At 49.9% G+C, this 125,800-nt stretch overlaps 4 protein-coding genes across 12 annotated transcripts; 1 reads left to right on the top strand and 3 right to left on the bottom strand.

Annotated features, from left to right (window-relative positions):
* The first annotated feature begins 7,392 nt into the window (after nt 1-7,392).
* GJD3 (gap junction protein delta 3) lies at nt 7,393-8,341 on the top strand. Its single transcript, XM_004434530.3, has one exon. It carries the CDS (start codon nt 7,448-7,450, stop codon nt 8,339-8,341), a length of 894 nt encoding a protein of 297 aa, XP_004434587.2. The 5' UTR covers nt 7,393-7,447.
* Nucleotides 8,342-14,137: 5,796 nt separating this feature from the next.
* On the bottom strand, nt 14,138-57,802 carry RARA (retinoic acid receptor alpha). 4 transcript variants are annotated; one of them, XM_087441122.1, is made up of 9 exons: nt 57,704-57,802; nt 36,299-36,842; nt 22,049-22,197; nt 20,599-20,740; nt 18,468-18,628; nt 18,029-18,205; nt 16,495-16,699; nt 15,542-15,700; nt 14,138-14,899 (listed from the first exon to the last, which is right to left on the bottom strand). In XM_087441122.1, the coding sequence occupies exons 2-9, from the start codon at nt 36,474-36,476 to the stop codon at nt 14,682-14,684; spliced, it is 1,389 nt and encodes a 462-aa protein (XP_087297248.1). In that variant the 5' UTR covers nt 36,477-36,842; nt 57,704-57,802; the 3' UTR covers nt 14,138-14,681. The 4 variants fall into 4 exon arrangements, with proteins under 4 accessions (XP_087297248.1, XP_004434589.1, XP_014646200.1 ...); XM_004434532.2 differs by lacking the exon at nt 57,704-57,802 and adding an exon at nt 48,422-48,652; XM_014790714.2 differs by lacking the exon at nt 57,704-57,802 and adding an exon at nt 37,089-37,177.
* A 4,946-nt stretch (nt 57,803-62,748) lies between these two features.
* Nucleotides 62,749-80,924, bottom strand: CDC6 (cell division cycle 6). Of its 4 annotated transcripts, XM_087441119.1 has the most exons (13): nt 73,240-73,385; nt 72,242-72,432; nt 70,843-71,124; nt 70,519-70,718; nt 70,091-70,266; nt 69,586-69,692; nt 68,991-69,130; nt 68,353-68,453; nt 68,118-68,237; nt 67,132-67,196; nt 64,318-64,520; nt 63,742-63,882; nt 62,749-63,439 (listed from the first exon to the last, which is right to left on the bottom strand). In XM_087441119.1, exons 2-13 carry the CDS (start codon nt 72,417-72,419, stop codon nt 63,350-63,352), a joined length of 1,803 nt encoding a protein of 600 aa, XP_087297245.1. In that variant the 5' UTR covers nt 72,420-72,432; nt 73,240-73,385; the 3' UTR covers nt 62,749-63,349. The 4 variants fall into 4 exon arrangements, with proteins under 4 accessions (XP_087297245.1, XP_087297244.1, XP_087297243.1 ...); XM_087441118.1 differs by lacking the exons at nt 68,118-68,237; nt 73,240-73,385 and adding an exon at nt 80,835-80,924; XM_087441117.1 differs by lacking the exon at nt 68,118-68,237 and having other exon boundaries at nt 70,091-70,263.
* WIPF2 (WAS/WASL interacting protein family member 2) lies at nt 76,355-122,344 on the bottom strand. 3 transcript variants are annotated; one of them, XM_087441120.1, is made up of 8 exons: nt 122,164-122,344; nt 98,539-98,670; nt 91,442-91,574; nt 90,396-90,512; nt 89,398-90,054; nt 82,933-83,142; nt 81,498-81,599; nt 76,355-81,261 (listed from the first exon to the last, which is right to left on the bottom strand). In XM_087441120.1, the coding sequence occupies exons 2-8, from the start codon at nt 98,599-98,601 to the stop codon at nt 81,221-81,223; spliced, it is 1,323 nt and encodes a 440-aa protein (XP_087297246.1). In that variant the 5' UTR covers nt 98,602-98,670; nt 122,164-122,344; the 3' UTR covers nt 76,355-81,220. The 3 variants fall into 3 exon arrangements, with proteins under 3 accessions (XP_087297246.1, XP_004434594.1, XP_087297247.1); XM_004434537.3 differs by having other exon boundaries at nt 122,189-122,344; XM_087441121.1 differs by lacking the exon at nt 122,164-122,344 and adding an exon at nt 121,859-121,956.
* Nucleotides 122,345-125,800: the final 3,456 nt, after the last annotated feature.

Genomic DNA, 125,800 nt, shown 5'->3' with positions numbered 1-125,800 from the left:
CTTACTTTCCTTGTACACAGACATATTTTTCTTAATATTTAGTAGCTTCAATCACATATACTAATTAGAAATTTTAACTCTTAGAAACCCCAATTTGTAAGTAAAAACTAAGTAAACAATTATAAACTTTCTTTTACATTAGTATCTTGTGGCTTGGAAAATTTATAAACACTTCATAACTTCTAGAAATATGTTACTTTATAATACAATCTTTTAATAAAACACATGTTTACCAATAGACCCAAAACACCTTTTAGTTCTCCTGTAATAAAAAGCCAAAAGTAGACAAACGTACATTTAGCAATCAATGTCTAATATCTTATGTTATCTGGAAATGATCTAGATACTCAATTGAATTTTTATCATAAAATTTAGCAAAACTCTAAAGTTTTAAGTTACCAAAAAGAGATTGGAAGCTGTAACCACCATAACACAAAATTATTGTTTAAAGTTCATCCAACATTCATCTTTTTCACAACTATTTACTTGTTCCCAGTAATTATTTAGATTGCCTATAAGACTTCATAAGACATCAGATAAAATTAGCCATCATTTAAGTTATTATTTTTGTTAACCAGTTCTGTAATAGAAATAACATCAGTTTTTTTTTCCTACAAAATTTCATGTAAATTTCATCACCTCTTATACCTTTAGACATAGTTTTCATTAAGATTTTTATCAATAGGTCTTGGTCTTCTAATTTTGGACAAGGGAAGCATTCCCAGTCAGACATTTTAAAACATACTCAGGCAAAGTTGATGTAACCTCTTTATATAAAATTAGCTCAAACATTCCAACCTTTATAATCTTATCAACACTTACACTTTTACATGTTCTCAATTCAACTGTAACCTGAGTCAAGGTCTTAAAGCTAGTCAAATTTTTCCCTTCCTTTTTCTGGCCTTTCCTTAGGTACCGAATAAATAATTATGTGAGAGCTCTCAAAACATTTTTTTTCCCCCAATTTAGAAGTTTTTCCAATTCAAAGGATCCGTCGTCTGGCCATTGACGAGTAGGATCTTCATTTGTATATTTATTCCAATAGTGACTCGATCCAATAAGCCTTTTTAAGGAAAGACCCGGAGGTAATTTTCCACGCTTAGAATAAATCTTTACCATGGACACAAGAGGCATCCCTGGTGAGGGCGCAGATGATGTAGCCCCCATGATCCACAGAATTCACTCCCAAAGATATTCAGAGAAAGTAAAGACCTTCATTGCACAGGTGGTAAGGATGGTGTCTCCAGTCTCCCACAATAGTGTGGGACGCCTCCAGTCACAGACCCGCTAATCTGTGACACCAGGCAGGTGATACTGGAATGTGATTTTTCCAACACTAACAAGCAACGAAGGTTAAGACGACAAAAGCCCTTACGGACTGGGCCCTTTATGACAAACTCCCCTGAGAGCTTGGCACAGCCGGACAAAGAGACAGTTTGGAACCCCAGTCTACTCGACTGGCCACCAAGGTGCACCCCGGTAAATGCACCTTCCGTTTGGTGGAGACCAAGGAGAATATTCTCACTGGTCACAAAGCCAAGTTCTCAGGACACAGAACAAGACAGAGACTACTCTGGGAGAAAAAGGGATCAAGATCAAAACCAAGAGTACTCTACCAAATTTAAACCAAGAGTCACTAAAAGCACAAGAAACTAGTTTCCCAAATATTTTCTCCTGCCAATCTAAACTTAGAAAGAGAAAAAAATTCTCACCACTTCCTTCCGCCGGAGCCCGCAGATAGAGATTCCGGGAGGCTGATGTGGTAAGAAGTCTTACCTTTTGCCGGCTTTCGTCAGGCGTTCCCACATCTCATCATCTGCAGTAGTCCAGGAAGAAAGCAGGTCTTCCAGCCAGAGAAGGCAACTTGCCAGCCAGTGTGGATCCTGCCGACTACGCCAAAACTGTCGGGGAAAGAGGGAGAATCCCCCTCTGCCCTTTTCCTTAAGGCTCTTATGGCTGGCCAAATAATTAACAAGACAGGTTAGCAGGAGAAAATAATACCAAGTTTAATAACATGTATACAGGGGAGAAACTCAGAAATGAGCAACTCGTCCCTCTGTCTAAGCTGCTTGCTTAAGTATTGCAGCTAAAGGCGAGGAACGTGTTGGGGCTGGGTAGTGGTCTGGGACTTCAGAGGGCAGGAAGACAATTCTTTTCAGGGTCATCTATAGATATTGTGGTCAGGGAGAGACAGAGTTTTTGATAAAAGGGGCTTGGTGCCTTTCCTATTGTAACCTCTATCCTACATTATCTTTACAGCCATCACGATAGAAGATCTGTTCCAGGAAGGAGCCACCATGTCAAATTCTTTAGGCAGTTAGTGGGGGAGGTCACAGGTCCCTCAGAGAAAACAATCAAGGTAAAGAGATATATTTCAGGGTGGCCAAATCTTGATCTCCCACACTGTGCAGGAGTGGCTGGTGAGGGCAGACTTGGAGAACCGTGTCTGACTCCCCATCTCTGCATGGAGGACCAATACCAGAAGCAGATTTGTGACAGTGAGGGATGAATTCTCCCTTTTTGGGTGCAAGGCCACCTAGAATAAAGGCTACATTTCCCAGCCTTCCTTGTGGAGGGTCATCCTGGCCAATGATATGTGAGCAGGTCAGTCATGCAGCAGCTTCCTGCGCTTTTGCTAAAAGAGAGCTATCCTTGTACCTATTTCTCGTACCACCTTCATCCCTTTCTCCATCCACTGCCTGGAGTCCGAATGACTCTGTGGATCATGGAGGAGGAGGGCCACACCCGGGGGGAATTTGGAAGGAACCTGCGCCCTTAAGGACTTTGGGGCGCAGTGCTGCCCCACCAGCGCTGAACAGCCCACCGCCCTCCTCCTTTTATGTGAGAGAGAAATAAGCTTTACTCTTATTTAAGCCACTGTTTAGTATTTTTGCTGTTACAGCCGAACCTACTCTTAAATAATTATAGAGCCAAAGGAGGAGGTAAGGCCTGACAGAGAAGCAGGTCCCAGTTGGTGATAAAACCTCAGAGGCTGAGGGCCAGGGGAGAGGAGAGAGGAGCTGGGCGGCCAGTGAACCAAAGGTTGTCGGGTCTGGAGGGTTTTCCAGCCTGGGGAAGAGTTTGAAGGGTCAGAAGTGTGCGGCTAAGGCGGGGGGAGGAGGACTGTGCAGGGGACTAGGAGGAGCAACAGGAAGAATCACCCAGGCCCACCACCCCCCACCCCTCACCTTCCCACTCAGGCTGAGCTGGGGGCAGGAAATTTCACCGCTAAGCCATTTTGGAGTTTTCATTTCTACCCAGGACTGGACATTCTCATTACAGATCTCAGTCCGGATTGGCCACTTAAGCGATCACAAGCCCTAGAAGAGATCAGAGAGAGCAGCTGAGGCATGGGACCCACCAGAGATCTCATCGCCTTGGGGCAGAGAAGATCTGCACCCTCCACAACCCTCCCCCAACTTCATTCATTCATCCACCCCACAAATGTTTACTGAGCATCTGCTACAGGCCAGGAACCGCTCTAGGTGTGGGGACAGGACAGTGAATAATACAGCACCAAAGTCCCTGCCCTTGAGGAGCTTACAGGCTAATGGAGGAGACAGATGCTACACAGGATAAATAAGACAAATATGAAGTATGTTACGTAGTGGTCAGTGCAAAGGAAACAAAGCTGAGAGAGGGGATAGGAAGTAGGGGGTTAAATTCCACTTAGGGGGCCAGCCCCGTGGCTTAGCAGTTAAGTGCGCACACTCTGCTACTGGCAGCCCAGGTTCAGATCCCGGGCGCACACCGACGAACGGCTTCTCCGGCCATGCTGAGGCCGCGTCCCACATACAGCAACTAGAAGGATGTGCAACTATGACATACAACTATCTACTGGGGCTTTGGGGAGAAAAGGGGGGAAAAAAAGGAGGAGGATTGGCAATAGATGTTAGCTCAGAGCAGGTCTTCCTCAGCAAAAAGAGAAGGATTAGCATGGATCTTGGCTCAGGGCTGATCTTCCTCACAAAAAAATAAAATAAAATAAATAAATAAATTCCACTTAGGGCAGCTAGGGAAGGCCTCACTAAAAGGCCACATTTATGTCAAGACTTTTGGAAATGTTCAAGGGGCGCAGGGGAGAGAAAACAAAGCCGTGTGTTGACAATGTTGCTGCTATTAACTGACGGGTACAAACATGTATGTGCCTTATATGTGCATATGTGCATCTGTGCGACAGGCACGGAAAAGTGGTTCCACAGCCTGACGGGCCAGGCGAGGTGTCTGGGACAGAGATTGAATATGGATCAGCGTGGGACAGGCCTCTGAGCCCAGCCCCAGATCTCAAGTATGGCCAAGGATAGGACCACGTGCCGCCAGCTCTGGGCAGCATCAGCAACACCTGCTCCCAGGCTGGACGGCACTATCTGGGAGGAAGGATGGGCCCCGGAGATTGCAGAGTCTCTTGTGTCTGGCCTTGTGGTATCAGGGGCTGGGGACAGTGCAGGGTGACCATGGCTCTCCACCTCCTGCCCCACCCTCGCCCACCACCTCTGCCACATTCCACTCCCCACAGGCAGATGGATCTGACTGGGTTTTTCCATGCTAGGGAAAACCTGACCCAGCCTGACCCAGCAGGGGCCATGGGGGCAGGGCAGGGACCATTCCTGGACAGTCAGGGGAGACGAGGTGTGTCCCCGAGCCCCCATGGCTGGGAGCAGGGGTCGGGGTCGGAGAGCAGCTTTGCCAGGAGCAGGCAGAAGTTGGGGATGGGGAGGTTGGCAGCACCCCCACCCCACATCCTGTTTTTGGAATGTGAGGTACCAGCACGTGCTTTCCTTTGGACTTCGTCCAGAGCATGTCTCCCCACCCAGGCCCACTCCCAAGGGAACCCTGTGCGAGGGTGGGGAGGGCTCCCCGGCACACCCAAGCATTAACCCAGGGTTTTTCCAGGCTGGGCCGGGCCCCTGAGCCAGTGTGGGGGAAGGGCACATTTTCCGCCCCTTGCTGAAATCGGGGCAGGGGGTCCCCATCAGCACATGGAAAACCACACAGGCCCTCATGGCTGAAGGGGCAAGGAAATGCCACCAAGGAGGCGAGTCCTGGCGAGGCATAGCCCACCTCCAGTGCCTGCACCCACCAGCCCCACACAAAGCCCTGGGGATTGTCAGGCCCTGGGATACCACCTGGGAAGGCCAGCCAGGCTGAAGGGGGGACAGTTCCATGATGGGCTTAAGAGCACAGGCTCCGAACCGGTCAGGTCAGGCATGAGGCTGGCACCTGCTGTTTACCTGCTGCGTGACTGTGGGCAGGTGGCTTAGACCCTCTGAGTCTCAGCTTCTCTCCTGCCCGGGTTGTCAAGAGGAATTTTTTTTTTTTTAAGATTTTATTTATTTATTTTTTTCCCCCCAAAGCCCCAGTAGATAGTTGTATGTCATAGCTGCACATCCTTCTAGTTGCTGTATGTGGGACACGGCCTCAGCATGGCTGGAGAAGCGGAGCGTCGGTGCGCGCCTGGGATCCGAACCCAGGCCGCCAGCAGCGGAGCGTGCGCACTTAACCGCTAAGCCACGGGGCCGGCCCTGTCAAGAGGATTAAATGAGCTAATTCGTGTGATGGGCTCAGCACAGGGCCCGGCCCAGAGCAGATGCCCGTGAGAGAGGGAATGGTGTGTGGGCTGGGCAGACTCCTAGAAAGGCAGAGGGGACAAACAAACCACCTCAACCTGGGAACGTCCCCTCCCTGGCCACTCAGGTCACCATCCATCCTCCTAACCCTTCTCCCCTATGGGACAGCTTCTCCTGCCACCTAGAGCAGTAGGAGGTGACTCAATTTAGAGCCTTATGGGGGAAGAGAAGGCTTTCTCTCTATTGTTCACATTATAAAATAACATGCTCATTATAGTAAATCTGGACATCACAGAAAAGCAGGAAGGAAGCAAAAGCTGTTATTTAACTACAAAAGCCAACCACTCTGGATACCTTCATGTTTTTCCATATGGGGTTTTTTCCGGGCACGGGTTATTTGTTCTCTGTAACGTGGTTGGGACCTTAGCATTAGGATGGAGAGCTGAAGGAGACATGGGGTCAGCTGGCCCAGCCTCCTCAGTTGACAATCCAGGAGACTCTGGCCCAGAAGAGCTCAGTGACTTATCCAAGGTCAGAGGTGGCAGAGCTGGCACCAGATCTATTAGGTGTCTGCTGCCTCTTAAAATACCAGTGCCCCCAACACCTGCACCAATCCTCCCTCTGGCCCTGAACACGGCCTTCAAAGGGGACGGTTGATAGTGGATCTAAGCCTTCCAGTGTGGAGGGACAGGCTTCCATGAGCCCCCTGGTTCCCTCAGTAAGGGGTGCAGCTCTGGACGACGCCCTCCTCCATTTCCAGATGGAGACAGCTGTGGGATGGGGGTGGGGTGGGGATAGCGGTGGGTGAGGGATGGAAAGGGAGGGCTAGCAGAGCCCAGAAAGGGGTGTGCCCTGTGTCTGTTCCCAAGGGTGGAGCCAGCCAACAGGGTCACCCTGTCCCTTTAAGAGAAGGGGGAGAGCTAGCCCCTCTCAGCCATCCTGTCCTGTCATCATCCCAGCCAAATCCGAAAGGGAAAATGAAAGAGGGACCAGGAGGAACAGGTCCCAGCCATCTCCCAAGGTTCCTCGCTCAGCTCTAACACTCCAGCTCCAGCCACAAGGTAAGTGGGGTCGGGTGAGGGTCTGGGGGCCTCAGGGGCCCATGGGACCTATGTGAGTGTGTGTGTGTTGGGGGAAGCTCTGAGCAGATGCGGGAGGCTGGAAGCAGAGAGGCGCCCCAGAGGAGATGGGAGAGGGCTGGGCCCACATCCCACCACCTTGGGGTCGGAGTGGCAGGGGACACCTAGGACAAGGGATCCTGAAAGACTTATGGAAGTGGAGGCTCCCTTTGTGTCAGTCCCCCAATTCTGAGAGGAGTTCACTGCAGTAAAAAGGGTAAGAAAAATGGTAGGCAGAGAAAGAAGGAGGTGAGGTCCCTCTGGGTCTGCTGGCTCCCACCTCTCCCAGGGATACCAAATTGGGTCTGGAGTCCTGGGTTCGAGCCACCTTTCTTGCCTGTGGAGAGCATCCTTGAGCACATAAGGGCACCGCTGGCTTCTTGCTTGACAAATGCAGTCAGGGGCTGGCCCTGCTGATCTCCAAGGTCCCTTCCTACGAATCTGGACTCTGGAAGAGCATAGAGGCCAACCAAGGAGGCCCATGGGTGTCTGGCCACAGCACCAGGGTGGGGCTCCTCCCCAGCACCCACCGGCCCCAAGAAGAAGGGCACCCATAGTTGAGAATCACCTAACTCCTCCCGCCCCTGCCCCTTTGCTAATTCATTTGTTCCCACAAAATTCCTGCTAAACCCAGGCCTAGCTGACCCCCTGACTCACCCCGAAGTTAGAGAAAGTCTAATTGACCGCACCCCGATGAGCGTGGAGGAGTGGAGGGCCCTGATCCGGCCAGGCCTCTGACTGCCGCCTTGCGTCCCCAGCGCCATGGGGGAGTGGACGTTCCTCGGCTCGCTGCTGGACCCCGTGCAGCTGCAGTTGCCGCTCGTGGGCCGCCTGTGGCTGGTGGTCATGCTGATCTTCCGCATCCTGGTGCTGGCCACGGTGGGCGAAGCCGTGTTCGAGGACGAGCAGCAGGAGTTCGTGTGCAACACGCTGCAGCCGGGCTGTCGCCAGACCTGCTACGACCGTGCCTTTCCGGTCTCCCACTACCGCTTCTGGGTCTTCCACATCCTGCTGCTCTCGGCGCCCCCGGTGCTGTTCATCATCTACTCCATGCACCAGGCCAGCAAGGAGCAGGCCGGCGCGGACGCCGAGGCCGGGCTGCCGTGTGCCCGGGGCCGCCCCGAGGGCCCGTGCGCGCCCTGCGCCCTGCGCGCCCACCGCGCGCGCCGCTGCTACCTGCTCAACGTGGCGCTGCGCCTGCTGGCCGAGCTGGCCTTCCTGGGCGGCCAGACGCTGCTCTACGGCTTCCGCGTGGCCCCGCGCTTCGCGTGCGCCGGCCCGCCGTGCCCGCACACGGTGGACTGCTTCGTGAGCCGGCCCACCGAGAAGACCGTCTTCGTGGTCTTCTACTTCGCCGTGGGGCTGCTCTCGGCGCTGCTCAGCCTGGCGGAGCTGGGCTACCTGCTCTGCAAGGGCCGCCCGCGCGCCGGGCGCTCTCGCCAGGCGGCCCAGCGCGACAACCGCTGCAACCGCGCGCACGAGGAGGCGCAGAAGCTGCTCCCGCCGCCGGGGCCGCCGCCAGCCCTGCCCTCCCGGCGCCCGGGCCCCGACCCCTACGCCCCGCCCGCCTATGCCCACCGGGCCGGCGACAGCGAGGGCGGCAGCGGCCGCAGCAAGGCGTCACTGGCCACTGTCCGCCAGGACCTGGCCATCTAGAAGCGGCCACTGCCTCGGGCGGAGGGTGAGGTCAGAGGCCAGACGCTGCCACCCTGGGCCTCACCGCAGAAGCGAGAAGTGGCTTCCGCAAGAACTGCTCGCAGGACTCGGCGTGAGCAGGAGACACGCGGGGGACATGGCCCGCAGGGCGCATCCACGTCCCTGGTGCTCCCGGCTAAGCCGGGTCAGAGAATGAACTAAGGCAGCTCCTCGATGCTCTGATCCAGGTGGAAAGGAAGGAGGCCAGGGGGGCTGAGAGAAAGTGAATGAGCCGAGGGCAGAGCAGAGTGGAAGGTGGAGGAGGTTCAGATGGTGACCTGGTTGTTTCACTGGGGACAAAAACAACTGTGATGCTATCCTCTGTGTGGGCTCTCCGTGCCTGTGTGCACATGTACACACATATGTGGTGTGAGCTGTGTGTGCACGTGCACATGTAAGACCTGTGTGAGCCCTTTGAGTGTGTGCATGCGTGTATGAACATGTACATCACGTGTGGGCTCTCTGTGTGCGCACACCTGTACATCCTGTGTGGGCTCTGCGCATGCACATCTGTGCACATGTCCATCCTGTGTGGGCTCTGTGTGCGCATGTGTATACCCCCTGTGAGTTGTGAGTATGTGCATGCACATGTACGCACTGTGTGAGCTGTGTCTATGTGTCATTTCTGATATGATGCTCTGTGTGGGTGGCCAGGACCCAGTGCCAGCAGTAGCCACAGTGGCTCCCTCCCTACCTGCAGGGGCATCACAGGAAAGTCTCCTGGGGGGGGTGGCGGGCAGGCCTCAGTCTGGTAGGCTTGTAGGCACCGCCCACACTCTGGACCTTGTGGCCTGGGCAGGGAGGTGGGCCCTCCCTTACATGGAGGTAGAGTTGGGGCCAGGGGTGGGGTCAGAGGGCAGGACTGTTTTCTAGCTTCACCCTCCTCACCCTGCTACTGTTCCCCCCAGTCTATAAACATGGTTAAGTCTCTTCCATCCTTAGAAGAAACCTCCCCCACAACGTGCTCCTGCAGCCACCACCCACTGCCCTCCTGGAGGGGCCGGGGGTTGGGGAGACAAGGAGCTGTCTACATGGCTGCCTCCTGGCTCCCTCGTCCTGTCTCTCCTCTGCCCCCATGTGGTTTCCTCCCTTACTGCCCCAGTGAGGCGGCTTACCATAAGATCACCAGGACCTAAGTGACAACACAGGGGCCACCATCTGACTGCACCCCTGGGGCTTTGTCTGACTCTGCTGAGCAGGCTGGCATGATTCACTCTGCCCAGTTTTCTGCTATGTCCCCAGCCCTTCCCTCTCTGTCCTCCTTTCCTGCCCTCCTCTTCCTCAGCTCTTCTGCCTATACTCCACAGGAGTACGGCCTGTACTCCTCCACGGCAGCCGGAGGGGTCTTTCTAAATAGCCCCCCTACTTACGCCCTTGGGTGTCCCGTCCTTAGGGTAAGTCCAGCACCTGAACGAGGCTTCTGAAGTCCTGCCCCATCCGGCCCGGCTTCGCAGGGCTCCAGCCCCATCACATCCGCTTCCCCCTGGCTTTTGTGCTCCAAACCATACTGAATGTTCTCTTCCTACCAAGCACAGTGGCCAATTTTGCTTCCAAGTGTTTAAATAAGCTGTTCCTTTGCCTGGAGCAGCCTCCCTCTCTGCAGCCCCACTCTCCCCTAGCTAACACCTACCTGCCTTTTGGTCTCACGTGGGAAGAAAATAGATGCTTTCCCTGACACCCTCCACCCCCAGGTCAGTGAATTCTGTGTCCACAGCCTGGACCCCTCCACGCAAACTCAGACGTAGATGTCCAGCTGTTGTCCAGACATATTCATTCAATAAATATTTGTTGTGCACGTGCTAGGGGCCAGGCAATGTTCGAGATCAGCACTAGTTCAGTAGAAATAGGATGTGAGCCACATGTAAGTTCAAGTTTTCCATCAGCCACATTAAAAAGTAAAAGGAAACAAGTGAAATTCATTTTAATAACATTTTTTAACCCAATATATCCAAAGTACTATTTCAACATTATAAAAAAGTATTAAGGAGATATTTTACATTCTTTGTTTTGTACTGTCTTTGAAATCTGGTATGTATTTTACACTTGGAGCACATCTCAATTTGGACCAGCCACATTTCTAAGACTCACTAGCCACGTGTGGTTAGTGGCTGCTGTATTGAACAGAGCAGATCTAGATATTGGGCTACAGTGGTGAACAAAACCTGCCTTACATTCTAGTGGGGAAGGCAGAAAATAAATGTAGAATGAGTTGCCAGATAGCGGTAAGAGGAAGGGGAGAGAGAGTGACATCCCTGGGGAGGGACACTGGAACAGAATGTAGCCATGAAGCTGTCTCCAGGAAGAGCATTCCAGGTGGAGGGAATGGCAAGTGCAAAGGCCCTGAGGCAGGAATAAGCTGGAGGTATTTGAGGCCAGCCAGGAGGCCAGTGTGGCCTGAGTGGCATGAGGGACGAGGTGGGAGTAGGGGATCACCAGCACCTCAAACGCAACCCCACCTTCCTTAGTTCTCCTCTCAGTTGCTGGTGTCTCCATCCACCCAGGTCACCTCCACCCGCTGTTGCCATAGCCCGTCCTCTGTCCACCTTCCACATCGCCCAATCACCTAGTCCTCCTGTTTTACCACCTTAGCATTTCCTCCCCCACTCTTCTCCACCCTTCAGAGGCTGCCCAGGGTAGCCCCGTCCTCAATGGCCTGGAGTACTCCCATAGCCTCTGCTCCAGCTCCCCCCCCCCCGCCCCAGTTCCAATCTGAACACCTCACTTGCTGGCTTGAAGTCCTTCACTCCCATCACCCTCGGGATCAATTCCAGCTCCTGAACGGGCCTGACCTGAGCCCGTCCTGGCCTCTACAGCCTCCCCTCTTCCACCATTCCAACCAAAAACTGAAATGGTTGAAACACAGAGCTGGTGACAGTTTCTGGTCACAAGAAGCTATTTATCCCCTCTGCGTCCCACCTGGCTGACTCTTCCCCTGAGAGATTTAGCTGAGAGGAGGTACCTCTTCCAGGACGGCCTCCAAGCCCTGCCCCAAGCCTGGTTAAATGCCTCTGCTCTGCGCCCCCATAGGCCTGAGGCAGACCCTGTCATTGCCCTCCCCAGGTCATATGCATCACCATCCTTGGAGAAGGATGGGGCCTGGGGCCGTGCAAAGCACACGTCAGCCCTTGGTGACCAAACTCCACAGCAGTGGTTCCCAACCAGGGGCAGTTTCGCCCCCCAGGGGACATTTGGCAATGTCTGCAGACATATTTGGTTGTCACAGCTGGAGAGGAGGTGCAACTAACATCCAGTGGGCAGAGGCCAGGGAGGCTGCTAAACATCCTACAATGCACAGGATGGCCCCACAACAAAGAATTCCCGAGCCCAAAATGTCACCTGTGCCGTGGTTGCGAAACTCTGCTCTACAGCCATGAACTGTGAACCACTGAGGGCAGCCTCAAGGCCCAGAGGGTCCCAGCAACAAAGGTACTACTCCAGGGGGCACTTCATAAATGTAGGGGCCGCCACTTTAGTTGTCACGACGAGGAGGACCGGCAGGGGCTAGGAATGCCAAGATGTCCTCCCACAATAAAGAATTGTCACGCGTGACTTTAGAATGTCCCACTGGACATTGACATAGTGAAAAACCTCTTTATAATTACCTGATCCCAAAACCTGACTGTTTTACATGTAAAACATTCAGGACTTAGTTTGAGGATTTTATTTTTTGCATGTTTTTATTATACATTGTCAGTTTTTATTTCAACATCCACCCATACTCTTTAACTTTCCTGGGTTTCTTGTACAGAATAGCTTCTGACCTTCTTTCTTCTTTTAAATACAAATGTATTCGTTAAAAGTAAAAGCGAGCATAAGCCTATGTCACATCTGCCGTATGATTGTGCCCAAACATGAACATATTGAAATTCATAGTACTTTCCCTTCATTTCTCCCTTACGATACAGCTGGGTTTTTTGTATGTTAAACTTGCTTTTCAGATTCATAAAGAAAGTGTTAGAATATAGTTACTAGAGGAAGAGAGCCTCTGTTCTCCAGCTCCCTCCAGCCCCGCCCGCAGATGGGGAGATAAGTGAGGAGCTGCCGCCACCTGGTGGCTGAAGTAGAAATGGCAGGTGGACCCTAGTGGAAGGAACTCTTCCTGCCCAGGCTCCCGGCTAACCCTCCCCAAACACAGCCTCCACTGCCACCTCCCTGGACCCCCCCCCGACTTCGGTGCTTGATGCTTCTTCAGGGGCTTCAGGGATCCAAGAGAGAGCCCTGTCTCAGAGGTAGGAGCCCTGAGTACTGGTCCCTGATCTGCCACTAACTTGCTGTGTGACCCTGGGCAAGGGCACTGCCCTCTCTGGGCCTTGATGTGTACTGTGAGGGGTGGCAGCACTGGTCTCTGAAGACCCTCGAGGCTTGCCATACTCGATCCTCTCAACCAGGAGCATCCAGGTTCTCCTGCAACCTGTCCTCTGTGCCTCCTCCCCTCAGAGTGACCTTAGTGGTGGGCAGGATAGCCCTTCTCTGGGGGCAGCAGGATAGGTGGCCTGGCTCCTAAGCTGCCATCCCAATCCTGAGTTCTTGTTAGGTTCTGATGAGCCCCTGACCCAGGTCTCCATGCCAACTGCCACTCCTGCCGTGAAGGTCGTGTCTGTGGTCACTCCAAAAACAGAACTCCTCTGCCACTAAGTGACCCCCTGCCAAACTCTGGCTCCCCAAGGGCTAGGGACTTCCTGAGGGCAGAGGCTGGCATCCTCCCTCAGAATGGGGGTCACCTGAAGGGGGGGCAGTCTCTCCCCTCCCCCCCCTACACTAGGGCTCCCTGACACGGGCTGTGTCAGACCCCAGAGAGGGCTTCCCAAGGGCGGACCTGTCTCCTTCTACAGGGTCTCCAAAGACCCCAGCACAAGGCCCCAAAGGCAGCATGGCCCCCAGTGCTCACACCTGACCCTCCCAGCCCCAGCCCCCTGCCCAGACACCGAGAGAAGGCGGCGAGGCAGCGAGGCTCTGAGGCACGTGTAGAATAAATATAACTTTATTCTTTACCCAGTAGATCTCAGTGGAAAGTCCAACAGTAACAGGTGCACCAGCGGGCTCTGGGAGGTGAGACCCCAACCCCAGGGCAAGGGGACAGGGCAGAGCCAGCTCCCCCAGCCCGGGGGTGTGGGGGGGATGGGGGGCCCCCTGTGGCCCGTCCTGCGGGGCAAGGAGGGGGCACGGGTGTGGGGTGGGGAGCAGGGGGCAGGCCAGGGAGATGGAGAAACTCAGGCCAAGTGTGTCTGTCGGCTCATCTGTCCGCTGTGTGTGTGTGTGTGTGTGTGTGTGTGTGTGTGTCGGGGGACCCCATGGGTGGTGCTGGTGGCTGTGAGGCTGGGGGGCAGGGGCAGCTCGGACCCCTCTGCCGGTGCCTTTACACTGGGGGCTGGAGGGCTTGATGACATGGGCCCTGACAGGGAGGAAGCTCTGCCCAGGACACGGGGCTGAGAGACACACGCAGGTATGTTCTGAGGGCCCCCTTGCTTTGCCCCGGCCCTGCCTCTCGCGGTGAGCCCCCTCCTTCTGGAGGCTGCCTGAAACTGTCCATACCCAGTGGTTAGGCAGAAGGAGAGGGCAGGCCTCGGAAAGTCAACACTTCACAGTTTTAAAGAGAAAACTGAGGAGAAAAAGGCTGGGGAGGAGGGCTAGGGGGGCACAGGGACATGGAGAGAGAGTGGGAGCCCCTTCTGAGCCGCTCCCTCCCCCAGGACCCACCCATCTCCAGCTCTGGATCCAGCTCCCCCCAATACACAGCACAGATTCCTTCAGTATAAATGTGCTTAAAATGAAAATTCTTATTAAAAAATCAAAACCAAAAAAAAAATTAAAATAAAAACAAAACCAGCGAGAATTAATACCTGGGGGCTGGTATGGCAGGGTATGTACAGGGGGAACCCCCCACCCCTGGCCCACCCCCTCTGTCACCAACCAAGGCAGGGGGGTTCCCCAACCGGGGGGCAATGGCTTGCGAGTTCGGAGGATGGGGGAGCCAGGTCCTGGCATTTGCTGGTGATGAAGATGTGGCGAGGTGGGCAGAGGGGTGTCTTGATGAACACAAGGCCCCCAGGCCCCATCCAGAGGCCCAGGACCAGGGGTCCTCACTCAGTTCACGGCCTTGCCCCTGAGGTCAGCCCAGGCTGCAGGAGCAGGCAGTCCATCGCAACCCGGACCTCTGTCCCAAGAGTCGCCGCCTCCTCCCTCCCATCCCCCAGGAAGGGAGGACAGGTAAGGGGCAGGGCTGGCGGGGGTCACACGGTTGGTAAAAAGGCAGAGAAAAGCCGGGGCGAGGGGCGAGGGCTGTGTCCACGGGGCGCGGGCATCACGGGGAGTGGGTGGGCGGGCTGCTTCTGTTTGAGCTGGGGCTGAGGCTGGGGCTACAGCTGCCGGGCGGGGGGGCCAGGCCGCCCCCATCCCGCCCCCCGCCCCCCGGCTGTCCGCTCAGAGTGTCCAGGCCCTCCGAGTTCTCCAGCATTTCCTGGATGAGAGGTGGCATGGAGCCCGGGATCTCCATCTTCAGCGTGATCACCCGCTCGGCCCCTGCAGGAAACGAGAGGCAGAGGTCACATGCCAGCCAACTCCCCCAGCCCCGCAAGCAACCGTGGCCCCAGGATGGCAAGTGAAGGGGGGGCTGGATCAATACTGCCCTTAGCAGCATCCCCTGTGCACTGAACTCGGGGCTCAGTTCTTTGACATAAGCCAGGTCTCGTGAGCCTCCAAGTCTGAGGGGCAGCGGGGCGAAATGGTTCCGAACTCGGGCTCTGGGATCAGACCGCCTGGGTTTGACACTGGGCCCCTCCTATGTGCTGTGTGCTATGGATTCTCCTATCGACACCTCAAATCAACTCTGTAAACACCATCATCATCCCCACTCCTCAGAGGGAAACCAAGGCTCAGAGCTATTAAGTGAGCTGCTCAAGGGCACACACCCACAGTCTGGCTCTAGAGCCATTCTCTGAAGTAGCACGCACAGGCAACACTGCCACCTCAGAGCTCACAGGCGGAAGGTCACCTGGGCACGGTGGGGTCCAGATGACTGGGGCCTCGTCCTGGGCACAAAGATGTAGGGTGTTGGCTCAGATGTGGGGGGACTGACCCTGGGCATGGACAGTGGGTCCTGGGGTCCTTGGGGCCCACCCCTGGCAGACACGCGGGACTTCCGTGCAGGTGTGGGAGCCTCACCCTTAGCACTGATGCTTCGCAAGTCCGTGATCTTCATGAGCATCTTGGGGAACATGTGGGGGCGGCTCGGCCTCCGTTTCCGCACGTAGACCTTCAGCGCCTCAAGCAGCGGCTCCTGCAGCATGTCCACCCTGTCTGGCTGCTCCAGGTCCTGCCGGTCTGAGGAAGCAGAGACGCCCCCTGAGCAGCTGCCCTGGCGAAGCGAGGAACACAGCTGCGCTCCCAACCTTGGCCACCGGGGGGCACACCTGCTCAGGCAAGGGGCTGAGCATCTCTGCTCCACACAGGGCAGTGGAAGGAGTCCGTCTGCTGCAAGAAAGGCCCTAAGAGGCTCTTAAATGTAAGCAAAGGGGAGCTGGGGATGGGGGTTGCCCAAAGCCTGCTCTGACAGCCCAGTTCATGGTGGTGGGACCCCCGAACACAGGCAGGGCCGTCCTCAGGCAAAGGAAGGATGCCCAGGCAGGTCTCCCAATCCCACCCATTATTCTGGACACCAACACCATAGGGCAGGAAACATGACAATAACATAATAGCAGCAGCCAACATTTACTAGGTCTTACACTGGACACACTGTGCCCTATTTATTACCACCTTAATCCTCCCATCAACTTTATAAGGTGATGACCAGTATTGCCCCCATTTTACAGAAACAGGACTCAGAGATGTTCAGCAACGTGCCCAAGGCCACAAGCTGGCCAGGATTTGAACCTGGGTGGTCTGACCCTCAAGCCTTCACTCTTAAGCCCCCTAGAAGGAGCAATGCCCGGAAATAGGGAACCAGACGTCAGGTCTCCACCACCTCTCCCTGGCTGTGTGGCAGCAGACCAGACTTTGCCCCTCTGGGACTCAGTTTCCCCCCTGAGAGTTTCTCCCCTTTCTGATCTGATTATCCCTGAGCTTCTCCCTGGGAGAGACTCCGGGGGCTGCACCACCAGACCCAGACCCCTGCCCACCTCCACAGATGAGGCAGATGGCGCTGAGCAGCCCAGTCTCAGCATCATCCATCTCCAGGGGCAGAAGCTGGTTGGCGAAGGCGAAGACCAGGTCCGTGAGGGGGCCGAAGCCAGCGTTGTGCATCTGGGTCCGGTTGAGGGTCAGCCCGTCCGAGAAGGTCATTGTGTCCTGCTCGGGCGTGTACCGCGTGCAGATCCGCAGGATCTGGGTGCAGAGGATGCTCGAGTTCAGGGACTGAGGGCATCCCTCCAGCACTGCCAGCACAGCATCCCCGCAGGACCACCTGGCAGGCAGCCCGACCACTGCCATCCCACAGAACCTTCTGCAGTGATGGAAACATTCTCCACCTGCACCATCCAATATAGCAGCCACCAGCCACACTGCAGCCATTGGGCACTTGAAACATGGCTGGTGCAACTGAGGAACTGAATTTAGTTTAATTTTAATTAACTAAAATTTAAATAGCCACACATGGCGAGTGGCTACTATATTGGACAGTGCAGATCCAGAGCATCCTGCCTCCATGCAGAGAATTTAGAGGGAAACTAGTAGTGCCAGGAGGGAAGGATCATAGTGGATTTATGCCTACAGTTCCCAGGACTGGGTACACAGAGCTTAATAAATGTCTATCGTCTCCAACTGGGTCCAAACCCTGACACTGCTTCCTGCATCCACGGCACGGGGGTGGGAAGCTGCCCGGAGACAGCACACTCTGCACCTCCCACCCCACCCCCTACGAGGAAGCAGCAGCCTGGTCACACCCCAGGTTCCCCACCCTGGAGGTGGCAAAGGGGGAACAGATGGGCTGAACCCGTCAGGGATGACAGGGCTTTAGCAGTCCCACTGCCCCCCATCATACCTCCAGCCCAGCCCACCCCTGGCCTGCAGTTCCCTGAACCCAGCTGGTCCCACACCAGCAGGCCTTCCACGTCTTGCTCCTAAGTTAGGGACACCCTCTCACGTGCTCCTTCTACAAAATGGCCCCTAGGTGCCACCTCCCCTGGGACGTCTTCCCTGGGGCCCAGCAGTTGTGGCTCTCTTCTGCAGGGAGGGGACAGCCCTCCCCCATCTCTAGACAGCATTTATCACAGTTTTGCAACCTCTGTTTACATATCTGTTGCCTCCACCAACAGAAGGTTTTCGAGAAAGGGGACAGTATTGTTTACCTCTGTTCCTGACAGCCAGCTCAAGGCCTGGCCTTACAAGGTCCTGAGTGAATCTTTATTACAGACATACACGGGAAAATGGTTGGCTGGATGGAAAGCTCAATGGAAAGACAGGGTGAGGGTGGATGGATGTGTGTACAGGTGAATGGGTGAACCAGTGCACATCCAGGTGCTGAGTGGCTAAGTGGATAGGTAGACAGGTAGATGAGTAGACAGGTGGACAGAGAAGGGAGAAGGGTGGATATGTGGGTGGGTGGGCATCTGGGTAGGTCGATTCCAGATGGATGTTTAGGAAGGCAGTTGAGTGGCAGGACATCCTCCAAGGACATGGAGGCAGTGCCCAGGTGGGCAGGGTGCAGACCCTCACCAGGATGTCCAGGCAGGCAGCCTTGAGGAGGGTGATCTGGTCGGCAATGGTGAGGGTGGTGAAGCCAGGCAGTTGCTTGGCGAACTCCACAGTCTTAATGATGCACTTGGTGGAGAGTTCACTGAACTTGTCCCAGAGGTCAATGTCCAGAGAGACACGCTGTTCCGAGCTGTTGTTCTGGGAGGACGGGGGAGAGTGAGGGCCTTCTCCTCACGGCACCCTTCTCGGCCTGGCTCCACCGCCCCCACAGGCCCGCCTCACTTCCTGAGAGCTCCTTGAGAGCAGGCACAGAAGGAGGGAGAAGAGGGGGAGGAGGAGAACGGAGGCCCAGGCAGGGCTGAGGACGGGCAAGCCTGGCAGAAGGGGTGCCCACAAGAGGCCCGTCCTGGGCCCCGTGGCACTGGGTGCACCCACCCCGCCAGGCCGGGAGCAGCCGTACCGTAGTGTATTTGCCCAGCTGGCAGAGGGCAGGGAAGGTCTCCTGGTGCGCTTTGCGCACCTTCTCGATGAGCTCCCCCACCTCTGGCGTCAGCGTGTAGCTCTCAGAGCACTCGGGCTTGGGCGCCTCCTTCTTCTTCTTGTTCCGGTCGTTCCTCACAGCTGTGGAGGGCACAGGCCTGGCCATTAGAGGGCAGGTGCGGGCATCAGCCCATCTCCACCCAAGCTCCTCCCATCAGACAGAGAGCTGCTGGCCACAGAGGTCACCCGGCAGAGGCACACACACGCAACTGTGCACACACACAAACGCACACATATGAGTGCACAGGCAGGCAAGGTGTCAACACACGGTCCATCCCTCCATGCCCACCTGACCCACAGGCCAAGTCCTGCCCAGGGCCCCCCAAGCACAGCACACGCGCCCCTCGGCCAGCCCGCTGTGCCCCACACTCCCACGCATCGACTCCGGCCCACGCTCCGGGTGGGAAAGTGTCCTGGGCTGGAAGCAAGTGTGCAGTGTTCCATCTGCGTGCTCTGCCTCCCCTGGCCCCCACTCCCTCTGCTTCCAGGAAGGACCCGCTCCTGCCTCCACTGGCCTCCAGCCCTCCTGGCAGCCGTGTCCCTGGGGGTCCCTGCGACTGGCTCCAAGCAGCTCCTCCAGCAGGCAAAAAGTAGGGTTCCCCAGCCGGATAGCGGGGGGCCGGGCAGGAGAATCTCTCGGCCCATTAGCCGGGGAGCTGACAAATCACCGGGGGCGCTGAGCCGCACACACCACTCGGCTTTAAAGAAGCGATGGGGTCGTTACCAGCCGATTATCCCAGACACACAATCACTCACAGGGCCAGTGGTGGTGGCTGCTGACGCTGGAGGAAGAGAGGGTGGGGGTGGGGGGCCCGGGGAGGGGGCAGCGGGGTGGGGGGCGCTGGCATAATTTGGAGATCACTCATGTCGATTCTGCAAATTCAATAAAGTGCAAGGGAGAGAAGAGAGAGGGAGAGTGGGGGGATAATTTGGGAAGAGAAAATTGCAGCTGTGACAAGACGTTTATCATTCGGAAGCTTTAATTCTATTGAAATGGCAGCTGCTCAGCTCGGGGGCACAGAGCAGCCAGAGAGGAGGAGGGAGGGAAAGGGGGAGTTGGTGGTGGGAGGGAGAGGGGGTCTCCACCCTGGTCCTTCTGCACTGGAAAGCTCTGGGAGCGGAAGGTGGCAGAAGCAGAGGGAGGAGGAAGTGCTGGGCCCCCATGGGAAGGGTCCCAGGCCTGCGGGTCCCAAGCTGTCACCCACTCAGCAGCGTGGAGCCACCACTTCCTGGGCTCCAGACACGGCAGCCCGTGTCTCCTGTGGCAGAAGGTGGCAGGGTGCTGCAGGGCCCCTCCTCTCCTGTCTGGGGCTCCTCACATCCCCCCTACATCCCCTCTCCACTTCCCTCTTCTACTGCCCTCCCCACAAAAGGCTAGAGGGTCCTGCAGCCCCCTCCCCCACCCCATCCCCCAAGGCCCAGGCTCCATGGCAACGGCCACGCAGACAAGGAGGCGTCTGTCAGCGTCATTTATCTCTGACATCATCAATCACCAGTCACCACGGCAACACCCATGATTCAACACAAGAGGGTCTCCCCGTCCATCCCTCCCTCCCTCTCTCCCTCCACTGGGCCTCAGCTGAGCCCAAACTGGAAACCCTGTTCCTCTGGGATCTGAGAAGTCCCAATTCTCTCTTCCAACTCCAGGTCCCAGGCTTCACCAGACAATGGCTTTTAGATCCCTGTGCCAGCCGCAACCCCACACAGACAGAAACACCAACCAGCACCCCTCAGCACGGGCCCTTACCCAAGATGCACAATCTGGGGGGACTCAGGTATGCCTCTGAGCCCCGCCCCAAAGCCAAGCAGGGCCTGGAAGCCAGCTGGCCAGGAGCAGACAGACACGCACACACGTGGGAGCACACACAGCCAGCCACGCACAAATGGGAAGAGCTGTCCACACACGGACATACAGCTGGCTAGATGCACAGACAGGTCGTGAGCCCGCTCACCACCCCGCGGGCGTGCAAGTGCACATCCACACACACCCACGCCCCTGCTCCACGGCCGTCCCACCCCGCAAGGCCAGCCCTCAGCCCCGTGGCACTCACACTCCCTGGACATGCCCACTTCCAGGCACTTCTGCAGCCGGCAGTACTGGCAGCGGTTCCGGGTCACCTTGTTGATGATGCAGCTCTTGTCCCGGTGACATGTGTACACCATGTTCTTCTGGATGCTGCGGCGGAAGAAGCCCTGGGTGTGGACGGAAGGGGTCAGGTCAGCCGCACCCACAGCAGGAGCAGTGCAGCCTGTGGCCCCAGCCCAGGGCAGACGGCCAGGCCAGCTGCTGCCCCCAAGCCTGTGGCCATCACCTACCTGAGCAGGCCAGATAAGGCGGGGAGAATGGTTCACCCACAAGGATACCCCCAAGAGAATTCCAGCACCTGCAACACTGCAGGTGGCAGGGGTCTTCCCTCAACCCCTACCCACACACCAGGCTTCCTCCCTCCTGGGGAAAAGGACCTCAGGGCTGCTGGAGAGTCAGGAAAAGGGGGACAAGGGGCCAAATGGGAGATGACAGAGCTCTGGAACCCACAGCCCTGGGCTCAGAGCACAGGAAGAGAAGGCAAGCAGGAAGAGGCCACAGAGGGACAGAGGCAGGCCGGCCAGAGAGATGGAAACGCACACACGCTCAGGAGCAAGGCAGCAGGTTCACATTCACCAACCAGGCAGACGTGCACGGACTAATCACAGGGAGACCCGGGCTGGTCAAGGGCTGCACACACGGGCTAACCAGCGAGACAGACAGACAGACCAGGGACAAACGGGAACAACCAGACAGGGCAGGCAGACACACACAGTCCAAGGCCTTGTGCTATGCCCTTGATCTCTGCCTCACACCTGGGGACAGCCACTCCACGCTATCCCAAGCATGTGCCCCAAGCCCCAAAGCTGTGCAGCTTCTGAGCCCCAATCTCTGAGGAAGAAACAGGTACAGAGGCTTGGGCTCCAGGGAGAGGAGGAGGAGAGGCCGTGCCCACAGCTGCGGGGAGGGTGGCAGCCACATCTGCACCCTGGAGCCTAACGTGCACACAGGTAAATCTAGCCAGCCACTGAGCAGCCCACAGCCTGGGGACCTGAAGGAGAGGCCAAGGCAGGGCGCCTGCTCCTGACTGCCTCCTGCCAGGCTGCCATGGCGAGGTTCAGGCAGGGCTGCAGGGGGCAGGCCTCGTGGGTCCCCAGCCAAGAGCCAGTTGGCAGCCAGCTCACCATGGCAACCTGGGCAGCGGCAGCAGAGTGGGTGTACGCCCTGCCAGCTGGAGGATGGAGACAGGGAAAGGAGCTTGGGCAGGAGAGGGACCTCTGGTTTGGGGGACCCCTGCTCATCTATGGGGGGTTTCTGCACGCCTCCTCTCCTCCAAGGCTGTTGCCACCTTCTGCATAGAAGAGCAGCAGCTTCAGGGACATCCCTCCACCAATGGCATACTCCCAGGGCATGGCAGTGGGGACATCCCATTTATCTAATCAGGACTGTCCTTCCCAATGACCCTCTCAACTCACCTTGCAGCCCTCACAGGCGCTGACCCCATAGTGGTAGCCTGAGGATTTGTCTTGACAGACAAAGCAAGGCTTATAGATGCGGGGCAGTGGGGGCGGCGAGGGAGGGCTGGGCACTATCTCTTCGGAACTGCTGCTCTGGGTCTCGATGGCTAGAGAGAAAAGAGGGAGGGGCGGTTAGAGACCCAGGTCGCCATCCTTAATACCGTGCCCACCCTGCCTCAGAGTCTCTCCCAGGAGCCTGGTCCAGCCTCACCACGGCTGCCAGGATTCAAACTCTGGGGCAGGGACACAGTCTCAGGACAGCAGGGGAATGAGGCTGCCAATGAAGCCGCCAGCACTCCATCACTCCTGGCTACTTCCCCAGGACCCCACCTTCAAAACCAGAAAGATCAGATGAATAAACTATCAGATTTGTCTATGGACATGGCTACACTGGGCAGTGGGGGCGGGAGTCAACCCGGTTCTAAAGCCCTGGCCCCTGGGCAGCCCAGCTCAATCTCCCCAAGTTAGGAAGGAGTTAAGGCCTGATGAGGAGGGAGGGAAGAGGACACAAGCTGGGGGCAGAGGAAACTGGGGTCAACAGGATATTCAAAGCCAGCCACTCCCCTACCCCCTCTGCTTCCGCTCCCCTCTCTACCCCCCCACCCGCCTCTGCCAGCAGCCACAGCCCCTCCTCCACCCAAACAATCCCCTGGCCAGGGACCCAAGGCAGGGTGTACAACGACTCCCAAATGTTGGGGCCAAGAGGCGGGGACTCCCTGAGATAAGCACGGGGACTCCCTAGAGACAGGGAAAAGAGTCCCTGTGGGCCCCGGAAGCCCACTGCTCTGGGTGCCCCGTCTGGGGGAAAGCAGCATGACAAAGGGGGTCTGTTCCCATCAATGCTCTGTCTGTCTGGCCTCAATACTACGTCCGGGTTACTACCCCCTCCCCTCCCGTTATTCAGCTCCAAGAGGGCAGCCAGGAGGGGTGACCCAGCCGGTAGGGGCAGCCCCCACTAGCCAAATCCTCCCCAGTGCCTGGCCCCATGCCGACCACCCCAGGCAGAACACAGCTGGGCTGGGTGGGGGCTGTCTGTGCCTAAAGCCGGGGCAGCTGGGGGTGTACCATGCTGGATGAGAACAATGACCAAGGCAACCCGTTTCCCAAGGGGCCACCCGACATCCTCCTAAGACCCCTGCCAAGTCCACCTGTCCAGGACCAAGGAGGGACAAGGATGCCTCCCTAAGTAGGTAGATCCCTACCTCCTCCCACACCCCAGGATCCTACCTAGTCTTACCCCAAACCCCAGCACACGAGGTAGTGTAATGCAAAGAGGCCCAAAGCTCCTGGCCCAAGCACCTTATAGCCATGAGTCACGTGGCCCCAAAATCCAGGCATGGAGAAAAGAAGTGCCTGGACACTGGGGGCTGGCTGCATGTTACCACCCTCCCCCCCTTACATGCAGACAAACCAGGGACTGCCAGGCGGTTGATGATGGGGAACCAGGCCAACGACCTTGGCAGGGCCTTCTTGGCTCTTAGTAGGGTCTGGGCACCACTTCCCTGGTCAGCCTGGCTGACCAGCACTGCTGTGGCCCCATGTCCCCGTCCCTGCCCAGAGACCAGCCTGCAGCAAAGGAACAGTAGATGCCCACACCCCCACCAGGCCCACAGACCCTTCACTGACCTCCCCCAGCCCTCTGCTCCTCACCCAACACCGAACTGCCCTGGCCTGGTTTTCCCCCACCTCACTCTCCCCAGGCCAGACAAGCAAATCAGACAGGCTAGAGGCCTGAGAACAGCTGCTGGGGGGTGGGGTGGGGGGCCTGGGTGAGGCCAGGAGGCAGAGGGGTGAGCCACAAAGGAGTCCTTTGTTGTGCTAACTTTTTCCAAGACGTAAAAGGAGTAACAATAGACAATCCAGACTGGGGGTGGGGAGGGGGTGTCAAGGACAAGGGGGCGTAGGGGGGACCGTGGCCTAGAATCCCAGTCAGCGTCCCAACAGGCAGAGGATGAAGGCCCTGACCTCCCCTGCCCTTCCCTCCCCACCCAGCCTTTGCCCAGGGCCCGCCTGCCCCAAGGCCCCACCTCCAAAATGGACCAGACAGGAGGGGAGAAAGCGCGGAGGGAGCTCTGGGGTACAGAGTCTGGTGGAGGGAGGGGAGGCGGGACGGTGAGATACACCGGATACTGGGATGAGGGACAGGCAGCTTTAAGGTCAGGAACTGACTGGAGGGGCAAAGGCCCATAGAAATTTGGAGCTAAGGCAAAGTCCAGAGGGCGTTTATGGAACTGAGAGAACGTGCTTTTTAAAATCATTTTTTGGCAGGATGGGGAGATGACTCGAAGTGGGGGCTACAGTTTGGGCTGGGTGAGGCTTCCTTTTGGCCCACTCCAAGCAGCTGGCTGCCTTTGAGACTGTAACACCCTCTGCACTCCCACTCCCACCCCATCCTCACCTGTCACCCAGGTAACAGCTTTGAGGTTTCCCAATGTGCCCTTTGAACCCAGAGCCCTGGCCCAGTCCTCACCTTCCCAGGCCTCCAGCCAGCAACCAGGGAAGCGTGGGGCACTCTGGGACCCTCACAGCCTCGCCAAGAGTTAGGACACAGCTTTAACTCTGCACACCCCACCTAAGGGGGAAGGACTGCCATGTCCAGGCCCCTCCCCGCTCACCTCCCTCCCCAGAGGCCTCAGCCCACAAATCTCTCCTCTTCCTGCAGAAGGACGAGGCTGGAGAAGCACCACACCTTCTCAGCTCAAAGGTCCAGCGCCCAGCGGAGGGCTGGAACCGGCTCAGGAAGCCAGGAGTCCCCTCTGCCAAGGTGCCCCTCCCCCGCTCCCCCTCGGGGCGGGCAGGAGGCCGCAGAGCGCTCCGGATTCCCCACGCCCCAGAGCCGTTCGCAGGCTCGCACAAGGGGCCGGTTTCCTGGAGGAGATCAGCAGGAAATCACCCGGGCCCCCGGCCAGCGGCTCCCCTCCCAATCCAGCTGGCGCCCGCTCCTCCGCAGCTCCCCTCGCAGTCCCTGGGGAGGGTTGGGGAGGGGGCGCAGGGCCCTCGGTGCCGCCCTTCCTCCTCCCCGGGTGAGGGTGGGGGTGGCGCTAGGGGTAGAACGGCGGAAGAAGGCCCCTAGCCCAGCAGCCGCCGATAAGCATCTCTCCCCATCCCCCCACTCCGGGCATCCACGTGCTTCACATTCTTGGACGTCTGGGAGCGGGCGGAGGCGTGAGCGGCAAGACTGGTGGGGGACAGACGGGGAGCCACATCCTGTGTACCCCTTGTCCTCTAGTGCCCCGAAGCGGGGCTCGGGGAGGGAGAGGCAAGGTCCCCAGGGCCCTGCAGGATCGAGGTCTCTTCCCCCAGCCAATCTGCTGTCTCTTCTCACCTTTCGTGGAGGTGGCAGGAGGGAGTGAGAACTGGGTGGCTGAGGGGGCTGGAGGGCTCCTGTCACCAGAGGACCTCCACACACACCAAGGGGTTCTTCCAATGCAGTGGTAGTGACCCTGGGTACTCTAGACAGGGTCAAGTCACCACCCCCAGCCTCCAGGTCCTCCTGTGCCTCAGAACAATCCCCACACCCACCCCTCCCAGCCCACAGCCTTGGGGCTGTGCCCACTCCTACCCTACCATCATATACCCACCTACACGCGGACTACAGGCACTGGGGAGCCCAGGCCTCTCACTCTCCCCCAACCCAGACAGGGTGTAGGGAACAGGCCTCCACTTCCCCACGGCCTGTGGGCTCCACTCTCCTCCTCCCCCTCCAGTTTGGGGCCAGGAAGAGCTGAGCCTCCCCCACCAGCGAAGGAAGAGTCGGGCTGGAGTCCAGGGTCTCAGATCCCAGCTTCCCCCCAACCCTCTGGCGAAGGCAGCGAAGGCAGTGGAGGGGGTGACTCTGGCAGCTGTGCCCCAATTATCCCACATGGGGGGACATGTTCCTCCAGCCCTGGGAGGATGGGAAGGAGGGTCCTGGTGTCACACCTCTCACCTCTCCCTTTTTGCCCAAGTCAACTGACACTCACACCCCCTCTCCCACCGTCTGCAGCCGGCAGCCTCCCACCTCCCAGCCGATCTGCCCCAGAGGCAAAGGTCGGGGACAGGACAATAGGAAAGGCTGGGAGTGAGGTGGCTCTAAGAGGGGCAGAGGTGGGTCTCTCCACCTCAGGTCTCTTCCTAGAGCAAAGGGGGTGGGGGGGTGCCCTTCACCCTTCTCCAATCTGCCAGGCCCCAGAGACCCACTCCACCCCTGCTCCCTGGCAGGCAGGAGGCAGGCAGCCAGTCAGGGAGGGTGGGAGAAGCTCCAGGGAGGAGCTGAGCAGGTAGAGGAAGAAACCTGAGCCCTGTAACAATAACTCCCTAGGGCAGCTCTCTCCCACCCAGGTACACCACTGCACAGCCGGAATGAACACACCCAGGTGTGCAGCCCAGGTGCTCACAGTTCCAGCTGATGCAGAGCCCCTCTTTCTGAGGAGCCCGAACCCAGACAGGAGACAGCAAGCGAGGAGAGGTGAGCAGGCTGCCAGGACTCCAGGGTTCTCATCAGCGCCCCTCTTAGGAAGGGACAGCCCAGTGCCTGCCCCTATCTCCCAGTGAAAACAAGGTAACAAAAGGACACGGCTGGGCTGGGAAGGGATGCGTGCCTCATTTCCAGAGTAGCCCCAGACCCACAAAAAACAAACTCATCCCCCAGAGAACAAACTGGATTAGAACTAGGGGGAGGGGGATTCTTCCCACCAGAGCAGCTTCTCCCCTCCATTCCTGGGGCAGAAGCCTCAAAAACGCCAGCCAATGTCTAGGGCCAGGACAACCCTCAGATGGACAAGTGCCTCTCCCCAACATGTAAGGGTCGGTTAGGATGGCAGACGGGTGTCTGATGAAGTTGCCCCTTCCTGCCACACCCCACTGCCAACACCAAAGACACTGAGCCCTCCCCTGACACTCACTCTAATGACACAAGGGCAAGGGCTGGGGGCAGCAGCTGTAGCACAGGAGGGGGTTCTCCCCCAGGGTTTGGCAGGGGTGGGGTCAGAGGAGGAGGCCCCTCCTCCTCGGAGCAGACAAGCCCACATATAGGACCTTTACCCCACCCTCCAGGGTGGGAGAAAGGACTTCTCTGCTATGAAGCTACTGGATTCCAAGCATGAAGATAAAAACTAGAGGCAAAGGGCTTCCTTCCCCTTGCAAGACGTGGAAGGAGAGGAGAACAAATGTTTCCTGTAGGGAGGAACCCCCAAAAGTTCCTCAGCCCTAATATAACACAAACAGCGCCCAGGGTTACTCGAGAGAGTCCAGTTGTCCAGCAAGGGCACCCGAGTTTCAGCCAGAGAGACGAGGGAAAGTGGAGGGTAGAGACCAGACCCCCGCCACACCCCGAGGACCGCATCTCGCGGTAGGAATGGAAGCCCTACCGCCCACCCCCCCACCCCCACAACAGGAGAGGGGAGGCCGGTACCTACAGTGGTTTGAGCCATTCCAAAGCGGAGTCCGGAGCGGGGTGGAGTAGGGACCGGGGGCGGGGAGCCCCTTCTCCGGGAGCAAACAGGCCCGGTTCTGGTTATAAAAATCCACCACCAGGAAGGGATTGGGGGTGGGGGTGAGCCCCCCCACTTCCACACTCTCGTACATCGTCCCCGCAGAGACAAGAGGTCCGGGCGGGGACGTCCTGCGCGCCGCCTCCCTCACTCAGCCGGCGGCGCCATCCGAGGAGAGCAGCTGGGGGCGAGGGGCACGTCCCCTCGCCCCGACTGGCGACCCGGGCAGGGTGCCGCCCTCTGCCCGAAGTCCCGCGTCTAAGTCGGCCGGCCGCTCCGCCAGTCCCAGGTGAAACGCGGGGAAGTTGTGCGTGCCGGGAGCGGGGTCCTTCGGCTCCCCCGGGAACGCCCGGCCGAGGCCCGGGAGCTCAGCCGCTTCACCTCGAGGGGGCTCCCGTCTCGAGTCTCATGGTGTCCGAGGCAGAGTTCGCGGCTCCCCAAGTGCGCCGGCCCCGGGCGGGATCGGCGCGGGGCAGAGGGTCACCGAGCACTTCCTCCTCCCCGCCGGGGCTCCCGGGCTTCTCCGGGCGAGGATTCCGGTGGGGGTGGGGACCGTGCGGCTGCGGCTCCGCCTCCGCCAGGCCCGGGGCGGCCGGCCGTCGCTGGGTCTCCGGCGCGCACCGCCGCGGCGCCCCCAGCCCGCGCGCCCCCCTCCCCTGTAATCCCACCCCCTTTCCTCCGCCCCGTCCCGTCCAGGCGCCGCCCCTGGTTTAACCCCTTCCCGGCGGGTCTGGCTGCAGCGGACGAAATGCAGGGAACTGAGAGCGAGAGGCGGGATGAGGATAGGCGAGTGGGGGGAGCCTGGGAAGGGGGAGGAGAGAAGAGGGGACGGAAGCGCAGAGAGGCTCAAGAGGAGGAGTACGCTGAGTACAGAGGGAGGCCCGGTGCGGGGAGAGGAGGGGGCTGCGCGCGGAGGCGAGGACGGAAGAGGGGCGGGCGTGTCCCCCACCCCAGTTCCGGCGGCCGGCCTCCCCCGTGATTTGGTCAGTCCCCGGCCGGGCGATGCCACGGCGGGGGAGGTGGTGAAGCGGGTGGTCCCGGTGTCCTCCCCCTAACACCCCCCCAACCCAGCCCCGGCCTCATTTGCCTAATGCAATGCGGCTGAACTCTCGCTGAACTCGCCTGGCGGCGCCTCACCTCCGGCTGACCCACCCACCGCTGCCCGTGACATCACCCGCTCGCCAGCCCGCCAGCGGGGCTCGCCCGCAGGCCCCCTGCCCGACTGGGCCGGGCCAGCTCCCCCAGGGACGCGGCGAGTGGCCGCAGGACGCGAAGGGCCACGGTGCGTGTGGCCAAGGGTTGGCGCCACGAACGTGGCGTGCCGGGTGTCCCGGGTGTGACATTGTGCAGCTCGGGTGCTGTGTCGGAATGAGACACCCGGCTTGTGTCATTGTCTGTGACATCATGTGTGACTCCGGCCGCCCGCCCACCCGCCGCCAGAACCCAACGCGGCAGCGCGGGTGCTTTGGCACCGACGCGGCGCGTGCAGAGGGGGCTCTCCCCCCACGCTCTACGTGCTTCCGGCGAGCAAAGCCCCGCCCAGGGTGTCTCCCGGCCGCGGAACCTGGATCGGCCCCCGCCGCAGAGCCCAGCCCCGGAGAGATAAGAGGAGGGGCTGGCGCCTTCCAGCTGACCACTTACTCCCTGAAGCCCTCTTTCATTGGAAGAAAGGGCCAGGCTGGGTAGGTCCGTTAAAGAGGGGATGCCGGAGGACAGGGTATCCTGTTACTCCCTCTGACCCTGCTGCGGAGCTCCCTCCCTCTAAAAAGGGATGGGAATTTACATGCCTCCCAAGGATATTCTAGAAGCCAGGCTCTTTACAAACGTTGTCATTTAATCCTCACAGCGACTCCAAGAGCTAAGTGGGCATTATTCCTATTTTGCAAATAAAGAAACGGAGGTTTCAGCAAGGCTAGATGGGTTGTCCAAGATCACACTGCTAATTAAGGGTGAAGTAAGTATTTGAATTTTCTGTGGCCAAAGCCCGTACTCCCACCATGCCAGGCAGATTCAAGAAAAACTATTCTGAGCACCTACTACAGAGAGACCCTGGTGAGCCTGCCCTTGCAGACCTTATGCAGCAACAGCCATTAAGCAAATAATCACAAATATATATAATTGCAAACTGAGATAACTGGTATTATGACACAAGTGTAGTGTGCTTTGAAGGAGAATTAATGTAGGTACCTAATTCAGGTTGAAGGGTCTGGGAAGACCTCAAAGCAGAGACCTAAAGAAAGAGCAGAAGTTTAGAAGTTAGGCAAAGAGTAGGAAGGAGTGCAGTCTCAGTAACAGAAAGAGCCTGTGCAAAGGTCCTAGGGTTACAGAAGTGGGTGAGTTCATCGAAGGAACTGACAGGGCTAGTGTGGATGGAGCATAAAACTCAAGAGGAAAAGGGGCACAAGCCCAGGCTGGAGAGGGGCTGAGGCCAGACCAGGTGGGCTTGTTAGCCTCAATCAAACTTTGGATTTTATCCTAAATGCAAGAAGCCACAGAAAGGTTCTAAGCAGAGGACAGGCAAGATCTGATTTACAGTGTTATAAGATCTTTCTGTCAGCTGTGTGAAGAATGGATGGTGAGAAGGCAAGGGAGACCACTTAGAAGTTACTGCACCAGTCCAGCCAGCACACAGTGGGAGTGCAGCCTAGGAAATGCAGTGCTGACGACAGAGGAAGGTGGATTCACAGAGACATTTTGAAAGCAGAATCAATGGAGGAGGGGGTGTGGGGGGGGAGCAAAGAGGACTCTGGTATGTGGCTTGTGCAACAGCAAAGTTCCCGAGACTTTGAAGTAGAGAAGTCTCCTGGGCTGGTGGAAGGTGAGTGTGGGGCTCCTCAGTGAGGTCTCGCCTGAGTGAGGTCTGGGCTGCAGGTGGAATGCTGGGGTCTGGGGCACGTCCGCAGGCCTTGGCAGTGCATAAGATTGCTGGGGAAGAGGGCAGACAGCTTCTACGGCCCTTGGTATCTGTCCTCCCAAATGACATTAGCTCCTGGGCACCAGTTATGTGGTAGGCTCTGTGTTCACAGCTTCGAGGTACTAAAGATCTGAGACTGTCCCTGCCATCAAAGACCTGGTGATTGGGAAATGATCTTCCAAATGATTACAGCTCACGGCAGGAACTAGGTGGGGAGAAATCACTGCGTGGTAAAGAGATGAGTGTTGTAAGAGAAAAAATAAGGACCCACAGACATTCAAAGGAGGGAGCAAGAGTATGGCAAGGAAAGGGGAACATCTGTGAAGGTTTCTGGGAAGAGATGGCATTCAAGATTTTCCTTAAAGGATGGATGGGATTTCCGGAGCTGGGGAAGGGGAGAAGTTGGGGTGAGATGCCTGTTCTGGACAACAGCAAGGTTGTCGGGCAGGTCAGAGCAGAACAGTGTCCTGGGGCAGCGGGAGAAGATGAGAAAAAGGAAGGCGCTGGGGGTGGGGGGACTCTGGTGGCCACTGTCTGCAGGCCTGGGGCCCCGTCCTCCTCTGCCGCATACCCCACAGCTCCACCAGGGCTGTGTGCTTAGCAGGCCCTTAGCAGGCCCTCAGCAGGTGTGGGCTGAACCGAACTGGCCTCCACTTGTGCCAGACAGGGCTCCCTCCTGTCCCCAACCCCATCTGGAGGGGACAACAAACAGGAAATCATGAGGCCCAGAGCCAGATGGACTTCAGGTCCCAGTACAGTGGCCATCCCCCAAGACAGTGCTCACTCCACCTGCCCCTCATCCTCACTGCTTTCGCAGGGTACTTGAAGCTCACCCAGGGCCTCACCAGCAAGCAGGTCACCATGGCCTCATAGCAACTCGCCCAGCTGGGGACGGATGAGGAGTCTTGCTTTAAAGAAGAGGAAACAGACTCAGAGATAGGCTGGATGACCTGCCCAAGGCCGCACAGGAAGAGCTCTCCTTTAAGACTTCTGCCCACAGGGGGCCTTAGTCTGTGGGCTGGCTGAGGTTCCCAGCAACCCAGACATCAAAACAGGGAGGGGAAGGGCCTGGGCCTCTATTTCTTATCTAGCCAGGGCTGGGGTCCTCCAGTCTACCCTGGAGACCCAGCTCCACAGGCTATACCCCAACTCCATGGAGGAAGGGAGGAGGAAGGTGGCGTGGACACCACCCCCAAGAGATTTGGAAAAGGGAAACACTTCCTCTTTCCACAGAAGCTACCCCCCAAAGGGTAGTCAGGGCCTGCACTGGCACATCCCCATGGGCACATGGCCCTTGGCATGGGGTGGACACAATGTCTCAGGTTCTGGCCAGCCTAGGGGGACAGGCTTCCTTCCCTGAGTCCCCTCCCCCACATGCTGGGATCTTGCCCTGGGGGGAGCTGTGCATTATCAGTGCTGTGAGATGAAAGGTGAGTGGCCCCATTTTCATTCAAAACCCCATCCCGAAGTCTTTTGGCTGACTCTGCATTTTGGACCCCAGGAAAGGCACTGCTAGCAGTACCCCCTCCCCCTGGGCTGTCCCTCCTATTATCCAGGGAAAGAGTGGGCAGAAGAGAAGGGGGCACACACAGCGAATATGTGGAAGGAAAGGAAAAGTCTAGAGCCTGTCTTGGGGCTCCCATGCCCGGGCAGATACAGACCCCAAAGGGGAGGGAATGGCAGAGGAGAAGAGGAGAAAGGCACACCCTCTCCTCTGTCTCCCCAGGCTCCCCCAGGCCCTAGAGCCATGCCCTAGTCTCCAGGCACACACAGCGAGCGAATATGTGGACAGAAAGGAAAAGTCTAGAGCCTGTCTTTTGGGGTTCCCATGCCCGGCTCCTCTACTGATTGCTTCCAACTTTCCTGCCCCCACTGCACACATTGAAACAAAGTAAGAATAAGAACTGTGATTTTTACACTCTGTTCCTACAGTGTCTGTCTGGAGCTGGCGGGGAGGGTGCCCGCTGAGCTCTGCAAACTCCCCGGCTGCAGTGGGCAGGTTCAGGGGTGGGGATGGGTGTGAACAGATTGTTTCCGCAGCTTCCAGGACAGGATGGAGATGTGGCCCAGGCCTCTGAACACTCTTTCCCTCCAGCCTTCAGGATCCAAAACAGAGAGGAGGGGGCGTGGGGGGGGGGGGGCTTCCCTACGCCCCCTACTGGGCAACGGCTGAAGGTCCTAAAGCAGAAGCAGGGCCTCAGCCATGGAGGAAGGGGTTTCACCATCGGCTCTGACCCACCCCCAAGGCTCCCTCACCCAGGAGTGCCCCCCACAATACCCTCCCGCAGCTGCCTATCTGGATGGTGGAAAACAGCCCAGCTTTACAGTTACTCAGCCCAGTCACTTAACCTCCACCAGTGCTGTTTCCTCATGAGTAAATGGGGATAATGTCCCTCTCCCAGCATTGCAGGGATTAAGAACTGTAACACAGAGTTAAAGTCCAGGCACACAGTAGGCACTCCACAAATGTCATCACCCCTTTCTCTCCACCTCCAACCTAGAAAGGGCCTGGGTCCCTCTTCCCTGTCGTAATAGCCGAGTGACACAGCAGTGATCACATGCGAGTCGCAGAGCTGAGCGCATTACGTTGATATCTTGCCTAATCTCAGCGCTTTGAGGGAGGTTCTGGTAATACCCCTGCTTTCCCGACAAGGAAACATGCTCAGAGAGGGTATCGCACGTAACAAATGGCAAAGCCAGAACCCAAGCTACATGGCCTACTCCACAGCCGCCCCCGTGCAGCTCCCAACGTGAGCAACCAGAAAGGCAGGTTAGTTTCCCCTCCAGCCTAGACCAGCGATAAGAAATAGAGACCCTCCCCTCCCCAAACACACAACACAATCCACATACCCCTCCCCTGAAACACTCTATGCCCTAAGTCACCACGCTCACCAGCATACAAACTAACCGACACCCCCTCCCTGACTCCGGATTTGATGCTCCCAAAACACACTCAACTCTCTGACCCTCTCACCAAATACACACAAGCCATTAACCCCCTTCCCAACACACACCCAACCTTGACCCCTCCACCCCTAAAGCACACACAACCCTGACCCCCCCACTCCCAAAACACACACAACCCTGACCCTCCCCACAAGGCACACAGAATCCCAACCCTCCACAGTAAACACCAGTCCTCAGAGACCAAGCCCCTGGGGCCTGTTTGGGGGTGGGGGATCCTGTACCATCTCTGGGGCCTCGGACTCTGGCTCCCTGAGAGACTATAGCAGGACAAATACCACCCCCCCACAGTGACCTGGAGAATATTTCTGTCATTCCAGGGTCTCTGAAAGGTACACTCAAGATATCCAAGGTCCAGCCTCCTTCCGACTTGGAGAGAGGGATGGGAGGGGGAGGGGGGCCATCCAAACACGTTTGTTGGTGGGAAGTGGAAAGTGGGAGGAGGCAGACTTATCAGCGACATTTCCTACAAAAAAGGTGGCAGAGGACCAGAGCATATCATTGCTCCCTGCAAGAATGGGGGCCGCTGATGTCCACCTCTCCCAGGAACTACCTGACCCGCAGCACCAGCCCAAGGTGGGGGGAGCAGGGAAGGTGAGGCTGCCTCCATCTCTGAGTGTGAATTTTGATCTGTCATGCTCCGCTACCCAGAGCTAAGAGCTTGGGTCGCCAGGCCCCCCCAGCCCTGCACAAAAAGGAGGGAAATGCCTGGCTCCCTCAGGCCACGGCCACACCTCTGGTCCCAGAGAAGGGGAAGGTCAGGGAGCAGCTCATAAGCTGGGGGTCTGGGTAGGAAGAGAAGTTGTTATTGTTTACTAGGAAAGGGGAGGGGTAGGGAAACCCACAGGCTCACAGAGGGAGGAGGCAGGAAGGGGCCATTGCCTAACCTGGGTGGGGAAAGCCAGAGAAGGCTCCACTTGCCTGAAATGTGGGCACCCCACCCTGGGGGGAGAAGGTTACCAGGGTGGGAAGTGAGGGACCCGGAAGCCCTCCCCACCCACCTCCAAGAAAGAGGAAGAAGCTTGCAACATTCAAAGGAGGGCAAAGTATTCGCTCATCTGGCACAGGACAGGGCAAGGACAGGGGCCAGGCCCCAGCCCCCTCCAACCCTCGTGAGTCCAGGCCCAGGTGGGCAGAGTGTCTAGGGCTCTGTTCCCATCACCTGGGGAAGGGTAAGTTGTCCACAAGCACCCGGTTGCGGGCCTCCGACTTCTCCCTCCCTAAAAATCCCACCGTGGCAGGAAGCAGACGTTCCAATTACCTGAGCCGAGAATATAAATCCCAGTCCCCGCAGACGCAGCAACTATTCCACACAGATATGAGGAACCACAGACACACCCACCTATTCCCCAGCAACCTTGAACCCAGAGACTGGCTCCCCCATCACCTAGCACAGACTGCAAGACCAGACCAGAATCAGGGTTCCCCAACTCCCAGGTCACTATGCTGTCCACTTCACGCTCCTATGAGAGGATGACAGAAGACAGCGTGGGAACAGAAGATAGAGGTGTGAGAAGGGGTGTCAGTGGAAACTGAGGCAGTATCTGTCTACCCCTCGGCCTCAGGGTATAAAGGGTGGGGTCCTAAAGGAGCACAGACATAGAGCCCCTGCTCCCAGTGGCTGGTGGGGCCTGGGAAGGAGAGGGCCACAGCAGAGCCAGAGGAGGCGCTCCAGGAAGCAGTGGTGGCAGTGGGCAGACAGCCAGTGCGGGCAGTGAGGCGCCCAGCCAGGGCCTGCCCCAGGGACAAAGAGACTCCCCGGCTCTGGGGAGAGTGTGCTGCCCCAACACTGAGAAGGGGGCACTGACCCAGCCCAGCCAGGCGCAGAGGGCAGTGGTGCCAGGCAGCTTGCCAGTGGCCATGGGAGGGGCGGTGGGTAACTGGGGCAGGGTGTTCAGTCCCTGCCCGCCAGGAGAGATGGGACACATTTCCCAGGTCAGCAGCTGACCGGCCAGCCAGCCAGCCGTCCATGGCCCGTTCTGCTGCTTCCACCCCCTCCTGCCCCAGGCCAGGCCCCGGCTCCCTCCTCCCCCCAAGCCCTGGCCTGGCGCCCAGCTGGGCCCTGGGGGCCAGAGTTACTGTAAGCGGCCTGGCAGGCCCAAGGCCTGGACTCTGCCAGCTGGCCATAGCCGCCACCACCTCCCACTACCTGGCTCAGCCAGCCAGGGAAGGGTACTGAGACCCCCGCCCAGCTACAGGCGACCCCCATGTCAAAGGGTGGAGGCAGAGAGAAAACACAGGCTCTGCCAAGAGCATGCATGTGTCCACAGCCAGAGTCCAGGCCAAGCGCCCCCTCCTGGAACACTCGCCCTATCCACTAGGCTGGGCATGGGTTCCTACTTCCCACCCTCCCCACAAAGGGAAGCACAACCTATCATGGCCAGGGGTGGAGCTGGCAGGGGGAGAGTAGGGGGTCCCAGCCGGGCTGCCCCTGTCTACTCCTTCAAGCCCTTTCCCTCAGATGCACTGGATGGGGTGGGGCAGAGGTGGGGTGCCACTCTCAGTAGAGGAGCCATTTCCACCCAATGTCGAGAGGTTTGTTTACCCGCCTCCGACCTCTGTGTCCAGTCCCTGGAGCTATTTATAAGGCCCTCAAAAGCAAGGCACAGGAGAGGGCGAGAGGGGCACCACGGGACAGCGTTGTTTCATCTCTCCCTCTGCTACCCCCAACATCAAACACAACCACTGTGATCAGGCCATCAGCCATGGCCGCTCATCCTTGAGCCCCCCAAACGATGGTCCCCCTCGTCTGGAGAAGACCTCACCACTGCGGCGGAACAGAGGTGCCCAGAGGCCAAGGCCTGAGGCCTGCAGCCCTCCACAGCCCCCTCCCACCAAGCCTCCCACCACCCCACTTACTGGCTGGGGATGGTGTGCTGTAGCCACTAACTGGAAGCTGGTGCTGGAGAGTGGTCAGAGCGCCTGGCGGGGAGAGTCCACCCAGCATAGGGGGGAAGAAAAAGGCGTAGGGGGGCACCGGGTACCCATTGAGGTGCCCTCCCCCAGGTGTTGGGCAGGAGCTGCTGTTGCTGGCCATGCCAAGCAGCCACAGTCAGAAGGACAGGCAGACAGTCTGGCAGAGGGCTCTGGCGGGCTTCAGGCCGCCCCTCCTCGGGGCATGGGGCCTGGGCCCAGAGGGGGTTTGGGTGGTCAGCCCACCCCCCCCTTCTGTCCTGGAGCTGCTGTCCAAGGCCAGCAGGCTAATCTCAGCCTTCTGGAGCCCCCACTCTAGCTGGGGGCCGGGCGGGTTGGGGGATGTCCCAAGAGCCGATCCTTTGGTCAAGCAGTTCCGTGAGCTGGCACTTTCCCGGGAAGGTCCAGAGCTGGCCTTCAGGATGCCGAAAAGGATGCCTCTCCTAGGTGGGCCCCGGCTAGGCGGCAGGGGGGGCCATGTCCTGTGATGCTGCAGAAAGAGGAAAGACAGGTGAGTGGGCACTGAGGAGCAGGCACGCGGGCATTCCCCGTGGAGCTCCCCAACCTGGGCGGCCGGAGATTTTCCTGTGGCACCCGGCTGAGCAGACAGCTGGCACCATGCCTGGCTGGCAGAGACAGCCTGGGAGCAGGGCCCAGACACTGCTGGGGGTGGCAGGATAGCACAGCCAGGCTGGGGAGACAGGGACAGAGCCCAGAGCCGCGGAGGGTCTCTCACCCACAAGCCTGAGGGGCAAGGGTCCAGGGTGCCACCCCAGAGGCTCCCTGCAGCAGAGGCAGGCAGCTGGCCCTCCTTCCCTCAGTGCAGGTTACCTGAGGTCAAGAGCAGAGAACGTGTGCTTGAGGGGAGGGGGCGGGGAGGAAAAGCCGCTTCCCTAAAGCATTGGCACTTCTCAGAAAAATGACTCCTAAGCCAGGGGGCCCCTCTCACACCACTTCCCCCCCAAATCAAGCCCCAGCACCCCAGATGGGTTTGTCCCACAGGCCCGAGGAGGAGGCCCGTCTACATACACACAAATAGGGAAATGGGACCAAGGACTCCTAGGTATCACCTCCATGGCACAACAGCACGATGTGCTGGGGGCAGGCAGTGTGTCAGGAGGGCAGGGACTGCCCGGGGTGGAAGCCCCTACCCCCAGGCAATGGAGGGGCGAGGAGACTGATCTCAGAGTTCACCCACGTACTCTGTCTGCAGAAGCCACATCCCTGGAGGGGGTGGGAGGTGGGCTGAAGACGAAAGGCCAGATGCACCCCCACCGGTGGGTACACAGATCCACACCCTGTTTGAACAGCTGCGACCAGAGGACACGGGGAGATAACACCATGGGATAGAGAGAGACAGAGATGAACCCAGAGATTCCATGACACAGCGAGACAGACAGGCAGCAACGAGAGCAAAGAGACGGAAAAAGAGAAGCAGATCCACAAGAGGATGCTTCAGATCCACTTGGGCTATAAGAGGTTACACACACATAAATACACATGCATGTATTAATATATGGATATACTTGTACACATATATGACACACATATATAAGAAAGACAAAAGAAAAGAGACAAAAAGAAACACGGCCAATCAAAACCACAATGAGATATCACTTCACATCCACTAAGATGGCTGTAATCAAAAAGTCTGATAATAACAAGTTTTGGTGAGGATGTGGAGAAATTGGAACCCTCATACATTGCTGGTGGGAATGTAAAATAGTACAGCTGCTTTGGAAAACAGTTGGGTGGTTCCTCAAAAGGTTAAACACAAAGTAATCATATGACCCAGTATTTCCACTCCTAGGTATCTACCCAAGAGATGTGAAAACACACGTCCCCACAAAAACTTGTACATCGTTGTTCATACCGGCATTATTCATAAGCCAAAAAGTGGACCCAAATGTCCATCAACTGATGAATGGATAAATAAAATGCTGTCTAGCCATACAATGGAATATTATTTTGCCATAAAAAAGAATGAAGTACTGATATACACTACAACATGGATAAACCTTGAAGACATTATGCTAGTTCTAAAAGACCATATATTGTATGATTCCATTTATATGAAATATCCAGAACAGGCAAATCTATAAAGACAGAAAGTAGACTGTGGTTACCAGGGGCTGGGCCATGGGTTTGAGGGAAATGGGAAGTGACTGCTGATGGGTATGGCGGCTCTTTTTGGAGTGATGAAAATTTTCTAAAATTGATTGTGGTGATAGTTGCACAACTCTGTGAATATACTAAAACCATTGAATTGTACGCTTTCATGGGTGAATTTTATGGTATATGAATTACATCTCAATAAAACTGTAAAAAAGAAGGAAGAAAGAAAGGAAGAGAGGAAAGAAAGAGAGAAGAAAAGAAACAGAGACCCAAAATAAGAACTGCGTCCATTTCCAACACCTTCTTCCCAAGCTCAGGCCATACCAGGTTCCAAGCTCCAGGCTCCAGGCTCAGACTTGGAGTGCAGGGGACACGCACATGGCCAGCATTTGGCCGAGGACAATGCCTGGGATGGGGGAGTTCCTGCCAAGGCCACTCTGAAGAGGCCAGGACTTCTGGGCCCAGCTGGGCCAGGCTGAGGGAGGGGGAGGTGGCGACAGGTACTTGCTAGGGAGGGGGCAGCTCTGCCAGGAGGGAAATCTGGACCTTGTTAATGACCATGATTTTTACTGTTACTAATTACGACAGCCACAGGGCCTCGCTCCTTACTTCTGAATGAGGTGCCCCCTTCTCTTCCCAGGCCCCTCCTGATTCGCTCCCAGGCTGAGAGGGCTGACGTCAGAGGAACAGGGGCCCCACCCATCAGGCCAGCTGCCGCCCTGGTCCCCCCACACCCCTGTGGGGCCCCACACAACGGGAACTTGAGCTGGGGAGCCAGGCAAGGGAAGGAGGGGTTAGCTGAGCCTCATCAGCATTGACAATCATACCCTCACACACACACACACTCCCCAGACACTTGCAGAAACTCCCGCACGCAGGTCTATGGCAAGCGTACAAGGGCAAGAGCACGCTTGCGTGCGCCAGCCTGTGTGTGTGCGGGCACGCATGTGAGGAGAGGGAACCTGGAGATACCATCTCTCCACACCTGGGCTCCACCACACAACGCGTGGTTCAGGGCTTGCATGCACGGCCCCTGGACACAGCTCCCCACAGATACAACCACAACCCCACAGCTTCCCAAACTGCACACTCCCTGGCCCTCGCATAGCCAGACTGGCCTCCGAACCTGCTTCCCTGCAGGACCCCCAACACACACCAGGATCCACACACACACAAGAGGTGCACCCTCTGAGAAACACTCAAGTGGATTCACATTCATACAGGGGCCTGCCTCCCTGAGGTGAGGCCCAGGAGGCTGAGGCCCAGAAAGTCATTCACTCCAGACCCCAGGCATCCTGACCCAGCTTTTGGTGGTGTGGAGGGCAGATTCAGTCAGTCCAGTCTGGATGCTCTGGAGCCTACCTTGCCCCCCGAGGAGAGAGAACTGCAGCCACCTCAATGCCTCAACTCTGCCCCTGAGGAGTTTGAAATCGGACCATACTTCAACCCCCTCACAGATACACACCCGAGAGAGGCTGGAAGGCCTCCTCCACCCCCATCAGAGCCTCACTAACTCAGCCTGCAAACTTTGGTGCGAAGTTACTCAGCTCCCTAGGGAGGGCCTTGAGCCGCGGGAGGGGGTAAAGGTCACAAAAATGGGCTAAGAGCCAGGCTGGCCAGGGAACAGGGATGGGCAAGGGCAGGGATGAAGGACGCAGGGCCAAAGAGTGTAGGCCCTGCCTCACACGGTCCCTCTGGAGCCATGAACCTCGGGGAGACGCCTGGGCCCTGGCCCCCTGCACCCAGGGGTGGAGAAGACGCCGTCAGAGAATCGAAACCAGCACCAAAGAAAGGGAAAACAAACCACCCACCTCCAACCTCCACCCTAGGCCCGCCACCTCCACTGCCCACGGGTTCCCTCCCTCGAGGGAGAGAAAACCACAGCCCCACACCTCCAAGACACTGAACCCAGCCTCGGCACAGCAGAAAGAGGGGTGGCAGCTGGAGTGCCTGCCAGCAGCTGTGCACCCCTGCCCGCTGGGGCCTCCCTCACCCCAAAAAGGTACCAGGATCCCTTCCCCAGCGTCAGACGTCCGCAGATGCCCATTCGTTATATCCCCAAGAGTCACACACCTAGAGACAAAGGCAAGATCTGGCTGAGCAGAAAGAACCAGAGGTTTGAAGGGTCAAATCTCAGCTCTGCCACTCTGGGTGACCTTAGGCAAGTCACTTAACCTCTCTAAGCATCTGTTTACTCGCCTGTGAACAGCTACCTCAACAACTGTCTGTGTGATTTAAGAGATAAAAGTCCTGGAAAGCACCTAGCATAGCGCCTGGCACACAGGAGGTGCTGGGCGACTGGGTTCCCTCCTGCCCCCACGCCTCTCAGCACCACCCCACTGCCTCCTTGGGCAGTGTGTCTGCTCTCCCTTCTCTCTCCCCAACCAGGGCTACCAGCTGTTGACAGGGCTGGGCCGGAGAATTACCCATTTTCTAGAATCTGCTTCCCCCCAGACTGAGGAGAGGGATGTGGGGAGAGGGATATTCGGGGTGTGGGTGGAGGCCCCAGCCACAGTCCTTTCTTAAATTCCCTTCTTTCATGTCACAAACCAAAAAAGGGAAACCTTTGGATTTGGGGAGGGGAAGAGAAATAGACCTTTTCCTCCCCTATCCTCAGAGGAGAGGAACCAGGGGTCCCCAAACCCAGCTGGCCCAGCCCCCCTTCTTCATCTACTCTCTCCTCTCTACTCCCCAGGCTCCCCCAAAACAATGGCTCCCAAGGTACAGAAGTCAGGCAGGGGCCGGCCCCGTGGCTTAGCGGTTAAGTGCGCGCGCTCCGCTGCTGGCGGCCCGGGTTCGGATCCCGGGCGCGCACCGATGCACCGCTTCTCTGGCCATGCTGAGGCTGCGTCCCACATACAGCAACTAGAAGGACGTGCAACTATGATGTACAACTGTCTACTGGGGCTTTGCGGGGGGAAAAAAGAAAAAGGAGGAGGATTGGCAATAGATGTTAGCTCAGAGCCGGTCTTCCTCAGCAAAAAGAGGAGGATTAGCATGGATGTTAGCTCAGGGCTGATCTTCCTCACAAAAAAAAAAAGAAGTCAGGCAGTCCCAGAGGGGCTGAAAGGAGGGGAGAGAGATTGGGGAGCTTAAAAGAAGGGGAGACAGGGGGTTTCCTAAGCATTCTAGACAGTCAATGAATCATATGCAAATGACACCCAAAGCTCAAGCTCAACTTGGGGGGTGGAGGTGGGGATGGGGACTCCAGCCCTGGCAGAAACAAAGACCTGGCCCCTTCGGACCTCCTACCCTGCTAGGAGCTGGCAGAGCAGGGAAGGGCAGGACAGGGCAGATTTCAAACCAGAACAGAGGCCTGGAACTATTTATAAACTTTCCAGGAAAACAAACACACACACACACACACACACACACACACACACACAGCCACAACCTCTCTCCTCCCCTATGCTCCTCAGATCCTCTCTGGCCAAGGCTCTCGCCCCTCTCCTCCCCAGCAAGCCCACAATCCAGCCACTCTGGTCCTCAGTTTACCTTTTGCTCACCAGGGTCCGGGCTGCAGGCAGCCTGGCCAGGCTGGCCTCACTTTGGAAGAGACCACCCCAGGAGGGCCTGAGAAGGATGACGTGGGCAAAGCCAGGACAGAGGGAAGTACCTCTTCCCCACCAACCCAGAGGACCCCAGGCCTGCCTCATTGGAGCTAGGACTTGTTTGAAAAACCTGTCCCAAGCATGTGTGGGCCCTGAGCACATCCTCAGGGCTGGTAGGGGAGGACTGAAGACCAGCATCTTCCTCTGGATGCTGCCACTGCCACTGCCCACTGCCCACTGCCCACTGCCTCAAGACACAGCACCTAGTCCTAGAAGAATGGGTCCAACGTCTCCCCACCTTGTGCCCTGCCTGGCCTAAGGTTCTGCTCCAGCTACACAGCGTTGCCTGACCTTCACGGGCCACAACCTCAGCAGTGACTGAATGCCAGGCAGAAAGGGCAACTGGACAAGCCCAAGCCCAGGACAGGCCAGGTTCCGGGAGGAGGAAATGGGGGTCTCTGCCAAGCAGGGTTGCACTCCTGCACCCCCAAGGACCACACCCCGGAGGCCCCTAGGAAACGTGCTCAGGACCTCTGAAGCCCAGGGTGGCTAAGGGGCCCACCCAGAACCAGAGCTGAAGCCTCCCACCCAGTTTTCTTGTGAGCAGAGAGTAGGTGAAAGGGCAGGGGGCAGCCCAGGCCTCAATAAGAGGGAGCAACCCATGGGGAAGGAAGAAAACAGGAAGAGGAAGAGAGGAGCCTGCCCAGGCCACAGCCAGACCACAGGAGTGTATGGACCATACAAAGGCAGCTCTGTCTTTGTGGGGGACCAAAGGGGCACAGACAGAAGGGGACCCCCCCCCCCAGCTTGGAAACCACCGTCCTCATACCCAGCCTGGCACGGGGCTTTCCCCACCCTCACCTTGGCAGCTGCCCCCTCACCACTGTCTCCCCTCCACCGTGCAGGAAGCACAACTCTCACAATGGGGAGGTCAGAGTACACAGCAAGCGAGCGTGTGTGTCTGTGTATGTGTGTCTACAGCAATCCCCCCATCCCCTCAGCTCTGCCCCAACCCTGAGACTGCCAGACTCTGAATCCTAGGGTCACAGTGCTACCAGCCCCCTTCCAGTATTCCTCCCTGGGGACCCAGGCTGAAGGGAAGCTGGGAACGGCCCCCCCTCCTGCCTCAGGATATCCTTTTGGCTCTGACCCCAGACCAGGCCTGAGTCAGACGGGGCCCTGCCCCATACTCCCCCATCCCTCGACCCCCCACGAACTTCCTACTGCATACCCGCCTACTCAGTTGGGGCTAGAACTAGGGGAAACCTCTTTCCCTCTCCATCCTCAGCTGAACAGGGAAGCCCACAAGGGGGTGGGGAAAATGGGTCACAAAGTCCTATGGCCTGCTCCTTAAAGCACAGGGCCTGTGGGATCAGGGAGAGGCTGGTGAAGGCTGTGTGTGTAGGGGAAAGGATGCTCTGCAGACCACCACCTCCCCACCCCCAAAAACACACACAACCAAGGATCCTGTCCAGGGCCCCTCCCCACTCCAGCCTGGACCCCAAGAAGCCACAGAAACGCCCTGGGGAAGGTAGTTTCCATGAGAACACAGGATGGGAGAAGGCTCCAAAAGTAAAAGAAGATAGGGAGCAGAGGTTCCACGCACTGGCATCTTTATGAGGCAGCAGGACCCAGGCCGGAGGGGACAGGGTCTGTACAATCAATCAGACTCACACAGTTGGCCACAGTCAAGCACAGCCAGACGTGGTCACAGTCTCCCCACTGGGTCTGAGTAGGTGGCTGTGACTCCTTCCCACAGACAGAAGTCTGGGGGCCCTGGGGGATCTGGGGCATCAGAGACCACACACACTCAGCCTGAAACGGCCCCTAGGCAGGTCCCCCAAATCTCCCCCAACTGGGGGCCTGGGGGGAGGGGCAGCTCCCTCCCCACAAGAACCAGGGTAGTGCCCACGGTGCCATCTCCATGGCAACCAACAACAAACATCCCAGGAACCAGAGTGGGACAGGAAGTGACAGCCACGTGACAGGAAGACATTTTTTTTCAGTGTTGGGGGTGATGAAGATTGTTAGCAGCCCCTGGGGAATCAGCTGTCCCCCTAAGTTTCCCTCACTTTGAGCTGGAGGGACGGGGGGGGGCAGCTTGGAGGGCAGCCACTTCCCACTGCACAGTTGGTTGCAGGGCTGATGGCCCTCCCTCCCTGCCTGCCACTCACGGTCCCCCCCTCGGTCACCCTCCCCTCCACTTCCTGCCGTGACTGGAGATCAGAGAACTCCCCACCGCAGCTTCCCCTTCTCAAGTCTCGATTCCTGGGCTGAAGGTTTCACTGGGGGTGAGGGACAGAAGGAAGGAGGGCTGGGGACCTGCAGTAGGACCCAGAGGACAGAAGCTCTGGGGTAAGGGCCAGCAGGGAGGGAGCCACTCCAAGGTAGGTGTGTACACACAGGCACACAGCGAGTGGGTCACGGTGACACTGCCGGGGGCGCAGTGACACATGGAGACTGCCTGAGCTCAGGCAGCTCTTGGGGGAGGGGAGCAGAGCCAGTGGATCCAGCCCCGGCACGTCCCACTCCGGCCCTGTCCTGAGCCTCTGGGTTCATCACAGGCGCCTACCGGCCTCCAGGCAGGCGAGGTCCCAACTGTGCACAGCCTCCACCGCCCCTCCCCTGCCTTTCATGCAGAGGAATCCCCCTCCCTGCTCCAAGGTGCCTGCCTAGACGAGGGCACCTTGGCTGGAGGTGGGGGGAATGGAACCTCCCTCCATCCCCCTCCCCTTCTCTGCAGATGTCCCAGACTATATTTAGCCCAAACCGGGCGGCCAGCCAGACCTAGACTCCCCACTGGCCCGGAGCTGAGCTCCCAGTTTTTATGCAATTAAAACATTAACAGAGAACCACCCCCATCCACACGCCCCCAGGTCCCCCAGCCCTGCTAGAGCAGCAGAGCTCAGTAAACTTGAACAAGGGCAGCCCAGCTCTGCAGCCAGTGATGGGGGGGGGGCGTCATTGGGCAAACAGCAATAAGCTCATCCCCTTGCCCATCATCTCCCAGGCCCTGCCCCCACAGGCAGGACAGGGGCATCATCCATGAGATCAGTTTGACAGTTGGAGGGGGGCAGACTTTCCTTGTTCCGCTGCCACTGGAAGAGAAAGGCATATCCAGTGGGTGGGGGGGTTGCCTGGCTGCAGAAATTCCACCTGTCATTTTGCAGCCCCCTCCCAAGCCAGCTCCAGTTACAGGGCTGGGGGCTGGCAACAGGTGCTGGCCAGGCTGGCAGCAGTCTAATCCCCCACCCGCTCCCCAGGCTGACACTGGTGCCTGGAGGTCCCAGCAGGAGCCCTGGCGGGCAGGACGCTGGGTAGAAGGAGGAGACATCGCTGCCAGGTGGGTGGGAGACAGCCCACAGCCCTTCTGTAAGACCTGGCCCCTTGGACGCTGCAAAGTGTGTTGGAGGGTCTGGCGAAGGCAGGAAAACCTTAGTTCCACTGCACCTATTTCATTTCCCTAAGATGCCAGGCGGGCGGGCTAGAGTGTGGGAGGTCTGTCTGCCTGCCTCTTCCTCCTCCTCCTCTCCAAATTCCAGGAACAGGCAAGGGAGGCTCCAGTTGCGGAGAGAGAGGGAGAGCAAGCGGGCGGTCCCAGCTGGTGGGGGGCGGGGACTGGAGCGGGAGGCAAAATCCAGACGAAGCAAGAGACACCCACACCCGAGCCAGACTGGGGACAGACAAACTGACGCTGACACATTCTCACACTCTGGGCCTGGTCCCCGCACGCCCGCCCAGACACCCTCAGCCAATCCTGCCAATCCCCAGAACACTCCCTGGACACACACGGAGATCCTGGGCCTCGCCCCCACCCTGCATCCCCCCACACACCGTGTGGGCTCCAGACAGCAGCCAGAGGGTGGAGAGGGGAACAGAGGGAGGAAAGACAGCAGGCGTCAGAGAGGATGTGCAGCCAAAGCCCTGGGAGCTGGGGTATCAGTTGCCACACTCCTTTCCCAAAACCCAGTAAGTCAAGACAACCCTGGTCATCTTGCCAAAGGCCCTACCAGCTTCCCACACTCCCAAAACCACCACCACCAGAAAGGGACGTGGGGTGCTGGGCGAGTGGAGAGTACCCTCTTTATTCGTCACAGGGACAAGATTACCTTCCCCAGATGCCCATCACCCCAGACACCAGACAGTGCTCCTACATAAACCCCAGAGAGGCCCAGACACACTCACCCCTCCAGCCTAGCCTAGGTCCTGCCCTGCCCTGCCCTGCCCTGCCCATGCTGCCCAGAGGCCAGGGAACTGGGCATTGAGGTTTATATTTTGGGGCAGGCCTCACCCTCGTGTCACACAGTTCTGAGGATGACCCCACCTAAGACCCTAGAGTCTGAGCAAGGGGGAAAGGTCCCAAAGGGCAGAGCCAGATTCCAAGACCAAATGACTTAGGGGAAGGGGAGTTAATTAACTGGAGTCTGGGTCAATACCCCCAAAACAGACTTGAAGGGCCGCTCAGACAATGTCCCCTCCACCACACTAGACAGGCTGGCAGGAACCACGTCATGGCACATGTGGGTGACTGTGCCCAGCGGGGGAGGCACGGGGGTGATCAGGATGGGGCTGCCCACAGCTAGCTTCCTGCCAGGCTGCCACATGGTTGGGAGTAGGAGGGGGACCAAAGAGGTGTCCCAGAGTGGAAGCAGGGTCGTTTAAGGTCAGACTGAAGGGACAGAGATTTAGAGGCTGTTGGAGGAGGTGGCCAGGATGAAGCCATTCCAAGCCTGGGGTCTTCTCAGAACTGCCACTGCGTCTGCACTGCCCTCCCCAGCCTGGCGGGGAAACCCCTGCAGTGACCACCTCACGCACACTCACTCGAACCCTCAAAGTCCCTCCAAATCCCAGATCCTCCGCTCCCAAGGGCCTACTCGAATCTGACCCTAGTGACCACTCTGTTTCAGGAGCAACATGGTCCAGACTCCCAGGCAGAACTGATGTCCTAGCCCCTCCCAATACACCAACATCCTTCACAGCCACAAACTCCCTGACTCTGCAACCACCCCCTCCTTCCTCCAACTCCAAATACTCTTTCTCTTGTTCCCTCCCCCAGACTCATCTCCACCCCCCCAGAGGGGAAGCCCCAAGCCTCTAAGCCACCCCACTCCAACCTGGGGCTTCCCTGGCCCAGCCTCCCCATCAAGCACAAGGCCCTGGAGAAGAGTTTGGGGCTTGAGCCCCAGTTTCCTAGCAAGACCTGGTGTCTTTACTAAACTATTTCTCCAGAACAACCCTGCCCTATGATGACTGCAGCCAAGGAAGGGGACAAGAGACATCTCTGAATCTCCTAATCAGGAAACTGGAGGAGGGACAGTGGTCAGGAGCAGCAGGGGCTTGGGGATAAGCAGCAGGGAGGTAAGAAGGCATCCCTGAGAGAACATATACATACACACATGTGCACACAGCCAGCAGGCAGAAGGCAATCTGGTTACAGAAGAGGGAGCCCGCACCAGGTGGGGGCCGAGGGTACCCCTCTATGCCAGCACACTGGGCATCCTATCCAAGACAGGATGGACAGTAGAGAAATGTCTCCAAGGCTGGGGGGCTTTTCTTGTCTGATCTCCATAGGAGTTGGTCCTCATCCCCACCCAAGCATACTGGGGGCCTGTCCCCCTTCCCATAGAGCAGCCTGACAATAGGGCAGTGCCCAGAAAGGGGACACAGCCAAGTCAATTTTCCAGCGCCCCTCTCCATATACACATCTGGCTAGCAGCTTTCCGCCTCGTGGGTGGCACCAGGTCCTAGATACCCTCATCAGAGCAAAGGCGACCAGTCTATTCCGTCCTCCCCTCACCCCAAAAAGCTTCCACAAGCCCATGGTAGCATCAGATCCAGAGACATCCCTCCCTCAACTGCACTGGCTCCCGCACCCAATTCTGACGGCTCGCCTCACTCCAAGGGGGACACCAGCTGAGCGGGCCCCGCCTCCCAGCAGACTGCCTCAGGTGGGGGTGGGCCCCCGGGCTGATTCTCCCCAAACCACAGGGCGGCTCAGATAACAGGAGAGAAAGAAGGAGGGGGCTAGTCCGTTGGGCATCCGATCTCTCCCCAAACAGGTTTGAAAGTCTTTTTGTTTTGCTTGTTTTTGAAGAGAAAAGAGAGAGAGCAGGAGTTCCCAGGGGCGGTTCTGCCACAGCTCGGGCACCAGAGACTCGCGCAGCAGACGGCCCCAGACGCCTCACGGTTGCGCGCGAAGACACGAGCGCAGACAGACGCATAGACGGGGCTCCCCCACCCTGGGCACGGCGGCGGCGGGTTGGGAAGCCCAGGAAACCCCAGGTTCTCGTCGGAACCCGCCCAGCACCCAGGCCCCGCCCGCAGCTCCCATTAGGAGCAGGCCACGGGGCCCCGTTGCCTGCGGGAGCCAGGGGCTCTCCAAAATCCCCGGGAGAGAGGTTACCTCGCAGCGGGGGCACGCAATCCGTCCGAGGCGCCCGCGGGCACGGCGTCTGTCCTGACCTTGCGCCTTGGTGCTGCTCCGCGTCAGAGGTACGGGGTCCCGGGAGAGGAGCAGTCCGGGGGGCCGCGGCTCAGGGGCGCGGGGCGAAGGCAGCGGCCATAGCGAGTCACGTGCGGAGGCTGAAACTTTACCCGGAGCCCCAGACTGGGGGGGGGCGGAAGGTACCGAGCAGGGGGAGGCCCTCTCCCTCAGGCCCACCCCGTCCACCCAACGACCAATCAACAGCCAGGGGCGGGCCCACAGGATCACGCCCCCCCTCAATAGATCCAGGGACGGGCGAGTCTTAAAGGAGCCGCGCCTAACAGAAGGCAGGACCGTGGGAATCTGGGAGAATCCCTCCCTCTGCCCCAAAAGGAGAGATTCAGAGCTAAGAGGGAGTGAAGATCTGCGGAAAGAATGGAAAGAGGGCTTGGTGAAGAAAGGACTGCACTGTGTGGTATCACACTCCCTTCCCCCCAATCACACACACCCACACTCACAGGGGCACGGATCACACACACACCCCTCACACCTAAACCAGGGAAGAGAGGCGGCGGCGTAATATGGAAGTGACCACAGTGACTACGGCCCTAGCTGTCAAGCCCCTGATTCCCATAATTATAATCTTCCTCCAGGGACCATTTGGAGCTGAGAGCTGTGTGACCTTGAACAAGTCGCTTCATTTCTCTGAATCTTAATTTTCTTGTCTGCAAAAACAGGAGAGCAAGGGTAGACCTCCCATAACTACACCTCCTCTCCTCTTCCCCCAAACACTTCTCCATCTCGAGCGGGTCGGAAGAACTCTGGCCCAACCCAACCCTTCAGCGCCCCCACAAGTACCCTTCCACCAAAAGGGTAGAGGCTCTTGGATCCAAGAGCCAAGTAGGGGGCGCCCAGGAGCACACCTCCACGCTAGAGGACTCAGACTCAAGCTTGTCTCTCCTGGCCCAGGCTGGAGGAGCCAGGAAAGCTTGCATTCTTGTTCCAGTGGATCTGAATCACTCTCCATCTGCGGAGACCCCATTCCCCAACACAGCCATGAGCCGTCCCCGCCCCCTCCCAGCCTGCTGCTCCGTTTGGGAGGATCCTGTCCCCAACTCTAGCAGTCTACGGGGAGGAAGGGGGGGGCGCGGGGCGCGAAAGCGGAATCACTAGGGAACAACCTCCCCTCCCCGTTCCCGGTCAGAGAAGTGGCCACAAGTGCCCCCACAGGACTTCCCACTGGAAGGGGAAATGCCACACTCCCAGGCCTCCATCCCAGTGAGGAGACTCAGCCTGAGCCGGCTGGCAGAGCTCTCAAACCCACCGGTCCGACGGCCCCCGCTTTACAGACGAGGAACCGGAGACCGGGAGCGGACACGGAGACCGGAGCGGACACGGGGTTTTGTCCACGGTCGCACTGGTTGCAAAGCTGGGTCTAGAACTGAGGTATCTGTCTCTCTCCAGCTTTAGCCCCCTAGCCTCGGTAAGGTAGGACAGGCCGGGTCCGCAGGACGCTCTGCCCTAAGGTCCAGCGCAGGGGAAAGGTGCCCGGGCAGCGCCAAGCAGCGCTTCCCCAGGCCCCTTCCCGCCTGCTGGGCTGGGCTGTCTCCCGCTCCCGTCTGGATTTCCGTCCGCCGGTGCGAACAGCCCGCCCAGCCCCTCCCGCCCTGTCCCGTCCAGATCCATCCGCAAACATGCGCTCAGCGGGCAGGAATGCGCCAATGGCTCCCAGATGTGGACGCGACGCTTAACCCCTTCCCCCCCACACCCCCCAACCCCAAAGGCCTTCCAGCCTGAGCCTAGGCAGCAGCTGGGGGCGGCCCCCCGGGTAAGGGACCAGCCTGGGAGGGGACCCAGCGCCAGCCACCCCTAGCCGGCACAGGCTTTTCTTGGCCTAGATTCTACCAGTCTTCCTTCCAGCTGAGGCAAGAAGGGAAGGATCATGCACACAAAAATGCAAGTGTGCATAAACAAAAGTACACTGCCTCCCACCAAGGGTGGCCTTCACATACACCTGCCAGCACACGGGGTCAGATACACACATGCACACTGAGAGTCAGGTGTACAAACGCACTGCCAAAACACCTATATATGCATACCCATGTGCACACTCAGAGCACACATGTGTACACCCCCACATGCACACTCAGGATGTATGCACATCCATGAGCACACGGAACAAGCACATACGAGACAGGCATCTGTGCACGCACAGGGGCATGAAGCAGAGTGGGGGCACACTCCTGAACAGACACAGCAGTAGGCCCATGTGCAGATGAGGGAAGAAACTCATGCATCCACAAACCTGCTCCCCACAGGGGGTCGGACACTCATGCACACGAGACTGGCACCATGTGTACACAGGCTGCACACAGCCTGCACACCTTTGGGGTACTCCCTCCCTACCCAGGGCACCCAGTAGTGCCTGTCCAATGTCTAGCCCTACCCAGGCTTGACTCCAGGAGGCAGGAGAGGTCTCCAGGTGGGAGGCCAGGAGTCTTCAGTCTGGGGCAGCAGCTGAACTCCAGCTGTGCTGGGCCTAAGCCAGGGCTCCCATCCCCCATCCTCCAAGGACCCTCCCTGCAGGAGGGGAGAAGAGTGCAGGAAGCAGCAGGGGACTAGCAGAGGGGGAAAAGCCACAGGCCCAGGGGTGCCTCACTCTTTAGGAAAGACACTTCTTGGGGCTTACCCTTCCCCTCCTGCACACAGAAGTAGATGGGCTTGGGGAGGAGCCTGAGCTGCTGGTTTTCCAAGATGGGGATCCCTCTCCAAACCAGACAAAACCCAAGAGAGCCTTGATAGGTGCATGGCCAGTGACAGCCCCCAGCAGTCAAAGGAGATACAAAATAGCTCTGAGACACCCCAGGAGGGCCCACACTTCCAGCAAAACAAAGCCTCCCTCTCACAGCTTGTGGGGAACTCCTATAGAATAGCATGGTTGGTAGAGAGGATGGGAGGCATTGCCCTTCCAAGACGACCTGGATGTGGGTGGGGTGGGAGATGTCTCCTGGAACCGGAACCTGCCCCAACTGACTCCTCTTCTCCCCAGCCTCCCAGCTCATCCCCAAAGGAGCTCCTCCCACATGCACTTTCATGGCCCCACCCCCATTTGATTCTCACTGTCCTGAAGGGTTATCTGGGGCAGGGCTCCTGTTTCCATTGCATAGATGAGGAAACTGAGGCTCAAAAAGGCAATTGCCTTGCCCAAGGTCATACAGCTTGTCAATGGCAGAGCTAAGATTCAAACCCACAGTCCCCCCCTCAACTTCTCCCCCATTTACTCGGAATCAAACATATTTGTACACTGTACCCTGCTGCCTCTTCCTTTTCCCCCTAACAGAGCACTTGAGCGAAACACCATCCTTGCCTGGCTCTGCAGGTTTATGGATGGGGACAGCACATGCCAGAGAAAGATCAGAGAAGGAAGTGCAGGCTACACACATAGCCCCCAACCCTACCCCAAGCATGGTGCCCACCTGCCCAGCAGGCACGGCCGGGTGACTCAGCTGCATCCGGGGGAGATGCCAGGGCAGTGACTCACCTACCGAGAAGAGCTGATCCTGGCACCTTGCCAGCCCCAGGACAGAAGTGACTTAGTCACTGAGATTGTGATGCCCAGCAAGCACAGCCCAGGCATTGGGGACAGAGGCAGGCTGTGCCCTCCATGGTTATATACATCTCCTAGTGAAGAACAGGCATCCTGGGGTGAGCCATGGTTGTATCCGCCCCTGCCCCCTTACCACTGCCCACCCCCACCACGCCAGGCCCTGCTCCAGTGCAGACAAGTTTTGTGAGCCCCCTGGGCTGCTCTGCCCCCTTGCAGCCTGCCCCCTGCCTGTCACTCACCACCCACTCTCCCACCAGCCCCAACTCCTCCTGCCACCCAAGTTGTACCCAGGCTGTGAGTCTCCTTTAACATGTCCTGGCAGCACCTCCAGCCCCCACAGCCCCTCTCGCCACCCCCCACATACACAGACACACTCATACACACTTCTGCCAGCAGCTGCTGAAGTTGTTGAGCAGGAGGGGAATCAGGAGGGTGGGGTGCAGGGATTGAGTTACCAGTGGCCGATGGGGTGGGCTGTCACCCAATCCCTTCCTCGGCTAGTCCTCCTCCTTGGGCACACTCTCCCTCACCCACCTGCTTCCCTCCCACCTCTGACTGGCAGCCTACTGCCCTTTAAGCCCCTCCACCCCCACTCCACCCCAGCTAGAAATAAATGTTCAAGAGTATTTGTCATGCTAAGACCAGACCGCTATATGAGAAAAAGAGAGAATGAGAGAGATGGAGACAGAGACGGACAGAAAGAATAATTCCCGTGCTCAGCGCTCTGGCTACAACCACTAGGTGTGTATATCTCTGTGTATGTTGAGCTGGAAGGGGACTGAGTAACTCCCCAAGTCCCAGGAGAGTTGATGGGGCCCAAGGGGAGTCGACAGGCTGAACAACCTCAATCCATTTGCACTATCGATTTCTCACACACTGCAGCAGGTCTGATGGAGGGGGGGACATGATAAATCAGCCCCCCAGAGACAGAGAAACTGAGTGGAGAGAGGGGGAGGGGCTCCTGCACTGCAATTTGTGGCCCACTGAGACCAGCTTGGTGGGGAGGGGCTGGGCGGCAGAGGAATAGATATTGAGTGGCAGGAGGCGGGGTGGGGAGTAGATGTTAGATTGAGGCTCCTCTGGAACCTCCTTCCAGCTGGATCTGAAGCTTATTTGAAGAAAGAAGGCAGGGGACAGAAGCATCACATTTAGCTACACAGGCAGGGCCCTGAACAACTCCAGGGGGCACCATTCACCTCAGAGTCTACGCAATGACTCCTCCTGCAGCTGTGCAACACTGTGGCCCTGGGGATGAGGCTGAGACAGGAGACTGAATTCAGAGGGAACACAATTCTCCACTGAACTTTCTCCACCCGCACCTCAACCAACTGCCCTGCCTCCAGGCCTCAGAGGAGAGCTCACTTCTGACTTGTGATTAGAAGCCCATGGTGGGGCTGGCCGGGTAGCGTAGCAGTTGAGTTCGCACCTTCCGCTTCGGTCGCCCAGGGTTCACCAGTTCAGAAGAGCTACAACACTACAACTATGATACACAACTACGTACTGGAGCTTTGGAGAGACAGAAGGAAAAAAAAGAGGAAGATTGGCAACAGATGTTAGCGCAGGGCCAATCTTCCTCAAATAAAAAGAAGCCTATGGTCATCTCCCCACTTTTCAGCCCTGCACCCTTCCTTTGTTGGGGCTATTGGCAAACAACCACCAGGACCTAGGCGTGGCAGGATGGCGGCTCACAAAGGGCTCTAGAGAGTCTGCAAACCTACATCTTATTCCTTGGTCTGTCCCTAACTCATTCTGGGACTGTGGGCAAATCTGTGGGTCTTGAAAACGGAGTTAGACCGGATGCCCCTTCTCTAAGTTGTCTCCATGCCTCACTGCTCGCCAGCCTGTAAGCCTGTTGGAAGCTGCCCAGCACCTCGATTCACACCAGTGGCCACAGGCCACCTAACAAACCCCAACCCTGACCTCCTTCCAGCCTGGACACAGACTCTCTCCACACAGTGGACACTTATAAACACACCAAGCTGGGGTTTACCAGAGACTCTACACAAACAAGCAGAGAGGGAAACAGACCAGACGCGCCTGGCCTAGGTCCTCCCTGCTGCAGTAGGGGAGGGAGGCACAATCAGGTGTGGTGAGGGACCTTCACGAGAGAGAAAATACTGCAAAGGGCCTAGGCTGGGGTCCCAATGCAACTAATGATTAGTTGAGTGTCCTCGGGCCAGTCACGTCCCCTCTCTAGGCCTTCGTTTCCCTCTCTGTAGGGGAGAGGGATTATCTACATGGCCTCTCAAGCCCCTTCTGGTTTTAAGTCTGCTTGGACAGAGAGAGCCCTGAGGGGTCCCCAGGACTCCCTGCCTGCTTGCTTACCCTCACCTTGGCCAGCCCCTCTGCCTGCCCGTGCTTTTCTGCACGTCCCTCCTGCCAGGGGACAGACTAACTAAAAATAGTCCCTGCAGCCTTTCTCGCCCACAGCTGCCCAAAGAGCAGGAAATGAGGGGGCAGGGAGCCCATGTCCTGCTCTCCCCCACAAATTCCCAGCTCAGAACCATGTCTAGCACTCTAGCCTGGAGCTAGTGCCAACTTGGCCATCTCAGGGGCATCCCACACCCCTTCCCTAGGGGGAGGCCTGCCCATAAGTGCCTACAATCACAGAGCTGTCCCTACCCCGCAAGAGGAGGAGAGAGGAGGCAAGCGGTCTAGAGGGAAACCTTCCCAATTTCTGACAAATCAGTGCCAACCACATTGTGGGCACCGAGAGGGCAGGGCCTGGCTCCACGGGCTGGTCTTTTGAGGGCAGAGAGAATTGGCACGGGGAAGTTTGTGCTGGTTTCCTTCACCCTGGCCCAGCTGGAGGAAAGACAAAATAGTGCCCCAGCTTCAATTATGCTAATCCCCTGCTCCCCAAAATGTGTGGGTGCAGACATAGGGATTTTGAGAGCCACCCCCAGATACCATGGGGAAAAAGCTAAAAAGAATAGCAGAAGATCTTGGCTTCCACATGTAAAGATGGAAGCCTGAAGGTGAGAACAGGCCATGCCTGCCAGGCTGGGCATGTGCTGCCTCCAAGCTGAGTCAGAGGCTAGGAGGGAAGGATCAGGGTGCTATGGTGCCAGGGGCTACAGTGCACCCACCCTTATCCCACCTGGGATTCCTGACACCTCCCAGCCCTGGGAGAAGGCCCTCCTCATACAGGAGGAAGGAAACCAGCTTAGCGACTCTCTGGAGGCCTGCAGGGCAGCCCTGCACCATGAGGCAGGCAGGAAACCCAGGAGTCCTGGCACCCAGCCCAGAGAGTGAGTGAGAGAAATACCTTGGAGGGGAGGAAACAGCCCAAGTGAGGCAGACACATGGTGCCCCCAGCAGCTCCCAGAGCCCCATAAGGAGAACTGGCCAAAGGGGCTGGATGGGGAAAGGGAACACATTTCTGAATAAGAAGAGAGAAGAAAGTGGTGCCATGGGGATGGCAGGGGGTGGGGGGGGGTAGCCTGGCTCTCACCTGCTGTCCTCTCCTCCCTGTCAGAGTCAGAGATACTGACATTAAGGCCACCAAATATCCAAGAGGTCCTGGGGTCCTGGGTGTGTTTCCCACTCCCCTAATCTTCAGACCCCAGCCCCTTCATTCCTGAGCTTCTTATGGCACCCCTTCCCCAGGGCCAAGCCAAACTGGGAGTCAGCAGGCCCAAGGTGGTGCCTGGGAGGCCTGGGCAGTGCCAGGGGCAGCCCTCATACCATCCTCCCACTGGCTTCCCTCCCGCCTGCTCTCAGCCGCCACACACGTCTCAGCTGTCGAATCCGATTAGGGCTCCTGCCCAGTGAGCCGGACAAGGAGGCCACTGGGCAGGGGAGAGACAGGGACAAGGACGTGGAGCAGGAATGGCAGAAGGAAGGTGGAGACAGGGCTTGGGGGAGAAGGTGTGGAGCCCCAGAGGAAGAAAAGCCTGGTAGAGAGATCTGTCCTCTCTGACCACAGGCGCTCTGGCATCAGCTACAACTGGCATTAGGGGAATTCTGCAGATCCCTGGGGCAACAGCCCTGCCTGGTTCCTCCATCCCCCAGATGGGCAAGGATGGGGGAAGGAAACTGAAGGCAGAGAGACTGACCTAGATTTAGGAAGAGAATCCCATCCTAGAACCCTCCCCACCCTCCGCACTCCAGCCATAACTACCATTTGCACTGGGCTTTACAATATACTGTCTTAAGGCGTCTTGATAGCATTATCTCTACCAGGCAAGCGGGGCTTGTTACTGATCATCATTTTTACAAGTAAAGAAACAGAGGCTTAGAGACCTGTATAAATGCACATAGTTAAATGACAGGGCTGAGTCTCAAATTCAGGCCTCTGATTCTCAGTCCACTGCTTGCACTCAGAATCTCTACTTTTCTCCCTGGGTCAAGAGCAGAACTAAGTCTGAAATTACTCCAATCTCCACCCTTTCCTCCAAACCAACCCCACACCTACACAGAGTTACCAGATAGGGACATGGCACCCACCCCCAACACACAGAGAGCTAAAGGGGTTCCCCCAAAGTGTTTCCAGTCTCTTCTATCACTCCCCTCCCCAGTCCACTACACCCAGAGGCAATATACACACTCACACACAGAGTTACTCATACACTAATCCTGCAAACCCACCAAACCATAATGAGGTGCCCTAGATCTTCAGAGAGCAGGGCTTGTCAGTCCCCCGCTGGAGAGAGAAACAAGCCACTGTAAACAGTAGGTGCCATCCAGCCCTCTCCCAGAGAGCCTGCAGGAGGGCAGAAGCTTCAGGGTAACACCATGAGCCTGAGGCTCTGAAAGCCAAGGAGCCCAGGTTGCTGGCATGGCTGGGTGGCCTTCTTGATGTGGTCCACACCCCCATTCCCAGCCATCTGGGCTGAGCCTGTTCTGGCCTTGGCCAGACTCTGGGATCTCTCCCCTTCAATGCACGCAGCCACCTCTATCCAAAGCTTATAGATCTTACAAGTATATGGTACACACACACACACACACACAAACACACACACACACACACAAACACACAGGGGGTGGGGGGCAGGTGGAGGACTTCCCTACAGGCATTGAGGTGTTGGCAGGGATGGGGGCTCTAAGCTGAAAGAACTTTACCTAGAGGAAAAGGTCACCAAAAACCGCTCACAACCTCCACCATTCTCCAGCAAAGCCTTTGGCCACCCAAGTGTGAGATGAGCCTGGAAAGGGACGTTAGTTCCCCTACAAGGTGAGTAGGGAGGAGGGGGTGAAGTCCTGAGTTCTTGGGCTTGGGAGGCAGAGAGGAAGCAAGAGAGAAATCCCCCAGGGGGGCTCAGGTCCCTCTCCTGCTCCCTCTGTTCTCTATTACCCCGGCACTGCCAATTCTCCTGTCGAGGTGAGGTGGGGGAAGGGGTATTAGGCAATACTGCAAAGGAGGGTGCAAGGGCGTGAGGCCTGAGCAGACCTTCCCCTCACTTTCTATTCTTAGCCAGAGAACAGGGAATGCCTCGGGGGAAGTGCAGGAAAGGCGCTGGAGGGTGCAGGGGCTCTGAGTTTCAGACACCCCACTGTTCCCAGGCTCCCACCTCCCAGGACTACAGTGAGCGGTGGGGGAGGAGGGACGGGGAAAGCCTCAACTGGCGAGAGGGAAACGACCAGATCGGAAGCGAAGAGGCCCGGCGGCAAGCAGCCCAGGGAGAATTGGGAAGGGGTGTGTGTGGTCCTACCTGTGGTCCTGCCAGGTGCGTGCTGGCGTGGGGGCGATGGGGTTCCCAGGAGAACCGGGGAAGCCCTCTCAGCTCGATTCAGGATTCCCCCCTGCTTCTGGGTTAGGCTGCTGCAAGAGGCTCAGGTTCCCGTTGGGTCCTAAAGCCCAGTCACCAAACAGTAAGCTCTCCCCGCCCTCTTCCACCAGCCCCGACTACTGGGTCATCGGGTGCAGAGCTGAGGACTGATGGGAGAGAAAGAATTCACTGGGAGAAAGACTGAGAGAAAATCTGAGTCATGGGCTGGAGACAGGAACAGTCCCCAATCTCAAATACACAGCACATGGATGACTTTAGCTGAGGATAGGATAATACAGTACAGGAGAAAAAAGACATTTCTTCCTGCCTGCCCCAAGCAGATGGATTTGGGCTTTGGTGCTGAAGATGGGGTTAAGATCTCTTTCCCTATCACTCCAGCTAAGCCACTTAGCTATGGAGAATTTGGGGAAGGGGGCATTCATTTTGGATGGGTGCTCATTTCTACCCTATCCCTCGTAGATGTAGCAGTCTCCTCATCCCTCCGCACTATTCCTAAATGCCAAGAAGGCCACCCCTTGATTTCCAGTAAGTAAAAAGGGCAGTATAATTTGGATGGCAGTTGGAAACTGCTGTTTTATACCCTTAGGCTGAGGTGTATCTGGGAGTGTTGAGGTGTGCAGATTATACATATACAGTGAGAGTGTGAGCAGGTGGGGCTGGGTGACTGAGCTACATCCATTACCAGAAATGGCAATTGTCAGTGGAAGAACGAGATGCAGAATCTAGGGGTCAACTAGTGGCCCTACTCAGCCCATCCTGAAACTTTACCAGGATGAACAATCTAAAGAGAATGTTTTCCCAGGTACCATTTGGGATAAATATAGGGGGCAGAGGGGCCTCTTAACACACTTAGATCAACTTCAAGGTTACAGAGCCAGTTTAGGATAGCCGATCTTCTCAGTAGCTCAAAAGGGAGAACTCAGGTTTGGTGGGCCAGGTGGGCCAGGGAAAGGTGGATAGGAAGGCTGCAGGGGGCTGGATTGAGAACATTTTGCAAGGAGAGTTGCACATATCTCCCGCAGCAGCAGAGCAGGGAAAACGTCATGGGGTAAAGGGCCAGGGGAAGTCAGGGACAGACTTGAGGGAAGGGAGAAAGCATGGCCTCTTCCTAGAAGGGGAGAGGGCAGTAGCATTGCCTCCACCTTCTTCTCTGTCTTGCAAGAAAAATGGGGAAAGAGGCTAGATAGTACAGACGGACAAGGGCCCCAGGGTGGAGTCCATGGGATGAGCTCAGGTCAAGCCTTTCACCCTAATGTGCCTCAGTTCCCTCCCAGCTGTTACACGGGGCTCTTGGTTCTTCCCAGGCAGTTAATGAGTGTTTACAAGAGCTTGGAGATCCTCAGATCTCAGCTGGGCCACCACTACAGTTATAAAGCTCAATAAGGGCTGAGTGTTATTTGGGGAAGGGAGGAGCAAGGAAAGAGGGAAACAGACTACTCTCTTACAAACTAAGGATACAACCAAGCTCAGAGCAGCACAATCCTCAGCTGCCACAGGATATCCTTGTGCCCAGGGATGGAGGTCACGTACCCTCGTACCTCCAACAACCAACCGCTGGTCTCCAGCTAACTGTAGGCAGAACCCAGACTAACAGCTGGTCTTCATTAACTCTAGCTTTTTTCACCCCCCACTGTGAACCCACAGCTTCTACAGCCCTAGGCCAGTGGGGGCTGCCCTAGCTGACCTTGCAACTGACTCTGGGTTGGGGGGTGCTGCACCAAAGGCCAAGTTACCAGCTGAAAATAAAGTTGAAGCAAGTCTCCCTTTTCCCACTGGGAGCAAGAAGAGAGGAAAGAAAGGAGTGTGGGGGTGAGAGGCTGGAGGTGGGGGAATTTAGGGCAAACAGCAGGCAGTGAAGTCAGCTGGATTGAGGCCCAGAAACCCCCACACCCTTTGGCCAAGTTTTACTCTAGCTTTGCTTTCAGCTTGAGTCTTGGCTAGGCCCCAAACTAGGGAAGGCCCTGGCTGCCCCTTTCTGCCTCCCTACCCCCACCCTTATTAAATACACATTTTATCTCTCAGCATCTTCATTATCTTAACTGAAGGAGACAAGCAGTGGATGGCGGCAGCAGAGAGCGTCAGGAGGGGGGGCGGGTGCGGGGAGCAGGCGCACCCTTGTTATAAAATGCTGATCTAGCTGTTTCAGGCAGTGTGGGAAACAGAGGAGGGATCAAAGGGAGCGAGGCTGATTCAGAACTCAATTAGAGCTTTTTAAAAAAGGAGCTGGCTCTCTCCTTTCGCCAGTCTTCAGACAGCCTTTACCCAGGCCCCTTGCACCCAATTAGCTTCTACTGCCAGTACCTTGAGGTTGGGGTTAAAAATGAAGAAGAGGCCAGAGGTCACGCCTTCTCCCCTACAGAAGCCTTTCTTCTGAGAAGAGGGAGACCTGCCTCTGTCGGTAGCTTAAAAGAGAATGTCTTAGAGAGCACCTTATCTTTTTAGGAGGAACCCAAGATCACAACTTTCCCCAAAAGTGAAAATGTGGGACATCAAAGGTGGGTTCCTTCTTAATCCCTTGCCACCTAGAGGCACAGCTTCTGGCCAATCTCTAGGGACATAGGTAACATCCAGACAGGTACCCCTCCTCCCACCTGGTAGGTAGGACTCTCCCCATAGGCAAGGCTTCCTGGGAGCAACATGGAAGTTGCCTTAAGCAAAATACCACTACATCAGAGGGAGCGATTGGAACGCATATGTGAGGCCAATAAATCCCCCACATTTTGTAAGATGGAGCACCCTTCTTTTACAGGGGCCTGTTCTACGTCAGTGCAAAAGCATCAGCCATGTTTACCTCCAGATCAGAACTGCCCTCAAGACTGAAGGAATGGCAGCAACTTGGTTCATTTCTGTTCATTCAACAATTGCTTACTGAATACCTACCAGGTATTGGGCTCTGCACTAAGTGCTGGAGACAGACACAAATGTAAATAAAATCTCAATCTTGGCTCTCTCTTTTGGTCTTCCTCCACAGTCAAGGTAACACCTCTCAAAACATATTTTTAAAAATCTCCAAGTCGTGTCTCATTCCTACTTCCCAGTTCTTATTGGTGTATCTTAAAAGGGCACTTAATAAAGGCAGGGACCAAAGTGGGGAAGAGAGAACAGAGCTCTGCCAACATTTTTTGATCTCTGGGTAGCTTGGACCTCACACACTCTTGCCAGTTATCTAGCCACAGGCAAGTCTTCATTGAGCCAGAAATGTCAGCGGTAGCTCTGGGGTTGAAACTCACACTAATTTTATTGTGTCTAAGTTCTTTCCATGGCAATACCCACCAACGCTCTATGGAAGCTTAATCTGCTTCTCTGAAGAAAAATAAATAAACCAGGATATAGACACACACCCCACCACCTTCAAAAGGAAGAATGTAGGTCAGCATCTTTTGCCACTACTCTATGTGAAACAGCCTATGATCCTGGCAAAAACTAGTAACCACAAACCCATCCCATCCCACTAAAAATCCCAGCACCTTCCCATAGCTCTCAGCTTCAGCAAGAAAAGGATTTTCTTCCTCCCCTCAATCTGCTCCTCGGCTGTTTGAATTACACTTAAGACTTCACTGACAAACATACATCAGCTTTTGCTCCCACAAGGGCAGCGGAAGCCAAGCAGGGACTCTAAGTCTGCTTCACGCATCATTGACAGAACCAACCCTGTTCCAATTGCTGAAGTCTTAAGAGCAGCAATGACCTAGAAATTGACGGTGGGGAGAGAACTGAAGGAAAGGAAACTGACAAACCAGTACACAGAAAATCCTATTTCCAAATACCCGGGGAAAGGGAGAGAAAGGAGGTAGAGGGGAAAGAAATTTGGCCCCTTGGATCTGCAAATGCGATCTTGGCTCAGAGCCATGGAGGATACATAGCAGCCCCACTGCGAGTCAAGCCATGTTCCTGACTCAAGCCCTAAAGTTAAGAGGAAGGCGCCAAGCCTCAAACACAACGAGGTGGGGAGGCCGCTCCTTTTTGGGCAGGATCCTACTGTGGACACAGAACAGACAGCAGCTGCCCACAGTGTGGAAACAAACTGTAAAGCAGTCACGTCTCTTAAGGCTGCAGCATCCAATAAAATGTAATTTAAATCAAGCCTCGCATCTGTTCTCAATCCCATTCAGTCTCTGCTTTCCATCAGCCTTCGGACAATCTTTGCAATTATGCTTGTTAACCCTTATAGCCCCAGACACTTTCCAAGCTTCTAGGTATAGAACTGTGTTTTCCACTTGCAAATTACCTTCAGAGGGAATGAATGCTCTAATAAAGGAGTGTGAGGGGGAGTACGACATTCAGACTCCTGTCTACAGACTATGCTCTGCTACATACACCAGTGGCTAGTGTGCATTTCAGAGGGTTCTGTGTGCCCTTCTTCTATCCCATACCACCTGCTGTAGCCCAGATCACATTGCAAGGATACAGTGGGCAGCATGAATGAAACAGTGGCCAACAGATCGTTTGTACACGTATCAAGTTCCCAAACTCAAGTCCATATCAGAAAGGTAGAAGGAGTCAGAAGAGCTCAGGGAGAAGCACAGACTTCGTCACTGGCTCTCAGACCATTCATATCACACATGGTTTGCATTCCAAGCACATGTTTGAGTTACAAAAGTACAGCAATCTCCCAAACGAATCAAACTTAGCTTTTTCCCCCTTCCCTCAAGACTACCCCAGCCCCATGCTTCCACTTTCAAGGCAGTCAGTGCCCTCTGGTGTCCCCATCACAAATTGCCATTTAATGCCACTGGAAACCAAAGCCAGAAAAGGGGAGACTTGAGTAACCATATGGATTAATTTATCTAATAAGACTGGAAAAATATGAGGTTTAGATGAAAATCAAAGCCCAGACTAAGGTGTCTTGAAACAAGTGGTTTCATCTAGGGCAGCTAAGACTGTGGGACAGTTTGGGGAGGAATTTTCACATTGCCTTCTGAAAATTTGAGCTCTCTTGTAATGTGATTGCTTAAAAAGACAAAGAATGCAACTTGAAAATAAATATATTCACAATCTGAAGAGTTACATTCTCCTTACCACCCCCACAACCTTGGGAGTGCCCAAGAAATTCAAGTAGTCTTTAAAATGTCACAATGTGGAAATATCTGCAACGTGAACACAGTATACTCCAAAAAGAAATAAATTCTTTGATCAAAGTGTCCTCCAAATCTCCATGTGGATTTGCTTATTTTCCTCGGTCATCCTTTTTCATTCTTCTTATTCTAGCCCCAAACTTCTTTAAAATACACGGTTTGAGGAAACTAAGAGGTAAATATATGCACATTGCACAAAATAAATCTGTATACTTGCAAGCATATTGGTTAGAGACACACAAGTGGTAAAAGTAGTGAATGTAATTAAAAAGGGTCTACTAGGTAATTTTTAATGCATAAAAATAATAAGACCCAAAGATATTATTCTGTGCTGATATTCATGAATCTATGGATTAAAATTTATCAGTTTCAAGTAAAAAAGATTATATTTGTTTTCAGACCTCAGTGTAAAAGTACTAAAATGAAGACTCCACAGCTCTCTAAATGCCAGCTGGATAATTTCAGGTGGGGGATTAGTATAAAAGAAAAGAATTTAAGGCAATCCAATAGCTAAGATATTTCCAATTAAAGCTTTGTCTTTCAGAGCATGCTCTATTTCCTTCTCTTCAATCTTCAAAGACACCTGGAAAGAAGAGAAAAGGACTTTTCATGGTGGAGAACTCACAAAAGCAAAGTTTTTATTACATAAACTTCTACCATGTTAAACTTTTGTCACAACAGGCAAGCAAGTTAAACACTGCTCTTTTAATGGCCTGCAAAAAAAATCTCATTCATACCACAGTCTCATCCTCACAGATCTTAAATCCCACCTAACAAAAAACAAATTATCTAATTGTGGTCATTTTTAAATCTACTTTAGCAAAAGATAAGCTCTCCAGAGCAGGACAATTAAAAGCAATATCACAAAGAAGCAGTTAGTTGTACCTTTGTGAAGCGGGTTTCCCTGTTTTTCTTTAATCCTAAAATGCCTCTGGCCTCCAAGAGCCCTGAAAGTGACAAGCACTCTGACTGGTCCACAGCTGCCACCTGCTGTTTGCGACAGACGTTACTATAGGCTTCATATAACTGGGAGGAAAAAGAGAGAACAAAGCTGCTTAAAAGTCATATCTCTTGTAACCTTATAATCTTTTTTAAAATGTGAGTTTGGGTTTGCAAAAAGTTATCTGAATACCCTAATTCTCCCTCTTTTCAATAAAATCTTTGAACAGGCATTCTGTAGATATAGCCAAAAACCTACACTGTAATGCAGGAAAGGGGCTTTACAGATTTCATAGAGAGAGGCAGAAATGAAGGGGAGAAGATTAACGGTAAATTCTCAACCACAACCCAAGGGAAATAAAGTCAGCTGCCTTTTATATGGTACCAGTTTTTATTTTTACTGTTAAAATCCATTTTTAATTCACATCATCTGGAGCTTGATAGACCTTTTGGAAAATATCTGCTCTGCAAAGCAGATTCTCATCTCCACCCCAGCTCCATCTGCTGAGATTCCCAACTAACCTTCCCCAGAGTGACCTCCTTAACTTTCAGCTGCCTGGTCAAGAGCAGCAAAGAGCAGACCAAGATCTTCTGCTGAAGAGGGAAGGAATCTTGTGCTCCTTCTTGGCTCAAAGTCATTCTGTTACCATCAACTTCTGAAATGACTTGGGATATGTGAATAAGACCAACCCGCTTGGGAACCAGTGACTCAGAGGGTGATTTACCTATAAAGTAAATGAATCAAGCTTAATTAGATTGTTTAAATATTGTGTGTATTGAGACTGGTGATACTAAGTTTTAGCTGAAGGAAATTCAAGTGCAGTCATATGGTGGCAAAGCAGAGGTTCTAACTCTTAATAGAAACTAAAGGAGGAGACACAATGCTATCCTTACGAAGATGCCAAAATAACGTGAGATAACTTGGAAAGTAGGGTTATCCTTTTCCTGGGCAGCATGGTGAACTATTTTGTCCTGTAGAATGCAACTTAATGCCAGAGAGACAAAATCCACCTCAAGAAAGAATAAGGACCAGACAGAGAACTACTGTATTCTGCCTTGGAAATTTCCTATCTCAAAGGTAAAGAAGAGGGCCGGCCCCGTGGCTTGGTGGTTAAGTGAGCGCGCTCCACTGCTGGCGACCCGGGTTCAGATCCCGGGCGCGCACCGACGCACTGCTTCTCCGGCCATGCTGAGGCCGCGTCCCACATACAGCAACTAGAAGGATGTGCAGCTGTGACACACAACTATCTACTGGGGCTTTGGGGGGAAAAAATAAACAAATAAAATCTTTAAAAAAAAAAAAAAGGTAAAGAAGAACAGAACCTTGAAGCAAAGACGACCATGCCTGAGAGTTGGAAAAATTACCTAATATTTTGAATCAAATGAGTGGCTAAATGTGGACAGTCAATTCAGTCCTACATAAGTCCTCTAGATAGCCTCCCCAAATGACCTTTGAGGTTTGGTTCACTTGCCCAAGCTGATCTACAGTAGAGCAACACTTGAGAAAAAGTCATTGGATATCTTAGCAGATAGCACCATCTCAGAGGCCGGAGGTTGGGCAACTGCCAACAGCTGCACAAGACTATGGCCTCATTGTTTGGAGATGCATGAACTGCAAGACAGAGGAGGGATTTGCTCTGAAACAACCTTTGCCTAAAGTTACTTCCTGAGACTGTGTGCAGTCGCCCCACAACAATTTGCTTCTATTTCATTACCACAAACAGGATGCTGCAGAGGACTAATAGTAGTGGAGAAACTACAGACCACTGATCAAGTAGCAGAATCTTAAAGTTGAAAGGAATTTAGAGGTCTGTTCTTGCTCCCTACCCAATGGCTGAGTCTCCTCTAAAACAATCCCAACCAAGTGGTCATCTATCTAGCTTTTGTTTGAATATCTTCAGCGCTGGAGAATTCACTATGTGTCAAAGAAGCCCAGTTAGTGCTATTTATTAGAAAGCGTCTTCTTATATTTAGCTGAAGTCAGTCTCCCTATAGCTTTCTAGAGCTATTAAAAGCTAATCACACATATCAGAGATCAAATGACAGAAATTAGGTTCTGTCTAGTAATTTATGCCAGGTACTTACAATGTCTTTTAGCTATGTGTGCCAGTGGTGCTAACAGGGGCCACTGACAAGCCTAAATGTTATTGGGAAGGAGAAAAAAGGGAATAATCTGAAAAGCTGAAGAGAAACCAGTATATAATCTATGCATTGGCATATATTACCTAGCATCAGCCTAAGCACTAAGTTTGGCTACTTCTGAAATATTTTTATTAATTTTCTTTCAACAAGTTGATGAAAAAAACCAAGTGTGTTCTGTGAAACTATAGTGTTAGAAACAATTTTAATAACTCTCAACCACTGCAGGAGTGAAGGAAGAATCAAATCATGGGGCCAGCCCCGTGGCTTAGCGGTTAAGTGCGCGTGCTCCGCTACTGGCGGCCCAGGTTCGGATCCCAGGCGCACACTGATGCACCGCTTGTCAGGCCATGCTGAGGTGGCATCCCACATACAGCAACTAGAAGGATGTGCAGCCATGACGTACAGCTATCTACTGGGACTTTGGGGAGAAAAAGAGAAAAAAAGGAGGAGGAGTGGCAATAGATGTTAGCTTAGGGCTGGTCTTCCTCAGCAAAAAGAGGAGGATTGGCATGGATATTAGCTCAGGGCTGATCTTCCTCACAAAAATTAAAATAAAATAAAAATAAAATATAAAATAAAATAAAATAATAAAATCAGACTGTCCTGTTTCTAAAGATTAACACTGGATATTAAACATTGACAAGATATGTATGTAGTTCATGGCCATTTTACATGTGGCATAACTAAGAGAACAAGGCTGAGGGAAAGGAAAATTAAGTTTGTTGTTTTTGTAATAGCCCACAGTTTACTGTAGCAATATCATCTTTGTTCCTCAACCCTCCTAGACTTGTTTCAAGTCTTGAGACATTGCAAGTTGAACTCAATTCTTTCACTGTCTGACTCTTATTTACCAGGCTTTGCTTTCACCTATAGGGAGATCTGAAGTGCACTCAACATAAGCACACAGAGAGAAGCTGATCCAACATTGTCTATAGTTTTCATTCCTAGAACTTGGGAAGAAAACTTACTCTGTCTCAGCCATTTATGTAACACTCTGGGGAACTCATTTCCAGTAACGGATGGACTATAGGACTGGCAGGCAAGATCGAAATAAAGTAGAGGAAACTGACCAAAAACACAGACACACAAAAATGGGTGAGTGTGAATTTAACTATGTTCATCTTTCTATCTCTTTCCTAAGAAAAGTTAAGCTTCCAATTATAAAGGAAGACGGGAAGGAGATAAACTACTTACATTCAGACAGTGGTTTGAGGATAGTCTGGCTTTTGACATCCGACTCTACAATTTCAATAGCTCTCCTGTAAAAAAATATTTCTAAAATTAATTTAGGCTGAGCCAAACCAAACACTACATCAAACCACCAAGCTCAAATATAGATACATTAACAAAAAATAGTATGTTTTATAATTTTAAAGCCCCCAAAACAAAACTGGGTTATGTCTCAGCTAAAGGGGACTTAATTGCCTTGTAATAATTCTTGGACCATGCAATCTGAGAAACTTCAACACTACATGGTTTCCTGTTATAGATGCCAAGTAGGTCATCATACACTCAGCCAATGATAACATTTTGGATGAGGAGAAAATGTCATGGATAGGAGAGAGGATATGTAATATGGGTGACTGACTAAAGACAGCCAGTACCACCCATACACACCAGACCTAAAAGGGGAGTCCTCAGTTTTATATACATGTAGGCTAAACCACACCAACCTACATGACTATTGCTCACAGCTGCAGTCTTTATCCAAGTAGTTTGCTGACTAGGGGAAACTTTCAAATCCAGGATCATGCCATCTAGCAATAGGAAGAGCTTACTCTCCCACTGCTCTCTCCAAAGTACTTTGCCCACAGGAAGCCATAAGCCAGACCTGGATCTTGTGCATGGCAGTAGGGGGAGATTAGACCAGCGGGCCAGCACAGCGAGTATCATTTTAATGGACCCAGTGTCCCTACTGGGAAGGAAGAAATTTCATCAGTCAGCACAGAGGCTTTCCTCAGCAGGAGGGGCAGGGGGATGGGAAGGGAGAGAGGTCTGGAGTACAACCATGGGGGACCACCAAGTGGAGGAAGGGGTGCTCACAAAAGCAAAGGAAGGAAAAAAAAGTCTAAAGGCAAAGACGGTTCAGGTCCATAAATAAACCTGCTTGAGACTAGCTAATGGAAAAGTAAACTGGAGTCTTTTTTTAATACAAATGTAATTAACCAATCTATAATCACCACAGGGAGTGCCAGCAACATCTCATTTGTTTCTCCCTCTGTAGGTAATGGACTGATAATGTTTCAGACATTAACACGGTGGAAATGCAGAGCTCCCCACTGAGAAACAAGTCCTCCTTTCTGAGCGTAAAAAGTGGCAGAATGGAGCCTCTTCAGCTACATTCACTTGAGTTACAAGAGACAATTAACAGCATTTCTTTTTTTAATAAAAATGGCCAACAGTGCCATAACTCACCTGCACACATCCAGCGCTTTGCGAGCATCTCCTGAAACAGCAGAGACTTTTCGGGCACAGAACTGAATCGCAGCATTGTCCAGAACCCAATCTCTAGATACCTTTGGACATGACATAGCAGATGACAACTTGAACTAGCAGATTCCCCCGCTCTGTAATTTAGGTCCCAGACATAAATATTTTCACACTTAAGTCTAAACTTGATTGGCTACCCTTTAGGGTCTAAGAGATACTTTTTCTGCTCATAAGTAAATGGAAATTTCACACATTTAAATATTTTGTAGGAATGTGGTCGAGATTCATGAATGGAAAAAAGCAATCAGAACTTAAATTAGCAAAATTAAACTAAACTCTATTTGATCATTTTCAAAACAGAAAGATTTTTCATAGGCCCTATTTTTAAAGGCCATTAAAGAAGCATTTGAGTGATTCCTCTAACTCTTATTTTTATTCCAACACTGAGGCATCCAATAAATGGAGCCATGCGTGGAAATTCACATAAGATGGTCTCACTATGGCCCATGGGAACTCCCTGCTTAGTAAAGCAATCAAAGCAAAATCTTTTAGAACTATTGTTAGGTTTCCCCAACACAGGTGATCCAAGGAACACATAATTTGGTACACTGGTCGGCACTCACCTGATTAAGTCGATCTTGTAAAATAGTGGCTATCTGATTTTTGGTATAAGGTGGGAAGTTCAACAGTCGTGGTTTACATTTTTCTCTAGCTTGAAGCCTGGGCAGAATTCTGTCTGTGAGATCCAGGGTATTAGCAATACCTGAGGAGGAAATAAATAACACTAACCATCACTGATCAAATCACCCTAAAAGGAAAACTAAACCTTTTGAAAGCTGAATAAAATTCCCAGTTATAATCCAGCATTCCAACTGTTGCTTCCCACTGGCCACCCTACCCCCCACCAATACTCATTAGGTAAGACATACAGAGTCATCATAGAGTGCTCTTTTCAATTTAGGTTTAGAACTGTTCACTGATAAGACCAGATACTCCAAAATTCGATTGTCTTTGAAATGCAATATTATGTCATTTCTATTCAGACTCAACAAAATTGATTTGCCTTAGATTAAAATTATTATTATTTTATAGTAATTTTATTATTTTGACAAGAAAGCAGAAAGTTGGTTTAAGAAAAATAATAGGTGAATAATAAGCTGAAGAGATTAAAAAGAATTCTTTAGAACCACCGTGTAACATTAACAATTGAGCACTAACCAATCAGCACCAGTCGAGAATTGCTTAGCCATGGCCATTCAAACAGTGTGTACAATACATCTTGCCCTTTGCTGTCCAGCTGATCCATCTCATCCAACACCAATACACTACATATAGAGAGAAACAATTAGCATCCATGTTTACCTTCTAAACTCTCCAATCTGTTTGATCTGGGCTGCCTCTAGGTCACATTCCTAAAGCTGAGACCAGTTTGAAGATCATTAATCTGTCCTATCTCCATTCACTGTTATGTGATACCCCCCCCACCACGAAAAAGTAATATACAATCAAGCAATTCGTTTAAAAACCTTTTTTCCAATTTAAAATTAGAAGGTGGATTTTTCCTTTCTTCTTTCCCTTTAAGTTTACATAACTACCTCTTATAGAATATAGGAATTGTTCTTTTTATGAGCAAACTGATAAATTCAAGAGATTAGAGTGTGAGTTTGTGGGCAATAGATCTTGCAGATTTTCACAGAGCAACACACAACAGAGCAATACTTACATCATGGGGCCCTTTTCCGCAGTCATATGGTTTTCTAGTTTTCTCATCATGTCCTTCCCAGCTGGCCTGGATACTCCTTCCTGACAAATCTCCTGAGCAATAGCTGGGAATACAGCCTGGGCACTCCTCAAGGACATGCAATTCAGCATGATAGTTTTAAAGCCTTTCAATTCCTTCTAGAAAAATGCAAACATGGGCATTATTTTGGCTTCGAATAAAGATATGATGGAACCTGAAGTGTCTTTGAGGAATTAACAGCATATAAGAGAATAAGCTCTACTTTCATTTGGAAAGATTTAGACAATGAGACTAAAAACATCTTATTTTTGGGGAAACCTTCAATCCCCTAAGCATTTCTACTCTTTCTTAACCCTTAGTAACAAAGTGTCATTTTAGCAAAAGCATCATAATTGAGACTCTGAATGTACCTTGAGGTCTTGCAGAATTCGGCTTAAGCAGGCAGTTTTTCCAGTTCCAGGAGCACCAGAAAGATAAAGACTTCCAGCTTTTTTCCCACAGATGTGCTCCCTCAGGAAATTCCTGATGACATCCATCTCCTTTTCCCTGGCAGGCAGCCGATCTGGGACAGCCGTATTCAGGACCAGCTTTGCTTGCTGGTAGCAAGTGCCTGTGCCAGACATGAAAGGACAATTAGACACAACAGTGGTGACTGAGAAGACCCACTGGGTTTCATTTGGAGTCACGACCCTTGTTTAGGAGGCTGCACTAACAGCTGCCATGTAAGAACGAACCTTCTTGCTTGAACAGTCTTACACATGCAGACTCTTTCTCCAGTGGACATCTCTGCTCAGAATTTGTTGTGATGTCTTGACCTTTTTGAACTGAGGAATGTATTTTGTTTTGGTGAACTCTGGCTTGTTCTCTTTTGCTAGGAGACTTAATTGTCAGCTGATTGTCAAATACCAATTTGCGCCCCTTAGGTGTATGTGAGCGAGGGGGACCATTCTCTTTCTTGCCTTGCTTTGGTGGAGAACAGGGAGGTAAGTGGGGAGTGTTGCACAGGTTGTCATCACCTGAAACATTAAAATCAAAACATGGTCATTCATAGCAAAGGATAGTAAAAGGACTTGCAAAGATCTCCGCCGGGGGAAGCGGATTTGAGATTCATTGTCCCGTTTCTACACTTGGCTGCCTTGTGATTAAACCGTCTCTCTGCAAAAACAAAACAAAAAAAGATCTCTGCCGCCCTCTAACACTTCAGAACCACCAAAATAAAATGCCTCTTATCTAGAAGCACATATTGGCCACCAGATGGCACTACTGAATCTTATATGGTAGAAGCGAAATGGGTTTTAGTGGGATGAAATTCTAAGATTGTTCTAAAACACAGTTTCTCAACCTTGGCACCATTGATATCTTGGACCAAATAATTCTTCCCTGTGGGGGACTGTCTTGTGCATTGTAGAATATTTAGCAGCATCCCTGGCCTTTACCCACTATGCCAGTAGCAACCCCCAGTTGTGACAACCAAAAACATCTCCAGAGACTATCAAATCACCCCTCATTAAAAACAGATGATCTAAAACAAGAACGGATTACCAACCACTGTTCTAAAACAAGAATGTCACCTGTTTCTCTTATTCACAATTATTGAGGCAAGTTTTGAAATACTATATAACTAACTGCAAGGTCATTTAAAACACTGACAGGGTCCGGCCCGTGGCTTAGCAGTTAAGTGCGCGTGCTCCGCTGCTGGCAGCCCGGGTTCGGATCCTGGGCGCGCACCGACACACCGCTTCTCCAGCCATGCTGAGGCCGTGTCCCACATACAGCAACTAGAAGGACGTGCAGCTATGACATATAACTATCTACTGGGGCTTTGGGGGGAAAAAAATAAATAAAATCTTTTTAAAAAATAAATAAATAAATAAATAAAACACTGACAGAACCAAGTTCAGTATTTAGGAACTGAAGATCAGATGTATTAAGTAGTTCAGAAAATGATCTCAATAAGTGGCTTAACTCGGAAGTTCAGTTAGCACTTAGCAACAATTCTGAAAATAACCAAAGTGAATAGAGTGGTCTTAACTGAACTTAGAAAGCTGCTTCAAAGGACTAGGCATCTTATTGAGGAAAGAGAAGTCAACAGCTACCAGTCAAAAAGTTGTACGTATATAACGGATAGCTTACCCAGACGTTTTCTGGGGCTGAGAGGCAGAGTTTTTACACAAGGAGAACGGGATGTGGCCTGGACATTTGTCAGTTCTAGTTTGGTGTCACTAGAGTTTTTAGCTTTGTCCAATGTCCGAGACAGCTTCTTTTTTGGAAAACTGATTGTAGCCTGTGACTGGGATCGGGTTTGAGGCATGATGGCAACACAGCTGGGTACAAAAGAGAGAACAGGACAGCCAGTCAATAGGTAAAAGTGAAGGGAAAATAACTAACATAGGAATTTATACGGATGATCAACACTCATTTCATAAGTAAGTTATGTTATAACAATATTTTAGCCTTCAGTTCTGCTTCACATCCAATAACAGGGAACACTTGTTGTCTACCTACTATGTGTAAGATGCTGTTATAAGCATTTTAAGTATTGACTCGTTTAAGTTTTACACATACCTTAGAGGTAGGTACTATTATTACTATCCGTATCTTCCAGATGAGAAAACCGAGAGGCACAGAGGCCCAAAGACACAGCAAAGTATGGATATAAGCCCGGGCATTCTGGCTCTAGAGCCCAAGTTCTCAACCAGTTGAGCAATGCAATAAGAAGTTTACCTTAATTGATTTCTAGACTACTCCCGATGCCCTCACTCCACGGAGGGGGCAGATCTTTATCACCAGCTTAGCCCAGCAACCTTTCACATTCAGTCTTCCCCAAGCCCTCACTTTGCACGGGGTCCCCACTCCACACAACTTTAAGCCCCCGCGGGGAACATCGCCCTCCTCTACCACATTCAGCTTCTTTACCCCACGCACACTGCCAGACTACTCCGAGGGCGCACATCCCCCTGCCCTCGCCCCGACCTCAGACCTCCCGCGGTGAGCTCTCCTCCCCTCGCTTCACCTCGGGCCTGCTGGGAAGCCGCGGTCCTCGCCACAGCCCCTCACCCTACTCCGCTGCCTCCCAGACCCCAGGCCTCCCCGAGCAATCCTCTCCTCTCCATCTCCCAGGCCTGCGTCACCTCGGTGCCGGCTGCCTCTCACGTCTCTCGCACACGGCTTCAGGGATTCTCCACAAGCTCCTGAGTGAACCACACACCGGCAGCAGCAAAGCCCAGCCGCGCTCGCGCCAAATCTCCACTGCCGCAGCTTTCCCGCCTCCCGCCAAGGCCCGGCCAGGTTTCTGATTGGGTGTCGCCAGAGCCCCGCGCGCCTTGGCCAACGCCCCCTTCTTGGCGTCCAATCCAGCTGGAAGGCCCACAACCAATAAGACAGCCCCAGATCTCAGCGCCACCGTGAGGTCACACCCAGTGAGCCATGACGGCATCTACATCCGGGGCCTCCGTGGAAAGACGCGCGGTGGCGGCGGATACTCTGGGTAAGGCGGCCCTGCCACGCCGCAAAGGCCGGCGGGAAATGTAGTCTGCCGCGCAAGACTCTATTTCCATGCCCTTCTTTAGAGGGGCGGTGTAAAGATGTGGTTGCCCATTCTCACTGTTGCTCGTACCCATTTTTATTATCCTAATGGGCTGGATCTTCAACGAGCTACTACATAATACCTACCATTTTGGGGGCGGGTCAGGGTGCCAGGCATGATGCTAGGCGCTTTACTTATCTAATGCTCAACACGGCAAGGCACAAAGCATGTGTGCAGAGGGTTAATTAAAGGTCACAGCATTTTGGTGGCAGTGAGGGGCCTACGAACCAGATTTCCTGACACCCAAACTAATGTGTTTTTTTTTTTTTTGGTGAGGAAGATGGGCCCTGAGCTAACATCTGCCAATCCTCCTCTTTTTGCTAAGTAAGACTGGCCCTGAGCTAACATCCATGCCCATCTTCCTCTACTTTATATGGGACACTGCCACAGCATGGCTTGTGAAGCGGTGCGTCAGTGTGCGCCCAGGCGCCGAACCGGGCCGCCGCAGCTGAGCGCGCCCACTTAACCACTTGCGCCACTGGGCCCGCCCCCAATGCTTTTTTTGTAAAGTTCTACACATGCATAAAGAAATACACTACATTTCATCACAGTATCCTCCCTGATTTGTGTTTTGAAGGTGAGAAATAGAGCCAGGCCTTTGCTTTTATTTTGTTAAAGGTAAGAATATGATTTTCTGTGCACCTTATCATTCATCCCATTAATCCACACATTGTGGGGAGTGGAGAGAATTACGGCCCCTTAATTTTAAAATCTTTTTTATGGCTAAACACTAGGGTTTCAAGGCCAGAGAAGACCGCGATAGAAGAGGCAAGCTGAGCTTTTAATGAAAAATATAAATTAGAGCAGTAATAAATAAATAAATTTACAGGCCAGCTTCCAAAGCTAATAACCTAGCTACCTCAAGTTCCATTCAAGACTGGAACCCAATTCTAGGTAATGGTAAGCATTTATCTTTCATCCTTCAACAACAAATGAAATAGAGCAATAAAGCCAAGAAATAGGAAAACAACATTACAATCGTCAGTTAAGTTAGGAGGAGGCTAACACAGGAGATAAGAGGCTTAAGTACTTAATAGTATGCCAAGGGTTGAGCTCATGTATTTTACCTATATCCCCTTATTCTCACAAGCACCCCATGAAGTTGGTATTATTTCCATTTTACAAATGAGGACACTGAAACCGAGGGGGTTGAGTAAATTTGCCCAAGGTCACACAAGTAGTAAATAGAGGAGCTGGAATTTGAACTCAGGAAGTCTGACAAGAGATCAAACTCTTGACCACTTTAACACAGGGAAAGGATTAGACAGATGTAGGTTCTAAAGTGGCCTTTTAAATAGGAAGAGATGGTGAAGGAGCACATTTTGGGAAGGCTTTCTAGGAGCTGAACACTACAGACTGAAGACATTAGGCTGCTGTGAATGGAAAAATGGTTACCACAGAACGGAGGCTTTTCGACCAAATGGTACTTCAGATCTCTTAATAGGGCAAGAGAGACCAGGAAGCAACCTTCACTGTTCATAGTTATTTTTATAACCTGGGCATCTAAAATTGTCCTTAATAACCTGAAATGGTAATATGCCTAGCCAGCTTTAAGGGATGGTGGTGAACAACCTCCCTCAGTTACAGTGGGATAGAGGGAGCAAAGGAAGCTATGAGAACTTAACGTGCATGTTGGAGCCTGTGAAAACACTCACCAGGAAATATAGCACTGATCCAAGAAAAGCCTACAAAAGTTAAATGACCACTATAAAAGCAGGCAGAGAATCACAGAACATCAGGATTGAAAGGTCTCTAAAAGGTTACACTTGAAGCTTTCCCTTCCAATACTCCAGTAACGTGATGCACATACCACCACTTTCTTGCTTCTGTGCCTCTGTCCTTGCTGTTTCCTCTGAAATTCTGCTCACCATCCTCCTTCCCTGGCTAATTACCATAAAGCCTTTTAATACCCTACATAGGTTTCTCCTGGTAGCTGTCCTGAAGTCTTCTACTAGACTCTGAGTTCCTTGGAGGCAAAGACCAGGTCCTACTCATCTTCATATTGTAGGTACCTGGCCCAGAGTAAAGTATGCAATAAGTGATTGCTGAATGAACAGAAAGTACATTCTTGCCAAGTGGATATACACCTTTCTCATGAACACTTGTTGTGGTCGGATAGTATGTAGTCCTTTAAATGGCACACCCCTAAACCTACGAGTGGAGGATGAATTCAATTACGTGTAAAAGTGACCCAGACTGGGCTCCAGTGGTATCAGAGGTGAAGCATTTCCCCAGTTATCCTCTGGGGTGGTTAGGATCCTGAGGTTGACATTTTAGTTCTCTTACCACTGTCTGCAGAGTAATAGGAAGTCAGAGACAGGCAGCTTCCTTGCAGTGAGTCGCACAGTTTGTGGGTGGGGTGGGCCAGGAAATACTTAAGAGGCACATTCACAATAAGCAGCCATGTCCCAGTAATAATTAGAATGGGCAAACTAGTGTCCTAATCACCCACTAATTCATAAGAAGTATCATGGGGAAAGGAATCAGATCACACTGGAAGGACCTGTTCAGCATCCTTTAGTGTGTGTACACACACACATGTGCATGTGCAGACTAGCAATACCATCCCAACAGGGCAGAGAAAGCTTATAGGGTTACGAAGCTGAGGGTCATTTAGGCAAGCTCCATTTGAGAGCTATTTAAAGTCATAGGAAGAATAATTAAATCAATAAATACATAGTTTATTTATCATATTAATAACAATGGTGGGTCAAATAATCAGGAACTCGTCCAATCTGGCACATATGAGTGAAAATGAAAGGGGGCCTTTTTTCCCCCCTCCCTCCGTTACCCTCATAGATTTTTACATCTAAATTATGTGAGTGATTCATACACACACCCAGTATGAATCAGGATGGGAAATAATTTCAAGACCTTTGCTAGTGGTGAAAGTGCAAGTTAAGCTCATTAAGTCTTAGTGGTGATTATGTCAGCTGACCACAGTAAGCAGAGAATGTCTGGTTCAATTTTCACACCTAAAGTCAAAGTTCAAGAAAGCCAGCTAAGATTTCAACTTAAAAAGCAGTGAAGAAAAAAAGGCAACACCCACATAAAAATAGACACACACAATCTTGTATGCTCTGCCCCCACCTTCTCTTCCACACTCCAGTGTGAGAATCTGCCATGCAACACAAAGGGAAAGAATCATAAGGGATAAAAGGAAAGGACACAGGCCAGCGGGTCTCCTGGGTTCCCTGAAATCAGTGGCAAAGCGGAGTTAGGTGGCAAATATAAATAATTACCAACTGGATCAGAATCAGTCAGTCAGCACGGCTAACTAGAACTGTGATTTTCAAAACACAGCAGGAGGAAAGGAGAAAAAAACCCTCCAGGAGCTACAGATGCTTCTGCCCAAGTCAGTATATCTGCTTTCTCAAAGGACCTGGAGTCAAACCCCTACACCAACCTGAGGCAACAGATTTTCTCCCCTCTCTATGCCACCACTTGGGGTGGTATTCCAGACAAGAGTACACAGTTTTCAGTTTTGTGTTTTTGTTTTTAAGCAAGGTTTAATTAAACTGCACGGCATCCAGAAGAAAGAAATGTACCAAAGAATCCAACCTGAGACCAGATTATACATTGTAGAGGGGGAAAAATAATCAGTGCTAACTGGGAGAGGGAGTGCTGTAATCAGAATATAACTCCAAAATAAATCATACAATAAATTATTTTTTTAAAAGAAACTGATCCACATGCAAAGATGGACACACACATACACACACATGCTCTTCACATAGATCACTCTAGTCTTTTATTCAGTGTTAACTATGCCTTCCACGCTGGTCACCGTGGGGAAGGACAAAGGTTAGACACGAGAAAAGAAGGCCCAACAACCCCTCTGCCACCAGGGGAATGAGGTTTAAGACAATTAACGAGGGAACCCACTAGGTTGTCGGAAATGAGTAGAAAGAAGGAAACAGCAGTTATTAAGGAAGATTTTAATTGCTTCAAAGAGGGAGAGAGGAAGAAAGCACAGAAATCTAACACAAGTAAAGGCACGATGAACGTGGAGTTGAATGGAACCAAACCCTTCCTTCGGTTAAACAGTTACCCTTTTTTTTGTATGTGTTTTGAGGGTGGTTGTAGTTTTGTTTCCTTTTGCTTTTAAGAAATGGGTTCTGAAGGCAGAGTTGTAATGCCTCTATTCCCTAAATTAGGGTGGTTTACAGAAAGCCATCTTGACCACATAGCCAGGGACTGAGATTCAACAGGGAAAGAAAGACTACAACTGGAATGTGAAGAATCTGATTTGCAGTTGATTGTAGGTTGGGTTTCCAGAAGGACAGACAGCTCAGTGTAGTGCGATCAAAGGGCCTCAGATGCCCTATACTCCACCCCCAGAGCTTCGAAGAAGGGAAGGACCCTGGAGTCACACTTCTCCCCCACTCCCATAAGCCTACAGATTATTTCAAGTGATCAGGAGAAATAAAACACACCCCAACCCTGAGTTGCTCTGTAGCAAGTCTATTTACAATTTTTTCTCACCTCTCCCTGGAGGTAAATCTGGGTTTCAAGTTAGGAAGCTATGGGGTGAGGGGATGCCCCCAGTGCAATGGCCAGTGGCTAGTCTCCTTGCCTTTGCTAGTTGGGAGGGCTGGGGTGAGTTTCTGGAGACAGCAGCCTCACATCCATTGGGTGGGGTAGCCCTAAGTGCGCTCATTCTGCGGGCCCAGGCTGTGAAAACGATGGGGCTCTGCAGCTGGAGGAAATCTCCACAACAGAGAAAATCACACCTGGAATATCAAAGTGCTTTGATCCACGTTTGGTGACCAGAGAAGAGGGGGAAAAGGAGCAGCTAGCTCACTTGAAAACCTGGAGGCCACTGCCCTGCTTCCCAGAAAGGGCAGTAAGCAAGAATTTAGTTTTTCCCACTAGCGAAAAACATCATAAAACCAAACCCACACAAGGGCTTTTAACACGGCTTCCTGATGCTTAGTTGGGCAATGTCTCTTCCTTCTGGGAGAGGATAAGGGGGTTAATGGGACTGGGCAACAGCCTCAACATGAGACCACCCAACGTTCCACTGAAGAGACAATATTCCCACAAGCAGATAAAAAGAGCAGTTTAAAAGGTGAGAAGTTTTAGTGCTCTTGCAGCCAGCCCACCTTAAACCTATATTACAAGCTTTTTACAACATACAAAATAGATTAATAACTATGAGGATCACATTCCCATTCTTCAATAGTAAATATACATGACAATAAATCTGTTATTAACAGAGAGATCAAATAACGTATAAGGCAAAGACATTTAAATAGGTACTATGTCATCAACATGTTCTGAAGAAAATCCAGCCGACTAGATCTAGGCAGAGGCCTTTTTTCATGAGGCCAAGAATATGAAAATACAATCAATACCCACACGACACAGTCCAAATGTAGTGGAATATGAGGGGCAGCAGGTCACAGGGAAGGAAGACGGCCCCAGTGAAAAGCTGGGGTTTGGCTTTTTCTTGTGATACTTATTTTGACGCTCTGTGTTTGAGGAAAGGGGTGAAAAAGATATACTTTGATAACATTGTACAAAGGCATCAATTCCCATTTAAAAAATAAATAGGAAGATTTCACAGTCCAAGTTCAATAAGTGGTCAGTATCTACCCTGGAACTCTGCTGCAGTATCAACTCTGTACTCTCTCCTTTTCCCTCCACCAGCATCCCCTCTCACAGCTCTACTGGCTTCAGGATGCTGGGGATACTGCTGGAAGATAACTGCTAACAGATTTGAAAATAAGAATGATAAAAAAAGAATGATTAGAAAAAGTTTGGTGACAGACCTAATCATGGTTTGCCCCGAGAGTCAATGTGGTCCAGGGATGGCAAAGGATAGCAGCCCTCATACAAATAACCCAGGTTGAACCCTCTCTCATCTAGCATTGGAAAGACTTCGGTTTCACTGGGCACCATGCACAGATCCTTAGTCTGTGATCCAATAAATCGGAAAGGCCCCTAAGGGGCTTTGAGCCTATGATGCATCTGGTGAAGTTTTTTAACTGATTCTCCCTATCCATTTGAAGGAAGAGCCACAGCCTCCCTGCTCTGACTGCAAGCTTTGAGCAGTCTCTACACTTGGCAAGAGCAGTCGCAAACTAAACCATCTGGTGTGTGGAGCCCAGGAGGCCCGTCCTGCTGTTGGAGAAGTCCCTGTCCCATCATCCAAGCTCAGTTCCTACTTAGGGAACCCTCATTTTCTCTGTGCTCTTTACCTAGGACTTAGAAGAAGAAGAAACAACATATTGCTGGCTGCCAAGGAAGATCAACTGGACTAGGCACACCTCACCCAAGTCTTTGTGCTTCTTGGCACCGAGGAATCTTTGACTACCCCCATAGACTTCCTCACCCTTGTCTACTCTGCTGTGTTAACCCCTGCAGTCTTGGGAAGGCAAGGGTGGTGGAGAAACGAACAGGAAGATCCTGCTCAGTCAGATGGGCTGTGAACTTCGGAACGAGTAGGCCTTAGTTAAAGTCTTTCGTAGCCCACAGAGCTGGTCCCTTCCACAAGGTGCTTCACTGTTCCCTTCTTTGTCATTCTGGAGCACCCACCAGGGGCTGAAGTTTCTGGACAGGACTGAAAGGGCCAGTGGCCTTCAGGGCCAGTCAGAAAAGACTGAGGCAGACTCAAGGTTAAGGTTAAGGCCAAGGCCCTGTCTTCCTATCTCCCACCGGAGGTTTTTGGGATTTGTGAATCTGGAATGAATGAATGAAAATGACTTTTCTCTTGGGGAGTGAAGGGGCGGAGGAAAAACATCCCTCAGTCTCAGCGCCCTGAGGAAATGGGGTAGGGAGGCCCAGAGGACTCAAATGGCTCCTGGTCCCTTTGCTTCAGAGGAACTGACTAGCTCTAAAAGGATCCCCAGTTTATTTCATCCTCTCTTTTTATTAGATGTTTAGTTCAACTGATTAGTATTTAGTGTTTATATCCAACTTATCTCTACGGGGGGGAGCCATGGGGCAAGAGCAAAACCAAAATACCCCTAAAAATAAAGCAGACCCATTTCCTTGCCCTTTCTCCAAACTTGACCTTTAAAACAGATCACTTCTCTGCAAACTCCCTTCCTGTTTCACTAAAAATGCCCACTCCCCAGAAGTCCTGGCCATGCCAGCCTCCAACCTCCCAAATGATGAAATCTAATATATACCCACCAAGTTCCCCCCACAGTGGTAGGAGGAGGCAGGAGTAGCATTCTCCATCCTGCCCCAGTGAGTTAATTCATCACAACAAGGCACCTTTCCCCAAGAGGAAAGAGGGAGACATGGAAGCTTTTTCCTCATCTGGCTAGCAAGGCTTGCTAGAGGATGCATGGATGCAGGGTTTGAGACCCCACTGTCAATATAAAGAGTCTGATCACCAAGTCCAGAGACAAGATGCATAGATGGAGGTGAGCAGGGAGGACGCTTGGAGTCTACAGGTTGGCTGCACTGGAGAAACATGTTAGGAGCTCTCATGCAGGTTTCAGGGGAATGGAAGGGACCATCTGAGAAGAGGAGAGGGTCCATCCTTTTCCTGAGGAACAGGACCAAGCCAGGCTTCACCTGAGAATGGGTGGCAGAGGCGGGGCTCCACGGGCAGCTGAAAAAAATAAAATAGAAATCACATACCCAAGGTCACCCACCAGACCTTGAACAACCCAATCATTCCTGAAATGAGAGACAGGCTCTCTACACCAACCTTTACAATTTGGGGATTATGTTTTGTTGTTTTTTTAAGAAAATGAAGATGAGGAAAGCAAATTTTAACCTAAGAAAAGCATACCAATTCTACATTCTATGCAATTATGGAAAAACTTTCATGACTCCTCCTCTCACCTCGGTTTGTTTTGCTGGGATATATTCTCTGAAAGTGTTTATATTCTTCTGGAGCAGGAAAGTCTTCTACTGGGTGGAAAGAATACTTTGACTCAAAGTCATCTGCAAAAGGAACAGAATATTAATTCCTATCACCCTTCCTTGTGCTCCCACACACCTCTGTACCACTTGTGATCCTCCCCTTATGAGTCTCCCGTGCATTCTTATGTAGTATGAGGGCCTGCCTTGCCCTCTAAACCAAGGTGCCTAAAGACAGTAACAGCATCACTCTACATGCCTCGTATGTACAGAGGATGGGCTCAAAGGCTCTTTACATTAAAGAATAAGTCTTTGAGCTGATTCTTTAAATCTTCCCATCAAAAACCAGGCATATCACAGGAAAGGAGCCCAGCTGTTTGCATGAGAGCAGAAAGAAATACAGTTCTGTTTTTCTATAACATCATCATCTTACAGACTGTCACCATGGGAAACCAAATGAACCGAATCCACAAAGTGGTAGAAATTAACCTAAAATGGGAATATCTGTCACCAGCTAGTGAGAGAGCTGACCAGATAATTCTCTTTTGGCCCAGGTCACCCTCATTTAGCTCTGCAACACAGCTGGGAGAGCCATCTCATGACCCCCACTACCACTTTCCATGCCCCTCTACAAGAGGGCTCAAATTTTCTACGGGTGTAGCTTGATCACATTCCAAAGGACCTATCTTCAAAGCAAAAACCCTGGTCCACCTAATAGGAACAGATTAGAGCAGGGGTGGAGAAAAGTCAACCACTAAAGAATCTAAAGTGTTAGAGCTGAAAGAGACCATACAGATCTTTCCAGAGGTTCTCAATAGAGGATCTAACGTACCCTCTGGACAACCTTTGCCTGGGGCTCCATCCCAGATCTAAAGAATTAGAATCTCTTAGGTGTGGCCTAAGACTCATTTACAACCTTGGAAAAGTTCATCTGATAACACTCCTAATCTAGTCAACCTCCTCCTTTCACAGATAGGGAAGTGACTTCCTCAAAGTAACACAGCTAGTTAGTGGTTTTGGATTACTAGATAAATGTGTACACAGTGTTTTGTTTTGTTTTTAAAGGGCCAGAAAAGAGCTCTTCTTCCTAGAAGGGTATGTAATTCCTATCTGAATAATCCTAAAGAGGATACGGTTTCTGACCTAAAGGCTAACCACAGAGAATGATGGAGGGGAGCAAGAGGATGGCTTTAGAGTTAGCACACCACCTGCTGATTTTACTTCAATCTATTCCAAAGCAACCATGCCCAGCATATGGAAAGGGATGTCAATTGATGGGGCCTAGAAGTCTGAGATAAAGTCAGGAGAGGAACAGCTGTGAATGGAGGATACCAAGTGACCACCCCACTCTACAGTGGCCACTGGAATTAGTGAAGTCACCACAGGAACTATGAGACTAAAACAGCTAGCTACTCACCCAAGAAAGATCGGACAGTGGTAATTGAATCTCTGTGGCCATTCCTCAGGGGTGGTGGAGGAGGAGGGGGTGGCCCAGCTGGCGTCCTGGAGGGCGGAGGTGGGGGCTTTCCTCGGCTCGGGGGTTCTGACCCATGCATTCGGTATGGTGGTGGGGGAGGGGGAGCATCCCTGGCACCATTTCGGATCATGGGTGGCGGGGGTGGAGGAGCTGCAATTAAAATCCAAAGCAGTTAGGTTTGGATGTACAGATGGTAAGGGGTAGAAGGATTTGAGAGAAATGGGCTAAAAGAGCACCTGGGTGCTTTCCCAAAGAACCGGGCTCTGTGAGCCTCTGAGGAGCATGTTAAATACCATTTTCACCTTCCTCTCACACCTATTTCCTTTAACATCACCAAGATTCTTCCAGAAACCAAAGTTCAGAATAAAGGTATGACCCTTTTTCATTTCCCATGACAAATCGAGTCAAGAACTCTACCTCTTCTTCCTCTTCTTTTTTATTTATTTATTTTTTTTGTGAGGAAGACTGGCCCTGGGCTAACATCCGTGCCCACCTTCCTCCACTCCATATGGGACACTGCCACAGCATGGCTTGATAAGCGGTGCGTCAGTCCATGCCCGGGATCCAAACCTGTGAACCCTGGGGCGCCAAAGCGGAGCACGTGAACCTAAGCACTACGACACCAGGCTGGCCCCAGTCTACCTATTCTTGATGATTTTTTTTCCCGCTTTTCCACGCCTTCCTCCACAATTCAGGGCTTTCTCCCATTTAGCCTGTTCCACTGCAAAAAGCCTCCCAAACGTTCTCCTTGCTTCTAATCTCTTACCCTTCCAATGCATTCTGCATACCACAATTCACTAATCTCCCCAAAATAACTTGCTCAAACTTTTTCAAGGGTTTTGCATTTCCTACGTCCCCAGTTGAGTCTCACCCAATTATCCTCCTTTCTTACACAGTAACCTCCCCTATCAGTCTGCCTGATCTCACCTTCTCCTCTTACTTTCTTAATTCCTAGACTGGGAGAGGTACCCTCTTCTGCATGTCCACTGTAACTCTGTATCTCTGTACCTCGCCACCACTCTACTATATTGTATTATAATTATTCATTATTATGTGCCTCTTTCCCAGTATACTGTGTATTCCTTAAAGTCAGAGCAGTGTCCATTCATCTGAATCTCCAAGCTCAGACAAATGTACAGCACAAGGTAGGTACTCAATCAACGTTTGCTGAATTAACCAAATTAGATATGCTTTGCTTTTGCGACTCTCTCACAATACTCTGAAATATGATCCCTCTTCCCTTACTACCAAATTCTACCTAAGCTTTAAGATTCAACAAGTCCCATCTTCTCCAGTGATTTTCCCAAAGCAATCCACTCTATTCTGATCCCCTCCTTCTTTGCTCCCCCACAGCATATAAAGGTTATGTCACTTATTCTAGCACTGAATAGTACAGACTAAAATGAGTGATTTTCAAAATATCTATAGTAGGATTCATTTGAGGAAGTTACATATCTCCAATGATAGTCTTCTTGCTCAAAAAAATTGGCAATACCTCTTTTGGAACTGCCACCAAACTCAGTTCATCAGACAGATCCATAAATATTATATGATGGTCACATCCCATTTCTGAGGTCGCCCCACCACCACCACCAACAAAAGTATTTGTACCTATGGCTCACTCCGCTTTTTGGCTGTTTTCAAAAATCAAATTCACCCTTAAAAGAGAAAAATTTGCCACCAAGTTGAAGGTAACGTCAAAAGCCTATCTGAAAAAATGGCAGCATCACTGCAATAGGTTCTAATGTGTTTAAGTTGTATTACTTTTATGCTTTACATTAACAATAACAGTAACTACCATTTATTTGGTATCCATTATGTTCCAGGCACTCTCCTGGGTGCTTTATATGCATTAAATCTTAAAAAATTCTTACAGCCACCCCTGCAAAGTATGTGGTATTGTCTCCATTTCACAGATAAGGAAACTGGGACTCAGGTCACAGACCTAATACAAATAGACCCAGCACACGTCTGCTCTTTCCAGCACCCCCACACTGCTCCTCCATAACTACCGCAAGTATTATGTATCTTATCTCCCCAACAAATATGCAGTCCAGCGAGAGAACAGTGCGTCTTTTCGTACTTAGGCCACGTCCAATAAATAGTAGTTACCTAAATAGTACATGGAGAGACTACTTGGCTTAACAGACAACACTGTTTTAGTAATAAAAGTACATCTTATTATTCCTTCTGAATTACTGTCAGAATTTCTGTAGAGTAACTGTAGTTAAGCATGTAACAGTAATGAGGTGATGTATATATATATAAGGAATCCAGCACTGTAGGCCCAGTAAACGTTAGTTTTTGCTTCCTATAAGACACACTCAGAATGTCAACTCTCCCTCACTCTTTTCAAGGTCTGTTTAAGCATGTACAGCAGCCATTAGAGGTAATAATTAAAGAGAAATCTCCTTAACACCTCCCAGCAGATCTCTGAGCCTTGTTTTCATTCCAAATCTGCCCAAACCAAAGGTCTTTCGGGTCATCCTCAAAATATCTCCCTAAAACCCAGATTTCGGAGGACCCTGAGACTTTGTATGTATTCCTAGGGCAGGGCCAGACAGAGTAAAGCAGACAGGGTTAGCTAGGCTCAAAAAGATACCAGCTAGACATTGGGCAGGTGGCAGTGATTAGAGCCAACCTGGACGGGCAAAACAGAGCAGGGCCAAGAGCGACCTGCTTGGCTCCTTCGGCTCCCTCCTTCAGGGACAGTCATCCCAATCAGGTTCTGCCACCTCCAATAAGTTTCTGAGCTCTTTGTCATAACCGGTTTTAAGACTGTTTCAAGTGACAGAATCAGAACCCAGGACCCCAAGAAACAACCAGTTTGTAAAAACCCTTGGGGTGGGAGATCACCTTTTATAATCTAAGATAAACCCAATTTTGAGGAAAGCATGATGGTATATATTCTTTTGAAAAGAAAAAATTCTCTTAAAAATAGACAGTGTTTTCGGCCAGCCCCAGTGGCCTAGCAGTTAAGTTTGGTGTGCTCTGGCAGCCCGCGTTCGGTTTCCAGGTGCGGACCTACACCGCTGGTTGGTGGCCATGCTATGGCAGCAGCCCACCTACAAAACAGAGGAAGATTTGCAACAGATGTTAGGTCAGGGCAAATCTTCCTCAAGCAAAAAGAGGAGGACTGGTGATGGATGTTAGCTCAGGGTGAATCTTCCTCAGCAAAAGAAAAATAGACAGTGTTTTATTCTGTAAAGGAAAAAACTCAGGAAACAAACTCTACAGACCAATAATGTGGTATTTTTTTGCTCCCTGAGCACCCTGGAAAGGCAAAAGACTCCATACTCTTTCAAATGTAAATAATATGAAAACAAAAGTACATTATCAAATAATATGGTCATAACATTATTTAATAACAGAGATAAGTCCATGAACTACCTGGAAGCCCTTTGCATGAAACCACTCATGTTCATCAGCATACTGTAGTTTACAAAGCACTTTCATACATACCACCTCTGAAAGTACTGTGAACACCATCTCACAGATGGGGAAACAAACTCAGAGAATCAGAGTGATTTGCCCTATATCACACAACAAATAGAGCCAATACACAAAAGATCTCTGACTAAAATATCTCAGTTTTTTCCAGTGTGTCACTCTTAAGAATTGCTGCTCTGTTTACTGATAAGGAAAGCAGGCTGAGGCCTCTGCCAGCCCTCAAAGTAGGTGATGCTTAATGGACAGAAGAACAAGGCTCATAACTTCACATTTTTCTAAAGAAACCACAGAGAAAGAACTGAGAAGTGGAAAATAAGAAGTCTGCACATTTAAAACTACTCAGCTCAACCCATAGAAATTACATTTTTCTCTGCTTCTATTCCTGGATGGGGTTGGAAACATATGGGCTCTGCTCAGATAAAGGGTCTTAAAAAAATCCCTAAATTAAAATTAAAAAATTTTAAACCTAAACTTTGTAGAATCAAAGGCCACTTTAGGACTGTATCCTTATGGCTAAAGCCAAGGAGATACGGGGTCAGGAACGCAGCAGGTTGCTGCATGACTGCCTTATGTTAGACTGCCAGCTCCTGGAGTACAAATCTCTATGTACCTAACCAAACAGCAAGACAAGTTAACGGGCTTTTAATACGTGCTTCTTGAGGACATAACTTCTTAACCAATGATCTATACCTGCAAAGACTGATTGTTTAAAATAAAAGCTCAAAAGCCATTTGTGGAAGGTGTGGCTGAAAGCCCAATGATACAAGAGGATATGGAACCCAAAATTTCTGGTTCTAAGAAGGCTCCAGACAGCTGCCATGGTCTCCTTCACCCTCTCATTTCAGTCATGCTATTTTGTAAAAAGATTATACAACCTTGTCTACCTTTTCTAGGGTTCCTTAATCCCCTCCTCACCCAGCTTAGGACCATGGCCCATTGTTACAATCACTCCCTTACACACTTCCTTGCCCAGCTCTCCCTTATAGTCACACGTGCCTAAAAAATGCTAACCTTGGTTAAATACAACTCTACCCCTACTTAGTACCTGCAAATGCACTGCTGAATACACACCGAGCTAATCAACCTCACTTGAAATGTACGGCCTCTAATCTCGAGTGGCCCTTCCTGTTGCTGGTTATCCTAGCACACTTCCCTACTCCGTTCACTCCCACGCTCCCAGATGACCACTTCAGGCCCTTTTCTCTCTCTCAAATCTCCCTCTCCTTCCCCTCCCTCATTCACAGCAGATGTCCTTGCTTTCTATTTCACCAAGAAAACAGAAGCAAATCAGAAGAAACTTTCCACGTGCTCCTACCATTGCATCCACCTACCCACTTGCTTCTATGCCTATATGCTTTGCCTTCCCTCCAGTTACCATAGAAGAACTGTGTTTTTATCTAAGATCAACCCCTTACCTATGGATCAGATTCCATTCCTTCTTGCCTCCTCAAGGACATTACTCAGGCAATTTTCTCCCTCTCTACTGGATCATTCCACCAGTATACAGACACTGAACTCTCTCTCATCATGGAGGGAAAAAAAATCCAACCCTTAATCCCACATCCTCCTCCAGCAACCATTCATCTGCACCCCCTACTCCCCTTTGCAGCAAATTCCTTAAGGGATTTCTATATTGCCATCTCCAATTCCTTTCCTCCTATACCTGCGTTCTTGAACCCATCCCAATTAAGACTTCCACCTTCACCCTTCCTCTACCACTCCACTAAAACTACTCAAAAGGGTCCCATGTTGTTTGGGGGTCCCCAAAAATGACTCCCCTGTTGCTAAGATCAATGTCACTCTCGTCTTCAACTTACCTGACTATCTGCAGCACCAGACACAGCTGATCAGTCACTCTATCTTGGAGTTTTTCCATTACTCTCTTGGTGTCCCTCCCTCATTCCTCACTGGAGGCTCTTTCTCAGCTTCCTCTGCTTGGCGCTCTTCATCTCTCTGACCTCAGGCCTCAGATCTCTTCTCTCTATACTCACTTCCTAGGTGATCTCACCCAGCATGTGGTTTTCAATATCATTCAAATTTCTCTCTCTAGCCAGACCTCTCCTCTGAACTTCCGAGTCTGACAGCCAATCACCTACTCATTATTTCCTCTTGGATGTCTAACAGGCATCTCAAATTTGACTTGTCCATACCTGAACACCTACCTTCCCCCAAACCTGCTGTGGTCCTACCCATCTGCCCAGTTTATTGCAACAGCCTCCTAAGTGGTGTCCTTTTGCCACCTTTGTTCTCCTGCAGTCTGTTCTCAACTCAGGAGCTGGTGATCTTTTTAAAAGATCAATCAATGCTACTCCTCTATTCCAACCCCTTCAGTGGCTCCTCATCTCACACAGAGTACAACCCCAAGTCTTTACAAAGTCCTACAATGTTCTCCCGTGGAAACCCAGCTCTTTGATTTCCATATCCTGGCACTTTTCCCCTCAGTCATCCTAGTCCTGCCACGATGGCCTCCTTGCTGTCCCCAGTCTCCTGGCCTTTGCATTTGCTTTCTCAATGCCTGCTTAGCTTACTCCCTCACTTTCTTCAGGTCTTTGCCAAACGGTCACTTTATCAGTAAGGCCTTCCCTGACCCTGCCTCACTCCCCATTCCCGCAACTGAAAATATCATCACTCCATCCCTACCCCAGTATATCCTATTCCCCCTCTCTGCTCTGTATTTCTCTAAAGCACCTACACACTACATATTCATACATTTTTTACTAATTTATTTGCTTGACTATCCAGGAGAACAGGAATTTTTTGTCTTTTCTATTTATTGCTGTTTGCCTAACAACAGAGTCTGGACACATAAAAAGACACTTGATAAACTTGCTGAATGAGTAAGTGAATTCTTATTCTCTTCAATCACTGAAGGAGAGCTTTGGGAAAAAGGGTAAAGAGGAAAGATAAACTCAACTTTCTGTATGATAGGGAAAAAAGGTGCCTCCAGGCACTTACCTGCTCCCCGACTGGGAGGGTCTCGGGCTGGGGGAGGAGGCCTATTACTCTGTAAAGAGGGGGAGGCTGAGGTGGGTGGAGGAGGCGCTAGGCCTCTGACAGGCCCCGGTGTCTTCCTATGCAAAGAATTGTGTCTCTGTGGCAGCTCAGGGGCTGACTCATTAGTGGGACTGGAGGGTCCATTGGGGACCCCAGGAGGCTGGCGGTAAGGCGGAGGAGGAGGGGCCAGAGACTGGCCACTTGGTCCCGTTCTAACATTCACAGGGGAAGGAGGTGGTTTGGCTGGGGGTGGAGCAGGAGGTCCCTCTCGACCAGAGTGAAGCCTTTGTCCAGGTGTGGGCGGCAAGGGTTTCTCTCTGTTGTAGGCTGGGGCTTTGTTGCTGTGCATAGGCAGAGGTGTAGAGGGTGCATTGGCACGCCGCCCTGGGAGTGGCGGAGGAGGGGCAGAGGAGCTGTGCTTCATGCCCGTACTGCTGGTGGTATTAGGCCGGGAGAGGTCCGGTAACGACGGTCTCTGCTTCCGGGGCAGTTCTGGGAGGGAGGCTCGGCTGTTGTCGGTATCATCTTGAGGGCGCCCGCTGGCTGTAGACACTGGAGGCCTTGGAGCAGCAGCTCGGGAACTGGGGACTTGTAGAGCTGGCTTACCAGCTAGGTTCTCTACAAATACACGAGACAGCACTGGATCAACAGAGCCAGATATATGTTGGTCAGTATCCCTACCTCACCGAGCCTCCTAGTGCAATCTGCACGGCAGCAGGGAAAGGAGCTGTATAGCTCTGGGTTTTAACCTGGTTTCAGGCTCAGAGCCCATTAATGAATACTGCTGATATAAGCTGAATATTTTTATTTAATTCCTCAGCTTTTGTTTTATTCCACTCTATAACTCCACTCCTCCTTCCACACCTCCTTCCTCCCACCTCTACCACACTCCTCAACCCCAGAGGGCCCACTCGGGACCAGTCAGAAATTAATGCGGTAAGAAAGTACTTATCAGGTACCTGAAACATCCTTGGCTCCCACAGGTCGGAGCTTTGGCACCCCTCCTTGGAAGAGACCTCCCTTGGGCTGTAGGGCAGCTGCTCCAGAGCCATAACCACCACTGCTTCCTTTAGGTTCTGGAAAGCATACCATGAGGGTTTTCACTTCATATACTCTGACCTGATGACCAAGTCAATTCTGAGGAGAAACCCCTCCTCTATCTGGGTTTTAATTTGCAAACAAATCAATCTTTCTTTTGCCTTTCCATTAAAAACAAAAGCTAGGCCTCTCTGCTCCACAGCTTCGTGTGGGGATGATACTGTTTGCTGTGATGAAAGAGACAGAACAAAAGAAACAAGGAGCCAATCTTCCCTTGTTCAGGGCAGAAGGATAACCAGGATAAAGACAAGTTCCATAGAGTTCTCTGGGCTCTCCTCTCCAAGTCCCAGATGCTAAGGACGCCAATGACTCAGGGACCCAGGTGTGAGCAAACTCTCCCGAGGCCTACCAGAATGGACACTTGTAGCAATTATAAACACTTCACTGGCTTTAGCTTAGCGGTTTTTAGGAACATGGTGGTCTCCTCAGAGAACAGCCAAAGATGTGCCCTAACCAGCACCAATTACAATAGGAGATAGGAGTCTTAATCCTGAGAATGCTTCCCAAAGGTTAGTAAGAAATTTCTAAGTTATTCAAATGAACACGGAGCCGGCCTCATGGCTTAGTGGTTAAGTGCGCGCGCTCCGCTGCTGGCGGCCCGGGTTCGGATCCCGGGCGTGCACCAATGCACCGCTTCTCTGGCCATGCTGAGGCCGCATCCCACATACAGCAAACTAGAAGGATGTGCAGCTATGACATACAACTATCTGCTGGGGCTTTGGGGGAACAAATAAATAAATAAAGAAATAAAATAAAATGAACAGATAGGAAGACAGGCAAAGAAAACTCTCCCAAAGGACAAAACTCTCCCAACTCAAGGCCCAACAATAAAAATGACAAGCCAGTCAAGTCTCCACGTCAATCCTGGGATCCTGGTGGTTCACTAGGAAATGAAGCTGAGACTCACTCTCAAGGATGGGAGCACTCCGATCATTAATGTTGGTCACCTTCTTCAGCTTGGTCCCTTTGCAGATGTCCTGTAAGAGGGCACCTCGACCCCGCTGCTCTTCTCTACTCAGCTTGGGCAGCTCTGTGTTTGCCTGGAGGAAGAGGGAAATATAAGTTCATCCTAAATAGTTTCCTTGGGCTGGCCCCGTGGCTTAGCGGTTAAGTGCGCGCGCTCTGCTGCTGGTGGCCCGGGTTCGGATCCTGGGCGCGCACCGACACACCGCTTCTCCAGCCATGCTGAGGCCGCGTCCCACATACAGCAACTAGAGGGATGTGCAACTATGACATACAACTATCTACTGGGGCTTTGGCGGGGGGGGGGGGGGAGGATTGGCAATAGATGTTAGCTCAGAGCTGGTCTTCCTCAGCAAAAAGAGGAGGATTAGCACGGATGTTAGCTCAGGGCTGATCCTCCTCGCAAAAAAATAAATAAATAAATAAATAAAATAAAAAATAAATAGTTTCCTTCATCACAAGCTTGGGATAAATACCTTAAGCCAAACTGGATGCCATAAGATGCCTCTCTAACCCAATCAGGTATGTGCCAAATGACAGTAGCAATGTGCACTATCACTCTTCTTCATCCTTTTTCTCCTGTTGTACCTTCTGTGAAGGGTATTGGTCTCCCTCCTATTCAGAAGCTTCTGACAGGAGGCCTATTCTAATACTTACTGAGTACCTACGTGCTAGGCTGTGCATTAGATGCTTTATATCTATCATCATCAACAAGGCAAACATTCATTGAGTCCCTACTATGCCTCAGGTATTGTGCTAAGAACATTACTTGCATTATCTCATTTAAATCTTGAAATATTCCTATGAGAAAGGTACTATTATCATTACTCATTTGGAAAGTGTGGGCCAGAAGCTCAATAGTTTCCCAAGGCCATGAATCCAGTAAATGGTAAAGCAAGGATCCAAACCAGACAGGGACTCTAAAATTCATACCTTATCTCACCTAACATACCTTATTGCGTCCCTATTACTTCAGTTTATCCTCTAAATAATGTTATAAAATAGGTTGTATTATTCCCATTCCAAAGAAGAAGAAATAAAAGTTTAGGAAAATTAATGCCACATGATTAGTAAATGTAGAGCTGAGATTTGAATGCTGGTCTGACTGTGTCAAAGCCCATGCCTTTTCCACTTTCCCTACTGTCTCTTTCAACAACAATCATATTTCAAGTCCTTGATCCTCTACCTACCTCTTAAATGTCATTTCACAGAGTTCTATCCTTAGTCTCCATCTAAATATCCCTAAGGAAGCTCATCCAGTCCCAGGATTTGAATACCACCTATAAGCCCCAAAATCTCAAATCTTTATATCTTGTCCCCACTCCTTGACCTGAGCTTCATGCCCATATATGCCAATGCATATAGGACATCTCCAAATGAATTTCCTACACATACCTAAAATGCAACACATCAATATCATGTTCCTTACAAAATTTTCAAATTAAAACACCCAAAGGAATTTTTTGGAAACCAGTAAAAAATTATTCTAAAATCCATCTGGAAGATTAAACATTTGAAAAAAAAACTATCGGGCCGGCCCCGTGGCTTAGCGGTTAAGTGCATGCGCTCCGCTGCCGGCGGCCCGGGTTCGGATCCCGGGTGAGCACCGAGGCACCACTCCTCCAGCCATGCTGAGGCCGCGTCCCACATACAGCAACTAGAAGGATGTGCAGTTATGACAGACAACTATGTACTGGGGCTTTGGGGGAAAAATAAATAAATAAAATCTTTAAAAAAAAAAAAAAAAACTATGAAAATGGCACTTGCACTACTAAAAGCTAGGACCAACGACAATAGGAGCACAGGGACAGACAGCCAGATAAATGGAACAAAACAGAAAGTCCACAAGCAAGCCTAGGTCTATATAAAAAATAATAAAAGTGTATTTCATCACTGCAGAAAGCATAGATTTTTAAATACAAGCTGTTAATAAAAACTGGTTAATTTTTGGAAAAAAATAATACAGTTACATCCCTGCCTTGTAGCTTACTCTCAAATTCTAGCTGAATTATAAAACGTAAATTAAAAAAAATAAACCACAGAAATACTACAGTAGTCCCCCCCTTATCTGCAGTTTCGTTTTTTTTTAGTTTCAGTTACCCATGGTCAACCGCAGTCTGAAAATATTAAATGGAAAATTCCAGAAATAAACAATTCGTAAGTTTTAAATTGCATGCCATTCTGAGTAGCATGATGAAATCTCATGCTGTGCTGCTCCATCCTGCCCAGGACGTGAATCACCCCTTTGTCCAGTATATCCACACTGTATACGCTACCCACCCACCTTGGGTTATCAGATTGACTGTTGAGGTATCGCAGTGCTTGTGTTCAAGTAACCCTTATTTTACTTAAGAATGGCTCCAAACTGCAAAAGTAGTGATGCTGGCAATTCAGATATGCCAAAGAGAAGTTATTGTTGTTAATCTCTTACTGTGCCTAATTTATAAATTAAACTTTATCATAGGTATGTATGTATAGGAAAAAACATAGTACATATAGGGTTCGGTACTATCTGTGGTTTTGGGCATCCACAGGGGGGCGGGGGAGTGCGGTGTCTTGGAACGTATCCCCCACAGATGAGGGTGGGACTACTGTATATAAAAAAATTAGGTAAGGGGAAGGACATAACAACTAAAATATAGGAAAGCATGACAACTGAAATATAGGAAAAGACTGACAGACTTGTTTATTACAAATTATTTACTTAGGAATATAATAAGTAGATGACATCCTGGAAGGAAAAATCATCTATGATGAACGTAACAGACACAGAGTTAGTGTCCTAAATCTGTAGAGTATTAACATATAAAGATGACTTATAAATCAATAGGATAATAAGCAAAGGATATGAACACCGCATGAAAGAAATCAAAGAGCCAGCAAATATGAAAAAAAAATTTCAACTACAATAAAAAATGCAGGCTAAAACACAGTATCATTATTTACCAATGAAGCTGGTAAAGGTTAAAACTGTAGGGCCGGCCCCATGGCTTAGCGGTTAAGTGCACGCGCTCCGCTGCTGGCGGCCCGGGTTCGGATCCCTGGGGGGCGCACCAACGCACCGCTTCTCCGGCCATGCTGAGGCCGTGTCCCACATACAGCAACTAGAAGGATACGCAGCTATGACCTACAACTATCTGCTGGGGCTTTGGGGGGAAAAAAAAACAAAAAAATTAAAACTGTAATTAAAGAGACTGTCAGCTTCATGAAGGCGGGGTCCGCTGTACAATGCCTGGCATACTGAGGATGCTCAAAAATGTGTAGAACAAATAACCATCCTATGGTGGTCACAAGGATTCAGGGAAACAAGTACTCTTTTGTACTTCCTAGGGTAAGATAAATTGGTATGATCTTTCCAGAAAGTAATTTATGTATCAAACACCCTTAAAAAGTCTAGCATAAGAATTCTACTTCTAAGAATTAACTTTAAGAAAACAATTGGAGAAGTGCACAAAGATGTTAATAATAGCAAAAAAACCAGTTTATAATAGCATAAAACTGAAAATAATCTAAAAGTTCAACCAACAGGAACAATGATGGTACAACCATACAATGGGACGCCAGTTAAAACTCTTAAAGATGTAGAAGTAAATATCTTGGGCCGGCCCCGCGGCTTAGCGGTTAAGTGCACGTGCTCCGCTGCTGGCAGCCCGGGTTTGGATCCCGCGCACGCACCCACGCACCGCTTCTCTGGCCATGCTGAGGCCGTGTCCCACATACAGCAACTAGAAGGATGTGTAGCTATGACATACAACTATCTACTGGGGCTTTGGGGGAAAAAAATAAATAAATAAAAATTAAAAAAAAAAAAAAGAAGTAAATATCTTTACATAGCAGTAAATGTTTGACACAATCAAGTAAAAAACATTGTAAAACAATAAATACAGCATGATTCGTTTTCTCCTCTATAGAAGAGGACTAACAATAGAACCTATCAAAACTATCTAGGGTAGTTTTGAGAACTAAACGAAATATAACACTTTTCAAGAGCTTAGCACAGTGCCTGGTGTATAATAGGAGCTCAGTAAACAATTAGCTAGGTTAATTTGGATTCCAAATTTTATATTTGGAAGAAAAAATGGTAAACACACAGAAAATTTCTTGAAGGATATAACTGATACTAGCAAACGTTAATTTCAGGTAGTAACTCTTTGTTTATTTGTATTTTCTAGTTTTCCCACAATAAATATATAAAATTTATAAAATGTTAACAAAGGTTAATTACAGATAGTTTAACATTTTCTATTTTTATTGGTATTCTAATTTTTTCCACATTTTTAGTACACTAAAAAAATTTTTTAATGATATCACTAACCATTTAATGACATGATAAGCCATTTACAATATACTAATGAGTAAGAAAAGCAGATTAGAAATCAGTATGCATATAAAGCACAACCTCTTTTTTAAAAAAAGTAGATAGATAAAAGAGAGGGAGGAAGGGAAGAATATATACAAAGCCTGTTACGAATGGTTGGATTATGGGTAATTGCTCCTTTTTGCTCATCGTTCCTTCATTTCTTGAACATATTACTTTTGTAAAGAGAAAAATATTATTAAAATATTACTAAACATGTCCAAACTGAGCTCATATCCTCCTCCACAAACCTGTTTCTCTTTATAAATAGCACCATCAATCAATCAATCCCCCAAACTAGAGTCATTCAAATCTCCTTCCTCTTCCTCACTCTTCTGTCATCACTCTTTAGAAGGTTTTACTTTCTAAGCATCTCTCATCTCCTCTCCATCCTCACTGCTTTAGTCCAGAACCTCAATTTTCAGTTGCAACAGGCTTCTGTCTCTAGTCTCGACCTCCCTGTCTCCAGTCTCAGCCCCTAAACTACTGCCCACACTGTTAAGAACGACCCAATCAGATTACCCCTGCTGCTGAAAATATACCACTTCCCTATCATCATCAGAAGAAAAATCCAAACCCCAGCCTACTCCCTCCCGCTTCATCTCCCACCACACACCCTTTTCAAGCAATAATCTAAACCTTTGTGTGCTTTCTCACAAATCAGCACCCTTCCACATTCTACTTCCTCAACTTCAAGTGCCCTCCTTCCCTCTCCTCTTTCTGGCTAAACTCTACTCATCTTTTAAGACTCAGCTCAAGTATCACCTCCCTACTAGAAGCCTTCTCTGACTGCCTCCTCTCCCTCCAACCACTAGGTGAGGTGCCCTTCTTTGTGGCCACATTTATCCCTGCACAGTACGGAATCTGCCTGTTGACTTGTCTGTCTCAGTCTCTGCACTGGGAGCTCCTGAAGGCAGAAACTGTCTCATTTCTGGGCGATGGTATTATAGATGATATTGTTTGCTTCTTTTTTGCTTATCTGCATATTTCTTTTCTCTTTCTTTTAATTATGTAAATAAATTATTGTTGTAAAAGAGTCAAGCAATATAATACAAGTACAGAGTAAAATTATCTGGATTTTTAAAAATTGTATGCCTAGCCAAGTCCCTGACACACACTAAGCTTCTAGTAAAAGGCTACTGAGTAAATGACTGAGACAGCATGATGCAGGGCAGTAAGCCAAGAAGTTATAGAGATCCAACGATATACTTTGGGTCCTTGAATCCCACTATAACCAGAACGGCTCTACTTTTATCTACTTATTGAGCTTCCACATAAAATTCCATCATCCAAAAGGAGGGTTCATACATCCTCAAACAAAATGTCTGAAAACCAGAAGTTATGGGAAAAAACAAGTTGGCAGACCTGAACTCTAGTCCTACTTCTGAAATAAATTAGCTATGCAAGTCACTTTTCCTCTTTAGGGCACAATTTCTCATCTGTTAAACACCTAACACACACACACACACACACACACACACACACACACACACACACACCAGGGATGTTCATTCTCTAAAGTTACTTTTGCTTCCAAATTAAAAAAAAAATGAGATAAAGCACTCAGGTTGCTTCTTTCTCACGTGACAACAGATATCACAATCCAGATATAGTAGTTGGCCATCCGTATCCACAGGTTCTACAGGGGCAGAGTCAACCAACCGCTGATCGAAGGGTCTACGATGGTTGAGTCTGTACTGAATATGTACTGACTTTTTTCCCCTGTCATTATTCCCAAAACAATACAGTATAACAACTATTTCCATAGCACTTCCACTGTATTAAGTATTATAAGTTATCTAGAGATGATTTAAAGTATATGGTAGGGCCGGCCCCATGGCTTAGCAGTTGAGTGCGCGAGCTCCGCTGCTGGCAGCCCGGGTTCGGATCCCAGGCGCGCACTGATGCACCGCTTCTCTGGCCATGCTGAGGCCAAGTCCCACATACAGCAACTAGAAGGATGTGCAGCTATGACATACAACTATCTACTGGGGCTTTGGGGAAACAAATAAATAAAAAATAAAATAAAGTATATGGAAGGATATGCATAGGTTATATGCAAATACTAAGCCATTTTTTATATAAGGGATTTGAGCATCCATGGATTTTGGACCCATGAGAGTCCTGGAACCAATCCCCCGTAGATACCGAGGGACAACTGGAAAAGCGGCTGCCTCCTTGGTTCAGAAGCCACACTGTTTTTTTTCTCCCATTATCGAACCTTTAAGTCTTCCTACAAATACATTTCATAAACTCCTTTCTTTCTTGATGGGGTGTTAGACTTGAGGGACTTGGCTTTAAAATGAACTGATTTGGAGTAGATGAGAAGGAGATGAAACGGTAGCAAGAAACAACCATCAGGAATTGCCATCCCTTTTCTCAAGGATGCCAGAGAAAGGACCTTTATAAAACACTCACCTTTATAAAACAGTTTGAGGAGGGAAACACTAGTTCCTACTCTGATGCCACCCATCCAAATCTCCATTTAGACTGAACCAGGACAAGAAAACTAGATAAGCCACTATAGTCCTAAAAGGACCTCTCAGGAATCACAACTATTTGATGAAAACAGACTTATTAATTCTCCATCTTACTACACCACATCTTTGAGTATGCTGTCTTATACCAGGAAGCCCTAAGTATTCATTAAGGTTTTGAGATAGCCAGGTGGAAGGATTACCTACCTGGTTAAAAGTGGGAGGTGGAGGAGGACCAGGCAGGGGTGGAGGGGGAGGAGGAATTGGCATCCTTGCCCTGCTCGCAGTTGGCACTGCTCTCTCTCCGTTTTAATTTGCAGCTTTAGGTCACTCATATACCTGCAAATGAAACAGAAATTCATTAGAACAACTTTGCCATTAGAGACACTGAGTACCCAGAACTAGAAGACTGATTATGACACCAGAGAGAAACTAAGCACCTCATCTCCTCGTCCCACTGTGATATAGTCCAGGGCTTGGTAAACTTCGCTGTAAAAGGCCAGATAATAAACACTGTAGGCTTTGTAGGAAATATATAGTCTCTGTCGCAAATTATTCTTTGACAACTTTTTTTTTCTCTTTTTTTTTGTGAGGAAGATCAGCCCTGAGCTAACATCTGCCAATCCTCCTCTTTTTGCTGAGGAAGACTGGCCCCGGGCCAACATCCATGCCCATCCTCCTCCACCCTATATGGGACGCCGCCACAGCATGGCCCGACAAGCGGCGCATCGGTGCGGGCCTGGGATCCAATCCGGCGAACCCTGGGCTGCCGCAGTGGAATGCGCGCACCCAACCGCTTGCGCCACCGGGCCAGCACCTTGACAACTTTTTTTAAATTAATAAACTTTTCTTTTTTAGAGTAGTTTTAGGTTCACAGCAAAATTGAACAGAAAGTACAGAGTACCCATAGACCCCTGTTCTCCCCACACACATACAAAGCCTCCCCCACTATCTACGTCCTGCAGGAGTACATTTGTTACAAGTGATGAATCTACATTGACACATCATTGTCACCCAAAATCCATAGTTTACATTAGGGTTCATTCTTGGTGTTGCACATTCTATGTGTTTGGACAAATGTATAATGACAACTACCCACCACTGTAGTATCATACAGAATAATTTCACTGCCCTAAAAATCCTGTCTCTGCCTATTCATCCCTCCTTCCCCTAAACCTCTGGCAGCCACTGATCTTTTTACTGTCTCCATAGTTTTGTCTTTTCCAGAATGCCATCTATTTGGAATCATACAATACGTTGAAATCATATAATATAACTTTTCAGACTAGTGTCTTCCACTTAGTAATATGCATTAGAGGTTCCTCCAAGTCTTCTTATGGCTTGCTACCTCATTCTTTTCAGTGTTGAAGAATCTTCCATTGCCTGAATGTACCACTGTTTGTTTATCCATTCACCTACTGAATGACATCTTGGTTGCTTCCAAGTTGCAGCAATGGATAAAGCTGCTATAAATATCCTTGTGCAGGTTTTTGTGTGGACCTAAGTTTTCAGCTCACTTGAGTAAATACCAAGGAGTGTGACTGCTGGATCATACGGTAAAGACGTTGGTAATAAACTACCAAACTGTCTTCCAAAGTGGCTGTACCATTTTGCATTCCCACTAGCAATGAATGCGAGGTCCTGCTGCTCCACATCCCTGCTAGCATTTGGTGTTGTCAGTGTTTTAGATTTCGGCCATTCTGATAGGTGTGTAGTGGTATCGCATATATCTTCTTTGGTGAGGTGTCTGTTCAGGTCTTTTGCCAGTTTTTAATCAAGTTGTTTGTTTTCTTATTGCTGAGTTTTAAGAGCTGTTTGTATATTTTGGATAACAGTCCTTTATCACATGTGTCTTTTGCAAATATTTTCTCCTAGTCTGTGGCTTGTCTTCTCATTCTCTTGATTTTTACAACATTTTAAAAACGTAGGGCCGGCCCCGTGGCTTAGCGGTTAGGTGTGCGTGCTCCGCTGCTGGCGGCCCAGGTTCAGATCCCGGGCGCGCACCGACGCACCGCTTCTCCGGCCATGCTGGGGGCCACGTCCCACATACAGCAGCTAGAAGGCTGTGCAACTATGACATACAACTATCTACTGGGGCTTTGGCGGGGGGGGGGGGGGGCGGAATATAAAAACCATTATTACCTATTAAGTACAAAAAAACTATACAGCTGTCTCCCTATTATAGTCTGTAAGTGATCTTCATTTTACAAATGACACTAAAACCAGAGAACTGTCTTACCCTAAGACATTTAAGTAGGTGGCAAAGATAAAATCAAAACTCAAGAAGAGTAACTACCCCCAAAAAACTGTCCCAAGGAAATCCCACTTCCTGACCCCCCAAAAATCAAAGCCAAAATAACATAACCACCATGAGTATAACTTACAGATGACAAGAAAGGGTGAAGATTGGGTAATCAACCTCACCAATTAATGCATGGAAGAACTGCTTCCAAGTAACGTGATTAATAAGATTAGGACATAGGAAAATTCACAGGTAGCCCTTAGCACAGATGGGAGACCATGTGTATCAAGCCAAGACTTAAAGATCAAACCAGCATGGCAAGCCATTGGGGAGGTGTGGTTCTGAACTCTTTACAGGGACGATCAAAATCTCTCTGCGAATAAAGGAGTAACCACTTAAACATTTCTCTCAATGCCCTGGGAATGATGAAAGGAAAAGGCAAATATTCCAGAGGTTCTATAAAACCAAGAACGTTTGCAGGCGGATAGAATTTGATAAGAAACATGACGGTGGAGGTCTTCAAAATTCCAACTCCTTCCAGCGTAATGCCACTATAGGCTCGCTGTCCAATAGAGCTTTCTGCTCCAATCACAAAGAACTGGACAGTACTTTGGCTAAGTGGTTCCCATGGGGAATGGTATCTGAACTCACTTTAGGAAACAAGCAGCTGACCCCCCTTCAAGGGAAATATCTTCTCGTTTCTGGTTTCAAAGCTAAGTCTAGTCTTTCTTTGCCAGCAATCTAACATACTAGGCTTTAAAAATTGATCAAAATAGTAAATCCTCATAAGCAGAACATCTATCACTGGGGGGGGGGGCAAATTTAAAATAAAAGAAACATATGAAAAAGAAGAAAACTTTCTTCTGTCTGGGGTCATTATGACCATTCCACTCCAGCTCCCACAGCATTCTTCTAAAAAGCTAGTAGTAAACAATAGGAAAAGTAATAGTCTATTCAGAAACAAGTATTTTCAACTAATTCCAGTCACCTCAGTTTCCAGTCTTTTCTGGGTTTCCAGTTCTACCTACCCTTGTCTATTGCCACTGTTGAAATGGTCTCCTAGAAGGAGCTGGAAAAGAGATTCAGACAAGTTCCTAATTTTCTCCATATTCACAGGTGATCCAACCTACATGCTACAGAGTAAGAAATGACCTAAAGGAACAACCTTATGAAGGACAGTAAGCACCATTTATTAGGCAAAGCACTAATTCTCTAGCAAGGCAAATCTTTTTTTAAAGCAACCCCACGGAAAAGACCACTAATATATTACACAGTCAAAGACGCCTTCTTCAAATAGGTTCCATTCAGGGGCTGGCCCGGTGGCCTAGTGGTTAAGTTCAGGGCACTCCACTTCGGCGGCCGGGGTTCGTGGGTTCGAATCCCAGGTGCGGACCTACACAACTCATCAAGCCATGCTGTGGTGGCGTCCTACATATAAAATAGAGGAAGAGGGGTACAGATGCTAGCTCAGGGCCACTGTTCCTCAAGCAAAAAGAGGAAATTGGCAACAGGTGTTAGCTCAGGGCCACTGTTCCTCAAGCAAAAAGAGGAAGATTGGCAACAGGTGTTAGCTCAGGGCCACTCTTCCTCACCAAAAAAAAAAGACTCGGGGCCGGCCCAGTGGTGCAAGCGGTTAGGTGCGCGCACTCCGCTGCGGCGGCCCGGGGTTCGCTGGTTCGGATCCCGGGCGCGCACCGACGCACTGCTTGGCGAGCCATGCTGTGGCGGCGTCCCATATAAAGTGGAGGAAAATGGGCACAGATGTTAGCCCAGGGCCGTCTTCCTCAGCAAAAAAAAAAAAAAAAAAAAAAAGAGGAGGATTGGTGGATGTTAGCACAAGGCTGATCTCCTCACAAAAAAAAAAAAAAAAAAGACTCAATTCAAACTTCAATTTCAAAACAGATTCATCCAAAAAAAAAATCACCATCAGGTGACAGACTTTAGTGTTGAAAAGCGGCAGTGGCCCTCAACCTTTCTTTTGCTTCCCTAAAGACTGCATGTGTGACACACTCCTATCAGTGACATTTAGTATAGAATACACTACGGGAGAGTATTATTGCTTTCCATTTTACAGGTGAAGACACTGAAGCTCCAGGAGTGGCAGTGTATGCATGCACATTAGACAGAGACAGAGACTCACTGATCTAAGGGCAACGGCCCAAGACCACTCAGGAGTAAACTGCAGAGTTAGGACTCAAACCTAGGTCTTCTGATCTCTTTCCATTTCACAAATCACTATGAAAAACATCTCTACTGGATATTGGTTTGGTTTAGCAATTTTCTACTCTTTTCCCCCAAATGAAAATTCAACCCACTCCAAATTTCTATCTTAGTGTTAGAATACAAACAGCTCTCGGTTTTCCGAGAGCAGCCAACTTATGTAAATCTAAATTAATACAACTTTCCTTTCCCTGAAAATCCCCAAAAGAAGCTTTATTCAAACCAAGTTAGTACTGATACTTACAATCACTAATCTAATGCAGAGGTCTGCTTTGAGAACTGCTTTTAGTTAAAAACAAATGAACCAAAAACAGTTCATCAAGTTTTTGTCTCTCTCAAGACAGAGAGATAAATTTTAGTGACCAAGTATTTTTAATCAAAAGACAAATTCAGCCCTTCTGGAAGCACTGTCTATTACAATTTTAAGAACCTTACATCCCTGGGCCGGCCCCGTGGCTTAGTGGTTAAGTGCACGCGCTCCGATGCTGGTGGCCCGGGTTCGGATCCCAGGCGCGCACCGAGGCACCACTTCTCCGTCCATCCTGAGGCCGAGTCCCACATACAGCAGCTAGAAGGATGTGCAGCTATGACATACAACTATCTACTGGGGCTTTGGGGGGAAAAAATAAATAAATAAAATCTTTAAAAAAAAAAAAAAAAATAAGAACCTTACATCCCTGAGGTTAAACCCAAGATTAAACTTAAAAAGAAAAAAAGAGGAGGGGCCGGCCCGGTGGCACAGCAGTTAAGCGCGCGCACTTCGCTTTCCGCGGCGCAGGCTTCGCAAGTTCAGATCCCAGGCGTGCACTGACGAACCGCTTGTCAAGCCATGATGTGGCGGCGTCCCATATAAAGTAGAAGATGGGCATAGATGTTAGCTCAGAGCCAGTCTTCCTCAGCAAAAAGAGGAGGATTGGCAACAGGTGTTAGCTCAGGGCTAATCTTCCTCACAAAAAGAAAAAGAAAAAAAAGAGGGGCTGGCCTTGCGGTCTAGTGGTTAAGCTTAGCACACTCTACTTTGGCAGCCTGGGTTCAGTTCCCAGGTGTGGACCTACACCATTTGCCCAGTGGCCATGCTGTGATGGTGACCCACATACAAAATAGGGGAAGATTGGCACAGATGTTAGCTCAGGGTGAACCTTCCTCAGCAAAAAAGAAAAAAGGGGTTCTCTACAGAATTTTAAGTCTTTCCTTTATGATCTATTAAATGAGAACTACAAACCTCACCATCTGTGCTCTTCACAGTCCTTGATTTTCAGAAATATTTTGAGGTTGCTTCTAGTTCAGCAACACAGCAATTCTCATTCCCTTAAGCCCTTCCATCTTAAAAACCATGATATAATAAACTTTTCACATCCTCAAGAGTCAGTTTCTTTGAAATAAAGATCAGAGAGCATTATTTCAAATCTTCCTGATGTCAAATTTATCATAAAATTTAGAAATAAGTCTTCATAAAATTCAAGCAATGCACTTTTAAAAAGTGTTCGTCTATTCCTCAAAAGACAAAACTTATTTTTCTATTCAATTTCCTAATGTTTCATTCCAAATACTTCTACATTTTAAGAGTAAGAGACTTTCTGAATGCAAAGACATCGACTATTGCCTTTTACATTTAATAAATGAAAAATCCAATTTAGTTGTTGATCTAAGAGATATCCTAGTAACCACTACAATTTGGGGTCTCTTCTCAAACAACATTCTGCTGTTAGAAAACCCAGTTTTCAATTGCAAGTTATTTTTTGGAAAAAAAAATTTTTTTAAATTCTAAACCTTAATGCCATCTACTTTCATGCTTAGAGACTTCAGGTAACTGCACTTTCCTTTGATCTCAGCTTTGATTACAGAGTAAATTACAGTTTTTGTATCAAAGTACCCAACAAAATCCCACAGGCGAAAAAACTGACCTTAAAAAGTAGGCTGCCTCCCTCAGCAAAGTCTCAAGGGCCTTAGTTCCGCCTTACAAGAATCAGTCATATGAACAGGAATTTGGGATGTCAACAAGCAAATTATCTCTCCTTTCTTAAATACATGTTCAGTTCTTTAATACCCTATTAAACCTCTTCCCAATATAAAGAAACAGAGAGGTAAAAGAGACATTTCAACATCCTCTCTGAAAGACCAATAGCCCTGCCCACGCTGTCTCTAGATAATCTAAAGAAAAGACAGCTGTGTCTTCAAGAGGACAATGTTCCAGATATTCCCCACAATGGAATTTTTCTGATCCCATAGTTCAAATCAAAAGAAATCTTTCTGGGCCGGCTCCGTGGCTTAGCGGTTAAGTGCGCGCGCTCTGATGCTAGCGGCCCGGGTTCGGATCCCGGGAGCGCCCCGAGGCACCACTTCTCCGTCCAACGTGAGGCCGAGTCCCACGTACAGCAACTAGAAGGATGTGAACCTATGACATACAACTATCTACTGGGGCTTTAGGGGGAAAAAACTGAATAAATAAAATCTTTAAAAAAAAAAAGAAATCTTTCTATGGGGCCGGCCCCGTGGCGTAGCGGTTAAGTGCTTGCGCTCCACTGCTGGCGGCCCGGGTTCGGATCCTGGGCGCGCACCAATGCACTGTTTGTCAGGCCATACTGTGGCGGCGTCCCATATAAAGCAGACGAAGATGGGCACGGATGTTAGGCTAGGGCCAGTCTTCCTCAGCAAAAAGAGGAGGACTGGCATGGATGTTAGCTCAGGGCTGATCACCAAAAAAAAAAAAAAAAAACCAGCATCAGAGATGGAACATAGAATGTTTGGCACAAAGAGAAAACCAGTTGCTCTAGGACAAAGAAAGTCACATAATAGAGAACGGGGTGTGTGTTTGGTGTATTTTAATCCCAGCCAGAAGGAACTCCAGCCATGCCTAATGTGGCTTCAATAACCCAGGTAGGTGGGGTGGCAAGACTTTCCAAGCACGGACATTAAAAACCCACTGATGAATCAGCTGTTCACAACCATAAATATTTTTAATTTTTTTAATTTTTTTCCCCCAAAGCCCCAGTAGATAGTTGTATGCCATAGCTGCACATCCTTCTAGTTGCTGCACGTGGGACGCAGCCTCAGCATGGCCGGACAAGCAGTGCGTCGGTGCGCGCCCGGGATCCGAACCCGGGCCGTCAGCAGCGGAGAGCGCGCACCTAACCGCCAAGCCACGGGCCGGCCCCACAACCATAAATAAATGAAATAACGAACCCTAGAAACATTCACATCAGACAAGTTCAAAATGAGCAAGTCCACTTTGTATATTTCTCAACCAGGTTTTAGACAAACAGAATTAATAGCAAGAGACCAAAGGTTTCTTATTTTCTATCGAAAATAAGTAAAAAGTGAGTAGGTAAGCTTTTGTTAAAACTGGATTCCAAATTCAACAGCAATTTCACCCCATTCTGATGAGCACTTAACAACTACCGACACAAATAACCCTATGATGGCCCATTAGCATCAATTTAGACATTACCCGGAACTAAGAATTAAACTTTAAAGGAACATTTCATTTCTCTATGTCCATTTAACCCAACAAGCTCTTAAGCACAGACAGGATCATATCTTTCTATAGTTCTTTCCTATTATTTTAGAGCACAGAGTAGGTGCTCAATAGTCACTTGTTGAACTGAACAAAAATAAATTTAAGAGTAGCACTGGCTGAAAGAACAAGCAAGTCTGAGTGGAGGAAAAAAGCAGCGAAGGATGGATCACTGTGCCAGAAACAGAAAAGACAGAATTGGATAACTACGGAAAGAACAAACAGGCGGCTATGCCTATAGTTCAATGTTCCAAAAATTTTTAACTTGCTGAATTCATTCATTCATGAATTCATCTATCATCCAATAAATACTTATTGAACACCCACCACTTAATCCATTCAATAAATATTTATTAAGCACCCACTAGGTGCCAAAGCATTGTTCTATAACAATAATTCTCAGCTGGGGTGATTTTGTCCCCCAGGAGACATTCGGCATTGTCATGACTGGGGGTACTACTGGCATCTAGTGAATACAAAACAAGGATGCCGCTAAACATTCTATAACACACAGTACAACTCCCTACAACAAAGAAGTTATCCGGTCCAAAATGTCAATAATGCTGACGTTGATAAACCCTGTTCTAGAGGCTGATCAAGACAAGTTTCTAGTCTTGTGGCTTACATTCTAGTGGAAGAGATAAACAAGAAAACAAATATAATCTCAGTATCTCAGTTACTGATAAAAAGAATTAAAAAAAAGAGAGAGAGAATCATAAAGGGAGAGCACAGGAGTAGGGTGGAGTGTTCTTTTAGATAGGGAGGGGGGGCCGGCCCTGTGGCTTGGTGGTTAAGTGCACGCGCTGCGATGCTGGTGGCCCGGGTTCGGATCCCGGGTGCGCATCGAGGCACCACTTCTCCGTCCATCCTGAGGCCGAGTCCCACATACAGCAACTAGAAGGATGTGCAGCTATGACATACAACTATCTACTGGGGCTTTGGGGGGAAAAAAATAAAATCTTTAAAAAAAAAAAAAAGATAGGGAGGGGGGCCTGGAGGTGTGTTGGGGGGGTGGCACTCCAAAGAAGTGTCTCCATGAGCAGAGCAAGCCCTAGGAACATCTAGGGGAAGAGCGTTTCAGAAAGAATTAACAGCAAGCGAAAACCCCCTGAGACAGGAATGAGCTTGATGTGTTAGAGAACTAGTAAGAAAGCCAGGGTAGCTAGAACAGAGTGAGAGGAAGAGTGGTAGGAGATGAAATCTGAGGCCTTACAGGCCATCCTCCAAATCCAAAAGTAGTATCCTTCTCCATCCAATATGCCTATAACACCAAAGAAGTCTAAACCAACCAACAGCTTCAAGCCCAAAGTAAACAAGTTCAATCAGTTATCTCATTAATCCCACAGACTGTACTTGATCTGTTGGTTTAAGCACAGCCAGGGACCTAGGTACTAACTGGAAGACTTCCAGGGTTAAAAGTCACCTGATGATAATCTGCCTGCCTGTCCACCTGCCCTTCAACTTTGCTCCTGAAAAGCAGTACAGCATGGGGAGGTAGGAGCTCATTAGCACAGTGTCATAATGGCATCCAGTTCCTAGGCCAAAGAACCCCAACATGGGAGAAGAGCCAGGAGCTAAGAGTATTCACATGCCACTCCAGGAGACTAACAAACAGCAGGAGCCAAACAGGTTCCTATAATTACGTGGGAACTGACGTCAACACAGAATTATGAACACACCTCCATGTGTTCTAGGAAAGAATACAGCAGAGGGTTTCTACTAAAGCATTTTTGGTTTCTCTAAAATACAAGGAAACAGACGAGAATAACTTTCAGGTTAAACATATTTTACCACCCCCCCAAAAGGCTTTATACAGTTTTTTTTTTTTTTAATAATGTTTATTTATTGATTGATTTTCCCCCCAAAGCCCCAGTAGATAGTTGTATGTCACAGCTGCACATCCTTCTAGTTGCTGTATGTGGGACACGGCCTCAGCATGGCCGGAGAAGTGGTGCGTTGGTGCACGCCCAGGATCCGAACCCTGGCCGCCAGCAGCAGAGTGCGCACACTTAACCGCTAAGCCACAGGGCCGGCCCTATACAGTTTAAAAATAATCCACAGCCCTCTTCTCTCAATGGAGAAGGTGCTACCTCCCCCTGAAATTCAATTCAGTCAAACCTCTGGTGAAACAGATTTCCATCTAATGTGTAAAGATGGAATTAATTAAAATTCCAAGGTTACTCCATGAAGGGGAAAAAATCATTTTTCCAACTGCAGGCATTTTCCATCGTGGAAATTCAACTATGCAGCAAATCTGATTGATCCAATAAGTAATAAAAAATTACATACACATGAATATTTAAACTTAAAATCCTAGGACTTCTACAACTAAACCTGGATGTTTTACTCTTTACATTAATGATTTTTCACTGTTAAAAGCAGCACACAACGCTGGAAGAGAAAAGGAAAGAGGCAGGAAAAGATATATAACTAGATGATGAAATCCTTTCAAATATAATTTCTCCAATAAAAACATAAGTATTCATCCCAATAATACAGCTTTTCCCCCTAATATGACTCTTTCCTCGTGTTCGATTATTTTTGAAAAGCCCTAAAATCGTAAACTCAGAAGTCTACTTATTCATATACTACTTGATGTGGTAAATATTAGGTACCATGGGTTATTCTCAGATACAGGGTAACCCAGGAGACAAGTCCTCTCATCTAAAATGATGACAAATCAATTTGAAGTCTACTTGTGTGTTCAATTAAATAACGACAGCTGCAAAGAATGGCTCCATGAAAAAGATGATGAGAGATAACTAACGCAAGAGCAACTATAAATTAAATGTCTGAAAATCATCCTAAACAGAGATTAGGGAATGACCTCACCAAACATCCCCACCCCCTACCACATCTCCCCTAGAGCAAAGAGAAAATCCGGTTACCCTGAAAACTCAATGTTGGGAAGGTGGGGGAACATGTACAGAAAATAGTCAACTGCAGTAAATCAGTAAAAGTTCATAGTAGTGCCTTATAACATAGGCAGTGATCAATAATCAACGAGACAATAACCCTTGAGATTTAGCACTGTTTTGTGACTTCATTCACTAAAACTGTTTCAATGGAACTTGTAAAAATGTATTAGGGCTGTTTCTATAGAGCTGCTCATCTTAGAATGCAAATCAGCTCTCTGTCAGAGCCAACATGGCTTCCTCAGGCTGTACAGTCATGCTCCACATAACAATTTGATCAACAATGGACCACATATACAACGGTGGTCTCATAAGATTAGTACCACATGGGCTAGGTGTGTAGTAGGCTATACCATCTAGGTTTATTAAGTATACTCAGTGATGTTCTCACAATGACGAAATCGCCTAACGATGCATTTCTGAGAACGTGTCCCCATCGTTAAGTGACACACGACTTGTACTTTAGTTAATAACAGCCACAAGATTTCAAAGAACTGAGAACTAGGGTCCTACGCTTGGCCTCTACAACATTACTAAGACAGGTACTATTTGGCTCCTGACCTCCAAGAAATTTATAGCAACCAGGGAGCAGCTGCAAACATCTCATTTCCAGATGCTTTACAGACTGGTAGTAGACGATACAGCATTTTTCTTTCTAGGCCCAGGATCTATAATACAAAAAGAAGACGAGAATGTGCCCTTTCATACTGTCAAAGTTAAAAGCAAACTTCAAATCACAGTACTTTATCATCTCCAAAAATGATGCTGCATAAACCCAAGGCAGCTAATTAGTACATCTGTTTCAAAGCCTGAGCCAATTTCCCATTTCAACAAAAAAATTAACAGATTCCTGGATTTGGACAGTGAAATTATGCAGAGAGTAGCTCAATGTTCATAATTAATATTTCCTCCCCACCCACACATCCCAGGAACCAGTAGGTTTAGAAATGTCGGCTAAAAAAATAGAGTCACACAAGGCCAAAGTTATTATTACCATCAGCCAGCATTTAACTAGAGAAGAGAGTTAATCAGATGAAGGACACACATTCTAATTTAAAAATCCAGACCAAAGCCAGACAGACTAAAACACAGTCTGAATACAAAAGCACTATTAGAGGAAGCCTAAAGAGTCTGCCTTGGAGACTTAGGACAGCAACAAATGGTTTAGAAGACCCTTCTAAAACAGTTTTCAAACTTGCCTAAAGATAACACACATCCTAGGGCATTTGTTTAAAAAACAAACATGCGGCAACTACATTATCAAACAAACAAACATGGGGCAAGACATTATCTGAATGGACATCAGCAAGAAAAAGCTGATGAATATGTTGGTTAAACATGAATATGATGCATGCATTTACCAGTGTTCCCTCATAAAACACCATTAAAATTACAGTAAAGCGGGGCCAGCCCGATGGCATAGCGGTTAAGTTTACACGCTCCGCTTAGGCGGCCCGGGGTTCGCCGGTTCGGATCCTGGGTGCAGACCTACGCACCACTCTTCAAGCCACGCTGTGGCGGCATCCCACATAGAGAAACTAGAAGGATGTACAACTATGACATACAACTATCTACTGGGGATTTGGGGAGAAAGGGGAAAAAAATGAGGAAGATTGGCAACGGATGTTAGCTCAGGCTCCATCTTCCTCACACACACACACACACACACACAAAATTACAGCAAAGGGATTTTTTTTTTGTTTATAATTTTATTTATTTATTTAATTTTCCCGCAAAGCCCCAGTAGATAGTTGTATGTCATAGTTGCACATCCTTCTAGTTGCTGCATGTGGGACGCGGCCTCAGCATGGCCGGAGAAGCGGTGTGTCGGTGCGCGCCTGGGATCCGAACCCGGGCCGCCAGCAGCGGAGCGCGTGCACTGAACCGCTAAGCCACGGGGCCGGCCCCAAAGGGATTTTCTCTAAAGGCATAAACCTAAAAAAAAGAAAACAAGAAAGGAGACAACAGTAGAAACAGAAATGTCAACAAAATTTTGGAAGCTGGAAAGCAGATGCACTAGTGATAAACAACTTCACAGAAAGGAAAAGGCTAAATACTTGCAGTGGAAAGAAGCAAGCGGATTCCCACCATAGAATCTCAGAAATTAGAGGCCCCTAGTACCTCTGGAAGAAAGGGTGCAGGAGGGGCTAAAACAGGAGAATTGGCTCAAAGTCTGTATAAGAAATAGATTCCTCCATCCCCTCTTTCCCCTCCCCATGCTGCCAGGCAGAAGACTGGCGAAGCTGAACCAGAGGGCCTCTGAACCAAGGGATCAGGCACAGCTAAGGGCAGGGAGTGCCATAATGAAAACAGGGGGATCAAGTTGAAGTCTAACTTTTACTTAACAATGAGACCTCTCTCCCCTCCCCTGCTCTCCTTTACCACTTGGCTCCAAAAACATCTGCTGCCAGACTTCTACTCTCTAGGCAGGAGGCTGCAGGAGTCCTCGCTGAGGAAACTGACCAGCTGCCAATTCACCCTAAACTGGTGCCCACCACTTGATAAGCCAGGGCTCCATACTGAGAGCTTTCTGGTGCCTCATTCTTAAAAATGAACAGATAGCCAAGAATTATCAGACACTTGAAGAGAACCTCTAACATGAAAGATGGGAATCAAAGTAAACAAAACAGAATTCCTGACAATCTGCAAAAATATTTATACATAAAATTCTGAGAATAAAAAGAGCTCTTGGAAATCTAAAAATTGATAGCAAATATTAAAAATATAAGAGTTGAAAGAAAAAGCTAAGGATATCTGAAAATCGAATGAGGGGGAAAAAATTGAAAAATTTGCAAGGAAAAAGAATTAGAGGACCAGTGTAGGAATTTCACCATCTGGACAACAGGGGTTCCCAGAAAGAGAGAGGAGAGAGATAATTATCAAAGGGGAAATACATTATCAAAGATATAATACAAGAAAATTTACCAGGATAGATGGAAATAAGCTTCCAACTGAAAAGGCCTACTGAATGCCAAGCATGATGAATTTTAAAATATCCACACCAAGGCACAAGATCATTGTATTTCAGAATACCGGGGGTAAAGACAAGACCTTAAAATCTGTTTTGGTTTTTTTTGTGAGGAAGATCAGCCCTGTGCTAACATCTGCCAATCCTCCTCTTTTTTTGCTGAGGAAGACTGGCCCTGGGCTTACATCTGTGCCCATCTTCCTCCACTTTATATGGGACGCCGCCACAGCATGGCTTGCCAAGCGGTGTGTCGGTGCGTGCCCAGGATCCAAACTGGCGAACCCCGGGCCACTGCAGTGGAGCATGCACACTTAACTGCTTGTGCCACCGGGCCAGCCCCAAGACCCTAAAATCTTTTAGGGAAAAAACAGATCCCATACAAAGAATCCAAATCAGAATAGCATCAAACTTCACAATACTACTATTGAAAGTTAGGAAACCACAAAGCAAGGCGTAAAATTTCCAAAGAAATACCATCTCCAACATAGCATTTTATATCTAGTCAAACTAGCAACCAGCATGAGGGTAGAAAAGAGAAAATTCAGACATGCAAGACCACAAAAAATGCACTCCCTCCAATGGACTCTTTTTCCATAGAGCTTCTGGAAGAGGCTCCACTGATGTGTTTGTACTAAAAGGAGATTTATACTTCTGAGTTAGGGATGAATTAGTGATTGATATTCAATAAACCAAGTGAAAGAAAAGAATAACAATTATATTTAGGGGAAAAATTTATAAGGAAGGAAATATAATCATAGTACACACAGTCATTATATTAGATGCTAATTTTTTTTTTCTTCTTTTGGTAATAATCACCTCTGCTCCCTTCTGGACTCCTGGGGGAGGGGAGAGGAGGCTGGAACTAAATTTCCCAGAATCCCCTGTCAACAGGGTTGTAGTTTAAATTCCACCAATATGAGTCATTCACTCAAGATCTGTAAGATGGAAGAAAGGTAGATGCCATTATTGCTCCTCCGGTTGCAATGAGCAGGTATGTGGGCTCCAAGGGATGGCAGACATGTGGTCTGCAGCATTTTTCAGTATTCTACAAACTGCCTGCTTTGGTGTTTAAGGCAGCCAAGATTATTAATGGTAGCAGTTTCTTGTAACCCCTGGAAAGTGGCTTTCCCTGACCTATGCCCCCACGGCCTTCCAATGGTTTTGTAAGCATCTAATATCCTCTTTGAAATATCAAGAATGGTCTATTTTTCCTTTTGAACCCTAATATATAACCTAAAAACATAGAAAATCTTGATTTAATCAAGATTGTGATGTATCTGTTTTAGGAGGATAGCAGGAAGGGTTGAGGGTGGATAATAGGAAAAGAATCCAAAATCAAGGCCGGCCCAATAGCGGTGGTGTAGCCGTTAAGTTCACAAATTCTGCTTTGGTGGCCCAGGGTTGGCCAGTTCGGATCCTGAGTGTGGACCTACTCACCACTCTTCAAGCCATGCTGAGGCGGCATCCCACTAGAACTAGAAGGACCTACAAGTAGGATATACAACTACGTACTGGGGCTTTGGAGAGAAAAAAAGAAAAAGAGCAAGATTGGCAACAGATGTTAGCTCAGGGCCACCCTTCCTCAAAAAAAAAGAAAGAAAAAGTATTCCAGCTAATAAATGAAGAAGAAATGACAGAATATCATTAAAAAAAAGAATGCAAAATCATCTTCCATAGTAGAAATTCAACAGATAATATCTAAGACCAGAAAAATCAAGAAATAACAGTATAAACATACTATAAATATACTATGTAGAAATATGGAGATAGGGCTGGCCCCGTGGCTTAGCAGTTAAGTGCGCACGCTCCGCTGCTGGTGGCCCGGGTTCGGATCCCGGGTGCGCACCAACGCACCGCTTGTCCAGCCATGTTGAGGCCAAGTCCCACGTACAGCAACTAGAAGGATGTGCAGCTATGACATACAACTATCTACTGGGGCTTTGGGGGAAAAAATAAATAAATAAATAAAATTTAAAAAATAATAATAAAATAAAATAAATAAAAGGGTGAATTAGAAAAAAGAAATATGGGCCGGCCCTGTGGCTTGGTGGTTAAGTGCGCGCGCTGCGATGCTGGTGGCCCGGGTTCGGATCCCGGGTGCGCATCGAGGCACCACTTCTCCGTTCATCCTGAGGCCGAGTCCCACATACAGCAACTAGAAGGATGTGCAGCTACGACATACAACTACCCACTGGGGCTTTGGGGGGAAAAAATAAAATAAATAAAATCTTTAAAAAAATAAAATAAATAAATAAATAAATAAAATAAAAAAGAAATATGGAGATAATATATATCAGAAAAAAACACAAAGTATTAAAAGTGAATGAGGACTAATAAGGAGAAATGGACCAGCTGTTTTTTAATTATAAGCCTTGTAGTACTATTTGACCCTTTAAACTACGTATTCTCACTATTTTGATAAAAAAATTACTAAAAACCAAAAAAATCCTAATACTGCCTAAGAAAAACCAAACTTCAGACTGACCAAAATTTCAAAAAATAAGGTCATTACTGGATCTGTTACCAATGCAGTTAAGGACAGTAGAAAATCCCAAACAAACCAAAATAATTACAAGGCCATTATGCTTGATTCTAGAACCTGTGTCTCAGATCCAACTCTAATAGAAGCAGGCTATCTAATATGACCTGAATCTCTGCCACAACCTGGGTGTAACTAAACAATGTTGACCACCCCAGAGCTTACTCTACCATAGGTCAAATATGTGAGGAACTTCCAGGCCACTACAAGAAATCACGACCAAAATTAATTGCAAGGGAAGCACAAAAGATAGAGGGACAAATCTTAAAATCAACTACCTTAGCTCCTTTTTAGGTCTTGTTTTCAATTTAATGCAACTAACCAAAAAACAAAAACAACCAACATCGGTTGTCAAAACGTCTTCAGAAGTTCTAAGAAACTGTTAATTAGATTAAAAGCTGATGGGCCGGCCCTGTGGCTTGGTGGTTAAGTGCGCGCGCTGCGATGCTGGTGGTCCGGGTTCGGATCCCGGGTGCACATCGAGGCACCACTTCTCCGTCCATCCTGAGGCCGAGTCCCACATACAGCAACTAGAAGGATGTGCAGCTATGACATACAACTATCTACTGGGGCTTTGGGGGGAAAAAATAAAATAAATAAAATCTTTAAAAGCTGATTACAAGGTAGGCTGAAACCTAGTCATTGATGACAAAAAACGGCTCTTCTCACTCTAGGCTAGCCATATCTCATATCACCAACCCTCAACTTTCATGCACCATCCTTCATTTGCACACCCCAAACATAAAAGTAGAAAAGCATATACACAGAACAGTCAGAAGTAAGGCAAATCCAGTTATGACAGTTGCCATTAAGAAAAGGCCTGAATTGGGTCGGCCCCATGGCTTAGCAGTTAAGTGCGCACGCTCCGCTGCTGGCAGCTCAGGTTCGGATCCCGGGCACTCACTGACGCACCGCTTCTCTGGCCATGCTGAGGCCGCATCCCACATATAGCAACTAGAAGGATGTGCAACTATGACATACAACTATCTACTGGGGCTTTGGGGAAAAAAATAAATAAATAAAATTATTAAAAAAAAAAAAAAAAGGCCTGAAAGAAAACTTAAGCAGATGCTCCATAAAATGTTGATCCAGACTTCACATAGAGAGGAGTGTCATGCCTCATTTCAAAGATAATATATTAAGCCCCAACTCACCACAGATAATCTAATAACAAAGCTGTGACTTTCATTGTCGAGGAGTCTCTCCTCTTTCACTCTAATACCCTTAAGCCATCAGATACACAGATGCTCCTTGCTGAAATGCTAGAAAAATTTGCACGTTTTCATTCCTTGATCACCAGTGATGGGCTGCTAAACCAGGAGTCTACTTTAAGTTATGAAAACAGGGCAAGCTGATCCAATTACACAAGAAAGGTACTAAATCAAACAGGACCATCTGGGCTTTGAGGAAGAGTGCTGTGATTTCTGAACAAAAATCAATATACTTGCAGATAAAAATGCTTTCATATATTCAAAGTTATACTAGCCCATGGGCAACTGATTCATATGCATGTCCAACAAGAATTATGCGTCTTGTTAAGACATACGGCCTAGATGACGGGTATAACAGAATATTATACTCACCAGTTCATACTAAGAACATCTGTGCTCTCTCGCTAGCCCTATGAGGCTTACGAAAAACAGTTAATATTCCCTAGAAGTGAACAGGTTTTCTGTTTCCTAAATAGCAGTTCTGGCAAACTAACAATCCATCATCCGCCACAATCTAAGAATTGCTCCCCGAGAATCACTAATCTCCAAACCAATTTTCAAGATCCTAAAATTTTAAGACCTAATCCAGCCATGCAAGTTTAATTTGCAGGACCTAAAAGAAATCAAGACTAAAAGAAGAGTCTTTATTCAGGAAAGTTCTTTTTTTTTTTTTTTTTTTTTTTTAATAATTTTATTTATTTATTTTTCCCCCAAAGCCCCAGTAGATAGTTGTATGTCATAGTTGCACATCCTTCTAGTTGCTGTATGTGGGATGCGGCCTCAGCATGGCGGGACAAGCAGTGCGTCAGTGCGTGCCGGGGATCCGAACCCGGGCCGCCAGCAGCGGAGCGCGCACACTTAACCGCTAAGCCACAGGGCCGGCCCAGGAAAGTTCTTATAGAAAACATGTTCCATTGTACAAGCATCATATTTCCTTATGATGTTGATGGCTTCAGCATCTACACTAGTAAATTAGTATCTATGGAAAGAACTGACAGAAAAAAATCTCTACTATAAAGGTTGAGCTCAAAATTCACTATGCTTTTTATCTGGTTTTTGGGAGAGCTCACACTCTCTGAAACCTTACTTCTTACCTCTCTGCTTCTCACTCCCTAAGCTCCAAACACACTAGAACTTCCCTCAATTCTTCAAAACAGCCATGTTCTCTCTCTCCTCAAGACCTTCACCTATGCCATTCCCTCCACCTAGAATAGTCTTTTGTCCTCCCCTCTCATTCTTCAGGTTTCAGCCTTAAAAGTCCTCAGGGACCTTCCCTGACTGCTCTCCTTCCCAACCAACCTGGGTTAGGCTTCCCATTAGCTGTCCACAGCATTTATAGCAATAGTAATTAATTGCTTGTTTAATGGATGTCTTCCCCACAAGACTATAACCACATGAGTGCAAGGACTGAATCAGCTTTGTTCATTGCTGTATCTCCAGCACCCAGCAGTGCTCAGCACACAGTAGGAGCTCAAAAATTCTTGTCAAATAAACGAATAACAGGGCCAAAAAAACCATCAGCTTCGGTAATTCTACTTATAATTTACCCTACAGATAAAGTCCCACATGCAAACGGCCAAATATATATGGTTATTCACTGGAGCACAGTTTGTAATAGCAAGACTGGAAACATTTAAAATGTCTACCAGTATAGGGCAGATGCCAAATCTCTTTATTGCTTATACAAAATGATTGCCAAAATAAGTTAAAAACAATGTAGATAGTGAAAAAGCAAGAAATATATATATTTGTTTTATAAGTACATGGTATCTCCAGAAAGGATCTTAAGAAACTGATAATATCAGTTGCCTCTGGGAAGATGAACTGGATAAGAAGACAAGGGTAGAAGGTAGACTTCAGTGTATATACCCTTTTACCTTTCAATTTTTGAACCATGTGAATGTATTATCCATTTAAAAAATAAAACTTGCTAAAGACAATCCTGTCCTTATTTCTAAGACAATGATGGAAAGAGTTTAAATATCTCATACCTAGACCTTTAATGATAAACATCCTGCCTACTAGCTGAACAGTGGGAGGGTGGAAGTGGAAAGAAGAAAAACTCACTTATCCACAAATCTCAGACAGCTTGCCCCATACTAGCCCGTACTATTTTAGAAGACAATTCCTTTTCTTTTTTAACAACCAACTGTCCCAATCGGGACATATGGAGAATGTTTTCATAGTCAGAAGGGATTACTGGGAGGAAAAAAAGGGATTATTGGATTCAGCATTTCTATAAACACAGAAAGTAGGTTGATGAATCTGTACCGAAGAAGTATCATAAATACTGACTAAAAACAAATTGTTTTCACTGAGGGGCCACAAAATCTAAATGGAGCTTAATGTGAATCCACAGTTTAAGAAACTAAAATTTTTTTGAAAACCAATTATAAGAAGGGGGAGGAAATCTACACACATTCCTTAGATATACAAATTCGCCAAACTTCAAGACACTCTTCAAGAAAGAAAGATCTGAGACTAAACACAACTCCAACAATCATATTTGTTACCACAATCAAAGCCATGGACCAGAGTCAAAACCTCTGGATCTGAACCTATTAGTTTCCCAAACCCGCATATGAGGAACAGAATACCCTGGACTAATGATGGCAGGAGAAAGCTCAATCCAGGGCCACCACCGAGACAATTTGTGTTGGGGCTTTCTCCAATGTTACGCTGTCATATACCGTAAGAAATGATCTTCATAATCCATCCCAAGACTTATCAGAGACACAGTTATCTTCAACTAATTATTCTCTGAAAAACAAAAGAGTATTTACTAAGTAGAACACACTGAAAAGGGCACTTACTAAGTAGAACTAAGTATTTAGTACAGCCATCCTAAATTGTTTTGCCAAGTCTAAATGGCAAGTTAGGAGCCAATTCCTGGCTTCCCTATACGATAACTTATTTGCCTCCACCAGCTCTTTCTTCTTAAGACATCTAAGACTGACACAGGCATTAGCAAACATATCACCTTTTTTTCCTTCTAACAGTTTTTCTCCATAAAGTTCTATTCAGCATTTTTAAATACCCCTCTATAATAAGACCAAGAAGTGCTCGTAAGTTTAGCCTGTGGCTCCCCAGGCTCAAAAGCCCATGAGAGTGGGGCAAAAAAAAAGTCAGAAATACTCTCTCTCTTCCTTGATGCCCTGGCCTTTCAAAGCTGAGCAAAGGCAATGATTCTGCATTTAATCACAGATGAATAAGAAACAGGTCTGAATTAAGAAGAACCATAAAGGAGCGCAAGAACATTCAGTCAAGAGCACTGCCTCTGTCCCCCTGCAGAGCAGCTCTCAGGATCTGCCAATGAACCTCATTTAGACACGGAACACTCCAACTACTCTAATCCAGAGCATATCCCTCAAGAGACGGTCAGTCAACCGGAACTCTGCCAACTTCTGCTCTGGAGTTGTGTGAAGAACAGTAGCAACAAGAGCCTACTTTGAGAAGGAGATCAACAATCACGCTCAAGAAGAAAAGAAGTTATTTGGCAAAGTGAAGCATGTTGCCAAAATGTTAGTCACAGCTTCAAGGTCCCAGTTTGTGTCTCAGCAACTATTCTTTGCTTTGACAGAGTCCATTCTCTGGCCCAGGAAATCCAGCTCAGCTTCTGTTAACTCTCCCCATTTGAAGCAGTCAAAAATCCTTTCAATTTGGCGGTATCAAACTGTGACACAGACAAGATGTCCAACAGAAACTAAAGAGGAAAAAAATGTGTAATTTGCCGTTTTCCACCTAGGACTGGCTCAAGTAGAGCAATGGAAAAACAGGACAGGATAGGAAAAACGGAAAATCATTATGTTAAAGAAGCAGACTACTCCAAAAGCTTGCCCAGAGCTCTGAGCCTCCATAATTTATTTCAAAACCCTCTTAAAAACAAACCAAAAAGACAAACTGTAGGTTGAAATGACAGCAAAATATTAAGCAGGTTTCACCCCCAAATAAGTGTATATACATCATAGCCTGGGGCTCTTCCTGGGATTAGTATGAAGACTATGGCTGCTGAAACAACCTGAACCAGCAGCCCATGATTTTCAGAACTATTTCAGAGCAACAGGAAAACAGACTCAGTGTACCAGGTCACTCTCCCAATCAAAGAACCCAAGAAGTCAAGAAAGAACATCTGACAATTTTCTCTTCAATAGGAACAGGACTCCTCTCTTCCCTTCTTAAAAGCCATCGGTAAAACCTGAAAATTCCACGTTCTCAACCCCTTCCACATTCCCCTGCATTTCATCTTTGTGCTGACATCACATAACTAATCACTACCAACTAAGGTAAACACTACTCAGATATCAAGTGTGAGGTAGAATTAGAAACTGCCCCCTCTTAAGCAAATCCACATCAGACCTCAGAAATGCCAAGACTTTCAGGACACTTCTTCTAAGCTAAACAAGTTCACCTATGTCCAAAGAAAAGCTGAAACAGTCAAGATTTCAAAGATTAACAATAAAGAAGCTAAAATTGTCCAGAAGCACACTGGTCCTCCCCAACCGGCAACCAGTGCAAAGTGATTGGACCAAATCACAGGGTTCAACTGTCTAAAATACTACTTCTCAGTGAATTCTCAAAGAGTTCATGAGGAAAGTCAGTGTTTGTCAAAGAGTAAAATACACTGGTGGCTAGAAAATAAAACACTGCATTCTTCCGCATTCTCCATCAACCGACCTCATTCACCCCCAACTCTTAACTTCCCTATCTCCATCTTGTTGGCTGTCAATACAACGTAACACAATAATATGAAATTTTTGGCTACTAAACGTTGACTTTGAGAAAACTTAAAAAATTGGACACGTATCAAATCAAAATCAACTATGCCCTGGTACAAAAAAAAAATGCAACAAGGCTGAGAGAAAGAAACTGAGAAAGACCTGTCTTCTTTTTTTTTTTAAAGATTTTATTTATTTATTATTTTTCCCCCTAAAGCCCCAGTAGATAGTTGTATGTCATAGCTGCACATCCTTCTAGTTGCTGTATGTGGGACGCGGCCTCAGCATGGCCGGAGAAGCGGTGCGTTGGTGCGCGCCCAGGATCCGAACCCGGGCCGCCAGCAGCGGAGCGCGCGCACGTAACCGCTAAGCCACCGGGCCGGCCCATGAGAAAGACCTGTCTTCTAAATATCAGTATCTCAATCTTGTTTTCGGGGATCACTTCTTTGCAACCACTTCAAAGATCCCATTTGGTTAACACAATCTTTTAGAGGCAGAGAGGGACCACACCTACATTTCAAAGGGGAAAACATGAGACAGTTGAATGATTTGCCTCAAAGTTAGTAAATCCGTAGGTGGGCTAGGACTGTCCTTATTCCCTGAGTTTCTCTTTTGGTTTGTAAAAGGAGACAAAAGTCACCAAAACATTCAGTAGGTCATTCAGAAACAGAAACTATAAGGCAAAAATAACAGCATGAAAAAGGAGGTGGATCCTGAGAGTGCCCAAAGCAGTAACAAATTACTCAAATCCTTTAAAAATATGAATTCCAGTAGACATCAGCTTCTGCCAGTTCCTCACCCCAGTGTTATCTTCTAACAATTTTACTTCCTGATCAGTAACTCAACAGCACACTGCCCAAGTTTAACACTTGAAGATTTCCATCTTCCTCACTTCACACCACTCCAACCTAAACTCTCAACTCTAGGTTGCTCCCAAGTGCATCTCAACATTTCTCAAGCCGACCTTTAACTCAATTCTGACTCCTTCTCAACTAACGCTCTTAAGATTCCCTCTAGTATAAGCAGTCTCCCGAGTCATCCTCTCAACCACTGGTTTTCACTCAACTCAGTCCCCAAAATGTCCCAGCGGCCTCCTCACCCGGGCATCCTGTTAATTACCTGTTCCCAACAGGTCCTCCCGCCCCATCTCCCTTTTTGCGCACGGTTACCTCGTTCCTCACCCTGAGTTGCCGTCTTACTCACCTTACCCAACCCTTCAGGATCCCTTATTTCCTGTCTCTCAATAACCTTCCTCCCCATTTTCACAGTCAGCGCTCGCCCCACACCAATTCCCGACCACTCCTCCCTACTCCGATTCCCCACGCTCCCTCTCCTCCAGGTTCTTCAGACCCAGCCCCAGTTCCCACTCCCCTCAGGCCCCGCCCCCAAGACCCCCTCGCTCTCTTAGGCCCCTCCTCCAATGCCCCCCTCTCCTCACGCTCCGCCCCAACCCCCCCTCCCCTGGCTCTCCCTCCCCCTCAGGTCCGCAGGTCATCTCAGCGACAGACCCAGCCTCCTCGGCCTCTTTCCGACCTGGCCGCAGCGGCTCCGGGAGCGAATCCTCCGCCAAATCCGCTCCACCGTCGTCCCGTCCTGCTCGCCCCCCAGCAAGCTCCCTTTCTCGCCGCCGCCGCCCCTTTTGCCAACCCGGAAATGGATCTGCTCCCACCGTCCTCAGCGTCCGCGAACAAAATGGAGGCGGGGGAAAAAGGAGGAGGGAGCAGGGAGCGAAGAGACGCTACACGCATGCGCCCCTGGAAAGCCCTCCCCCTACCGACGCACGTAAAGGCGGAAGCGGTCTGGTGGCAGCCATCTTGGGAAGGTCGTAAGAACTCCGTTTACCACCTAAGAGAGGAGTTTGCAACTTTGACTGCAATTGGAATCACCTGGGAAGACTTAACTAAATAGTAATTCCTGAGTTCCACCCTCAGAGATTCTGATTTAACTGGTCTCGGGTACGGCCTAGGCGTCAGAACTTTTAAAAGTGTGCAGGTGATTCTAACACGTTGCCGAGGTGGAGAATCACTGAGCTAAAGTCTTGAATATACCTCTTTTTCGTCTTTATTCTACCGCGCACGAGCGCGCGCGCACACACACATACACACCAGACACCATAAACGTCGTTTCTTAGGTTCAAGTTAACGAAGAACTCGCCTCAGTCCACCTCGCAAGGGCCCAGTACTCAAGCTCCGATTGTCATAGCAACAGACAGGCCCCCTGCTAACAAATCATCCTTAACGTCATCTTAGCCACCTGAGCTGAACACCCGTGAATATCCATCTCCTCTTTGGCGGCTGAGGGTTCCCCAGTTTCCAGGGCTGGGGGATGGTGCTGTGGACTCCTCCAGCTGTTTGAGTCAGGGAGAGGAATCCTGTGCCCTTCGTGGTGAGGCTGCCATTAACTCCGTCCTGGCTGACTGAGGATCCCTCTCTAGTCCACCCGCAAAAGTGATTTTCCACTGAAGCCAATCTCATTGCCTTATATCCTCAAAATGCTCTTCAGGTCTCTCCATCATCCTTCCGTGCGCTGAATCCGAAGTAACAGACAGGGTTGGGACTTAGTTCCCACTACTTAACATGTACCATTGGGCCTCAGCTACCCTATCTGTAAAATGGGGCTAATAGTGCCTGTCCCGACTGTTTCATAGGGTTGTTGGAGGGCTCAAATCAGGTAACGAATGGGAAGGCATATGATAAACCATAAATTGTTGTTATTTTTGTTTTCCTTCTGTTCTGCCATGAGTAGTGCTGGGCACCACCCTAGTCAAATAAATGTCGCAGCGTTCATTGAGTAGCTGCTGTAGGCCAGCTACTGGGCTAGGCACCAGGAGATGGCTACAGAGGTGACTAAGACAGAGCCTCTGCCCTCAGGGAACTCCCTTCATGGTGGGCAGACTGGCATGTAAACAGCTAACTGAGATACAAGTCAGCATGTGATTAGTGCCATGGGGACATATCTGCTGTGGGACATCAGACAAGGGAGCGATTAATTCCTGCTAAAGAATGAGAGAAGGTTTCGTAAATGGTTTTGAACTGGGCCTTGAAGGATGAGTAGAATTTTATTATTAATCAGAGAAGGCAGGAAACACATTCCCGACATAGGGATTATGGATACAAAGGTAAAGATTTTCAGGTATGTAGTCCTGCATGCCTGAAGGCGGGGTGATTGGGCCAGGGAGATGGTGGATCTAAACTCCTAGTTCTTCAACCTCATCACCATCCTGTCCCCTCCTGGCTCACTATACACTGTGTGGACCTGCTTTCTATCACTGCAATACACCAAGAGTTTCCTCAAGGCCTTTGCATTGGCTGTACTTTGCCTCTTCCTCATTTTCCAGGCCTTAGCTCAAATGTTCCCTCCTCAGAGGGCATTCCCTGCTCACTGTAGTTCATGTAAGCCCCCCATTCTCTGTGACATCACTCCATGATGAGGGCAGCCACTGGGGTGGAATACAGGGACATCTCACCCAGAATTGGGGTGAAGAAATACTTCATGAAGAAAGTAATATCTAAGTGAGGCCTGACGGGTAAGCAGGAATTGGCCAGAGGCGAGGGAAAGCATTCCAGGGCAGAGGGAAAGTACGTGCAAAACAGAAGTATCATGGCACATTCCAAAAGCTGAAAGCATTTTGATGTGCTTAGAGCTAGAACTTATGGGAGAAGCAAGAAATTAAGTCAAAGAAGTAATCATAACATCTGACATTTATTGACACCATGTCCCAGGCACTATCATAACTTCACATGTCATAACTCATTTAATCCTCACAAGAACTTTCTGAGGTAGGTAATATCACCCTCATTCTACAGATGAAGAAACAGATACAGTGAGGTTAACCATCTTGCCCAAAGTCACATACCTACAAAGTAGCAGAACTTCCTCCAGAGTCTGTTCTGTTTATGCCCATACCAAGTGATCCTGCGCCCTACCAGACCCAATGTCCCTGTATTATAACAATATTTTGTAACTCAGCTTTACTATCCTGAAGTGAAATTAACAGATTATACAACCTATCTGATTTCAGAATACATGATTTCAGAAAACAAATCAATAGAATGCCCTGACTATAAAGAAGACAAGAGGAAAAGGCATTTCAATATGGCAATGTTCAAGCACCACTACACTGGAAGATATATAGTGCAATAGTCAGATGCTTGCACTCATACCTAGAATCACTAAGAGTGTGACAGGGACAAACGCAGACTGACCTAAGGGATTATATTGGGCAGTGTCATTTGTGGTTTTCCAAAATGGTGAACAACTCTTGTTAAAGTTCTGAACAACACAGTAGTTGTATTCCTAAAAAACATAGGTTTTATTAAATATGTGCAAAAATATTTTGTGTCTGTACTTTACTTTTCCCATAATATGACAGGCTAAGTACCTGGGAGAACTTCTCCCTAAAAACAACTCAAAATCCTGGATACAATACTGAAAAATCAGGGCCCGCCCGGTGGCGTAGTGGTTAATTTTGCCCTTGGCTTCCATGGCTTGGGGTTCACAGGTTCAGATCCTGGGCGCGGACCTCTGTACCGCTCATCAAGCCATGCTGTGGCAGCATTCCATATACAAAGAAGAGGAAGATGGGCACAGGTGTTAGCTCAGGGACAATCTTCAGCAAGCAAAAAGAGGAAGATTGGCAACAGATGTTAGCTCAGGGCCAATCTTCCTCACCCCCCCCAAAAAAGAAAACTAAAAAAATCTTAAATGCTTTGATGAAAAAGTAAGGAATTTTCAGGGCAAAACAAAGTAAGTGAAGGCAGATGATGTAGAGAGAGGTAAGTGGAACACTGAAGCAAGCTTTGCTCTGAGGATACTTGCCTAACTAGGTGAAATTGAACATTTGTCAGGGTCTCATGGGACACCTCTTCAACAGAGGAGTTTAACAGGAGATTCTCCTTCATAAAGATGGGATCTCAAAGGACTACATCCTTGTGGTAAGGGTGAACCAGAGATTAACCTGTCCCCTCTTCCCTTGGGTGTAGGGTTAATGGAGATAGATTGTAGGGTCAGATGATGATAAATAGATTTTTCACATAGAATGTCCAGTGGGACATTGAAAGTCATGTGGAACCCAGGTTAATTGTTGGTTGTGTGGAACCGTCCCTTGCATTGCAGCCTCTAGCATCCCTGACCCCTTCCAGCCAA

This window comes from Ceratotherium simum, chromosome 16 (genome assembly GCF_057802395.1).
Source record: "Ceratotherium simum simum isolate JZ-2026a chromosome 16, ASM5780239v1, whole genome shotgun sequence".
NCBI classification, from domain to species: domain Eukaryota; kingdom Metazoa; phylum Chordata; class Mammalia; order Perissodactyla; family Rhinocerotidae; genus Ceratotherium; species Ceratotherium simum.
This window is presented reverse-complemented; position numbering and strand designations above follow the sequence as displayed.

Excerpts from the sequence above, each read along its gene's own strand:
- CDC6 (XM_087441119.1), bottom strand. The coding sequence starts at position 72,419 with ATGCCTCAAACCCGATCCCAGTCACAGGCTACAATCAGTTTTCCAAAA. Across the intron at positions 70,719-70,842 it reads AAGACTGTTCAAGCAAGAAG|GCACTTGCTACCAGCAAGCA; the intron begins GTTCGTTCTTAC and ends TGTCTGGCACAG. Across the intron at positions 63,883-64,317 it reads AGGAGGTCACTCTGGGGAAG|TTATATGAAGCCTATAGTAA; the intron begins GTTAGTTGGGAA and ends TTTTCCTCCCAG.
- RARA (XM_087441122.1), bottom strand. The coding sequence starts at position 36,476 with ATGGCCAGCAACAGCAGCTCCTGCCCAACACCTGGGGGAGGGCACCTC. Across the intron at positions 20,741-22,048 it reads GCGCCTGTGAGGGCTGCAAG|GGCTTCTTCCGCCGCAGCAT; the intron begins GTGAGTTGAGAG and ends GTCCACACCCAG. Across the intron at positions 18,629-20,598 it reads AGTGGGCATGTCCAGGGAGT|CTGTGAGGAACGACCGGAAC; the intron begins GTGAGTGCCACG and ends TGCCCTCCACAG.
- GJD3 (XM_004434530.3), top strand. The coding sequence starts at position 7,448 with ATGGGGGAGTGGACGTTCCTCGGCTCGCTGCTGGACCCCGTGCAGCTG.
- WIPF2 (XM_087441120.1), bottom strand. The coding sequence starts at position 98,601 with ATGCCAATTCCTCCTCCCCCTCCACCCCTGCCTGGTCCTCCTCCACCT. Across the intron at positions 91,575-98,538 it reads CACCTCCCACTTTTAACCAG|GCAAACACAGAGCTGCCCAA; the intron begins GTAGGTAATCCT and ends CTCTTCCTCCAG. Across the intron at positions 90,513-91,441 it reads GAGTGCTCCCATCCTTGAGA|AACCTAAAGGAAGCAGTGGT; the intron begins GTGAGTCTCAGC and ends TATGCTTTCCAG.